Below are 144179 nucleotides of genomic sequence, written 5' to 3' on the forward strand. Positions count from 1 at the left end.
ATATATATATATATATATATATATATATATATATATATATATATATATATATATATATATATATATATATATATATATATATATATATATATATATATATATATATATATAGAGGAGGGATATTCTTACTCCAGGAGTAAGTTATCAAGACTTACTCCTCATCATCACCATTGATTCTTCTCAATCTAATGGTTAAAATTAATGAGTATCATTTTTCTCTCTCCACATTTAATTACTTATTAATTTTAACCATTAGATTAAAAAGAATCAAGGGTCATGATGAGGAGTAAGTCTTGATAACTTACTCCTGGAGTAAGAATATCCCTCCTCATATATATATATATATATATATATATATATATATATATATATATATATTTTGCGTTGTATAATTATATTCGTATCAATTAAAAAATGTAATATTTAATTTTTTTAACGACATTAAAATCACATGCCTTGTAATGAATTTAGAGATAGTGTTGCTAATTTTTAAATTTGTGAAACATTAAGAGATTATTACGACGACGAAGATTCGTAATAATATTGGAGTTTTACCGTAAAACAGACAATAAAATTATTTTTTATTATTATTTTAGATTAATATAATTGAATTCAAAATCGTAATGATGTTATTTTATATATCTCATTAAATTTATATATAAATATTATTATATAAGTTTATTTAAATTTTTATATATAATTGTTCCATATATAATTTTTATATATAATTATGAGCTCAAGTGGTAAACGAGCTCCTGCATAGGACGAAGTTCGGAAAATACCGAGTTCGATTTCTGATGGGAACAATACTTGGTCAATGCCATAATCTCTCGGCATTGCCATAATCTCTCGGCATGAACTCTTCTAGATTACTAGGGCACCTTTCCTCTAGGAACGAGAGTGCAGAAAGGAAAAAAAATCTAACTTGTGAGAGATTTTAAATTAATTAGCTGGAATTTTCAACCTCTACAAAACTGTGCTGCGTAGATTTTCTTAAAACAATTGCAAATAAGTATTTGCGGAGATTTTTAAGATCCTCTAATAATCTATTTATTTTGCAAGGTTAAAAGTTATACAAGAATCAATTTGATAGTTAAAATTATGAAAGGCAAAACGTGGGGAAAATTCTCAACATTTTTTCAATGAAACTACCGTTTCTTTTCAAGAGAGAGTTCTGGAAAAAAAAAATTGTATATCTTATACTAATGATAAAGGTAATAAAAAACTATGAAAAGATTATCAAGTTGAAACCGCAAACATAGAGATAATATACAAGGCATGTTGATTTATGTTTGACCTATTTGATTAAAGCGGTTTTTTGAACTGGTTGTCCCATATTAAAAATTCTTTCTTCAATTTTATAAGCGAGGAAATCCCCCTTAAGACTATACATATAGGTTTCTTCTTTCTTCAATTTTATAAGTGAGGAAATCCCCCTTAAGACTATACATATAGGTTTCTTCTTTCTTTAATTTTATAAGCGAGTAAATCCCCCTTAAGACTACACATATTAAAGCGGTCTTTTGAACTGGTTGTCTCTTCTTTCTCTCTCTTCAAAACATATTTGTTTTATTTATTTAGTTTTCATAGCTTTTCATCCATTGTATTAGCAACATGAGGGATGGCAGCACATATGGGACAGGAGAAGATCTGTATTCTTAAAATATCGATTTTCCTTGTGGTCAATCAAAAAGTTGAGTCATTATTGATATAAAAAATGACATCTAAAATATGGTGGTATTTGAATCCTAGAAGTTATTTACAATAAATTGTGTGCTTTCTAGAGGTATATATTATTAGGAAGATAGTAAAGTCCCACATTGGTTGGAGATGGAGCATTAAAAGAGTATATATAGAGGGACACTCCTCATCTTACCAACCGATTTTGTAAGGATGAGTTAGGTCAAACTCTAATATGGTATCAGAGCCTATTGATCGGACCATGAGCCGCCTATCATTAATATCCACGAACCAAGCCCAAAAAGAATGTTGAACGTGATGTGGTGTATTAAGAAGATCCTAAAGTGGTTGGAGATAGAACATTGAAAGAGTATATATAGAGGGGCATTGAAAGAGTATATATAGAGGGACACTCCTCACCTTACCAACCGGTTTTGCAAGCATGAGTTAGGTCAAACTCTAATATATATAGACATACATTACGCTAAACATAGCAAATTTCATTAATAAAAAATAGTTGAATTCCTATATATCCAACTTTAAAAGTTGGGTAAGGTTACCTCTAATGTAAAATGCTTTGAAAATAATAAATGATTATATTATTTAATAAATAATTAAATATGTTAAAATTAAATGGTAGTATGTTGTAATTGGTTGAAGGTACATTACCAACTTTTAAAGTTGGATATATAAGAATTCAACTATTTTTTGTTGATGAAATTTGCTATGTTTAGCGTAATGTATGTCTATATATATATTAGAGTTTGACCTAACTCATCCTTACAAGTTGGATTATATATCCAACTTTAAAAGTTGGGTAAGGTTATCTCTAGTGTAAAATGCTTTGAAAATAATAAATGATTATATTATTTAATAAATAATTAAATATGTTAAAATTAAATGGTAGTATGTTGTAATTGGTTGAAGGTACATTACCAACTTTTTGTGATGGATAGAGAAGTTGTCTCCTAAAAAATAATGGAATCATCAGCAAATATCTAAGGATAATATAATACTCCATTTGTGAGATTTGTTGGCGTAGTCCATCAATAGCAATATCAAAAAGAGAATCTCGAATTTATGCAGCTTACACACGCTTAAAAACTACTTCTTATATTATGGTCATGTCAAACTTTATGCCGATATCTTTGCTAATAAAATCGCTAAGATCAAAATTCAAAATTATATTACTAAGACCATCCGTAACCATGTCCAAAATCAGAGTCCATACCACATACCCCATTGTCTTTCAATATAAGATTTTACAACACACAACATTAAATTTGAGAAACCACAAAAGCGTACGAGATAGACTTTACTTTTAAGTACAAACTCAATCCATCAACCCTAACAAATAAAGAGTCCGCTATTCATTGAAAGTCTTAAAAAAAGAATTTCACAAACCACAATAGCTTCTACTATCATTCACAACTCCTTATCAAATTAAATAGTTATCTCATTTGTATGAATCAACTAATATATCATTAAATAAAAAAGAAATTTTACAATATATCGAAATAGAAAGAACTCTATACTAATTTTTGCATATGAAAAATAGCAAAACGAAAATATTTTCAAATTAGTACCTAATTAAAAATGTCATATGCCATCATCATCATCATTTTTGCATAGGAAAAATAGCAAAACGAAAATATTTTCAAATTAGTACCTAATTAAAAATGTCATATGCCATCATCATCATCATTATCTTAAATAATACAAATCCAAAATTAGGATCAACTTCATAATATTGTATCTAAAGAGAGATCTAGAAGTACATAGTATAGTTTCTAAATCATAAAACAACCTTTTTATACATTTATTATTATTAAATTAAATCCAAAATAGAAAATGACATGTCCTCTATTTGGCTTTCTTATATATATATTTTATATTTGTTGGCATCTTTAGTTAGAAGGAAGACTTAATAACTGTACAAGGGTGGGTGCATATATATAATATTCAAATTTCAAGTTTCTTTTTGTCATTCGAACGTTACCTCGGATGCAAACGAAGCAACCACAAACATAAAGTGGCCCTTGTGTTAAAAGTTTCTTGAGACGATATCACATCATTGTTAAGCACTTTGAAGTTGAGTTTAAGTGGACATTAACTAGTTACATCAACAAAGTTTTAACAGTGTTTATTCTAGGTATGTGATTGAAACTTTCTTTCATCCAACACCCTTCTAAATCTTACCAAACTAGAAAACGAAACCACTTCACTTTTTACACTTGATCTTTTATTGACATACTCGTCTATTTATTCTCAATCTTCATTAATATAAGTGGAATTTAATTGACAAGAAAGTTAATGAATGTAACTTTTAAATTTGAAAAATTAAAGAGAAAGAGAAAGCAAATGTCATACTCTTCACAAATGTTGTGATGTATCTATCATCTCTTAGTTTAATTATAATGGTATTAATACTGATTATCTTAACCAAGAAGTTACCATTACCATTCATCCTCCTCTTTCGACATATTCTGGTATTAGGACGACTTAACTAGGTTCAATAGTTTCATGAATAAGATAAAATACTATTATGTTTCAAATTCTCTTTAAACACTATCATGAAAAATCTCTTTCACAATGGTTGGAAAATGGTACCATCACGCGGATATACCGTTGTTAGTAAGTAGGGGTGAGAATAGGTCAGGCCGGCCACCAGGGGCCTATGGCCTAGCCTATATATATAAGACCAGGGCAGGCCAGACTTATTTAACAAAAAGGTCAGGCTTAGGCTTTTTTAAAAGCCTATTTAATAAAATAGGTCAAACTTAGGCTATTAAAAAAAGTCTATCAACCCTTATAGGCCGGCCTATATTTTCATGTATATTAAAAATAGGCTAAATAGATCGACTTATATTTGCATGTTTATTAGAAAAAGGCTAAACGACAAACCTATATATGAACATATATTAGAACAAATGCTAAATAGGACGGCCTATATGTGTATATATAAGACGACTTATAAGGTTTCTTAAATAATATGGATTAATTGAAAACCATAATGAAAAATAGGCTTTTAAATATGCTTCAGGCCAGGCCAGACTCTTAAAAAGGCCAGGCCAGACCAAAAAAGAGAGTCTATTATAGGCCACGGGCCTTTTAAGTTTATCGTAGGCCAGACTCAGGCCTTATAAAGCCTAGCCTAGCCTATTTCCATCCCTATTAGTATGGTGTGGTTGTAAGTTCGTTATTTCTATCACAGTCTGGAAACCATTATTGAAAGGCAGCATGCATGCCACTTATCACAACGGTTATACTTATATACTGTTGTGGTACTTACACGTAGGTACTGGGTTCGAAACCCATCAGCACAAATTATGTAAATCATAAATGACCTTTGATAACGGTTACAATATATAACCGTTGTGAAAAATGCCCAGAGTTTATTATATAATATGTAGATTGCGTATTTTCCATACACATCACTAAAGTAATAAAAGCTTTCAAATTGATGAAGAAGTCTATAATATGAAAATTAAGTTATTCTTGAAAACCAACTTAAACAAACCAACTTAAACAAACCATTGTTTTTTCTTGAAAACCAACTTAAACAAACCATTGTTTGGTGAGATTGTGGAAAGGCTGGTCGTAGACAAAGTTGGGAGTTTTCAAATTAACGCTTAGCTAATGAAAATCACTCAGACAAGAAATTGGTGGGATCGGATGGATTGCCACACATGAATATTTGGAGCAGTTTATTGTGGATATCAAGGTTATTGGATCAAGATATTTAGGGATCTTGTTTTTGTTAGCAGTTTGAATGTCTGCATCAATAGAGAGATTCATCGTGTGATAGTTCGTTGTAATCAAAATGCTTTATCAAACTTACCAAAATAGTAGAAGATCGTGATTTTCCCAATGTTTCTTTAACACAATTGAAGAGTTAAGTAGACAAAGTGAGGACGAATGTTGAACCACTATATATCTTTGTGTATCTTCTCCTTCTTCCCTTACCTCCATTAATTTTCTAGCATTCTTTAATATCGCTATTACATTAGTGCATTATTGCATCATTTGTATGTCATTTAGACTAGACCATGCTTATAGAGATTTGATGTGTAAGCTTAGGTCTGGGATGCATCAATCTTATTGGATTATCATAAAGTCAATTATGTCTTAAAAGAACATCCATGTAAAGAGTTTCTAAATCTAGCGGTTTTGGTTGTCTTGTAATTGACTTGCATTAGAAGCAATAAAGTCCTTAGTGATATCATGTAATATTTCACATGGTTTAATTTATAGAGTTGCTTCCAAGCTCTCTTATTATTGTGTTTTGCTTCAGTGTTTCTTAAAATATCCGAGTTTGTTTATGGGACATAAAATATTTTTGAAGTTGTCTTTTAGAGGATAGTTCTATTCAATCTCTCCCCTATTCTAGACCTCTTTGTGTGCATACTCTCATCCAACTATTTCAAGGTTGCCATGTAACAACTGAAGGGAAAGGAGCGTTTCCTGTCCAGGTACCATAGGTAGTAGTGGAGTTCAAAGTGATGGTTCGCTTGGGTAGAACTGTTACGTAGACCCAAAGAATGGAAGCGTTTGGAATTCTCCTTGACCGGTTCTCAATGGAGCAGGATCTTGTTGCGAAGGATTAGAATGAGATGCTACTAGGACTGAATCACCCCATGCTTAAAGATAGTAGAAAGGCGATGCTTTAACGACTTCATCAGCTTCAGCGGCGGCTTCCCATTGAATGGAGGATCGAGTGGCATTGGATGCCACCATTATTGATGAATCTAAGGATGTATCTGTTGGAGGCTGAAACTTCAAGGAAGCAGACAAAGAAACGGAGATCTAAACCTTCTAGGAAAGGAGATATAGATTTGGATCGAAGGCAATTTAAACGTATAAATAAGTGGGAATCAGATTTTGATTCTCATATACGACATTATTATTTTGTTATCGAATCAGAGTTGTTCGGTGAAAGATGAAATAGTGCTTTGCTACAATGGTCTTGGGATTCTGATGTAGTGGAGAATGAAAAGTGATGTGAGGGTTGAAAAAGATTTTTTTATATCTGAGAATGACACACTTTCTCTTTTATATAATGAAAACGATTTAAACCGAAAACAGATTATGGTCAGCCGTCAAATTGATCTGGACAGTTGATAAAGTTTCAAAGGTGGAATTGTCAACTCTATGTCAAAGTAGAGAAACACTTGTTTCTTGCATGCACTTTTTTGCATTGCCTCTGGACCTTTCGTCTGGCCGAGCAGTCCAAAATAGCTACATGTTAGAACATATTAATTATCTAAACTATTTTGTATAACATGAGATGTGGTTACAAATTTATTGGACGTGCGCAACTACCCATTAGGTAATAATACAAGATGAATTAACTCTCCATAAGAGATACAACATATGTAGTAACACAATCAAACCGTTGGGGAATTAAAATATAGGATTCTCTCTTTCTGATCACGTTTAGCTTTTCTCTTTATGCTTCTGGTGATACTCTATGCTCCAAAGTTTCCTCTTATTCTCTCTCAACCCACCTCTCTTAACCCAACTTTTCTTTCCCAAATACCTTTTTCCCCATGTGGTCCTTTATATCACATGCACCTATCCCATCTCCTTTTCAATCATTAACAATAAAACACCATTTATTAAACATCATTTATAATCCTCATCAATTAACATTAAATCTAATCAAGAGATTCAGCTCAAGTAATTAATCAAGTTCAATTATGACTAATCAAAAAGGTGATTTTCCTCAATATGGTGTTCATGCTATATATCCTATTTTGGATAAAATTTGCAATGTATACAAATTATGTATCTCTCTGGACCCTGTATCTTTAAGCATGGAGTTGGAGTGGAGACATGACATGTGCACTAGTGGAGGGTTTCATCATTAGCATGTGATGCTAGCTAGATAATTACATAAAGATAGGAAATGCAAACTTTTAGGACAATAAGTAATGGCATGTGATTAGGCTCCTTAGTTATAAAAGCTTGTTTCATGTTTGAGAATTAGATTCATGGAAACATACTTACAAACGTTAGTGAAATGTGAAATATCCATGCTGTAAAACGCATCTAATCACTTAATAACATGATTACTCTTGTGAATCATAACTCTAATCCAGATTTAATAGGACTCATCATATATGAATATTTGCCTTTTTTTTTTTAATATAGACTCGCCAAAATTAGACAAGCCTCTTTATTAACATCAAGTTTCTATTTGAATTATAGAGACACATTAGAATTAGTCAAATTAGTCAAAGTTATTTAGTTTTGCATTTTGTCTCTCTAAAAAGTTTTGTTATAAAATGGTTTTCATAAACTTATTAAATCACATTTTGATTCCTCCGATGATAAATTTTACAATTTTAATAACAGTATTAGCGACAGTTTTAACAAAAGTTTATTATTAAATGACTGGATTAGTGACAGTTATAACATGAGGAACCAAAAATAAAGACAGAAAAAATTAAGTGGACCATAGTAAAAATTTCTTAATTTAAAAAGACTTTAAACATATTTAACCCAAAAAGATATTTACAGACAATATTTACATATTATTCACTAAAAAAAATCATTACATCAACATCCAAAATTAAACTTTCGTTTTTATATTATATAGTATGATTCAACTTCTTATAACTAATCCAATTTTTATTAATTTTTAGTTTAATTGGTCTTGGAGTTACTTAATTTAATTTAAATTTTTACTTTACTTCATTTTTCAAAAACTATTTTGTTAGTCAATTTGGTCATTTCTCTTAAATTTTGCCCAAAAACACTAGTGCTTATGTGACAATTCTGTTAAAAGAATTGGATAAGATGAGTCAGCAAACCTCATTTAAACTTGTATTCTTATTCATTTTAAAGCGTTTTTGAAGTTTGCAGTGTTATGCATTTCTTGCAGGGCCGGCCCTAGGGATAGGCCACCAAGGCTACCGCCTAGGGCCTCACTTTCTTAATATTTATATAGTATTAATTAATTGATTTTTTTAAATAAAAATTTAAATCAATTTTTAATTAAATAAATAATAACATATATTAAAAATTTATATTAATAACAATTATTTAAGGTGTATATTTTATTATTGATAAATTTAAAAATTAAAGTCGTTTTAAATTTTTTCAAAATCCTGTATAAGTTTACAATGGTTTAACTGCATAAAATTAATAGGCCATATTATTGTTATTATTTAACTATAATCATTATTTTTTTTAGATCCTTTTTAGTCATCAACTTAATAGTAAACATTTTTGGACCCTTTGTCGTAACTCTTTTTGCTAACATTTTTGCAATAACGATTTTTTTTAAAATGGAAAGGAACGTGTTTAGATGTGTTGATTGTATTATCAATTGAAAAAAATATATATAATTTAATGATTTTACATCCTAAAAAACCTAAAATTAAAATATATTAATTTAAAATAAAATTATTTTTATTATTTTTAAAAAATTAATTTAAAATTTCGCCTCAGGCCTCAAGATGTCTTGGGCCGGCCCTGATTTCTTGAGTTCTTTCATTTTCAATCTTATCCATACTTATTCATCTTCTTCTCAAGTTTTCCAATTTGTATCAAGAACATTAACACATACCAAAATTTTCTTCATCTTTAATTTTGAAAAATGTCAAAGATTTTTCAACAATGGTTCAATGTCAAACAATTAAAAAGTTTCGGGGACAATCGGAATGTGTTCTTAATATTGTGACAGACATGAACAATTTGAACTTTGTAAAAAAGTTTTGGGAGTGTAAAAATTAGATAAAACACATTGATAAGTGTTGTAATTTCTTCAAATAGTTAATGAAAGAACCTGAAAATCAAAATGCAGAAGAAGAAATTTTTTAGATAGAAGAATAAAGTTGTTTACACGAGATTGGTTTAAGTTGTCTAGGGTATTTGGAATTTTTAGTTTATGGATGAATTTAATGATATTAACATTGTAGTGAACCTTGGTACTAGTTGGTTCCGTCCCTTTTTAGAGAAAGCTCATTTGCCAACTGAGCCAACCCTTTGAGGTTATATTAACATTGTATTTTAAATTTGTTTATTGTTAGCAAATTTGGTGTAAAAAAATTATTTGAAGTTAATGAAATGTATTTTGCTAAATTATTTTATCAAAGCTGTGTTGGATTAATGAAACTATTTTGCTAAATATGCATTGTATAATTAGCGAATTATATATTTGAACTAAATGAAACACCGTTAATTAGAAGTTAAAGTTGTGCTGGATTAATTTGAAGTTAATGAAATATAATTAAAAGTTAAACTATATTTGTTATATGTATTTGTTTGCAAAACCTGCGATATATGCAAATTTGTGTTTATATACGAAACATGTTATAGTTTGTTTTGTAATGAATGCAAACTTTGTTATAATTTTTTACCAAATATAAAACATTGTTGATAAGATACTAAAATAGAAATTCATTCAAATATCAGTAAATCTTGTTACATAGATGTTTCATTGACAAAATTATCAGTAAGACAAATATCATCCATTGAATTTTCAAAACTTACATCCAAATTAAAATTTCTTTGGTACATTGGTAGATACATGTTGATAGTGATGTTCCAAAATCAGAACATGACATCAAGATAGATGTTATAACATCTGATCCTGATTCAGAACAATATCATTCACCTTATACTTTTGCACACAGATAAATCACATAAGGACAACCATCACAAATCACGGGTTGAGAATGATATCTCAACTCAACTAACAATGTCAAGACAGATGTCTTAACATCTTTTGTTGACAAAACAGATGTTTACCAAACTGAAGAGTGTGCACAAAACTAATGCAGAATAATAAATAACACAAGTAATTGTTAACCCAATTCAGTGCAACAACACCTAATCTGGGGGCTACCAAGCTAGGAAGGAAATTCACTGTTAGCAGTATTAGTTCAAAGCTTAAACAGTCTCAGTTTACAACTTCTCGCCTAATCACTACCCACCGCTACTTCTATCTAGAGGTCGAGATCTAGACCTAGGAAATCAACATCCCATTTCCAATCACCGCACTGGTAGAAGACAACTACAACCCATCAACTACATAAATAACTTGTTACAATCACAGCAACAAGGATCAAAACAAGTCACAATCCTAGTGACAAAATTTGTCATAAACTATTGACAAAGGAAGACTACACTTCTAGTAAAATATACTTAGTTTTGCTTCACAGCTTCAACTAAGAATATAACTTGATCTTGCTTAAAAGCTTTGATCAAGAACAACACTCAACTCTATTATTAAAAGCTTAAAGAGTGAGGACAACACTCAACTTATTATCTAAAGGCTTCTGAGTTAGGACATAACGTCTACCACAAGTATCAAAAAATACAAGGGTGACTTGCACACACGAGAGACTCTCAAAGCTGCAGACCTAAGACTTCCCCTAATTTTACAATTGTGTAATTTTTCTTTCATTAGGTTATGATTCTCTTTAAATAGTCTTTAGTAGTACATGGGCTTCGAAACTTCTACCCAAATATTACTTGATGCGCACGCTGAGAATTCAACAAGTTTGTAGAAAAATCTCTTCTAATCTTGGAAGAAATCTTCAAGTTTCCTAAATTGTCCAATCAACCAATTTTAAAAACTTTAATGTTGACTTGATTTGATTCTCTAGTTCCATATTGAATCTTCTTGACCTGCAAATATTATTGAGATATATCTGAAAGAAGTATCACAAAATCAAATCAAATATGTCAATATTTAAAATAGCCTGTACTAATGTTCTAGTTCAGAATGTCATGACATATGTTAGAACACCTGTCTTCAATGTAAGCACAAATTTTGTTGTTTCAGCATAATCAAGATGTCACGACATCTTGCTCAACATCTGACAAGAACCATGTTTTAGCAAAATTGTTGCCAACTTAAAATCATGGAACTAACACAAATCAATGTCTTCACTAGCATCATCTATTCTTTTGTTATAGTATAGTCTCACATCTATATCAGGGTTACAATTTGCTATCTTTTCTACATCAGGGTTACACTCTAGTCCCTCTTCTACTACATCAATGGTCTCTTCGTCATTAATGTCTTCATCCAATGAAATGAACTCTCCCTCAAGGTTATATTTTTCCAATTTATCTTCATCCAATATAGTGGTATATCCCTCATAGTTGCCTTTTTGCATATTATCATTATTCAATGCGTTGTTGTTGAATTAGTAAAGCGGCAAGTAACAAAAGTTTTGAAAATATTTATCCGGGAAATTATCGTGTCCACAGAGATTAGTGCTACTGAATTGTCGTTCGACAGATTCTTAGCTCTTGAGCTTAGGTTAAATGGGTTTTACGGTAAAGTGCGGAAATTAAAACTATAAACAGAAAATAAATACATTCTTGATAGATAATAACTTATCTAGTTTGAATCTAAACTACTCCTCACAACCTAAGATTTATCACTCCGCCGTACTCAATCTACAATACTCGTCAAAATCACCACATATCCCTCACATCATTGTCCATTTATGAAACACCGACGAGAGTTCAACTATATTGCTCTTTCGGCGATTTCCCAACCGATCGAACAACACAGAGACATTAAACTCCGATATTATGTAGATGTTAGCCCAAACCCTATGTCTAGAATCTAAAACTAACAGGTATTCTCCTAATCAAGATTCACGAAGCATATTTCTATAACAACACAAATCCGAAGCGATTAAGCAAAAAGATCAGAAAAACACCGATTAAGATTTGTAAAGCAAACTTTATACAACTAGTAGAAAGAGTAACAAACATCCATGTGTTTAGAGTAATTTACATGCAAAATCAACAAAAGAGAAATACAAAGAAAAGAAAAGAAGAAAACCAAACATCTCACGGTTTATCATCGCAGATTGATGAGAAATCGACTCCTAATCATCCATATACAAGCTCCAATGTTGTTTATAAGCCTCAAAACTACCAAAAATGAAGTTTGATGAGTTGGGAACAAATACCTCAAAACATAACCTAAAAATGGGTTTTGGCCCTTTTAACTTAATTCTGCCCAGTTGATCTCGCTTAGCGATAGCAGAGCTTGCTAAGCGAACTCTGCTGCAACTTGAAAAATTCTTTCGATCATAACTTGAGAATCGTAACTCCGATTTGCGCCCGGTTCCAAGCGTTGGAAAGTTTATTCAATGCTCTATCTAAAAATGACTAAATGGCAACCAAATTGATGATTTTTATCATCCTTATTTTGAGCCTTATTCGTTGATGAATTGCTAAAAATTGCATTCTTGAAGCTTAGCCTTTGGATCTTATTACTCGATGCTCCAATTATGAATGAATACCTACAAAATGAATGAAAAACTATCAAACGGTACACAAATGCACTAAAACTCAACTAAATCCTATTCATACATAATTATACAAAAGCGGGGGATTTATTCAAAGAATACAATACAAAAGAATCGATAAGTGCCACAAATCAATAGTGAAAATAAAGACATTTTGGCACTTATCAAAGAGCATTTGGCAGCTGGAAGTGCATTAAGCGCGATTTAATGCGGTTTAGTGTATTTATAAGTGGAACCGCACTAAGCGCGCCCTGGTATGGCTTAGCACGGTCTGCGATTTTCAAATTGTATAAATAGCATTCTACATCAGAATTTAGGGGTGACCCATTTTTTAGAGTATGGTTTCACCAAATTTTCGTGGGAGCTCTAATTTTAGAGAGAAAACCATAATGTCGGTGTTGAGATGCTTAGAAGTCAACAAGGGAGGTTAAATCTTGAAGATTGGAAGTTGGATTCTCGTTGAATGTTGAGATATCAAGGTTAGAGTTGGTTCATATTCTCTCTTCTCCTTGTATGAAACCTTTGCTTGTTGGGATTTGGGTGACTTCAACATAGTTGTATGTATTTATTTTAAGTTTGTATTGTGAACTTTATTTTGATTCAATATAGATGTTAATCTTCTTTCATGACATGTTTGATTTGTGTTGAGAAATATGTTTCAAACTATTGATCTAATATTTATCATCTATCGATAACCAGATGCTAGACATAGATTTGGGTGTTGATATTCATTTTGTATTAGATTTTCATGTTGGTTGTTGTTTGATTTATTGAGACATCATATGTTAAACAACAGGTATAATCCTGCAACGTTGTTCTAGACATAAATTGTGTTGACGAGTGATATGTGATTATAGAGATGATTAGCTTTATTCACATACTTAGATTAGGAGAATGCATATTGTTATAGATTTTTATTAATCACGGGGTTATGTGTAATTTTTGCCTAATTTAGTATTGAGGACGTCTTTGCCTTTGTTAGATTCTAAACGCTAGGGATAGCTTTAGGTTTAACATTCACAAGAGTATCTATTCTTAATGCTCCATGTTGTTTAGTTGCGTGAGACATCATCGATGAGACAACGAGGTAGAACTCTCGTTGGTGCTTCAGACATGAACACTGATATGAGGGATACATGATGATATCGACGAATGTTTAGATTGCGTTTAACTGATTGGTAGAATGCTTATTCTATGGACGAATGAATTCAATCCCAAAAAGCTATCCTCTTTCCTATATACTTTAAGTACATGTAAACAACTTTAGCACCCAAGCTTAAAAACGTGCTTACTTTTGATTGCTGCTTTACCGCAACAACACAATCTCTTTAACACGTACTCTCTTTATTCTTCTACTATTTACTATTTGTTTATTTCCGCTATGATTTACTCTCAGGAAACTATTAACATGATCTTAATTGAAAAATATATAAAATTAATCACGAATTTTAAATACTACAATTCACCTCTGTTCTTCTTATGTTTAAAGTTACTTCTCCAACATATTGATGTTTATATAAGGTTGTCGGTTTGAACTATGACCAATAAATATGGTGCAAGATGTGGAATGTCGTTGAATGAATATCAATGTCTAAGAAAGGGGCATGCCCTACTCCAATGTCGAACTTCAATATGAACGAGTGTTTATTGTTGAACTGGGTTCCATATTGGACCGGTTTTATTAAGTCACTAAAAAGTATTCAAATAAATATTTCTCTTTTGAAATTCACTGTATTTCCATTTTTGAGAATCATGCATTTTATGCCAATTGAGTTTTAGGAGTATTTTTCTCTCAAGAAAATACAGCAGAAGTATTCTACACCCACGTCAAATAGATAGCCACGTTAGTAATGAATGTATAACATTATGTAAAATATTTATTTATTTGAAAATAAAATGTTAATTTTTATTATTTCATTTCAAAATTATTTAGACCAATAAATCAGGGGCAGCATAGATGACTGAATGGGTTCCGCAGGAGAGGATCCATTTTGGTTTTTTATGACATGAGTTGTAGTTACAAAATTTATATTACTACTACTATTTAATTATTGGACGTGCGCAACAAAATGAACTAACTATCCATGAGAGACACAACATGTGGTAGCATAAACAAACCGTTGAGAAATTAAGATTTAGGATTCACTCTTTCTGATCACGTTTAGCTTTTCCCTTTATGCTTCCAGTGAGACTCTAACTATGCACCAAAGTTTTCTCTTATTCTCGAATCTCAACCGACCTATCTTTTTTTTTTCCAAATGCTTTTTTCATATCCATGTGGTCCTTTATATCACATGCTCCCATCCCATCCTCGTTTTCAATCACTAATAATAAAACACCATTTATTAAACATCATTTATAATCCTCCTTTTCATTTTCCTCAATATGGTATTATATGATGTATATCCTATTAGGACAATTAATAATGGCATGTGATTAGGCTCCTTAGATTTAATCATCATTCAATGGGAAACATAATTACGATGTTAATGAAAATGTGAAAGATCCATGCTGTAAAACTTATCCAACCACCTAACATTATTACTGTTCTGAATTACAACTCTAATCCAGATTTGATATGATGATTGCTCAAACATGAAAGTTTGTCTCATATGCACATGTACACATAATATGGAGAAAATAGATTATATGAATTCAATAGTTACTTCATACTTCATAGAGATCTCAGTCATACCATATTGATTACTATTATATAATTGTTGAACTATAATTTAAAATCTAAAGTGATAGAGAAAAGATAATATGTTTTGAAATTGCATAAATTGAAAATTAGTCCGGAGGTGAAGGTGGTGGTTGAGGCACGATAGGAGGTCTAAGTTTGACAAGCGATTCGGTCTGTCAGAACGTTCGGGTTCGGTTTTCTTGATTCGCGTGTGTATTGGACTTTGTTGTTTTTGTTTGCGGATCCGTTTGTTAATGAGTTATATTTTGAGTTTGTCATAGATCAATTGAATTTCAACAATTATAAATATGTATCTCTGTCATTTTTGTCTTAACGACCTTCATAACTTTAGAGGTGGAGGCATAGAGAAATGTTTAGGAATCTTATGGTAATCTTAAAGAGACAAGGTTAAATTTCCAAGAGTGTTTTTTTGAAATTTGGGAAATCCTTGACGATATCTAAGGGAGATTGAGAAACACCTATAAACACCTTAAGCTTGTGTGATTCATATATAGAGAAACACCCATTACTTGAATCCTTTGAGCACTTTAAGGATGTGATTGTTTATGGTAAGAAAAGTAATATTACTTTGGATGAAGTTCAGACAGCTATGAGATAAAAAAAAAATTCAAAGGTGGAAGATTTATAGGTTGGCGATAATAGTGAATGCTTGAGTGTCTTTAGAGAAAGAAGTGATCTTAGAGGGAGTATCCAAATCAAAGAGGTTTGATAAGTCAAGGTTAAATTGTTTTATTTTTTAGAAACTCGGTCGCTTGAAGATGGATTGTTCTAAGATAGGCGATAATGAAGATTATGTTCACATTGTTGTTGCCTTAGATGAGGATAGTTATGAGAGTGATGGTGCACTAGTGGTATCAAGTTTGGAGAGTGGAGAGTGGATAGGGTTAGGCCATGAAATCAGATCGCTCTTATCACATGTGTCTGAGAAAAGAATACTTTGAGACTTTGAAAATGGAGGGAAATAGAGTAGTTCACCTTGGTGACAATAAGGTTTGCAAGGTTCATAGTGTTGGTACGATTAGAGTTGAAATGTTTAATGATCATGAGTTTCTTCTTCAGAATGTGAGGTATGTTCAACATCTCAGGAGAATTTTGTTATCCATAAGCATGCTGATGATCTAAGTTAGTACACTAGAGTTGAACATGAGGTTATGAAGATTTTACATGATGAAGTGATGATAACTAAGTGGCCTAAAATATGTGGTCTATATATTTTAGAAGATTTCAATATTATTGTCCATTCATCATTATTTAGAGAAGACTTTCACGATAAGAACAAGCTTTGGGATTTGAGATCAAGACATGTTGGATGCCTGTAGATTGTTTTATAGCACTTTAATGAGTTTTGCATTAGATAATGGATTAAAAAGCACTTGACAATTGGGTTGTCATGGATTTTATAGGGTAAGGTTGGTTTTAAAACAAACTTGATCAATAAGTATTCATTTATAGGTAACCTACTCTATTTTAAAGATCGACAAAACTTTTCTTAATGACCAAATTAAGCCAATTCAGCTTGATGGTAAAGTTGTTGATTGTGTCTTCAATGACTTTCTATATTGACTTGATTTTAATTAATTAAATTTGGTCCCCCTCTAATTTTTCATATTGACTAAAATGTCTCTTTCATTTCTTTTCACTAATAAGGTACTGAAAATTTTTAATTCTCGTGCGAAAAATCTCATAGATCAATAAAAAAAATCCAATATGCATTTTTAGCAAAATTTTTAAAAAATTAGATAAAACCATGTTAATTTCTGATTCTTACAAAATACAGTAGTTTATATCGGGTAAGCCTATAAAAAAATAAACTTAACATTACCAGATTTTTTAGTAAATCTAATATGTTGTGTGATTTTCGGAATTTTTAACAAATATGACAATTCATATCAAATAGACCAGAAAAATGACGGTAAAAAATCAGATTTTGTAAAGCAGATTATGATTTTACATCTATTTCTAAAAAATAGGTGTATAATTTATGCTTTTATATTAGTTTTTTTTTAATTCGGTAAATATTTAAAATAAAATCTGGGAAAAACTCAAGAAAATCTATATATCAAGAATTTCATAAAAATATGATATATTAATAAAAAAATTAAAAAACTACAAAAAAATAAAATCAAAATTTTGATTTCTTATTAACTATATTTTGATTAAAATTGTACATAGTAGAAGGGTGTCAAGTTTAATAAGGGAGGTAGCAGAACAAAATTTCCAATAACTCCATTAGTAAATGGGTCGGGTCTTACACTTGACACATTTAATCTTCACACCCTCAGAAAATTAAAATAGACATTTTACTTTTAAAATTTAATCTTCACACCTACTCTTTTACCTTTTATTTTTAGTTTTACTATCTAAAGCTCAAATTTAAATATTACACAGGATTTTAAAACCCAGACGTTGAGTTTTACTGAAATATATATTTTATTCCATATAACTTAATTTAAAGGTTTATAAAATATATAATTGAGTGAAAAAAATATTAATATAAATTTAAGAAAATATGAGATGAAAAGATCTATTGCTCATATAAATAGGAATAGTCAAGAGGCCATGATGCCATCTAAATTTTTTCACTAACTTCTAAATTTTCTCATTTTATGTAAATTTCGTGAAAAATATATTAAATTTCAATTGTTAAGAGAATTGATTAAATGATCATACTAAATGAAATAAAAAAGATATATATGACAATTTTTTTCCTAAAAAATATTTTATTTATATAATTGTTTGATCGAGTGCTATTAAACGTTGAAATTTTGTGTAAGTCTTTTAAACTTATATTTTGTGTCAGTGAATCTTGACTATATTAGGGAGTAGGGGTCCTAGGCCAAAAACTAGGAATTATTATCATAGACCTTCATTTGTTGGCTTGCAATTTGAAGAAAGAAGTACCTTTGTAGGAGATAGCTACTCTAGAGAATCTATAGTTGAAAGGAACACAAATGGTGCTTCAGAACAACAGATTCTGGATATCATTCAACAAATGATAATGGCTGCTATAACTTTTAAAATTAGAAGAAACAACGATAGGAAGACCAAGTACATGATGGTCATGGGCTTTACTGATCAATTAAAGGTTTGGTGGGATAACATCATTGCCCCAGATGATAGGTTAAAAATAGAGACAACAATGCTGAAGAAATCTCACAGAAGATGAAGAGGAAGAAAATGGGTTTTTATCGAACTATTTCAAGCCTCATGGAAAATCTTGTGTACTAGACATTATTCAGGATGGTATTTTGGCGAAATACGCAGATGAGATTGGGACTAGAAAACGGAAATGTGTGGTAATACGCTCTGCTGCTAAAAATGGTGGTAAATCTAAAAGAAGGTGCAAGAGAAAGAATGTGAAAGGTGCATGCTTTGAAAAAATTGGTGATGGTGAAAAGGGTGAGCAAGTTGATACTCTATCTTGCATGGAAGTAAGCGTGAAAGAGGAGATTCAAGATTATAATGACGATGATGAAAAAATGACATGATGCACGTGGGTCATGATCACATGGTAAATGATTTTGATTTTTACCATTGCATGCAATTGAAATCGGTAATTTTTTGGTCTGTTTAGCTTTTGTTGGTTTTTTGTGTTGTTTTATAGTGTTTGAAAGGATGAACATTTTGTAGGATAATGAAGTTAGTGCAAGATTGTAGGATAATGAAGTTAGTGTTTGAAATATATGTTTGAAAATTCTCAAGATTGTTTTAATTTATTATTTCTAATGCTCGTTAGATTCCAGATATATTATGAATGTGCAGAAATGAACTATTTCAATTAAAAAAAATTGATTTAGTTGCGGGGAGGGGATGATGCGAGACGGGAATATCCGAATCTATCTGAGGCGGATTTTGATTTCAATCAATTATCCTCATTTGAATTTAGAATAGGAAACAAATATTTAGGTTTACGTTTGGATATGAGAAGGTAAAAGTTGTCACTGCTCTACTAAGTTGTCATGCCTGGTGGTAAGTAGTCATATTTCATTATTTGGATTTAGGAAATGTTTGGTAAGACAAAAAAGAGTTTTTAATTTTTAGCTTTTCAGCTCACAATGATGAAAAAACTTTGTTTGGTAACGCTATTTTACCTTTTAACTTGTAGCTTTTTTACTAGCTTTTATTTTTTATTTTTAAAGCTATTTGAAGTAGCTTTTGAGCTTGTAGCTTTTAACTTGTGACTTTTTTTTATTTATATCCTTATTATTTTAACAAAATATTATTACTCTTATCAATTAAAATGATCTTTTATGTCATTTTGTATCTATTAGCTAATGAAACAGCTAATTTATCAAACACTCATGTTAGCTTATCTGCTATCAGTTACCAGCTATAAGCTACTACCTATCAGCTACCAGTTATAAGCTATCAGCTATCAATTACTAGTTAGTTTTACCAAATAAAGCCTTATTTGAATTCGCAGATAATAGTAGATGGAGCAGAATAAACACCATTAAATCGATTCGATTATATTCTATTAAATCTTTCACTTTTAATTCTGTCCAATTTGCTGTTTATGCAATTGAAATGAAATAACTATGTTCTATCCCTTCATATTAACAAAAAATACTCAAATTATAGGATGAAATATTTGATTCATTTTGTTCCAGAGTTACAATTAATCGATCCAATATGGATAGCGTAGCATTAGTCAAGCGAATAATCTTTCGATCTAATATGGATAGCGTAGCATTAGTCAAGCGGATAATCTTTCTTGCATTGGAGAGGTGCGAGTTTTACATTGTTATCGGGAAGCTAACTTTTGTACCGATGTTTTAACAAAGTATGAAGCAACTAATAGTGATGGAATATTGTGCAAAGAAGAAATTTTAATATTTACTTCTCATTTGAGTTCTAAAGACACGTTAGGTGGTTCGATTCCGAAATTAATCTCACCGTAATTTGCCTCTTGCCCCCCATTTAGACATGGCAATAAAACTCAGACCCGCGGGTACCCACCCGAATCTGCCCCGAAGTTGACGGGGAAAACTCGTTTTGACTGAGTTTGGGTTCGGGTTCGGGTTTGGGTTTTCCCCAATTATAAAATATGGGGACGTGTCGGGTAATGGGGACACTAGTACCCACCCCGAACCCGTCCCGTTTATTTCAACATGTACATTATTTATATTTCATAATTTATATTAATAAATATGTGGTTGATTTTTGATAATTTGATTTGTATTTATTATTTTAAATATTTAAAATGTATGTATGAAATTTTTTGAGATTGTTTTATTTTGTTATTTATAATGTAATTTGATTTTTGAAAAAGTAAATATTTTTATTAAAAAATTGATTTTACGAAATAGATGGTGTTGGGGCGGGGATACCCGAACCCAATTCAAACCCGTTTGAGACGGATTTGAGTTTTAATTCTCCATCCTCGTTTAGATTTGGGGTGGGGAACGGAGATTGATTGGGAATTCGGACTTGAATTTGGAGAACGTAAAAACCGTCTCCGACCCGCCTTGTTGTCATGCCTACCTCCATTTCACCAAAACAAAAAAACATATGTTAAAAGTTTTAGAAGCTCCGAAAGGAAGAAAAGACAAATTTTTTCCATTGAAAAGTAAATAAAAAAAGTCAATAAGGAAGAAACGAGGAAGAACCAAATCAGAACATCGATAACCAAAACCCCGATCAACCACCATTCCTCGGCCGCCGAAATCGAACACAGACGCGAGCTCCCTACAATCTACATAGCAATTTCTCCCCCATTTTCTTCCGATTCCGAATCTCGCTTCTCATCGCCAAGTAAGTTCCGTGCTTTTGCTTCATTCATGAAACGCGCGTTTTTCAGATTCTGATTCAAAATTGAAAATCAATTCGTTGATTCTACGTGTTATTCGGAATATAAATCTTTGATTTTCGTATATCGTGCAGGATTTACATGCTTCACGATTTCAGAAAATCGTGAAATTTGATTTGACTTGAGGGAATGCACATGCATGAGTGATTTTGAAAGCTTCATTGCTTATTTGATTGAGATATTTAGATAATGATGACCTCATCGGTTCTCAATTTCGTGAACACTACATTAGATTGGGTGACATATGCTTTAGATGCTCCTTCTACCAGAGCAGTGGTTTTTGGATTCAATATCGGTGGTAATTTTTCGTGTTCTGTATGAAATTTATTTTATTTCTTTTACTTTATGGACGATTATGAGTGCGAGTCATACTAATTTGTTAATTTTCTTCGATTTTATGTTGTGTTTGAAGGACATTTGTTTATCGAAGTTTTTCTCTTGGTGGTTATACTTTTCTTGCTTTCCCAGAAAAGTTACAAGCCTCCTAAAAGGCCTTTGACAAACAAGGTCAGTTTCTACTTTCTCTGTGTTTATGTGCAATTTTTTGTTTGTTATATATGTATTCAATTTTTTTGTTGTTTTAGGAGTGTGTGTTTTAGCTGTGTGGAGCTGTATATGGCTAGTGGTAGACTTTTCTGTGAAAATAAAGTTGGCATTTGTTAAGTTATTAATGCTATGAGACTTCAGTTTTTATGATAAAATGACCTCATTTTGCCTAATTTCCGTGTTGAGCTAGTATGGGTAATAAGTATGCTGTTTAGTTGAGAAGTGGTTTTCCATTAATGTTTAGATTTTAGAATTTATCCATACAATTAATGGTATGTTAGGAACTGCATTTGTGTTGACATTCTCGTGTCCCAATTAATGGTATGTTTGGAACTGCGTTTGTGTTGACATTCTCGAATCCCAATGCATTGTAAACGGGAAAATAAAGTAGCTACTATATGTAGCTTACATGGCATCATATCTAACCTAATTCTACCAAATGCAACACTATACCAAACAAAAACTAAGCGTGTGTTTGGTTATACGGCGAATAAAATTGATTTTGAATGAATTCACCATGTAAAATTGATTAATGATTTATGATTGATAAATTTATGTAGAAGTGAGTTGAACAGTAAATTTCAATGTAAAAATCACGTTTAAATTCAAAAGTTACAAGTTTTAGCTTCAAGTAGAATCAATTATGGAGGAAGAATTAATTTTACTTTAGAAGAACCAAACACCTCAAAATCATTTCAAAATCAATTCTACTCCTCTAGAATTGTTTTTGGCTCTTCCAAGTTCCAAAAGTTAAACAAAACATACACTAAATGGGGTGCCTCTTGTTATTCTTAATGATGTTGTGAATCTTACAAGATAGATTATCTTTATATTTTTTATGCTGGATTTTTTGTTTTCTTTTACTTTTTTTACAAAAGATAAAGTTACTTACTTACTTGTGGAATCTCTAACCATGTCATTCCATGTCGGTTCTTTTACAATCCAATATTAGAATTATCATGTTGTGTTTTGACATTTTTGAAATTCCTTCTTAATGTGTATAGGAAATTGATGAACTATGTGATGAATGGGTTCCACAACCCCTTATTCCTTCTCTTGATGAAGAGTTGCACTATGAACCACCAGTGCTGGAGAGGTAATTACATTTTCTCTGGTGGTATCACCCTTGGAATTCTTAAATTTATTGCTTCTTCATTTTAATAAAGAAAACTAGTATAAATTAAAAGTTATCCCGTGCGATTTCATAGGTATTTAAATGCTCTCTTCTCATTTTCAATGTCACACATTTTCCTAACCGTTAACTTTTATCATATACTGTGGAGCTGTACGTTTTATTTGAGTTAAAAATAAGGAAGGTTCGTGTTATATTTTGAAAATAGAGAGACTTGTAGTGTTCTAAAGAAGTATTATTGGTCGATGAAGTTTATCTTGATAAGCTTCTATTAATATATTTAAGTACTATTGCTCAATTCATCATGTAAGAGGGAAACATTAGGATTAGCTCATAATTTATGTAAGTTAATGAGTAGGTTATTCTGAAAAAACCACCTTATCTTTTTTGTTTACTCCTGATAACAAGGTATTTCTTATGCAGTGCTGCTGGGCCACATACCATAGTTAACGGTAAAGATGTTGTAAATTTTGCATCAGCAAACTATCTCGGGCTGATAGGTCATCAAAAGTTACTTGTAAGGAAATAATCCCATATAAATAAATTAATTCTTTTTTTTGGGGCACTGATCTGATATAGTGACTATGTTTACTTTATCTTGCAGGACTCATGTTCGTCTGCATTAGAGAAATATGGTGTTGGTTCTTGTGGTCCCCGTGGGTTTTATGGAACAATTGGTAAGGTTCAATCTTAAAGTTTGTTTTTGAGGAAATGCATCCTCCCTTTCCCTTATGATACTCTTCCTCTGCCCAGATGTCCATCTTGACTGTGAAGCGAGAGTAGCGAAATTTTTAGGGACGCCTGATTCAATTCTGTACTCTTATGGACTTTCGACCATGTTCAGTGCTATTCCTGCATTCTCTAAAAAAGGAGATATAATTGTGGCGTAAGTATGCATAGCTTATCTTTTAATATCTACTATGCAATCTTGTTCAATTTTTCTTCAGATTTTTTGGCATTTTGGCAAATGGCCATTGATAGCCATATACCACATATAGAACTACTTGGATGGTTTTATAGTATTATTTTGAATTCTTTATTGAATAAACCTTTATTGAATAAACCATCAATTTAGTCCCTAAACTATAACTCTTTATTCAATTTAGTCCAAAGTAGTCAATAGCAGCGCTATCCCGCTATAGCGGAGTGGAGGCTGACCATTATGGGAAGAGCTTTAGTGGTGCAGAACACTATAGCGGCCGCTATAGGGTAAAAAGTGGGATAGCTGAGCAGAGTGGTTCCCAGCCCGAAGCAGTTTCTGGCCCACTATTCTTTTCACCTTTAAGAAACTGAAATTACCCCTTAAATTTACAATTTTTAAGGGTAATTTTGGGGTTTTCAATCTCATTTGAGTTAAAGACTCAACCTTGACCTTTCTTCATAGTCTGTTTATGCACTTCAAAAGTAATGTGTGCCTTGATTTATGAATATTTTTATGAGTTGAGTTATTTGTTTAATTTTATATTTAAGACATGTTTATAATTATTATATGTAATTCATCGAAAAAATGATCAAATAGAGTGGTCATCCCACTATACGCTATCCCGATATCTCACTTTTGGGGTCAGCCGCTCCGTGTCGCTATCCGGGAATGTCTGCTCTGATTTAGTTTTCAACCTAAATAAATATAATTAGTCCTTAAATGATATGAAATCCATCAATTTATCCCCTAACATCCTAATAGCAGAGACTAAATTGACGGATTTTATATAATTTAGGGACTACTTATTATAATTATATAGTTTAGGGAGGAAAGGAAGTGATAGTCTAGAGACTAGATTGATGGTTTATCCGTTCTTTATTAGAATGGTGCAAAGAATGATCTGAGTTCTTCTCCATCCATTTTATTTTTCAAAATGTATTAAATATTGTCACTTAGCACCTGTTGATTATTGGAGGCGTTAACCTGCTGTTTCAAAGGTTCAAGTTTCATACATAAGTTTATTCCTTTTAACAGAGACGAGGGAGTCCACTGGGGAATACAAAATGGCCTTTATCTTTCTAGAAGCACAGTCGTATATTTTAAGCACAATGACATGGATTCTTTAAGTAAAACTTTAGAGAACATTACTTCCAAATATAAGGGGACAAAAAATTTGAGGCGTTATATTGTCGTTGAAGCTCTCTACCAGGTAGATCCCGTCTTTCATTTATCTTTTTTGTTAGCTTTACATATCTATACCATGTTTCCAATGGAACGCTTATAACTTTAGGTTTAAAAGCAATCAGCTTTTCTAATTGCTTGCTTCTTCTTGCAACTTGTGGCATTGGTAAATTGTGCTATACAAACTACTGTTTCTGCTGAGATAGTACAGTATTTAACAAATGAAATTTGAATATGTATATATATGAAGGATTGAAGTAAAACTTTGAGCCTGTTGGTGTTACTGACTGTTAGATTAGTGTCTATTTAGTACAATGTTATTACTCAACAGAGTATTGTTACTTGCCCTGGTTTTCTCAACCATTGAGTTGTAATAGTTATTTTTTCTGTTGTTGTCATACTAACACCTTTTATGCTCATATACCTTACCTGCATGCAAACTAAAATTGCTTGTCAGTAAACTATTGACATATGTTTCCTTGAATTTTTACAGAATTCTGGCCAAATAGCACCCTTAGATGAGATCATTAAATTGAAGGAAAAATATCGTTTTCGTATTTTATTGGATGAGAGCAACTCGTTTGGTGTACTTGGAAGTTCTGGAAGAGGTCTCACCGAACACTATGGAGTACCAGTATGTACTGAAAAAAATTCTGTTTGGGTGTGAATATATATTCAAATCTGTATTGCTATTAATGATTTTTGGTTGTGTGCTGCAGGTTGAGAAATTAGATCTTATAACTGCTGCTATGGGACATGCATTGGCCACAGAAGGAGGATTCTGCACCGGAAGTGCAAGAGTTATAGATCACCAAGTATGGTAGTGTTATCTATGATAATGAATCATGACCATCTTAGATTTCCATGTATGCTGAACATAAGAAGAGAGGAAATATTCTAAATATGGAAATTAAGAATTTATTTCCTCTAGACTCAAACTTAAGTAATAAAGATAGTCATGTTTGGTTGTCCATAATATAAACAGCTTATAATTAATGTACTATACTTAATGCTATTATTCAACTAACCGTAGCATAGATAAATAAGTTGAGTTGGATGTGTGACAAGAGTATAGACGGGATAGAATTATAAATGATAACATTAGAGAGAGAATTGAGATGACACTTATCGTGGAAAAGATGATGGAAACTCGGCTTAGGTGGTTTGGGCCGGTAGAGAGAAGACCTGGACATTTTGTAGTAAGGAAGCTAGAACAGATTGGCAATAGTCAGAAATTACTAGAGGCATAGGAAGATTATGAAAAACAATAAGAGAAACTATTAAGAAAAATTTAGAGATTAATGAGCTGGATAGAAACATGATATATGATAGAATATTATGGCGTTGTCTAATACTTGTAAGTTGTAGCTGACCCTACTAAATGAGATATGGCTAGGTCGTTGTTGTTGATTCAATTAATGTTCTCATGAAACAAATACCACTCAATTAATTCTCTCATGAAACAAGTTTCAAAGGAAGTTAAACAAAGAGAAATTATAGTTTGAAGAATGCAATTTTTTTAATGGTGAACAGATCAGTACACTTTGAATTTGGTTGGGTATGTACTCATGATCTAATCATCCAATACCATATCACGTTTTTATAATAGTTTTTAAAAAAATTTAAATAGATTGTGTCTAACTTGTATCCAACCAAAACTCATGGGTCTCAGAATTTATCTTTTTCAAGGAACCTTTTTCATTTTTTTTCTTCCAATTTTCCTTCATCAATCCCTGAATTTGCATGATGGAAATATTGTGCATCACTAGGTGATTGGTTGATGATTGCTGCTATTATTTCACATCCATTTCCATGCTCTAATATTTCTCTGTTTCAACAATGACAGCGATTGAGTAGCTCTGGCTATGTCTTTTCTGCTTCTTTGCCTCCATATCTTGCAAGCGCTGCAATTACAGCTATTGATGTTCTTGACGAAAATCCCAATCTGCTAACAAAATTGAAGAACAACATTACTGTGTTAAGGAAAGGTAGGCTTTGATCTCACTGCTATTTTCGTGAATGGAACTGTATTGCAGTAGTGTCCATGATTTGGCTTGTGCGCAACAGTTTGAATGACTGTTATTTACGCCTTTGCCTGCAAATAACGCAAGATTTTTATAAATTAAGAACTTTGATTCTTACATAACATTGGCTACTGCAGGGTTGTCGAAAATACCAAGCTTCACAATTGCAAGTCATCCAGAATCACCAATTGTTTATTTGAGATTAAAGAAGTCAACAGGTTCCTTGAAAGATGATCTACATCTGCTTGAAAATATTGCCGAGCGTGTAAGAAATGCAGTTGGAAGATGTGTATTTTCTTTTTTCGATTGAACAATGTTCATTATATTCAATTTTGTTGGTACTTAATTTTGCGTATTCACAGGTTTTGAAAGAAGATTCTGTATTTGTGGCAACTTCAAGAAGATCAACACTGGACAAGTGTAAATTGCCTATAGGAATTAGATTATTTGTTTCTGCAGGCCATGAAGAGTCTGATCTTCACAAAGCATCTGAATCATTGGAAAGGGTTGCCGCATTAGTCCTCGGCAATCGTAATTGAAAGTTGTACTGTACACCTCTCTTCTTTTTCTTTTCATGTTCTAAAATGTCAGTTCTATTCAACTTTTAGCTGAGAAATTTTGAAATCCTAGCAGATAAAGGAGTTTCCGTAGTTGGTAATTTATGTAATAGTTTCTGGGCTAGCTTAGGGTAACGATTTTTTCGGGCATGCTATTCTTTGATATGTGTTGAGTGGTGGAATAAGGATTTAAGTTTCTAATCATCATTTGGGAAATGCTTATAAATTACATTAGGCTTAATTTTTTTTGGTTGACTCCTTGTATATCAATTTCAATATTACATTATTATTTCATTAGTTAATTGTTCATCAAGATTGCTGAAGGTCCAAACCATTGTGTGCAAACCGAATCAATGTTTCCCTAATACGTAAGTCAACTTTCCCTTATTTTTATTTAATTGTATTTTTGGTCTCCTATTTTATCAGAGACAAAAATGAACCCCTCATATCGAAATTCAATATTTTAGTTCCTCATTATTTGTTGCAATTTTGGTCCAACCTATATTTTTAACCCCAAAAATGGCGATTTTTGATGCAAAAGTTGTGATTTAGTGTCTCAATTGTAAATTTGAAGGGAAGATATCACTTTTAGTGCGGAATAAAATAATCAATTTTATGTTTAAAACTAGTAGTACTATTTATGGAGGGAAATTATGGGTTAGGATTAAAATTGCAATACATTTGATAATTGCATCCTTACTCTTTCTTCTAGTTTTTGTGCGAAATTTTTAAAATGTTTTCTGTTTTTTAATACATCTCCGAAAATATTAAATTTCATTTTTTTTTAAATAAATGAAAAATGACCTTTCTTAAACTATTGTTCCTATCTTTCTAGAGGGTAAGTTTCTACGGGCTGGCCCAAGTTTTTATTGAAAATCTTTTTGATGAAGTTGTAGAGAAAGCAAGAACAAATAAGAGACAGACAGGGAAAAGATTAACTAAATAAATATGTTAAGTTAATTTGGAAATTTGACATATCTTTTTTTTACAGTAACTTAACATAAATAATTTCAATGTGAGCATTAGATTATTTCAAATTTTGGCTTAGTATCAGGCCTTATTATTTTTCTTTTCTATATCACGTAACTGAGGATTCACTTGTTTAGTGCTGCACTGTGTTTCCTAGAAAATCATATACTTAACGAACCTCACGACGATTGTGTGATTTTATTTTATTATTTTTTTTAAAATATAATGCAACGCATAACACTTTGTCCTTCCCAATTGGAGTTTGTTATAAATAGTTTAATAATAAAATGCAACACATAACACCTCTCTCTTTTGCAATTGGAGTTTGTTGAAAGGTGCATCGAAACCAATATAAGTGTATAGAATATTAAGACTATGTTAGTTAGGATTATGAATATTATTTTAATTACATGCATGAACCTTTAAAATGAGAATAGTTGATTAAAATTATTTGTAGTAATGCAGGTACACACACCAAGCCACCGACTGCTTTAGTTTTGGTGAAATACATCTATCAAATAAATAAGTGATTATATTAAGGGATTATCTACCGACAAATATTTAACTGCATAAACAAACACAAACTTAATAGCTGAAACAAAATAACTACATGTGGTTTATACATTTTTTTTTACAGTAACCTATGATAAAGACACTGAGTATGGTGATTTTTCTGAACCATCTAACACAATTTCAAACAAATCAGCTTCAGACTCTTCATCAAAATCAAATACTACATTATTATTATTCCCACCGTTGTTATTTCCTTTCGTCGTGGATCGATTCTGCCACGGCGAATCAATCCTTCCCATGGAGAATAGTTCCTTACTGTCATCAAATCCAAGTGTAGCACCAGGGGAATGTACAAGTGGCGCTACGAAACATGGATTCGGCGTTCTTTGCGCATTTGCAGGCGCGTATTTGAATGCAACTTGTCCGAAATTAACTAAAACCATAATGTCGATATTTGCAGCAATTGTTGGACAGAGTGGTGTGCTGAATTCCTCTGATTGACAGTGAATTACATGCACCAATTCTGAATCTAATGTGAAGAAAACTTTCTTTTTTCTTGGATCATATCCACAACCAATTACTGTGTTAGTTCCTATCCATTGTGGTTTGTCTGACTCATATACAAGTTTCATTCCTGTCACCAAATTTTATAATTAAATGTCTATGACGGAAACAGAAATTGAAACAAGGTTTGTAAAAGTGTGAATGAGTATATATAAAATTAAAACAATAATGTACAACATTGTAGTTAGTATATAACACTGACACTTCTGATAACGTTCGATATCTAAAACATTCGATGTCTAACATGACACTGAATCAAGAAATTTTATTTCTTAAATATTATTATCAACATCGACGCGTCAATATTAATGTCGAGTAAACTATATCAAACATTACATGGAGGGCTTTCCCATTGTTGTTCTTTTAGGTTGGAATGAAAATTTGTCTTTAGTTAGGTTATTGTTCCCTTTCTTTCACATCACCAAAAAGCTAAAAACTCTTACCTTTTTGTTGTTTAGCAAACCTAAAGTTGTGTTTCTCTAATTTTTTACTTTTGAGATACATTTAAGAGATTGATATCTTTCAACCGATATTTGATGAGACACTTCGAAAACTCGATTATTTGCTATTGTGTCACATCATGTTGACAACTAAAATCTCTACAACACTGACACTTTTAACTAAAAGCATGTTTAATGTCTGACACATGTTAACACCTAACCCAGACACATGTGATTATTATTCAATTTATTCATTTTCGTTATGTCTATGTTAGATTAAAACATTTCTTACCTATAAATTGTGAATATGTGTAGCATTTTATTAGTGTCAAATGGTAAATAAAATGAAAATGGAAAAGGTAAAAGGTAGAAAATTCATTATTACCATCAAGAAAAACAGAACCATTGGAGTTGAACCCTATGCTTCTAGGGTAACTTCCTGGAACTCTCAAAGGAACACCTCCACCACAACTCAACCCTAATGACACCATCACAGATCCATCTTTTCCTTCATCTTTCATTTCTTCAACACTTTTCAAATCACCTTCATCATTCAAACCATCTCCAATAAGCAGCTTTGTCTTCTCCCCTTCTCTTCTCCCAACCATTTCACAATCATCTCCACCACAAGAATACAATATAGTAACTTCAAAATAAGCTTCTTGTGGAAAAACATGGCTCCCTAAACTAGGACCAGGAAGAGGCAAACAAGTCCTAACAACAGAATGAGCATTCATTAAAGCATTGTTTGGATAAAAAAAACACTTTTTCAAACCAGGATTAAGCCTAATCTTCTGCATGAATTCATTTGAACCTTGACACACTTCCCAACTTATCTCAACCTCATTTTCTTCTCTTCCATATTCATTCCCTCCTCGTCCACAAGCTCCTAAAAGGGTTGATTTTTTTGATGACATATAATCACTTTTGTAGCTAGTGAAAGCAAATCTTGACCATCCATTTTCAACAGCATCAGAAGCTAGATATGGATGATCAAACCAACTGAACAAATCACTGCTCTTTCTTTTGTTCAAACTATTTGATTCAACGAAGTTCTTTTGATCTTTCTTGTGATGACATAGCCTCCAAATGAAAATGAGTAAAACTGTTGAAACACAACCAGTTAAAGCTGCTACTATAGCAACATGTATGTGCATCAAATGACTCATCAATTCAGATTCTTTTGCTCTTTTTTGCTTCAATTTGTTAATCATATAAATGAAGAAAAGTAGTGAAGGTGGATCAGAAAATGTAGTAGTTCATATCTTTTGAAAGTTCCTTTTGAGTTTAGAGTTTATGGGAACCCACAAACATACATTAAAAACCAATAAATTTGTTTGCTGTTATAAGACATCTTTTTGAGCATGTTACTGCTCTTATTATTATTTTTGTCCACCTCAACATTTCTATGCTAAATTTTAAAATGATAGGAACTTGGTTCAAAATGTTTCTGGTGGACTAACACGATATCCAATAGTGCAACTTATTTTTGGGTTTTTTGTGGAACCGATTAAACCAGATCATCTTGAAGCAACTCACTCAATTTTCATTCCAATTGTGCAACTCTTAAAAACTCATATTAGGTCTCACATCTTTTTTTTTTTTTTTGGAATAAGTAAACTTTTATTAATTCCAAAAAACAGATGATACACGCCGATCCAATGATCCAGGCCCAAGTTATCAAGTACACTATCAGCAAAGCATTAAATTATACTATCTCCACTAGCATTGATATGAATTTTCAACTTTTTAGCTAGCATGATTCTACCTATGACACTCTCGGTTATCTTCCTAGTAACATCAAGGTTTGGACTGTTGTTCTTGAAGATTATCTCATTCCTTGCCTGCCAAATGTGATATACCGTTTCAGCAAGATTGATTCGTAGAATTTCTCGACGCCATCCTTTTTTAGCTAACTCCTCTATGAGCCATCTTTTCTCTGTATCCCAATCAGAACCATATCGTGTGTATCCATTCCAATCAAGCATTCGGTGCCATATGAAACCTGTAAAAGCACAGTCAAAGAATAGATGATTTAATGTTTCATACTGCAAGCAGAAACAGCAATATTTTTCGTGAATGATCCCAAATTTCTCCAATCTATCCTTTGTACCCAGCCTGCCCCATAAAGCCAACCACAAAATGAATTTAGCCCTTGGTCTTGCCCGGTTTTGGTAGAACAAATGCTTCCAAGGAACCATAATACTTTCTCCACAAAGACTATTGTAAATGGCAGCAGTATTGAATACTTTCGAGGCTTCAGCTTTCTCCCATGCCACATTATTCTGGGTGTATGTGCGACACTTCAAAATAGAATTCAACATCCAAGAGCTAGTATGTTGAACTTGCCATGAGAGAATTGAGTTACCCTTCAGAAAGTATATATCCAACCATCTTATCCAGAGCTTATCATTTTTATTGTGTATATTCCACAACAATTTCATAATGGTTGCCTTGTTCCAAAATATAAGTTTTTTAAAATTCAGGCCCCCTGCATTCCTTGGTTCACAGGTATTTTCCCAAGACACCAATGCTTTCCTCCCATCCGTTTTGGCAGACCAAAGAAAATTCCGACATAAAGCCTCAATCTTCTGAATTACTTTCTTAGGTAGGGGAAATACACTCATCCAGTAATTGGTAATCGAAATCAGGACACTTTGAACAAGTTGTTGTCTACCAGCATAACTCAAAAACTTCACAGACCAGTGCTGAATCCTTGCAATCATCTTGTCGATAAGTGGTTGGCATTGTATAACTGATAGTTTCCTACTAGTGAGAGGTACACCCAGGTACCGTATAGGCAGTTTGCCCTCAATACAGCCAGTGGATTCTTTAATAGCTTGCTGTTCCTCATATCCAGTCCCTCCAAAAAACACCTTACATTTATCTGGATTAGCCTTTAAACCAGTTTCCTCAGAGAAGCTATGAAACACTGCCATCATGGTTTGCACTGAAAGAACATCTCCCCTGGCAAACAACATAAGATCATCAGCAAAACATATGTTGGTGATATTCAATTTTGCACATCTGGGATGATATTTAAAGTCCCTATTCTCCTTAAGTTCCATCATACACCTGTGAAGGTATTCCATGACCAGAACAAATAAAAGAGGTGACACAGGGTCACCCTGCCTCAGACCCCTCTTAGCTTTCAGGATACCACTTACTTGACCATTAATCAAATACCTGTAGGAGACTGTTTTGACTGCTAGCATAATCCAGTCAATGAACTGATTTGGAAAGCTCAATTCTATCATGATAGTTTCCAGGGCATCCCAACAGACTGTATCATAGGCTTTTTGTAAGTCAATCTGGATGGTACATCTAGGAGAAATATGCTTCCTATTGTACCCTCTAATTAACTCATGTGTCATCAGTATATTATCATGAATACTTCTTCCTGCCATAAAAGCAGTTTGACTATCATGTATGATAGAGGCCATAACCTTGTTCATTCTTGCAGTCAAGATTCTTGAGATGATCTTGTAAATAGTTGAGCAGCAAGCTATAGGTCTCATTTCCTTCATGGTTGAGGCATCCTTGTGCTTGGGAATTAAAGTTACCAGAGCACAATTTGCAGCTTTATACAATCTCTTGTGAACAAAAAAATCTTGCACAGCATCAATGACATCCCTCTTGATAATACACCAACCTGACTTGAAGAATTTTCCATTAAATCCATCAGGGCCAGGTGCTTTGTTATCACCCATACCTTTGAGGGCCTGCCATATTTCCTCCTCAGTCACTGGCTTTATGAGGGACATTTGTTGCTCTCTATCCAATTGAGGACCTTTCCTCAGGATATTGATATTTATGTGCTTCCTGTTCTGGTTCTCAGTACCAATTAAGTTTCTATAAAACTGCAAAACCTCATTCTCCAAGTCTCTGTGCTCAGTCAGAGTTTCCCCTTGCTGGTTCTTTAAACTGAGAATTGCAGTCTGCTTGTTTTTTGCCTTTAGATTAGCAAAAAAATACGCATTATTGCCATCACCTAACTGAATCCAGTCAATCTTGGCCTTTTGTTGCAGAATTTTCTCTTCCAACTCAGACTGTTTCAGCAATTCCTCAGTCCAATGCTTCACCATCCTACAATGATCAGGATTTCTAATATCAGATTGGAGCAATTTTTGGGCCTGTTCCAGCTTCTCACGACAGTCTTGGATTTTCCTAACCTCCTCATTGGCAGCTTTATTAAGAGCTCTCATGACAGGTTGTAGTCTAATCAGTTTCCTCCAAAGTCTAAACATTGGATTTCCCACAAGTTCTTGTTGCCAACTATTCCTCAATTTCTCAATATATTCTGGAACTACATTCAGAAATTGGTATCTCCTTCTTTGTAAGCGCATTGTTGTGGTCTCTAAACTGAGTTTCAGGGGAGAATGGTCAGAGATGTGAGATTGGAGGATCTCAACAACACTGTCTTGGTATTTACTGAACCATTGTCTGTTGCACAGAGCCCTGTCTATCCTTGAGTAGATTAAATCCTCAGCATGTTTGTTTGACCAGGTAAAATGAGGACCCTTGGTGTCATGTTCAAACAAACCTAAAGTCTCCATCATATCTTCCAAATCCCTGTATTCGACCTCATGGACTTGAGCCCCTCCAATTCTGTCGTTACTCCTTAATACATTATTGTAATCACCAATAATGATCCATGGCTTAGAGATAAATCTCCCAATGGTATGCAGATCAGCCCAAAGCTTCCTTCTATTTGCCAACTGGTTTTGAGCATATATTATAGTTAGAAAATGAGAGAACTCATCCCTGTTAGTAGCTACTTCACAATGAAGATATTGATCAGATGCTTCTAACTCTTTGATGTGCCAAATCCTGTGATCCCAACCAAGCCAGATTCTACCATTTAAGTGATACGCATAATTGTCCAAAAACTGCCAGTCTAAACCCAGATGTTTCCTACTTTCCTCTTTATTATTATGTTTTACTCTAGGTCTCACATCTTTACTTTATATATTAACATTTTATTGATATTAAATTTTATTTGCTTTAAAATAATAATTTAAATAATTTAATTTTAAATTAATATAAAATAAATAAAATTAAAATTAAACATAAAATTTAAAATAATAATTAAAATTAATCTCAAATACATGACATATAATTAAAAACAATAAAAATAAATAATATAACAGAATTACTCAAATTTAATTTTCATCATTCTCTTGTCCAAAATGTTCTCAAATATGCTCGACTAGATCTCCTTGAAGTTGACGATGAACTTGTTTTTCACGAAGACCTGCTCTTTTTTGTAGTCGTGTTGCAAGATTCAGGACCGCTAAATGTTTCAATTGTTGAGTACATGTCATCTACATTATCATAAGAGTAATCAAAATCACCTCCATATGTGTGTCGTTCGTCTTCAACAATCATGTTATACAATATATGATGTAAGCATATATGGTATGCTTGAGGGTTTTCATATGCCAGACACGCGCTGGGCCACGTATAATTGCAAATCGAGAATGAAGCACTCCAATTGGCCGCTTCACATCCTTTCTAGTTGATTCTTGATGTTGAGCAAGTAGTTTTCTCTTTTCTCCCCGCGACATTGAAATGGTCTTGACAAATGTAGCCCACTCATGATATATAACATCCGCTAAATAAAACCCAATATTATACGATGTTCCATTGGTTGTATAGTTCATAGTGGGAGAATGTCCTTCCAAAATATCGTTAAACACATTGGATTGATTTAGCATCTTAATGTCATTGTTTGAACCTGCTGTCGCGGCCGGCAAAATTAACAGAGTCGCCATCGATATTTATTTGTTCCTAAAGAACGGGGAAAATGTCGAATAAAACCTACAAAGGAAAGGGAATGGTCATCGCAACCATATCGGGTTCGGGAGTCGGTTCCGCGAGGGGAAGGTGTTAGCACCCCTCACGTCCGTTGTACTCAACGGGACCCATTTAATTAGTTATGTGTTTGAGTGTTATCGTGAATCATTTGCTATCTTCTACTTAGTGAGCGAGAAAAAGAAAAGGGGTTTTTATTTTTAGTTTATTGGGGTCGACAAGACATCACGTCTTGTGCCTACGTATTCCCTCGTGCAATGGGAAAGTCAGAGCTCCGTAGTTCAGGGTAGAAAAACCAAGTGTGGGTTGGTTGACTTTAGAAGAATGATGCGTTAGACATCTCAAACATTTGAACTTTGACTTGTTTTGCTCGTCTGAGAGGCTAAGTCTTTGTGTTCGTTTCGTGTTGAAATAGCTAAGGCACATTCATTTTGAAAAGGTTTTCAAAAAGTCGCACAAGGGCGAAAAAGATGGTTTGATGGGTTGAAGTTGTTTTTTATGTGGGTGGCCAGTATTGGATCACAAGTCTAGAACAACCAACAATCCAATTACTAGAAATTGGAGGAACAAAATGTGTTCAACCAATTGTTTTCATCCAAAAGGTTTTCTTATGAAAAGGTGATGTGAAACGAGGTTCACTTATTAAATTTTTTATGCATGGAAGGACGAGTTTTAGACAATAGGTCTAACAACCAACGATCTAAATACTCGGGATTGGATGAGCAAATGGTGCTCAACCAACCTTTTTCACATCCAAATTTATTATGAAAAAAGGTTTTGAAAAAGAAATTGATGTGAGATAAGTGTTTTTGTTCGATTTGATTTGAAATTAATTTGCACAATGAGTTTGAATTATGTACAAGATCTTTTATTCACATGAAGACGTTACCGTACTCGGTAAAGTTGCAATTATTTACAAATTTAACTTAATAAGACTAACTAAACTATATTTTTTTTGTATTATTGATTTTTTATATTTTTTATTTAAATAAATTTAAGCATTTTTTATTCTTTTTTTACTAATTTAATAAAGCTAACTAAAAAGGAGATATGTTTATACTTTTAATATTTGATTTTGCTAGGAAATAAATAAATAGATAAATGCTATAAATTCCTAACTTCATAATAAGAATTTTTTTAATCTCTAATTTGAATTTATCCAGAAAAACAAAGAGAAACAAAAACCAATTTTACATGTAAATAATTACAACACAAACAGTACGTTGGTTCAACAACAAAAATTGTTGCAGCATACTGTACACACGAATCAACCCACATTTCCTTCTTATAATTATACTTCTTCTAATATGACATAAGAACACCTAAGTTTTTCTTGTTATTGAGTTTTGTAAATTTTCTACCCATCACACTTATTAAACCTATTATGAAATATTCTAGCATTTATAAAGAAACAAAATTAAACATTACCCATAAGCACAACAAACATACATGCCATTTTCAAAGAAAAACACAGAGAGAAATTAACCTGGTGGTATCAGCATAGTGACGTGAACAATAGAATGACACAAACGGTGGTAATAGCGGCGTCGTGTTGCTGTACGACGGACTTGGGATTGGAAAGTGTCACTGAAGGATTATGAGATACGAATACCGGAAGTGATTTTGGCCCGCCCGCAACGTCTTCCTCTTTTGTTCTGTTTTTTTTACTCTACTGTGGTTTTGTGTTTGCTACTCACTGATTCACTTTATATATTCTTGTTAAGTTTTTGTGAATAATGTGATGTTGTCATGTTTTGGTTGAGGAAGATAATTGATGGGAGTTTGAATATTTGTTACTGTGGTGATGAATTTTGGTAAGATAAAAATGAAGCCCCTTTGGAATGTTGCTGGAAGTTGGTTTTTAAACCTCAAAATGAGAGAGGGATATATGTGGTGATGCGTGTGGGAGGTTAGAGAGAATTTAGGAGTGGAGATTGACTGATAAATTTGTGGAGTTGAGGATTGACTTAGAAAATCATGGGTTGAGAAAGTCATGGAGTTGAAGAGTAGTGGTACGTGTGAGGGAAACTTTGGAGAGGATTGAATTGGTCTATCAATAATTTAAAGTTAATTAACTAAAAATTCCAACAAAATTTAAATAATTAAAATAAAATTAAGCTGAAAGTGCAGTTAATTATATTTAATTATTTTGGACATTTTGCTGAAAAAACAAAAATAAAAGGACTCGAAAATAAATAAAAATCGGGTGCAAATATGCTCGAAAAATTAAAATGACTGCACCAAAATAATCAACGCAGAATATACTATCGAAAAATAGACAGCTTTGATCAAATTTTGAAATAGAAATGCCCGATTAAAAAGGCCATGACAGGTAAAAAATGAGACCGCTAAAAGAGTAAAAAAAATTAAATAAGCACGCCGGGTTAAACTACGCGACCCGTAGATTAATAAAAATTGACATCGACAAGCTCGATTTTGAAATTTTCCGTCTGCTAATTTTATGTACATTTGAGAATTAATTCAACCGGTCTGTCTATAGATCCAAAAATTTATTCTGCTTGACATTTAGGCATTATGCGAGATAAAATGCATGTTATGATATGCATATGAAGCGAACGTCTGGTAAATGAATGGACTTATATATCGATGGGAAAATTTGGGGTATGACACCTGCAATACCAAAAAATTCATGTCAAATCCATAAGTTTTGTGATGCCACTGCTTTAAGCATGACTGTGGGCTTACCATGATCATTTGGAAATATTCATCATGATTTCCAAGGGAGGCTACAATTTGAAAAAACACATGCCTATGCATTCTGAACCTTCTTCGGAATTGAACATCTGTGTATACGGATTTTCCGAGAAGTAGTCATTGAATAAACGATTGTGCCCTTCTTCACGGCTTCGATCTATCAATGTTCTTCTCTTTGGCCTAGAGGAACTTCCAGATTGATGTTCCTTCTCGAGCATTGACTTTAGTAGTTCTTCATCAGTGTTATCCATAAATTCTTCTTCAATCAAGTTCCAAAAGAGAACATCTGAATGAGAAAATAATGAGAAAATAATGAGAAGAATGGTCATTTATATAGTGATATATGAATAACGGCTAGTATGAATAACGACTAGTTTGAATAGCGGCTAGTTTGAATAACAACATAATATTTATTATAAATTAAATTAGTACTAATGACCATTTTACATAGATGTTGATACATAACAAGTACTACAACTTTTCATCATGCCTAAAGTCCATTTTTTTTCAAACTTATTACAATAATTTTCATGAATATCTCGTTGACTATCATTCATCATAGAAGTGTCTTTCGAGAGTAATTGCATTGCCTTAAACTCCATCTTGTCCTCCTTACATTGAGCTAGTCTTTCCATTGCTGCTAATCTTTTATTCCATGTATCTTGCACAATATTAGAAGGTGATTCAAATGCATTTTCCTTTGCCTTACTCTTTCTTTTTGCTTCTTGTTGTCCCATTGGACGCTCTATTGGTGATGATGAGTCAAACTCATAACTTGAAGGTGTCGCGAGGTTAGACGATGATGACTGTGCCCCATTAGCAAATTTCTTTGTTCTTTTTGAAGAATTTTCGGTCGATGCTCCCACCCATTTAGGTTCATCCTTTAACAATTGCCATACGTACTCAAGATTGAATGGTGTACCTTCATCCTGAGTAAAAAAAACATACGCAACAACTAAAATATCTTTCTCCGATGTCCCACTTTTCTTTCCATTAATAGCTTATTTGTAACACCCAACAAATTTTTGAACCAAGCCATTTATTCGATGCCATTGAGATTTTAACTACCCACGTAGCTTTTCCTGCGATTGCCCACGATACTCGTTATAATTGGTAGTGATTCTTAACCAAAAACTCTCAGATTTTTGATCAACTCCCACAATTGAATCCTTTGAAACATTGAGCTATGATTGGATAGGAAGTATATCTTCATCCCTTGAAAATACCTCTCGAGCTTTTTTTTTTTTAAAATTAGATGACTTTCTTCTTTTTCAATACCGACTTAACTTTCGGACATAAACTTAATCAGTGTTTCCATTTCATGACGAAAAAATTCCATAGACGGTTGAACATAGGGCGGAGTTTGGTGACGGAAAAAATGCGGTGGAGTGTTTTCGATTGATGACGGAAAAAACAGTGGAGTTTGTTGGCATCGATTGGAATTGAGAATTTCGAGGATTAGGATTTTGATAATTTTGCATGAAATTTAACATGGATTATTGATAATTATATTGATTAGGATCCATTTGGCCTAAACAATATTAATTTTGAAGTAAAAAGATGAAAATTTGGTTAAAATATATTGTCAAATGAAGGCTAATGAGAATAAATTGTAAGAGAAAAATTTAAAAATTTAGAGTAAAGTGATGAAATTTTGAGAGAGAAATTGAAAACTTAAGAGAAAATAAAAGAGTGAAAGAAAATTTGGGTATAAATTTTTTCAAATAGGGTGTATTTATAATTAACTAAAAGTGTTAAAAAAAGAAAAAAAAAAGAGACGTTGCATTTAATTTTTGAGTTATATTAATATTTTATTCCAATGAGTCGTTGCATTGCAGTGCAACAGTTGGACAGCTTGGCATACTCCAACGGCACAAAAATGGAATGCAACGTCTGCCAGCATGGAACATCTACGAAACATCCACTGCTGGAGGTACTCAAATAAATAATGGCGGGAATGTCAAAAATCTTGCTGCTCTGATGTGGCGTTTGAGAGTAACACCCCTATCTTACGAATCAGCTTTGTAGAATTGAAATATTTAAAATCTAATTCTAATATAGTATTAAAGTCTATCGACTCATATAATTCTAAAGTCTAATATAGAATTGCAGTTGCAATTTATCTGATAAAAACTGATATGATATGATCGATTCATCGATAAAACCATTGAAATGATGAATTTCTTGAACTTAATGGTTGATCTTTTAAGTTTATTTTTTTAATTGAATTTTTTTAAAATTTTATTATTTGGTAATTATTGTTATTTGATAACTATTTTTTTTAAATATTAGAGAAAATCTCAATCCACCTCTTAATCTCTTAGCCATCGGGCGAAATTCCAATTATGCCCTCTGCTTCCGTAGATGCATATTCGGAAGCACTTTTTTTTTAAAATTTGTTTTTTTCGCAGGTGTATCTACGGAAGCATTTTAAACTAGTGTATTTTGGAAAAAAAATACACATAAATCCAGTTCAGGGATTGTTCCATAGGGGCATCTACGAAATGACTTAGCGCTAGAATATTTCGTAGATGTACATACAGAGGCATCTGATATAGTTTGAACCAGCTTGATCACTCCCCCATTATTACATTTCTTCCTTAAACTCTACTCTCTACAACCAAAAAATTCTACATCATTAATATCATTTTCCACTCCAAAACTCAAACTTTTTGGTGCAACAAATCAAAGGGAGCAAGAGGAGACTGAATTTTAGGTAAATAGTCATCTTTATCCATTACATTGCTCACATTATGCATCAATTTTTTGTCAAAAAAAGTTATGTTGCTTCCGTAGGTACATCTACGGAACGTGTTGAAGATGAATACGTTCTGGAGGTGCATCAACGGAACGTGTCTGTATTGTTTTTTCAGCAGTGTTGTAATTTTATGTTATTTCTGTTATTGGTTACAAATAGGTATGGTGCACCCCGATAATATCTCAAGAGAATTAGTTCCTTTAGTCAATGTTTCTTCAAATGTTGAAGGGGTAGTTGTAAAGGTGGTAGATGTCGGCGGTGACTTTAATAACTTTTAAGAGTTTGATGATCGGGAAAGCATGCTCACATGGATTCGTAGGAATACAACTAACATTGGTTTTGTTGCGGTAATAGGAAGATCGGATAATGGTACGACAAGAAGAAACGCTTTCGTAACAATGTTGTGCGAAAGAAGCGGGAAATACCATCCTCCTCTAAGGAAGTTTAAAAGAGACGACACAGGTACTAGAAAATGCTAGTGCCCTTTAAAAATCCGTGGTTACATGGTGGCTAGCAAGAAGTGGAGATTTAGTGTCATTTGTGGTTTGCATAACCATGACGTGTGGGGAAAATTACAAGGTCGTCCTAGTAGGTACATCGACGGAAGCAAAATATATAACATCCTTCAGTGGATATACCTACGGAACGTTCTATTACAAAGAATGTGTTGTCCATATTCACCTAGGTCTTTTATAAATTTGGGATTTCTAATGTTCTATTTCACACCAAACAAAAAAATGTCTCAATATGAGTACAACATTCGTTGGCATGTTGCAAGTGTTTTCTACTCTGACGGTAAAACACGTGGGCGGACGATCAAAGTGCAAGAATACACCTCGCTCAAAGATATCATCGAAGAAATCCAATACCGCCTACCTTACAGTGACAAACGGAAGTGTGTGAAGCTCGAGTATCAGTCACCTTCATTTGACGACGGAGGAAACGTCTTTTACAACAACTTTGAGCTTAAAAACTGAACGAATGTTTTGGAGATGTGGAGAATGTATGATGGTTTCGAAAAGAAAATCCCACTCGAGTTCGTAGAAACGATCCAAAGAACGGTCGAGCAAATCTTAGAGATGTGCAAGCGTCCACCGGGCTATTGATATATAATATTTGATTTTCTGTTGGAATTTTCGATGTAATGTTGATCGATTTTAATCAATGAATGTTGTTTTTCTCGTTACAAATGTTGTTTTTCTGGTTTATTGGTTATGGATTTATCCGTAGATGTACAGACAGAGTTTTCCGTATGTGCATCTACGGAATGTTTTTACGCAAATGTAAAAAAAAAAGTTCTGGAGGTACATCTACGAAAATATAGGAACAATTTTTGAAGCACATATGATGGATAAAAGATTTGAGGTATGGAGTTAGAATTTTTCAAATATTATATTAGATCAATTAAATTTAAATGAGACCAAGAGAAAAACAATGATGGAGAAGAAAGTTTTTTTAGAGAAAAACGTAGAAGCTCAAGATGGATATCAAGAGTATGATAATTTAACACTTTTGACGTAAATAATTTATGAATTATTGTATTGCTATAACACATTTGAGTTTGCAAGTTCCTTTGTCAATAATTAAATTAGTGCATGCACCAAACATCATAAATCAATGTTGAGTGTTTTAATCATCGATGCTAGTAGGTTGGAGAGGGGAAAAAACACTTGTGCTAGCTAGTAGGTTGGTGAGGAAAAAACATTTGCACATGAGGATTTTGTCTTGTTTGTAGAATCATAGCTGATGAGTCCGTCCATCGGTATAATTCATTCTGTATAGACACTTAAATATGACTACTATATTGAGTACAAATTGCCTCACATAAAAAATAGGTGGGGTAGAATATTTTTTTTTATCATCACAACAAAATATATACTAGTTGCATAATATAACATAACATTGTAAGAACCACTTAACTATAATGTATGAAAATTAATATCAATTGTATAAAAAATAACTATTAGTAATGCCTTAAAAAAAGTACCTTTTTCTAAATTTATAAACGAAGATCAGAAACTCCAATTGTAAGTTGCTCTAACACTGAATTTAATAGGGAGGACGTCTTATTATTGAGTGGAGGTCAAAACAAATTTATTAGGAGTGATAAACGAGTAAGTCCGTCCCGCAAAAGCTCGCAAGAAAATGTGGCAGGGTGGTCATAGTTAAGGATGTGGGCATAAAATCTTGGACCGCCCTGAAAAAAGTGAAGGCGGGGCGGACTAAATCCGCGGGTACTACACTTTTTAAGCCTAAAAATATAAAATTTTATGTTAATGTTCATGCCTGCAAAAGCTCGTATAATAAATGAGGCGGGACGGGACGGTCACACTAGAGGATGATAACCTTAAACCTTGATCCGTCCTGCACAAAAATGTGGGCAAAACAGACATGTCCAATGGACCGGACCCATTTTGCCACCCCACTTCTTTCATGTCTATGTCTAGTTCATCTTAATTTTTAATTCAAAACGTACATAAGGCATAAAGCCAATCAACCATATAATTAATGATCATTAATTTGATGATGATACATAATTGAATTGCTTTTTCATATTGATGCATTAATGCAGATAAGGAGAAGTGGACTTTTATTTTTGTAAAGGTATAAATTATAAAACTATGACTTTGAGTGGTATTATATTTTGTAAGATGGTGAAGTATCTTAATTGCTTGGTCAATAAGAAATTCTTCTTTCCTTTTCTTTAATTCAAGATAAGTTAAAGATCGATATATTTTCTTCTAAGTGGACCATATGTGATGATGTGATATTGATAATTTTAAACTGAAGTGTTCTTAAAAAATAATCATAATAATTATCCTCTATTATTTTTATTTTATTTTTATATGCATAAAAAATTGTTTAAAAAATGATTAAATATGTTAATAATCTTCCTAAATATCCTAATTTTTATTTTTATTTTAAACTCTTCCGTTTTTTTTTTCTATGCAATTAAGTGTTAGTAAAAGAAGCTGATAAGAAATGACTTTTTTTCTTATAAGTTGAATGATTATTAGATGATTAGGACATGTTTTTATTACAACATAAAAATGGAATTAAAAACATAATTTAAATTTGAAAAAAATATTCATATTCAATAGCAATGATGCTGATGTGGCAATTAAAAATAAAAAAATTCAGAATGTATTTGTTTCAAAGATTGGAAATATATTTTCAGAAATGTGACATTGGAAATGCAACAATTTCGTGATTGTTTCAAGTTTATAAAAAATGTTTTCAAACACTTTTTACTTTCACAAATGATGTTACATATGAATTTTTTCAAATTTATTCTCATGCTTTGAAGGTCGAAATCCAATATTCCCCGAAGAATAATGCTCAATTAACTACGACTTTCCACTAATACTTACATTTTTAATTTTTTTTTATATATTTTAAATTAAATAAAATTTGTAACATTCATGAAATACATATTTTTTTGCCAAACACATAGATATAAATATTATTTCTAAAAATAATAATTCTGAAAATATAATTTTAAAGAAAATTATTTTTTAACTTGAAACAAACACACTCTTAAATATTTAATTATTACTATTATTATTAACTATTAATATAGAATACAAATTTAATCTTTAATTTATGATATTCAATCACTAAATTTTATATTTTATTCTTAATTTCTTCATCACCTCCTATATTCATTACTCAAATCCAAATTTTCATCAAACATAAAATCAAACTAATCACTCATAATATATAATAATATAGAAAGAGAAGTAACTTCGAATCAATAAATATGTTTTTAAAGTGTATTTGGATGATGTATTTTAATGAAGAAATATATTCTAGTCAAATGTCTAAATGACTAAGTTCAAATCAATCTTAAATTCATTCCTTTTGATTTAAGGCATAAAATTAGTTCACGCATTAATAGTAAGGTACAATATATAATATCCACTTTTCACTATAATCATCTTGATTCATTTGGGTGTTAGAGTCCTAACTATGCTGATCCATTTCGCACAGTCGTAAAGGAAATCAGAGTCACTATTTTTTAATAGAATAAAATGTAATCTTTTGAGTTAATTTAAAATGATTTAGATAAAATTCATTGTTTAGATAAAATAAAAGAATTGTTAAAATATATAAATCTATGAAATATTTTGTACAATTTAAGTTTAATGATTACTAAATGATACATAAAATCAAAGAATTTAAAATTCTTTTTATATTTCATAGAATATAACGTTAAACTGAATACTGCAAGTTTTTTTAAAAAATGAAAATACACAATACTAGGGGGACATTAACCAAACCTAGTGAAATTACGAAATTAATATAAAGAGGATATACACACAACTCAAATACAACAAAAATGATCTAATAAATCAAAGCAAAATACACAAGACAACCCGCACACGACACGAGACCAAATAGTAAAAAAAGTTGTGTGTGAGCTTCACTTCTCAAGACGAATGAATTAATCGCCAACACAGCGTGATTAACTAAACAACGACCCATGCGATAAAACACAATAAACAATACTACTCTTTCGAGCCAAATATTCCAATATCAAACAAATAGTACGATACGAATATCAGATCAGTTTGACTTAAATTATGATGACTGATACAAATATTAAGCCAGCAACATCGAGGCTAGAGGGGGTTAAGTGTGTTGCAGCCAAAGGGGCGTCACGACACCGAGGCCGGAGGCTACATCAATGAGGTGGTTGTTTGGATCTAAGGAGGAACAGGAAAGAGTCAGTCGAATTATTTCAATTGAATTATTTAAATTGCTTAAAATTTAAATTTCTTAAAATTTTATAATTACCTCATTCAAACACATTCTTAAAATTTTAGACCTTGCAAAAATTTAACATAAATTTAAAAAGTTATTTTGCAAAAAATACTAAGATTACAAAAACTTAAAATGAATTTAGAAAGTTTTTTTTTTTGCAAAGAATACTAAGATGAAAATTGAAAATTTACTTTCAATTCTAAAATTATTTTAATTATTTCGGACTCTAACTAGATTTTTTAAAGGTTGTATGTTGAAAAAAAATAAACAATGTCTATAAATGTAGGTGCAAGTAACAACTCCCTTGAAAATTCCATATCATTGGGCCATAGTCTACACCAGAAAGCCCAAATTATCATCCGTAACAACAAAAATAATCTCCTATCGCGTTAAAAAAGCGATTCTTCTTGAGTGCTACAAAGAGAACTAGAAGCATGCATTCTCTGTTTTTCCACAACGCAAACGCAACAACACTACACACTCTCCACTTTCCCTTCAACTTATCTTCTTCACTTCTTTTCCCAAACAATCACAATCTATCCTCAAAACCCCGTTTCCAACGCTCCATCAAAACCAACGCCAAACAAGTCACTAACAAAAAGGTTATAATCCTATGGGACCTCGACAACAAACCTCCACGTGGACCTCCATACGCCGCCGCACTCTCTCTCAAAACCCTCGCCGAACGCTTCGCCGACGACGTTTCAATCTCCGCTCACACCAAACGACACTCCTTCTTCAACCTCCCTCAATGGAACCCCGACCAAAACCCTAACCCTAATTGCATACTCTGCCATGTATGCGGTCACGAATGCAAATCCATTTCCGATCTCAAAATCCATTTCAGGAAAATTCACCTATACCAGCGCGAGAAGTTGCGTAAAAAATTGGGATCGATTAAGTTGAGTCGGTCGAAGGTCGGGTTTATTCGGAGGATACATACGTATAATGAAGCTGCGGGGAATGATGTTGCGCCTAGGGTTGAATTTGGATTGGGTTCGGAGTTGCGGCGGGCGGGGGTTTTTGTTAAAGTTGTGAAGTATGGTGAGAAGGGGAATGCGGCTGATTTGTGGTTGAAGAGGGAGATGATGAGTGGGGAGATTGGTTGGTTGGTTTTGGTTTCGGATGATAAGGAATTTTCGGAGATGTTGAGGAAGGTTAGGGAGGTGGATTTGAAGACAGTTGTTGTTGGGGATTATTGGGATAGAGATTTGGGGAAGAATGCTGATTTGTGGCTTCCTTGGATTGTTGTTGAGAATGGGAATGTTGAGGGAATGGATGTAATGGGAAGAGGAACAATAACAGAGGATTTGGATGATGAATTGGTATAGGATTCCGAGTATAGGATTCAGAGTTTAGGGTTCAGAGTTTAGGGTTCAGGGTTCAAAGCTTTAAGGTTTAGGGTTCAACAGCGGCAATAGAGGTGCTAGAATGATATTGTATTGTAGAATTTGAAACAAATAACTATTGTTATGCGATGAATTATGTCAAATTGAAACGGTAGAGTAATGAAGCATTACAGAATTTAAATAAATTGTTGTGTTTTCTCTGAGCCGCAATTGGAAATGCTGATTCAAATGAAGTTAGATTGGGTTGAGGTTTAAGAATGGATAGTGAAATTGAGTTGAGTGAAGTTGAATTGAGGATAGTGTTATACTGTTATCATGTTATGTGTAGCTGTGTTCTACGTTGCAGTGCTTTATTTGAGGAATGAAGTATGCTGGATGCTGTTTTTTCGTTACGATGTATTGTTGAAGGTTTAGGCTTGTGATGGTATGTTTCTGCCCTGAACCTTTTCATTTTTTTTTTATACTTTTGGTATATAAATTTGTATGTAAATGCGAGTAGTTATGGTTCTAGTCTATGAAACCATGTTACATAGATAAAAGGTGTAGGTGGCCCGAGAAGTGACAATTTTGAAATAAAATGCAATACTAGTATGTGTGTTGTAATTCTGAATGGTTCATATATTGGTTATATTTGTTGAAGATTAGGAGAGTCAAAGTTAGATCTTGTTTGAATATAACAACATTAAGTTTGTTGAATTGAAGATGGACAATGAGAATAGATTTAAGGTGAAGAAGTCAAGATGTCAAAACACTGTTGGTCTTGTCTAAATACATTAGTTAGTTATTCGGTGTATCTAACAAAAATACATTAGCAGTTCACAGAATTGGCCTCCATTTTCAAATTCTTTCCCTTGAGGCAGGGCAAAAACTTTACACCAATAATTATTCATCTGTTTTAATTTTTACACCCTATTTTTACTAATTTGCCCCTAATTGAAAAAATCAACTATTAAATTGGGAAAGTACAAAGAAATTAGGGGTTGAGTCCAGGTGCCTGCCTGGTCTAGCTGGGCCTTGGTTCCGCCCTGCTTGAGGTCTCTTTCTATATGTTTTTGTTTTTGTTTATTTACAAAAGAAAGTAAGGATATATATTATAAGACCGGATAATCATCCAAATATATTATTTTCATTTGTCAACTATATTACTAAAATGAATAGTTTTCAAAGTTGATAATGATGTTTTTAAAAGATTTGTTATTTGAGTATTAAAACAAATTAAACACCAACTAATAATAGATCAATGCAATATATTATACTAGTTAAGTAAATAAATGTTAAAAAACTAATAAAAATGTATTAAAATATATACAAGCAATTTGACTTTGAAAGATTCATTCAAAAATTGATGTATTGAGCGTTTTTTATTTTTATTTTTAAAATATTGAAATGCATTTCGTAATATTCTAGCTTTTGGTCTTTTTAGTTCGATTTATATTTTTATTTGAATTTGAAAATTCTTAAACTTGATGATTAGCACAAGACATGTACTTGTTGTTAGATTAAATCAATGCAATATATTATACTACTTAAGTAAATAAATGTTAAAAAACTAATGAAAAAAAAGTATGTGTTAAAATATGTACATGCAATTTGATTTTGAAAGATTAAATTTCAAAATTTGATGTATTGAGTTTTTTTTTTTAATTTTTAAAATATTGAAATGCATTTAGTAATATTCATGCTTTTGTCTCTTTAGATTGAGTTATGATTTTTATTTTAATTGGTTTGAATTTGAAAAAAATATTTTCTTCTCTAGTTTCTCATCTCTTATGTTCTTTCTTTTTCATCTTATTAATTTATTTTATTATTCTCTTTTTTAATTACGTTTTTAATGCACATTTTCGTCTCTAATTTCTTATCTCTTTTGCTTTTTTTTTTTTTTTTTTTATCTTTTCTAATATTTCATCTTCGTCTTTTCTATTTTATTGTAATGTTTTTTATATTGTTAAGTCTTTATGATTTCAAATAAGTTTTCCAAACATGGTTTTTAGAAATTATCTAATGTGATTATATTATTTGAATTCTAGTGACCATGATTCTATTTTGTTTCTCAAATCAACTATTAAAGTATATTTGGAACTTGTATTCACATTCTTCTTCCTTATAATTTTTTTTTATGATAATTCATCTAAGAATAGTATAGTCTATTTTTTTTTCAATGTATTATCTTTTGTAATTAAGTATTCACAACTTTTGCTATTTTCATGGGATATTTCTCATCTATAATCTATAATATAAGAGAATTAATGGTTGTGGAAAAGTCTAAAATACCCTTATTTGATTTTTTGCCACCACATTAAAATTGTGGTTTTTTGGTCTTTGTACTATAAAGTTCTTAATTTTATTATTAAAATAATACAACTCTTATATTTTATCAAACTTATCAAATCTCTCTCTATTCTCTATTTTTTTCTCTTTCATCACTTTCTCACTTCTTTCTTCCAAAAAAAAATCTATCAATCTATAATATAAGAAAATTAATGGTTGTGGAAAAGTCCAAAAACCCTTATTTGATTTTTTGCCACCACATTAAAATTGTGGTTTTTTGGTCTTTGTACCATAAAGTTCTTAATTTTATTATTAAAATAATACAACTTTTATATTTTATCAAACTTATCAAATCTCTCTTTATTCTCTATTTTTTTCTCTTTCATCACTTTCTCACTTCTTTCTTCCAAAAAAAATTGATCAATCTATAATATAAGAAAATTAATGGTTGTGGAAAAGTCCAAAATACCCTTATTTATTTTTTTGCCACCACATTAAAATTGTGGTTTTTTGGTCTTTGTACCATAAAGTTCTTAATTTTATTATTACGAAAAATGTTATTTATGATCCAAATATTTTTTATTAAAAAATGGAATAGGCCAAAAAATCTATTATTGATCTAAATATTTTTATATACGAAAATTTGATATTGATCCAATTATTTTTGTAAATGACACAAACAAAAATAATATTTGTATATGGAAAAAATCTATTATTTACGAAAAATGGCATTTATGATCCAAATATTTTTATTCCAAAATGGTATACGGGAAAATAATCTACTATTGATCTAAATATTTTTATATACCAAATTTACTATTGATCCAAATATTTTTGTAAATGATACCTAAACAAAAATGAGGTCTGTATACGGGAAAAAAAATCTATTATTAATCTAAATATTTTTATATAAGAGAAATGGTATTCATGTTCAAATATTGTTGATCCAAAAATGGTATACGGAAAAAAAATTATTATTGATCTAATTATTTTTTATACAAAAATTTAATATTGATCCAAATATTTTTGTAAATTATATCTAAATAGAAATAATATTTGTATTATTATTTACGAAAAATGTTATTTATGATCCAAATATTTTTTATTCAAAAATGATAGACGGGAAAAAATCTACTATTGATGTAAATAATTTTATATACGAAATTTACTATTGATCCAAATATTTTTGTAAATGATACCTATACAAAAATGAAGTTTGTATACGGGAAAAAATCTATCATTAACCTAAATATTTTGGCAGAAATGATATTTATAATCAAATATTTTTTATCCAAAAATGGTATATGGGAAAAAATATATTATTAATCTAAATATTTTAATATACGAAAATTTAATATTGATCGAAATATTTTTGTAAATGATACCTAAACAAAATTAATATTTGTATACGGAAAAAAAAATCTATTATTTATGAAAAATGGTATTTATGACCCAAATATTTTTTATTTAAAAATGGTATACGAGAAAAAATTTATTATTGATCTAAATATTTTTATATACGAAATTTACTATTGATCCAAATATTTTTGTAAATGATACCTAAACAAAAATGAAGTCTTCATACGGGAAAAAAATCTATTATTAATTTAAATATTTTTATGTATGAGAAATGATATTTATGATTAAATATTTTTAAACCAAAAATGGTATACGGGAAAAATTTTATTATTGATCTAAATATTTTTATATATGAAATAATTAATTATTTATTTAATTTTTTTAAAACATTTTTATTTAAAATAAATAATGTATCCAAATTCGCGTAACCGAACAGAACCCGTGCATATGCACGGGTTTGTTACCGGTTCTTTATAAATATCTCTCTTGTTAACAATGATACCTTAATTTTACCATGTTACCTCTTAATTATACAACTGTATTTTGAAATCAATGGTAGTAGTAGTACATGAAAAAACCAAATTTTAAACTTTTGTTATTTCGTGAGTGCAACATGATGTTAGCTAGATAACAACAGTGGACATAATGGACTACCGACTGATACCGTCAATGCTGGAAATTAAGTGGAGCCTGCCTCCAACATTAGCTAATTTGGATGATTCTTCTTTTGTTTTCAGTGGTAAACTGAATTGGATTCATTTCATCAATTAAATTTTTTTGTACTCCGCCTTGTTAAAATATAAAACTTAAGTTGGGTGAGATTGACAAACAGTCTAATAAGATTGATCTACTGCCAAAAGGTTCAATCCTTAATTTTCTATGACTGCACACCGAAACAAATCCGTCAATCTATTACATTTCACGTTGGACTAATCAAGAGGAGTTTAAACTGCCCATCGCATATAACCTCGTTTACTCATCATGATAGGCAACGACTTTCAATTCTCACGAATTTCCACGATTAAATCCTTATGATTCTAAAAACACGAATCAGCTACCACAATTTTGCTCGAAAGAAGTTGACGATTTTTTATCTAACTATTGGAATCATCATGGTTTGGTCTACCTTAGGATCATCCTCTCACCTCAATGTATATACAATCGATGATGGACCATCTAGCAAGGGGAAAAAAGCAAAAAAATCCAACACGAGGCTCTTCAAGTTCACCAACAACGATTAGAAGTTAAAAAGAAGACACACATATCCAATGGTTCAGAGACATCATAAGGTGAACGAGTTTTCGAGTAGGACTCTTCCATTGGTCATAACTGTCGCTATAGCAAAACACTTTGTGTCAAGCATCCTTACTGACGAGAAGAGCTTTTGCAATGTCATATAAACCAACGTCTTCATGAATCTAGTGTTACACGATCGATACTTCATACCATATGAAGGAAGGAACCTTATGGTATTCAAACATTCCACCACTTGTCCTTGTGAAGTTGTGGAATTACCATTGTTTGTTAGAGGAGAGAAGGATGACATGAACATGAACATAGGCTTATAAAAAGATCTAACATGTTGAAAAATCTCTCACAGAGTGTGAGGGGGCTAGTTGTAACCTTGGTTAGAAAGGGAAACTAAGATATATTTTTATGTTCATTTAATTTTCTGCACTTTTATTTTTCTGCATTATCATAAGTACATGTTTCCAAAAAAATTAAAAGAACCATAACATCTCTAAAATAACGAGAAATATTCGTAAAACTTAATTCACCCCTCTTAGGTTGCATAACTTCAAGACAACCAATGATCCCAAAGCCTCAATAATCGCATCGTCATTTCTAACTAGAGCCATTTCTCTACACACCAACAAACAACCATTAGGAGAAACATGCATTGATAGTGTTCATACACATGTCGCATACTAGGGAATAGACAGAATCACAACAACCTGACCAAATGGACCGACCTACTCTGATACACTATGTAACATCCTAAAACCCCTGACTCCTAGTTTAAAGAATAAACAAACATTTAGGATGCTTATCAATAGAACACGCATATTTTCAATTAATTTTAATACTCGTAGCGGAATTTAATTAAACAACATAAACCTCCATTATATCGTCAATTGAAGTATTTAAAGATATTAACAGAACTCAAACATCTACTTAACAAAATCAAACGATCAATCTGTATCTCTGTGTTATAGATCAGAGCAACGAAACTAAAAATGCACAGAAAGATAAACGAGTGAAGTAAGGTCTCTATGCCTTCTTTCAACTCACAAGAGCTACTACTCTTGTTCCTGAGTATCTATACACATTGTACATCACCACACAAACAAAACAACACATAAGTGAGAATACGCTCAAATATGTTAAAGATGCACATGATCAGGAAGGGTAGCATAAACAACAACAATAACAATCATGAACCACATAATTTACTCACACGAGAATCATCAAATCATAATGCAAATATGTATGCAATGTGACAACACCTCGACTCTATATGCATGTGGTACCAATCTAGACATCAAAGTTATATTATCGATATTGTCCATTAAACGACTGTCCCTCTTTGAATCGGGTCCCTCTTCGAACCCGAAACTCATCATTAATACCCTCTTCAAAATCAGAAACTCGTAATGTCATCACAATGAAACATATGATGCAATGATAATGCAATAACAACATTTATGATGAAACATCAACCAATGGTCCCGCTTCGAATCATAAACAACACACCTTAACAACTCACCATTTCATGGACTCATCTCCATGAAAATCAACATACATTATCATCATAAAATAATTTACAACATAGCAACATATCACACATATGCATACACTTATATCTCACCACAACATATAATCACATGATCATTCATTAAGCTCATCAATCTCTAAGACATCATCATAACCATTATTCTCCTTTTCATTACCATTAATCATACATACAATATTAACCTCCTAAGGTATCACCATGGGATAGTAATACGCGTTAGCTTTCCAACGCTATAAACTGTACCTCAATTGGAGTCACGGAGCCTAAGTTATAGTCAAAACAACAAGTGAACCAACCAATGCTACAACAGACCAATCAATTTTCACAGAGGACCAATCGATTTCCCTCAATTACGTAACTCTATTTTTTCATATTTCTAAAGGAACCAATAGATTACATTAGGAGGCTAATCGATTGTTCCTTTGTTCGTGTCCAAATTTTTTTTTTATAAATGAACCAAACGATTACATACTTGGACCAGTCGATTTGTTTAAGCTTCCATTCTAAATTTTTTGCTGTTTTCAAAGGAACCAATTGGTTACTTCTAAGGACCATCAATTGCTCACTATAAATTTTCTAAAAATCTCATGTTTCAACAATTTTAATCACTTTTAAATTCCACCCAGACATGCCCTGACATACCTAAACAACTTATTTCAACAATCTAACGTTACTTAAAGTCATTAAAATCACTTAAAATTAAATAACACATACTATGACTAAAATCAATTTATTTCCTTATTTTTCAATTATTTAACTATTATTCTATTAAATAATTCAAATAAAATTATATTGAATCCCAACAAATAACTTAAAATCACATAACACATACTATGACGTAAATAATTAAATCACCCAATCAGTTAATATAAAATAATTTTAACTCGATTAAAATATAAATACGAGAAACAGGTTGTTACAATGTCGGCCTGGGCTACAACATCGACGTTGTTCAAGATAGAAGGAGTCTAAACTATCTGGTGGCCACCCAATGGCATCTATTAGCATTGGCTGACTCTATTAATCGAAGACCCTTGTGGGCTAATACGTTAGCTCTATGATGATCACCAGGACTGACCCAGGACACGACATCATGCTGCCCTTAGCACTCCATATGACGAGTAATTTCATCATTACTAGGGTCATAACCAGTGGACTCCCGATATGTTCTTACAAAGCGATTGGCGCATTCTGTTCTTTGACGGGAAACCTCTATTAATCCCTCGATCAAGATGGGAGGATGCATATGTCTCTTAAAAAGGTTTTCACCCCTGTTGAATTGTGCCAGAAATAGATTCTCTGAAGTACTCCTAGAAAGACCACCGTGTGAAATAGAATCTCTAGATGACCTTTCCATTTTTGAATCATTACCCAAAAGGATGACTCCTAATTCAAAATCCCTAGTGACAAAGGGGAAGGAATACGATTCAGACTCAATTCCCATTTTTGAAGATGAAGAAACACTTCCCTCCGAATCACTTTCGATAAAAATAGGGTTACCACTCTCCGTAATAAAAATACGATAGATACTTGAGAAAAAGATGAGGTGAAGAAGTGATACCTTGAAATATCTAGGTGAAAGCGCTGAAGCAAGAAAGAGGGCTGAAAAGTTGAAACTTTTATGATTTGAAATTATGAATGTGCAATAATAGTTAATCTTGAAGAAAGTTGCTCTTAGATAAGAGAGAAGGACTAAAAGAAACTTGGGAAACTGAGTTTACAAGATTGCTAAAAAGTTTCTATGATTTCTCTCCATTTTTATATAGACAAATGAAATCAAACGGATCAGATCGAAAGAAGTAAATAAGGGCAAATCAACGGCCAAATTTCATCTAGGGAAGACAACCGTACTCAAGTGTACCTGAGTACATAAAAGTTGCATCACGTCACACCATACCTTTTCAGGTCACACGTCAAAGAAAAACGACTAAACATTTCAATAATGGGATTGCATTTAATGCTTACATCCCCCATCACACGTTGGCAAAACTAAAGAAGCGCATGCCAGTTGACGCCTAGATAAACATCCTCAAAGATCAGCCACGACTACTGAAAGTCCCCCCGACATCAAACATGCTCGACGAGTCTTAGAGGCAACTGTTCCCTACCAGCCAAAGACTTAGGATCCACTGCGCCACGCCGGCCAAAGGCCTAATAACACGAGACTCATTATCCAACCTCCTTTGTCAGGCCCAAAGTATAAATACGTCCGTAAAGGATTTTCACATACATAGTCTCTAATATCCAATTTTACTACCGCTATCTTGAACCCTAAACTGACTTAGGTGTTGGAATTCTAACCATACAAGTACCCCCTAAGTCTATAGTATCGGAGATAGAAGATACTGATTAACCACATCGTACCAGGACTGATATATCTAATTCAATAAGCATCATGATTTCCACCTTCGATCCATAGTGTCGTCACGTTGTAATTCCTTGGAAGCTTCACTCTGCCAAAGTTTCCACAGTCATCATTATTTATGGTTTCGCAAGTGCGTTGGCAGCTTTGCTCCATCGTAGTTTCCGTAATCATTATTATTTATGCTTCAACAATGGAACAATTCCCTTAATATATCTTTATTATTCCTTAAGACCTAGGATACATCTCTCGGTTTATCATTTTCTTCCACTAATTGACTACTCATTTTCAACAGTTGTGCATAAGATAGCTTACGTAGAATAATATTTGCCTCGTAGGATGCCTTTAAGCATATTTCATCTTCTTGTTGGAAGAAAATTCTTTCATGTCTCTTCCCGAGGTTGATGTCTCTCCTTCTCTTCTTCGTTCGAGTATTGAATAAACTTCTTCTTGTTCTTTGTCGTTTCTTGAACTAGAGGTTCCTTCATTTAATGTTGAATCTCCCGAAGATTTTTCAACTACTAAGTATGTTCTTTCGAAGAATTCTACATGATTTGTATGATAGGAGTACGATGAAGTTGAAGATTCTTTAGTTTTTCTTTCTTAATCTTTAAGTAATTGAACTAGTTCTCTCAATTACTCTACAATTTCCTTCTTTCTTGATTTTTCGTGAAATTCATGTAGGCTCCCATCTTTTGATTTAAGAATTGGATTAAACTTCATATTCTTAATTCTTAGATATTTTGTAGTGATAAAATTTTCAACATAATTTTTAATAGTTCTTAACTTTGAAAAAATTTCAAGAATGGTATCTTCATCTTCATCGCCTCGATACTTGAAGAAACTCCATAGAACATTTCAAGAGTATCCCATGTTTTCTTAGAAATTTCACAACGAGGAATATAATAAAGTTTACTATCATCTAGAGAAATTGTTATAAAGTTTTTGGTTTTAAAATCTATCTCAAACTTTCTCTTTTACTCTTCGGTCCAAAGGGAATCATGTTAATCTACTAATTCATCATTTACATGATGAGTATGGATAAACAGACAATTTATTATTTTTTCCCATAATTCATAGATGATAATTTGAAGAAATATTATAATCCTAGCTTTCCAAACATCAAATATACTATTATTGGAAAGTGGTGGTGTGTTCAGAAAAGATCTGCTGTCGAAAGTTCCTTTAGCTTTGACAAACAATCCCCAAATTAAAGATTTTGCGGATTTAGCTTCTAACACAAATAAACAATCCTTATATGGATATAATGTTCAATCAAATTATAAATAAAAGTTCCTTTATGGACTTAAGAATCTATCCTTCCAGAATTACAACTTATCCTCAGTCACAAAAGAACTTCTCGAAAAAGTACTTTGGCTAAAATGTTAGTGAAAGAAAGTAAAAGAAAAGTTTTAGAGAGAGAGAGAGAGAGAGAGAGAGAGAGAGAGAGAGTGTGTGTAACAAGTGTGAAACACATTTTTGGATGATTTGAAATGAGGGAAGAGACCTCTATTTATAGGTTAAAGGTTGACTCAAAAAGGAAATTAATTTTAATGCATTTTAATACTTGCTAAGCAATTATCACCTAATGCCAATTGATTAAATACATAAAAAATAATCGATTATAAGTTCAAAAGGAAAGAAAAGATATCTAATTGTTGCACATCATTAAGATGATGTCCTAATTGATTAGATTTAAATTTTTAATTGAGCCAATCGATTAGGTTATGTGCTAATCAATTGGCAAAGACAAAAACATTGCCCAAAGCTATTCTAACAGCTTTCAACTCATCTGACATAACTTAAAAACATTTTTAAAGATATTTTCTAGAGAAAATTTGTTTGAAAGATGTTTTTGTGTGTGTGATTTATCCATGCACTTTTACGGAAACGTCCTTATGCTTTGCAAAGTATTCACTTAGACTAATCAATGTAGGTCTTTCTTGTACTTCAAGATTTTTTTGGATATTTTATTTTGTAGACACTTTCTTGAGTTTACTTGAGATGAGGTTTGAAATTGTATTCTATTTGATGGCCACCATCAGATAGTAAAGTCATTTAACCCTAATACTTTGGTTTTCATCTTTATTCGCTTAATCACTTATGCTTGACTTGTTAGTAAACATTAGTTGTCAACTTCACAAGTTGTTGTTCTGGTTAAAGTATATCACCTATAAAACAAGGTTTCACAAAAAGTCAATGTTTGAAATCAAGGAAGTAAATGAGGAGGAATTCAAGCACTTGATAAAGATTCCACCAAGATTTTGAAGTAAATCCAAGTTTAGAACCACTCCAAGGTGTGATACATTTGTGAACAATATGTTAGAGGTATACAACCCAATTTTTAAAGTCTAATATGTAACATTTATCAGGTAAAATATTAAAATGAAAAAAATGAAATTAAAGGACTTCGACCCTAATTAAATCTTAATGTTTTTATTAAAATATCTTATCAATTAACATTAGAACTTAGGATATGTTTGGATTGACGGTGGGTAGAATTGATTCTAGTAGAATTGAGTTTGGTATAATTGATTTTAGTATAATTGAGTTTAACAGAATTGATTTATATTTGAATAAATTTATATAAAAGTGAGTTGAACAATAAATTTTTGCGTAAAAATCACTCAGAATCAATTCTGGAGGCAGAAATTACAAATGATAGCTTCAAGTAGAATCAATTCTGGAGACATAATCAGTTCTATTTTTGATAAACCAAACACCTCAAAATCACTCAGAATCAATTCTACACCTCTAAAATTGATTTTAGAATTTTGAAAAATGAATCCAAACATGGTAATAATATTTAAATCTATTAATTATTCTTATTCTTATTATTATTATAAATAAAAGATTTAATTATTATTATTACTATTATTATTGCTACTATATAAGTTACTTTTTTTTGAAAAAATATTACACTCTCTGTCTCACAATAGATGTCTCTTTGAAATTTTCACACTTTTTAAGAAAATGATTAATTATGTTGATTTCGATGATAAAATGAGTCTCATTTACTAAAATAACCTTATTAATAATAAATAATATAATACTTAAATGAATTAAAATACAATAAATAAGAGTAAGTTAGTGAAAAGAAATAATAAATATCACATTGATATTCTAAATAAACAAATAATTAAAGACAAATAAAAATAGAAAAGATGACACTTATTATATAGCGGAGAGAATATATAAGCTATTTATAAAAGAAAGTGGAAAACAAGAAAGACTCACATTGAGTGTCCAAAAAATGGATTGCATTATGTCCATTACACGTGGGCTCTTGTTTTATTAGCGTGGACGGAACATCACCTTCTATTCTCATCCAAATCAAATCCAACCGTCCATTTACTCACCTCACCGACATCACTAACCATCCGATTTCATCCACCTCTCCATTCTTACACCCACCAATAACAACACAATCAAATTCCTAATTATTATTCCAAACCAAACTTACGTAACCAAAACTCATTTATTTTCTATAAATCTCATATTTGACTATAATTAATTGTTTGTCCTATAAAAAAATTAAACTAAACTCCTTTTAAGAAGAAAATTATATTATCCCATTAAATGAGCTTACTTGATAAAATTTTAGCTTTACAATTTGACAAAACATTATATTTATTATTTTAGACAAAAAATATAAATAATATATTAATATTTTTGTAGTATCTAAAAAATAATGGTATAACAATCTCTCAACCCTAGCCGTTGTCTCTTTTTTTCTTCTTCTGTATCTCCTAGAGAGGGGTGATTTAGGATCGATTTTGATCCAAAATCACCCCTCCGAATCGTTCTTGTTTCTCTATAAGTTAAATAAGTGGTTTTCACATATATTTAGTGTTTTTTTTTTGTGATTTCGTCATTTTAGTGCGTCATTGTTTGTTTTGATTTCCCGTCTTTGTGCGGTGTATTTTGTTTTTCTGTCGTTGTGCGCAGAGTTCATTTGTTTCAGGTTGAAAGATGAGTTTCGATCTAGTGCAGATCCTATCTATGACTTTGGTGCTATTAACGCTACAGATCTGGAGGCATGAATATTTCAGACATTTCAATATAGTCATAGTTATACTCGTAGGCATATGCAATTTGCCGTTTTATGCTATTAACATGGATGCTGTGAGTTTGTTTGCAGATTCATCCTTTTTGTTTTTGGCGATTTTTAATTTGTATTGCAACAATGTACTCTATCTATTGGAATGAATGAATATTTTATTTAATAAAAAAAAAATAAAAAATAATGGTATGGTTTTTTTTATTCAAAGACAAGGATGGTTATGAGAGGTTGTGTCGGCCACCTTTTTATTATAATAATTGAATTTTATTATTTCAAAAGAAAGCAATCCACGTGGCAACTTCATTATGCAACACACGCAAATGTTATTGCTCTATAATTTTCATTCTTGTTTTTTGCCAAAAAAGAAAATGACAAATGCTATTTAATGTTCTCACTCGGTGCACACCTTCACACACTGATCTATATTTTATCAGTAAAAAAATATATATTATTCAACTCTCTAATTAATACTTTATTGAATTTGACTAAAACAGTTAATCTAACTCTATTACTACTATTATACCATTCATTTCACTATTTCAGACTGTTTGTATAAAGTGATAAAATAACTAATTTTTGTTGATTATTGGTGTAAAATAAATGTATTATGATATTAATAGTAGAGAAAATGGGTCATGCACTGACAGTGTAAAGTATTTTTACACTGTCAACCAATCACCACCATGCATCTAATTAAAACATTCTTTTATTTAAAAAAACTTTAATGACATGGCACATTCATGACTCACTACAAAAAATGTTCTCTCCAGCGACGTGATTCCCACGCCACAAAAAGGAACATCACGTCACCACACATAATTTGCGACGTGAAAGAAAACGTCGCAGGGGGAGAGGTGGTAAACTTGTAGTGTCATGGTATTCACGTCACTATTCAGTGACATGTAATTCACGTCGCTATATCCTACACACAATCCAACTCATATTTCTGGCACAGCAGACATGCTGCAGGTTTGCAGGGATGGCACAAGAAACGGAGAAAGTTTGTGGCGTGATTTTCATGACACTGATTAGTGACGTGGGAAGCATGCCACTACAAAACAAATTTTTTTTTTTTTAATATGCATCTAGCGACGTGGTAAGCATGTCACAAATATAGTGACATGTTTATCATGCCACAAAGCATAATTCTTTTTAATAAAAAATTTTTAATTATTATTATTAAAAAAGGTTTTTATTATTAATAATGAATTATAATTAATATAATAAAATATAATTAATAAATAATTTGAATATTAATATTAATAAAATATATTTATTGAATAATATAATAAAATTTAAAATATAAGTAATAAACAAAATATAAATTAAAATTCATCATACATCAATTAAAATTTAATATGTTTCATACATTAAAATTAAAACTAAAAGTAAAATATAATTAATATTACATAATAATTAAGTATCTCCTGGATCGGGAAAATCATCAAGGTTTAAATCTTCATCATTATCTTGTTGATTTGTCGAGGCACCACCAACTCCAACGTTTCCACCAAACATTTGATTACCGTTTCCCTGGAATTGCATAAATAGCCGCATTTGCTCCTCCATCTCCGCTTGCCTCTTGGCCATTCTCTCTATTAGGCTTTGTTGCCCCTCCATCTCCGCTTGCCTCTTCGTCATTGCCTCTATTTGCCGTTGTTGCTCCTCTAATTGGGCTTTTAACGCCATCTCACGTTGCTCTGACTCGCGTCTCGCCTCACTTATCGCCAATTGTCTTATTGTTTCCATCATTTGTGGGGACAATTGTGCTGGGCGTGACGTTCCTTCCCCATCTCTTACTCTTTCAAATAAATTTCTATCACCACTTCTCAAGCATCCCGCCATACTTCCACCACCAAAAAAACATCCATTACGACCTTTTCCGCCAATGACTTCATTCCAAATATAAAAATCAACATCTGGATGAAGCGGTTGTCCTTCGCTAGGAGTAAATTGCGGATTAGTGACCAAAAACTGTACAAGCCTTTCTTGATAATCCTCCTACACATACAATAAAAATATTAAACATAAAACTTAAATTAAATTAACTTAAATAAAATAAAAATCAGTTGTCACGTGATTCTCATGCCACAACCTCAGTTGCCACATGTATATCATGCTGCAACTTCTTAGTTGCCACATGAAAATCACGTCACAAAGTTGTCATTAAAATAAAAAAAAATATTCATAATGTAAATTGAATAACTTACCAAAGCTAGCCGTGTACGCTCATCAACATACTCTCCCGACTTTTTCGTCCGAGTCTCCTTAACTAACTCAACCATGAGTGGTTTTCTCCCCAACCTCTTTTCCTAAATAATAAAATGAACTTTATTTAAATACATATATAATAATTAATCAAAACATAACTTCAATATATAAGTGGTAGTAATTACCATGCGTCGCATATGTTCGTAGGTGCTTATACTTCCACCAGCATTAACGTGCCCACCTTTTTCAGATGCCCTCATTTTTTTGCCACTTTCAGATTTAGCTTTAAATTGAGGTGAATCCCAATAGACCAGAAGTTTATCAAGAGTGTCTTTGCCCACCCAAGCGGGATAACTACTATCACGTTCCCAACGCTTTCTAACACGTCGTAAGGTGTCAGAAAGTCTTTTTGATGCCCTAGTAAAAAAGACTTTCTTAACAGCCTTCTCGCTCAAAACATCCCATGTGCACTTTTCCTGTTGACATTAAGATAAACAGTTAGAAAATTATAATATTTTTTTTAAATAAATAATAATTCAAAAACAAATTAATTATACCTTAAATTTTTGAAACCAATCATCCTTATTTGGAACTTCTCCAAATCTCGTCCAAGCATCTTTATACATTTGCTGAATCACATAGCTCACACACTTTGCAGCTGTCCGACTCGGAGTAAAACTAAACAACAATAATTTGAATTAGCATGCGTTAGATATAAATTTATATTAATAAAAAAATTTATATTAATTAAAAAATTTTAAATAAGATACTTACTTATGTCCAACAGGCGTAATATAATATCTGCCATCGACGATTTGAATCTCATCCGGATTATCGTCTCCCTGAAGATTATCGCCAACTCCAACTCTTTTCGATTACACCACTTTTCCATGTCTTGTCTAGCCTTCTCATTATCTTTTGTTTTGTCTTTAACATTCATCACTGTGTTAAATACATTATCAAAAAAATTCTTCTCAATATGCATAACATCAAGATTATGGCGCAACAAATTATCTTTCCAATATGGGAGGTCCCAAAATATACTTCTTTTTGTCCAATTGTGTTCGACCCCGTATCCTGGAATTCTAAATGCTTTACCAATATCTGTGAATTTTGGATAATCACAAACTTGTTCCCATACAGCACCTGGTGACAATCGAGGTGGAGGATGATCTCTTACCACTTCGTCTTTTTTGAAATCCGTCTTGTTTTTTCTATAGGTATGATTTCTTGGTAGAAATCGGCGGTGACAGTCAAACCACGAGCTCTTTTTCCCTTTATCCAACGTAAAAGCCTTAGTGTGTTTCATGCAATGCGGACAACCCATTTTTCCATGCGTACCCCAACCAGACAACATGCCATATGCTGGAAAGTCATTAATTGTCCACATTAAGGCAGCTCGCAAAGTAAAATTTTGTTTACGGGATATATCATAAGTGCATTCTCCAATCCACAACCTTTTCAAATCATCAATTAAAGGTTGTAAGTAGACATCAATTCCAGCTTTTGGACTCGACGGGCCTGGAATGATACATGTCAGAAACATGTATGGTTTTGTCATGCACATCTCGGGAGGGAGGTTGTAAGGGGTTACAATAACTGGCCAACAAGAATATGCAGTTCCCGACCCTTGGACATACGGAGTAAATCCATCAGAGCATAATCCCAGCCTGACATTTCTAGGTTCTGCGGCAAAATCAGGATGCATCCGATCAAAGTGCTTCCATGCCTCGCCATCAGATGGATGTCGCATAGTGCCTGGAATTGTTTTGTTTGTATGATGCCACGTCATATGACTTGCACTATGCATTGAAGCAAACATTCTTTTTAACCTTGGTATAATCGGGAGATAAAACATGGACCTCACTGCTACACGTGTTTGTTGACGGTTAACGGCTTTACTTTGGACTTGATATCTTGGACTTTCACAAAACTTACATTCCTCCAACAATCCATCATTAGTACCAAACTCATTGTCATAAAACAACATGCAACCATTAGTGCAACAATCAATTTTTCTTGCACTTAAACCCAACCTCGACACTAACTTCTTTGCTTCATAAAAAGTTTTAGGCAAGTTGTCTTTCGTTGCAGTTGAGTCCAACATCATTTTTATGAAGAATTCCAAACACCTATCAGGGACATTCCAATTTGCCTTGGCAGCCAATAATCTCACACACATTGATAACTTTGAATCTGACGACCCCTCAAACAACGGTATATTCATCTCATTCAACAACTGATAAAATCTTTGTGCTTCCTCATTCGGCAACTCTTCCCCATCAAAATCTTCAGGTTGATCATAGGTCACGTTTACACCGAAAGCATCCTCAACCATTTCACCAATCAAATTAAAATTTTCCTCGTATTCCATAGTCGGACGACTGCTTGAAGCATGCGTATTGCTAGTCTCTGGCACATTCATCGGCAGTTGTTCACCATTAGACGTCCAAACCCAATAATTTTCAATGAAACCTCTTCTATACAAATGACGTTGTACTTCCTCTGGGTCACTAATTATACATCTACAGTCACATTTAAGACAAGGGCACCTAACTCCCCCTTCGCTTCGACAACATTCCTGAACAAACGCCCACTTTATAAACCCATTAACTCCTTCTATAAAATTGGGTTTAAGTCCACTTCTTCCTGGATACAATCTATCGTACATCCAACTACGATAGTACAAATAATATTCCATACTGCACATATTCAATCATTATCTTTTTAGTAACTATAATTATAATTTAACTATTTAACTATATTAAATCATTCAACATACTACTTCACTTCATGTAACTAAACAAATTTTAAAACAATATTATTTTAAAACAAGATAGGTATTATAAAAAATACTACATCACATTATTTACATCTATTAAAATTTGTATTTATTTTACAAAGATATTAATTATTATAATAAAACATTTTATTTTGAATAATTTTTAAAACTTTAATAGACATTGATTATAAAAAAAACATTTCATTTTTTAAATATAAATACTTTGTAGTAAAACAAAAGTAACAAATAAATAACCTTTTAAAAAGAAGGTTCCTTATTTATTTTTAAATATAATAACAGTTTAAAAAAAAGTAACATAATATTCTGCTTTTTATTTATTATTCTTTAAAAAAACTTATTTTTTTTAAGACATATAATATTGTGTTATAATATATATATATATATATATATAATCAATTTTTTAATACATATAGACAATGTTTAAGTAAAATTATATATAACAATCAATTTTAAAAATATTTCAACATAAATTAAGATTTTATAATCTATTACTATAAAATCTTTCAACATGGTTTTTTTTACTCATGTTAAATAATTAATCTATTTATATAAATATCTTTTTCAAAATAATTTAATTTCTAACTTTTACTAATTTTTTAATAGATATTAATTATTATAATAAACATTTCATTTTTTAAATATAAATACTTTTTAGTAAAAAAAAAGTAACAAATAAATAACCTTTTAAAAAGAAAGTTCCTTATTTATTTTTAAATATAATAACAGTTTAAAAACCTTTAACCCTTATTCATTGTATATATATATTCTGTTTTTATTAAAACCAATATTTTTTTTCAATAATATATATATAACAGATTTTTTTCAATAAAAGATTTTTTTCAATTATATTTACAAATTATTTCTATCTTCATAATAACACAAACAAAATATATAACAGATTTAATAAAAAATAACATCTACAAATACAAAATTATTTCTATCTTCATAATAACACATACAAAATTATTTCTATCTTCATAATAACACATACAAAACAAATAAAATGTATAACAAATTTATTGTATATTTTATTAAACTGTATAATAAAACAAATAATATCTACAAATACAAAAATTATAGCTAATACCAATTAAATATTAATAAAATACTAAAAATACCTCTATCTTCCTCTATTATTCCTTCAAAAGTTCCTCTAGAAGCTCCTCCAAACACAGAAAAAATACCTACAACAAACAGATTTTTATTAACAAAATTATAGCAAAACAAATTTAAATAAATGAGGTAAGAAATTAAAAGGGTTTAGAGAAATACCTTATGAAATTATAGAAATGAAATGGGGAAGAAATGAGATGGGGAAGGAGTTTGGGAGAAATGAAATGGAGAAGAAGTTTGGGAGAAAAGAATGGGGGAAGGGAGAAAAGAAATGAAATGAAGTTTGGAAGAAGTTTGGAAGAAGTTTGGGAAAGGGAAGACGAAGCAAATGAAAAGGGAAAGGGAGTCTGGGAAACATATAAACCAACCAGTGGCGTGAATGCCACGTCGCTAAACTGCAACGGTCACATGCTCTGTAAAGGACTGAACAAAGTCTGCCAACCAGAGGCGTGATAGCCACGTCGCTAGTTTCCGTCGTGCATATCACGTCGCTAAACTGCAACGGTCACATGCTCTGCAAAAGACTGCACAAAGGCTGCCAACCAGAGGCGTGAATGCCACGTCGCTACTTTCCGGCGTGCATATCACGTCGCTAAACAGCCAAAGGTCAACAACACAATTCACGATGTCTGTTTGAGTCAGACTTGTTTATTAGCGACGTGAATATCATGTCTCTAGTTTGAATTTGAAAATTTTCAAACTCCCCCCATTTGAAATCTACCGCCAATTTTTATTTTATTTTATTTTTTCAAGTAGCGACGTGATGATAAAGCCACTAATTTTTTTTAAAATTAAATATGCTGACACACCCATTTAATATGTAACTTTGTAATATTTTATTAATATATTTAGGAGTGACGTGATTATCACGTCGCAACAGCCATTATTATAACACGTGATAATCACGTCACTATATTAAGCAGCTAGGGAGCTTGTTTCTTGTAGTGACTCCCTATTGGATGACAGTGTAAAACTATTTTACACTGTCAGTGCACTACCTTTTAACTCTTAATAGTATTTCTACTCATATTTAATAATTATTATTTTTATTTATTATTAAATTTCTATATATTAGTTGAATTAAATAAATATAAAGTATTTATTTAAAATTAAATTAATTTATTTAAAATTTTAATTTATTTATTTTTATATAATTATTATAAATAAGTTATTAATATTTATATATTAATAATTTTAAAAAATTAATAATATTAAAGGAAAATTACATTAGCTTGTTCAAAAGTTTTTTGGAATAATACTCTGATTTAAAAAAAATACCTTACTAAATGTAGATAACGTTTATTTATTTATTTATTTATGATTTCTTTTTGTCATTAAATTTTTTTTGTTAATATGTAAGCTTAGAATTAATGTATATTTTAACATAAATAAAAAATGTTAGGGTTAAATACTATTCACCCCCTGCCAAATTAGCGAGATTCGGTTTTCCCCCTTATTAAAAAGAAATTTAGCCTTCGCCCCTTAGAAAACAAGATTCTGTTTTCAGACACCCCCTGTTCCATGCTATTTCATGTTTGGCTGACTGGGCTTGTGGAATCTTGCTGACGTCCATGTTTGGCTGACTGGGCCCCCTGTTCCATGTTTGGCTGACTGGGCCCCCTGTTCCATGCTATTCCATGTTCCATGTTTGGCTGACTGGCCCCCTGTTCCATGCTATTGGCTGACTGGGCCCCATGTTCCATGCTATTCCATGTTTGGCTGACTGGGCCTCATGTTCCATGCTATTCCATGTTTGGCTGACTGGGCTTACCACCAAACCATGCATACTTTGTTGTTTATAATGGCAAAACAGTTCTATATAATAATACACCATTCTTTTTCAATAATATGTAAATTAAAAAAGCTGTACATATTAATTAGTTTTTTAATTAACTTTTTCAATAATATATAAATTTAAAAAGCTGTATTATTTAATAATTATATAATTATAAAATGTTTAAAAGTATTTTAATTTACGTTTTTTTTTTATAAAATAGGTAATTAACGTTTTTAATTAACTTTTTTTATAATTATGTTTAAATGTATTTAAAATACTTTAACGTTTTTTGCATATAAGGGATAGGCGGTGTCTGAAAACAGAATCTTGTTTTCTAAGGGGCGAAGGCTAAATTTTTTTTTAATAAGGGGGAAAACCGAATCTCGCTAATTTGGCAGGGGTGAATAGTATTTAACCCAAAATGTTATTATTAGTTTAAAATACTTCCAGTGATGAGTGTAATTTCCACTTATATCAATCATGAAAGTTCATTTTTATTTAATAAGTTTTTAATCATACAAAGTCCATCTTGATATTTATATAAATAGAAACTGAAACACAAGCAACATGGTCATTAGGGGCAGGTGTTTTCCGGGTGTGAACGGAATCTTTCATATTGTTTCTTCCGGTTCTCCACTGTTTTATCTCTTTTCATTTTCATAGTTATATAAATACATGTGAAGAAGGCTATTGTTTAAGAAACTAGAAAGATAAGATAGCAACAATAGCTATAGTATAATTAGTTACTACATGATAGGTATTAGGTAGGTAGTAGGGTATACAAGATATAGAGAATATTATTCTTGTTCTTCCATGAATTCAACAACCAATACTACTTCTATAGATAGTAACAACAACAGCAACAACAATAAGAATAAGAGTATGAGAAAAGAGAAGAAAGAGATGAAACCATATAGAGGAATTAGGATGAGAAAGTGGGGAAAATGGGTGGCAGAGATTAGAGAACCAAACAAGAGATCAAGAATTTGGTTAGGTTCTTATATAACTCCTATTGCCGCTGCTCGTGCTTATGATACTGCTGTGTTTTATCTTCGAGGTCCGACCGCGAACCTTAATTTTCCAGAATTGTTGTTTAAGGATCGAGAAAATGAAGAAGAAGAAAGATACGAGAAGAATATGTCGGCGGATTTGATAAGGAAGAAAGCTACACAAGTTGGTGCTAGAGTTGATGCTTTTGAAACTTCTTTGAATAATCATGTTCATGTTCATGTTCACTCCAATACAAGTTGTAGTCTTAAACCTGACTTGAATGAGTTTCCAAAACCTGAAGATTATTAATTCAGATCAATATGATTGATGCGTCTGTTGCAGACGCATCAATCATATATATGATATCAGAATATCATAATCACGATTGTAAGTGTATAATCACGATTGTAAGTGTATGTTATGTTACAATTTTAATATATTATGTTAATTAAGATGTAATATCAATATGTTAGTTATTATATTATGTATATATTTAGTTATATATACACGATGCTTGGGAGGTTTTGGAACTGACCTATTTCGGTTAATCATGTTTGATTAGAAAAAGATGATAGTGTCATCAAATAATTGTATTGTTATGCAAAAAATCTATTCATCTTTTATCCAATGGAGAAATGGAATATTCGTTTAGCTTGAAATAGCATATGTTGTTATATGTCTTGTGTTCATCAATATTTTTTTTCCATAGAATTGAATATGTTATGGAAAGAGGCAAGAGGATAAGGATGGAAACCGCCTTATTAAAGCAATGCAACGATGATGCTTATGTCAATTTGTCTAGTAACAAGTGGATTAAAGAGTTGAGAGTGAGAGCTATACAGTCATTTAGAAGCGGTTTTTTGTGACTGTAGAGGGTGGACACCACACAAAATATACTACTACATATGAATAAAAGAGAAAAATATATTAATTCAAGTCAATTGGCAGCAGCAAATAGAAGAGATGGGAATTGAATAAATATTTATTGGATACCAGAAAAAAAGATATATATATATATATATATATATATATATATATATATATATATATATATATATATATATATATATATATATATATATATATATATATATATATATATATATATATATATATATAAAAGATATATATAAGAAATGGGATAAAAGTGGGCTGATATGAATATGTCTATATGTTTTAGTTTATCATAATCAATTAATTAATAAAATCATGTAAAATTGTTCGACAGAGAAAGTTTTACTCGCTTAATAATCTTTATAACGAGTAATATTTAATAACTTAACAAAGAAGTTAAAATGGATAAAATGTTATATGGACAAGTGTGACTAAGTCTTATGCACCTGTATCCTTTTTACTTCTCTCCAGTGTTGCAGTGACACTGGGATCAAGGGCGTAGAAGTGCTAGTGGCGGTATATAGGCAGTATTTAAGAACGATCCATCGGAGCAACACATGATTGTGGTTGTTGCTCCAGTGTTGCAGTGACACTGGGATCAAGGGCGTAGAAGTGCTAGTGGCGGTATATAGGCAGTATTTAAGAACGATCCATCGGAGCAACACATGATTGTGGTTGTTGCTCCAATTTTTAATATTTGTTGCTTCAGTTTGTTATTTTAAATTTGAAAATGCCAACACTTTGTGAAGTGTCGAATAGTTAGCAAAAGGTGAAAAGTTGCAACACTTTGTGTGAAGTGTTGTTGAAAGAGTGTGTTTCATCAATGATCTTAACCTTGTGAAACAACACCACTTAACCAATAAAAAACTCATTTCAGATTCAAAAAAGAACATAACAAAAGTTTATCCTCTTCATAGAAAATTCCAGATTTTCATCTTTCCTACATTCGAGTTTTCACAGGTCTTATGAAAACTCGAATATAAGCTGAATTATCCTGGGTATATTCTTGCGCGTTGACTCTAAGACATTTTATGAGTGCTTGAAATATTATTAGGAAAGTGATTACATTCAGGATTCAAGTCTGGATGCATTCGACTTACAAATTTATCTAACATTCAAATAGTATCTCAAATAATGGTAACCGAGGCTTTGGTTTCATGCATCAAAGGGATGAATCGGGACCTTGTTAAGTCTGATTATTTTGATGGAACAAACTTTACTTGCTGGCAAGACAAAATGATCTTCCTTCTGACTACTTTGAAAATTTACTATGTCTTTTATCATGACTTGACACAAATTCCAGAACCGCAAGAAAATGATTCTAATGAACTAAATAATGAATGCAAGAAACAAAAGGAGGATGAATTGTTATGTCGTGGACATATTCTGAGCATATTATCTGATTGTCTCTACGATCTCTACACAAAGAGTCAATCTACAGCAGAAATTTGGAAAACACCGAGTTCAAATTCAAGGATGAAGAAGAAGGTACTAAAAAGTTTTTAATTTTTAAATATTTTGATTTTAAAATGTTGAATTCAGAGCCCAATACAATTACACGGGTTACAATTTCTCGTAAATAAACTAAATGCTGTAAAGATAGACATTCTTGAAGCTTTCCAAGTTGGGACGCTATAAGAAGACATTGTTGCGTGATTTCGAGGACTTCTCAATAGAGAAAATCTAGAAACATCTTCAAATCAATGAGAAATCAAAAGAAAGAGAGAACTATGAGTCTACTGGATATTTTAAGGCCAATGCAATAAGCGTAAAATAGAAGAAGAAACATGATGGTATAAAGAATCATCTTGAACCTAAGAAGGAACATAACATGTTCAAGAATTCTGGCAAACCAAAAGGACCCAAAGACCATTGTTATGTGTGTGACAAAATCGGTTATTATGCTTGAGATTGCAAGCACACCAACTCCAAAAATGAGAAAATGTTGTTCAAACAGATGAAGACATAATTATCACGATGAGCAAAATTATGGCAATCAAAGGCAAGTTAAAAGGATGGTGGAATGATAGTTGTGCTATAGTCCATGTTTCCTATGACAAAACAACATTCAAAACTTATTCTAAAGTCATCAATAGACAAGAGGCTCAAATGGGAAATAAAGAACGATCAAAGATCGTTCGGATAGGAACTGTGTAACTCAATTTCACCTCTGGAAAGAAAGTTACTCTTGCCAATGTACTTCATGTTCCCAAAATGCCCAATCTTATGCATTCAGATTAATGTGACTTTAATGGCATGTGAACCCGTGGAGAAAATATGTATTTCATTATTTTTATTGATGATTGCTCTAGGTTCACACATGTATATCTTTTAAATAATAAATATGGTATTTTTAATGCATTTAAAATTTCTAAAGCGGGAGTAGAATATCAATCAACTAGAAGTATCAGAGTCCTTAGAAGTGACGGGGGCAGTGAATACTTTTCTATTGAATTAAATGCATATTGTGAAGAATATGATATTATACATGAATGTTCTGCACCTCGTGCCCCTTTAGGAAATAGATTCTCGACTTGTCTCCTTTGATCTTGTAGAAGAAAATAGTGAGAATTTGTGTTCGAAACAATGACATCAAACGTTTGACTCTATCATAATTTCAAATGGATTTGTTCTAATTATTGTAACAAGTGTTTATACCCAAAGGTGCATGATAACATTATAATATTTCTTTGTCTCTATTTTGATGACATGTTGATCATTATCAACGAGATGAATGGGATTTTGGAAACAAATGGGTTTCTAACTTCCACATTTAAGATGAAAGACCTTGGACTAATTGATATTATTTTGGGGAATAAAGTAAAGCGAAATAGTATGGGTTCTGAACATAGTCAAAAACACTATATTGAGAAAATTCTTTATAAGATCAACAACTTACTTTTAAGGAAGTAAATACTTCATTTGATCCTAGTGTCAAATTTCAAAACAATGATGAAAGAGGTGTGACTCACAAATAGTATGAGTAGATTTACTAGAAATCCAAATGGTGATCACAATCCTCCTGTCTGCAGCATCAAAAAATTTGTAACCTCCAGCGAAGGGATATCCAACAAGTATTATCAATTCACCCTTATCGTCCAGCTTCTTTTTAAGTTGTCCCCGAACATGTCGAGATGCCACAAAACTGAAAACTCTCAAATGGTTCAGATTGGGTTTGAATCCAGACCGTGCATCTTCCGATGTTATCTTCTCAAGCTTCGTTGTTGGACACCTATTCAACAAATAGGAAACTGTAGACACCATTTCTCCCCATAACTTTTTCGAAAAGTTCTTCCTTTTCAACATGTTTCTCACCATGTTCATAATCCATCGATTCTTTCTTTTAGCAACACCATTTTCTTGCAGCATATGAGTGGTACTACCTCATGCATTATCCCCTCTTCTTCACAAAATTTTCCAATGTCATTTAAGACATATTTTCCTCAAACATCTGTTTTGAGAATTTTTAGCTTGTGACCTCTTTTCCGCTCAACCATGGACTTGAACATCTTAAACATTTTATGCCTCATCCTTTCTCTTGATTAGGTATGTCCATATCTTTCTGTTATACTCATCGATACATGTGACAAAGTATCTACTGCCACCAAATGAATCAAATTGCATCAGCCCACACACATCATAATAGACCACCTCAAGGTGAGCCTTGGTTCTACAATCTGCATCCTTTCCGAATTTACCATTGTATTGCTTCACTTGCACACACTCTTCACTAATTTCAGTCGGTATGTTGATGGATAGCAACTTGGTTATCATTCTGTTCTTTTGAAATGTATTGAGATCTCTAAATGTGAGATGCCCAAGACGGTAGTGTCATATCAACTCTTCTCGACTTTTCGCTGTAGCAAGACACCTATGCTCTATAATCTTCAACTAAACCTTGAAAGTTCTATTGGCAGTCATAGAAGCTTTAAGAATCAAAACCCAGTTTGCATCCATAACGCGTGACACCTTATTTTCCATGTGATCATGACCAAGAGTGTGTTATCATCATCAAACTCTTGTCTTGCATCATTGGCTTCATCAGCTTGAGGATCTTTCGTGTTCGCGTTGTAATCTCTTGCAAAATGACCTGACTTTTGACAATTGTACATTGCATCTTGCTCTTGTAGAACTTTCCCTTTTCAGGTCTAAAGCTGCCTTGACCACCATTCTTGTTACATCTGGTCTCACCCTTTTGACAAGTCGAATTCTTTGAATTTTAAGACTCTTTTGCCCCAAAATTATAAAAATTTCCGTTATTTTTCATGGGCCCTTTTCCTTTTGATTTCTTATTTTTCTCATTGAACCGGGCTTGCAAGGAAATCTTCGCCTTTGCCTTGTTACTTCTCTCCTCCATATTTTGCTCATGAGCCTTAAGAGAGATTTGAAGCTCCTTTTTGCTCAATGTCACAAGATCCTTCGATTCCTTAATCGCCACCATAATATTGTCAGATCTTGTTGTCAAAGAACACAAGATCTTCAACATAACATTATGTTCAATAACAGTTTCTCTGTATGCCTTTATTTGGTTCACTAATAGAGTAATTCCTGTCACGTAATCGTTGATTGTATCTTTTTCCTCCATTTGAATAAATTCAAGCTGACATTTGTGAGTTTGTAACCTCACCACATTCGCGTTCTTAATCCTTCAATAATATCTTTGTAACAAAACAACACATTCATTTGCTTGTACCATTTGTCGTAGTTCTTCGCTTCAAGGATTGGTAGGTTTGTGAAAATTCTTTCATTGGAGACATGATTCATGTTGCACACTAGGTGTTTATAGATGGAACCAGACGCTTGATGCCAAATGTTAGAACATGCAATCACAAGATTGGTAAAGATGGAGGGTTTGAGTATGTGGAGAAAAAGAGAGTGGGAGAGAAGAGAGTTAGAGATAATTTAGTGCAAGAATTTTCTACTTTCATTCATTGTACATTACGAGGATACCCTTAAGGTACATATAAATCAATTGGGATACAAAAGTATCAAGCCAAAAATAAAAAATGAAAAGCAAAATGTCAGACTTGTAACCGGTTACATAAAACCTATAACCATTACAACAACGAAATATTAGAAACTAACAAACAGTGGTAACCAGTTACTGCGAATGCATGACCGATTACAACAACTCCGAAAACACTTGTTCTTCAACTTATTGACTTAATTTTGATGCTTGTAACCAATTATACTCCTGTAACCGTACTTGAAATACTAAAATCTCTTAACAATTAAATCCTAATCTATTTCTTTTTCTCATATTTTGTCATCTCTATTTATTAACATTAGGGTCGGCCCAATTAATCTGGAGGCCCCGTTCTAATTAAAAAAATAGTCCCAATCTTTTTTGAAAAATATCATTATAATAATTTAAAATAACATTAAAAATATAATTGTATTAATAAATAAATATTTAATTACAATTATTTTCACTCTGATCAATCTCATTTTTCAATTTATTGGATTTTTATTATTACATTTTTTTGATTTATTAAATTTTTTTATATTTACTAATTTTAATGTAAAAAAAATATGCTTTTTAAAATTTTGGAATCCTAAAAATTTTGGGGCTCTGTGCTGTAGAACCTACTGCTCTTGCACAGGGCCAGACCTGATTAAACTACTACATAAAAATAAGAGAAACAAAAAATTAACAAGAATGTGAACTAAATGTAGAGTTTAAAATGAACCGAGTCGAATTTGCTTATTTCATGAGAATTAGTTGGACTTAAAGTTTAATTCATTATAATTTTTCATTTTGAATTCGATTCACTTTAAATTTACAAACAATTCAATTTGTTTGTTTTAATAATATAAAATATTTATTTAATTCATAGCATTATATAATTAATTAAATAATTTAATTTATAAAACATTCAAATTCAATTTAAGTATATTTTTATTGAAAATAAAACAATATCCATTTATTTTATTTTATTCTTTTTACAAGACAATATCCATTTATTTAAATTAATAGAATACATCAATAAAAAATAATACTGATGATTTTGCTATAAATAAATAAATAAATAAATAAATAAAAATGTGAACAAATTCACAATGCTCAAATTTATAACATAATACGAATTAGTACTTAAAGCATTATCACGTACTTAAGAAAACTAAGAGATAAATTTAATGAGATGAGCATTCAAATTAGGACGTGATAATGCACGGATTAGATGAGCATTATCACGAATTAGTACTTAAAGCATTATCAAATTTATTCATAATTAAATATCAGCATTATGCTAATTCGTAACATGTTCAAATGATGCATGAATTAGATGAACATTATTACATACTAAAATAAATAATACTGATATTTTTAAGTACGTGACAATGCTTTAAGTACTAAAATAACCTTAATAATAGATATTTAAGTAATTTTATTAATAATAAATAGTGGAGTAGTTGAATGAATCAAAACACAATAAAAAAGAAAAATTAATAACAAAATAATAAATATAATATTAAAATTTTAAAAAACAAATAATTTGAAACAAATAAAAAAAAATGACAATTATTGTGAGAGCGATAGAATAATTTTATTTATATAAATTGTATTTTACATATTAATTAACGCTAATCAGAAAATTGTCATCTCAATCTAATTGAATTTTACATATTAATTAACGTTAATCAGAAAATGTCATCTCAATCTAATTGAATTTTACATTATTAATTAACGTTAATCAGAAAATGTCATCTCAATCTCAATAGAGGTTGTGAACTTGTGAGCTGTGCTTGTCACCTTCATGAGAAGTACTTGTAAATTTAATACATGATTGAGTATTTATTTTCTTTCTTGATATATTGAGTGAGGTCACCTATGCTCGTCACATTTCCATGAATGATGTCACATTGATAAAAAGAATTATCTTAATAAAAAAATGTGTTTTTTTTTCAAATCAATATTAAATATTTATTTTAAATAGATATTTTCTATACAACTTTTATCTCAAATTTTTTTTACATATCCATAGGAGATTATGTAATTGCACAAACTAGTAATATAGAGTAGAGATGATATTCAACTAGAGTAAAATATTATATTATTCGTCTTCGTATCTAAAGTTTAAAAATAAAATTTTTATACAAACACATACTTGAGCGGATACCTTTTAAAAAGAATTTGAAAAAAAAAAAGTTATAAGATCGAAAGAAAATGATAGATATAATTTAGAATAAGTCTTTAAAATCTACTCTCAATGTATACTTTATCCGTCTCAAAATATAAGCCACAACCATACACACATTTATAAACTCTAAAATCCTAAAGAAATCTTCTAAGAAAACGTTAATCACAATAATGAGCCTCCTCACAGATCTCACATCCTAAAATGAGAGCTAGACCCAAACGACGATGGAAAGATAAAAATATTTCGTTTGCAAAAATCAAAGCAAGATTCAAAACTTTTTTGAAAATTGAGAGAACAAGTGTGTTGTGAATTCTAAATCAAAAGTGGACGTGTATGTTTTTCAACCTGTGAATGAAATTTTAGAAAAATGGTTTATATATGTGTTGGATATCTAGCACAAAAATGAGAGAAAAATTCTATTTTATTCGAGTCATTAGCCAAGAGTATGAGAAGAGTCAAGAGATCAAATTATCTTAATTAAAATCTAAGAATCAAGTAAATTTGACTCTATGATTTGAGTCAAGATTTATGTGATTCTAATTAAGAAAACCTTTTATTCGAATCACATTCACATAATCAAAATCCAAAAGCTAATATTTGTATTTTATTCGAGTCAAGCACTCTATGATTCGAATTAAACCTCTCTGGTTCGAGCGATGGATTGTTGTGATTTGAATCACACAAACAGAAGAAATCTTGATTTTTAGAAATGTGGTTGATTCGAGTTATGATATCACTGATTCAAATCATGACTTCACATAAGCAATTACTGGCCATTATGTAACCTTGATTCAAATCACGTAAGCTTGTGATTCAAATCACATTTCCAGAACCTTAATTTTTTTCAAAATTTATTTTTTTCAGAATCCAAACTTGACATGACTTGAACCATTCTCAAATGTGATTCTTGATTCAAAACTTTGACAAATTGACTAGAATCATATTGCTCGAACTATAATCATAAGATTTGATTTATATATTGCGTAAAAACAAATTAAAAACTCAATCATAAGATGTGAAATCATGTGAGGAGACTCAATAACAATAAAAACAAAACTCAAGGCTAAATAACAAGCAGCAAAACCTTAATCCTGGGAGGCAGAGGCAACTTGAAAGCTCTCCCCCGAAGTAACTTTACAGCCCAAGCAAATCTTTCTATCTAAATTCCTAATGAGAAAGAAATTTATCTGAGAACATGTCACCTCACTTTTATATGTGATAAGATGTTCATCTATTTTTTTAAATTAGCTATTTTTATGTAATAAAATTCAAAGCCAACGAAAACTCCAAGATAAATTTATCCTCCACATTCACCTCACCTAAACCAAACCCCCATGCACGATCTTAAAACCTGTTGAAATACTCCCTACATATCCATTTAAATCTCCTCCTAAAAAAAGCTAATATCTTTGGGGTATATCCTGAATTAAACCTTCTAAATCCTCTCAGCATTTTACCTTAAGGTGTCTTTTTAAGCCAACCTGAGTTGCGTAACCACTAAAACATTAAACGTGTCTTGTTCCACTACAAATTTTAAGGTTAAGATTCAATCTCCTACTCTTTTCACATCCTCGATATCCTTTTTTCACTTCTTCTTCACAATAATCCCCATCCGTTTCTCAATCTATCTTTTTAGGTGTAATAGAACTTAAACCCCGAGTTGTGTAATTCTTTCGATTTTCACATGTCCACTTAGTTTTTAGTAGGCACATAAAATTGATCTTCCTCCTATTCATAATGTCCAATATTTTTATATATTTTTTATTTCCTCTATATTGCACGATCCAAAACGAATCATACTCTCATGAACTAACTTCATTACCCTTATTTGTCCAAGAAATGTGAGAACCCATACTTATTTTTCACTGCATCCAAACGACGATGCAGTGACCCCTGCTCTTTTGATATTGTATTCGAGTCATACGACATATTGCTTATGAAAAATGACCTAACATTAAAAAAACAACAACATTGTACTCGAGTCAAACGACGTATTGCTTACGAAAAATGACCTAACATTCAAAAAGAAAACGACATTTAATAAAGTTTTTTTTTTGGTACAAATTGAAATTTCAGTTTAATTCAATTGATATAAAATGATGGACACGACACTCTTAGATGTTTAGGTCCCTTCATTAAAAGAACCTAACAAAATTGAACTAACAAACAGCCCTTGTCTATCACAAATCTAATTGAAGTCCAATTTCACCTAACTTTTCAAACTTCTTTACTACGTCTCTAACAACTCCAACTTTAATGTGCAGTTGATTTATAATACTAGCATCTCCAATATGAAAAGCTTAAATTCACACCTCTTAGGAACACAATAATTGAATTGAAAAAAAAGATCAATTTTATTAAAACAAGATTAGGTAGCAAAGACGAAGATGTTGCGTCAAATAGGTGATACGAAATAGACCGATAAAATTAAAAAATAATATTAGATAGACAGTTAAAATAACGCATATAACAGAAGAATCTAGAAAAAGACTCAAAAAATTTAAATATAGAGAGAAAATAAGCAATTTATTATAAAGAAAATAGATTAGATATAGAGGAGTGAAACAACTAGAAATAAATTAAAAATTAAAAAGACTAAAAATTAATGAATTAAATATAAATAGTCTAAGATAAAACATTATATGGCAGAATTTGATTCATATAAACAACTCTAATTTTGTAGTTGTATTGAGAAATGATACAATGAATAGGAGAGAAATTTTACCTCCAAATGTCATCCATTGTACCCCTCTATTTATATAAATAAATACTTCTCAAACTAAACAAATAACTTCAAATCTACATATTCTAAAAACACACTTGTAACTATTTTTCAATTATTAGGACAAGTAGAGTGTGCGCATAAGAGATAAAGAAAGAAAAGGTAAAGACATTGAATAACATGCACATCATGTTTTGCATGATTTTTATTGCTCCTTGCAACTTTTCATCTCAAAATGAGAATTTCATATTAAGGATCCAATCCAACAACTTCATCACCCACAATGAACAATTTTTTTGTTTCCTTCCCATTTATGCCTAATAGGAAAATGCTTAAGAAAAAGTGAAAAAGACAAGAATAAATCTCAACTATTTATTTCTTCAAATTGTTTCGTAATAAATAGCATTGCTCATTCCCATATCATGAAAGCAAATTAAAACAGACGGAGATGCAAATCAATTTATACAGTCAGAAAGTAAACAGAATTTTTTTATTAATACATCATCTAGCTGGTGGTATCTCCTATCAGTTGCAACATAAAAACCTCATATCCTTAATTACAATCATGAAGAATGACCAAGAAAGAGAGGCAGCAATTTCTGCATATTTTCGGTTACAAGGAGACGCCCATTCAAAAATGATAAATGTATGATCAGAAACAGGCATTGATTTAGGCTCAAAATCACTTGCAAAATAAAATGCTAACTTGACCATATCAAATGTATATGATATGAACCTTGCATTCAGGTCTCCCCATCAAAATAAATGGCCGCCAACATCATCACCAGTTGAATGTTCTGTAAGAGTTCAATTAACTGCTGATCTCGTTGTCCATTTTCATTCTCTTCGAACTTTGCATCCCTGACCCAGGATTACCTTGTTGCTGAAATGATGCATCATGCTGAAAGGTACAGTTAGTTCCGTTCCGACATCCTCTGGAACTGTTGAAAAAGATACAAGGCTTCATGATCTTTGGCTTTGACCCCTTTGCTCTAAAATTGTGTACTGTCTCATAGTTTGATAATGGCTGCTGGTTCTGACGATTATTCGAGGAGTATGGAAGTGCTTCTTGTTTATCGCCTCCATGTTGTTGAATCAGGCTCTTATAGTAGTTTACATCTCTTGTTGAAGGGGGGTCAACAGGAGTAGCAGCAATAGTTGAACTCATTACAGACCTAGAATGCCATTGAGTAGGAATATTTGCCGCCATCTGACCGCCATTTGTGTGAGCATAGGAAGAAGTGGATAAAAAAGGATTTGACGAGGTTGTAGTCGTTTCAACTTGATTAATGCGATTAGTAGGATGTTGTGAAAAAACTCCGGAAGATGATCCCGTGTTTTGTACATACTGTGCATTATTCTGAACTCCATAATCTCTAACTAACTTCTCAATCACTTCAGGATTGTTGAGAATGTTATTGAGTAATTCACGGTCAATCAAATTACCATGTTCGCTGCTCTTTACTATGCTAGTTAAAGCAACAGATGCAGCAGCTACATCAGACATACTCGTAACAGAGTTTGAACCCTCAAATATACCAGAAGATAACCCATGAGACTGTGAAACATCATATTGTTTTGAGGAATGAGATGATATTTCTGCTGCCACATCCCCATCTTCAACGGGCGTAATTGGGATCACAATAGTATGATCGTCCATGTAATGAGAATCTTCAACGTTCAATGGAACAGAAGGACTGCATCCAAGAAATAAAACATTCTTTATTTACAAAGATTGTGGAAACAAAACAAAAAAATCGAACAAGGCAAGAGAAGACTCAAACTTTGGAGGAATGGAAGATATTCTTGGATATATAGCCTCAAGGACTCTCATCTCCCTGTGAGGTTGATCAATTATCTCTTTGCTTTCTTCCCCAGCCGCCACTAGCCATGTGACATCTAGCACGATCTGATAGAATCACATATTTACAAAGAATTAAGGATTAAATATTAAAAGCAAACTCACAGAACACCTTCTTTTCCTTTATTTTCTTCCACGCGTATTGAAATATAAACAATACTGAAAATTACTTTAGACGTTGAAATATAACTGAAAAAACTACCTTATGTGGAGTAACCCAGCTAATAACTGGTATTTGGGACAGGTTAATGTCAAACTGACTTGAAGCACAAGTTCCTTCAAATCCAGGAGGCAAAATATCATCAGAACCAGGTTCTCCTTGATACAACACGGATGATGTCTTTGCTTGGAGGTGATCTTGAGAGTTCAACCCAACTTGTGAAGGAGATTCCTCTGATAAGAATAACTTAACCTGTTCAACAAAAAGGAAACAATCTTTTGTCATTTAGAACTCTTATACTATGTATTTTATAATAAAATCCAGGCAACATAGTCTTAAATGACTAATTATTGATTTTGTTCACTCAATACATCGTCAAGTGCAAGGTGGTTACTAATTTGCAAACACTTGAAATATAGAGTAACAAAATCCATAAATAATAAAGAAAAATCAAAAACCAATTATAAAATATGACAATGAAAAATGATGCACAAAACGACCTTGCATTTTCAAACAGCTATCGTGATCACTTTTACTTTTTGATAATAATATAGAACTCGGAATATATAAGAAGCAATTTATGATAGAGTTCATACAAGCACAATCTTTGATGATTTAATTTGAACTGTCTTTACTAGAATACAACACAATGAATCTTGGATGGATAAATTAGCACATTTTGATCCAACAATAAATGCCAAAGCATTCAAACTTCAAAGAGATTTCATATCATTTAACAAACTCTTTCTTATGCAAGCTATTATGGGTAATCAGGATAAAGGACTTGGTGATACTCAATTTTCCATCCATAAGATTCTTATTATAGATACTTAGAAGACCAAAACCAATATATTCTACTAAATATTGTTTTAAGATTTTCACAGCCTAAGAGAGGACACAGATATCTCATTCATTTGCCCACAAAAGGGTCTGCTCTTCTCTCTCTCTCTCTGCTCCTGCATTGTGACTGGGCCCTGGGGCAATATCAAGTTAAGATCCAGACTAGAAGTGAAAACAGATTCTTAAATCCATAAGCTGTTTCGAAATGCCGCAATCAGCTCCCAGACCTTCACCTCTTCATCCCAGTGTTAGACAACAAAGACCGCTAACAACTTATATTCAGTCACACTTTGATAGGTGTTGTCTGAAGTAAATTAATAGGCTGGCCAACCATGAACTTTTGTCATCTTTATCTCCGATACTTCTGCATGCACCAACGATACATCACCTGAAAATATCACTCACTTGGCCCTCCCATGTTGGAAGAGGCTGAGATCTTGCACTTAGTCTCCTTTCAAACAGAAAAAGAACATAGTTTTAGAGAGAAAGACATCATAGACTTCCAAGCTGCAAAACTCTACCAAGACTCTTTGGATACCGAAAAATCCGTACCAAGTAAAATAGCAGTGAAAACAAAAGTAGTGTGATCTTTTATTTCAACTCACGAACTTTTTCTAAATCCTTACTAAGTAACAGCATTGAAAACAAAATTAGTGTGATTTAGCAGTAAAAACAATGAACTGAAAACTTCAGATATTAGGATTAAGCAGATGCTTTTTCTAAAACGAAAAAACCAACAGCATAAAAATATAAAAGAGAGAAAAATAAAACTAAGCCGAACAGGGAAACACATGACTTTGACACTAATTATTTTATAATGAAAAAACATTGCAAGTAAGAAAACAAAAGGCAAATACTGGAATGGAAACTGTAACAGGAATCAAATAAACTCACACATATTCATAAAGCATAAGCAGTGTGGTTACCAACCACAGGAACACACCAATAAGATACAGCGAAAATCAGGAAAGATTACCCTTTTTAACTAATGTTCAATCGTATAAGGCTAACAAATGACTGTTACTAGTTTCAAAGTAACATTCTTTGATGGAAACCCGAGATTTGAGATAAAAGTAAAATGAGCATTGTAAAATAACTTCGGAAATAAATTAGTCTAGAGTAGCAGCAGTGTATTACGATACATGCTGCCCACGCTGCAATGCATAGCATTGTTAGACGTCAATCATAACACATGCAATCGATTAACTAAACACACAAATAACCTGCAAGAGCAGAACCTCATACAAAACAATTAGAACACATCTTATAACCATAAAATAATTGAAGACCTAATCCAACGAAGGAAAAAATTTATTTTTCCACCACTGCCTATAACATGGAAAGCACAAACAAAATGCATTCTTATAATGCGCAAGGATAATTGCAATATCAACACCCTTTACTTCAGATAAACCAATTCAAAAAGATTCAATCCTATACAAAAAAACAGAGGATGATAACACATGACCAAAATAATAGTACAACTCATGTAATCTACCAAATATTCCACAGGATTATACAAAATTAAAAATAATAATAATAATAATAATAATAATAATAATAATAATAATAATAATAATAATAATAATAATAATAATCAGCAATCAATCCAAATAAATCCTCTTTTAAGAGTTTCAAATTCCAGAACAAATTCATCACCAAATCACTATCACCAATCCCAAATATATCTTAAGTTCCTTATTATTTTGCTTACAACTTTTCTTCTGCTGTTTTTTTTTTCTTTTTCATCATCATTCAAAATTCAATTTTTATTTCAAATTTCAATCCAATTAAACCATTCCATCTCTTAACAACATTTAACGGATTAATTTTAATTCAATTAAAACCCTCAATTCACAAATTACATGCAAACCCTAAAAATTCCAATCAGATTGTAACGATGATGGATGAAATGAAGCATCAACCATGGCAAGGTCCTCAAAATCAGATACACAAACAATTAGGGTTTTGAAACTGAAGCGGTTACTGGATGAAAATCGAACGAATCGATCGATTTGGATACGGCAACTGGAAGATAATTTTTACCTGACAAAGATTCAAATCCGAAGCCCATGAAACTCGCTTCGATTTTTGCAATCCACGCATATTTTTGCACCCTAAATATTTTACAGTCGCCAAAAAATAACGAACGTTTCGATATATGTTGTGGAAGAGAAAAGAGAAAGAACCAGAGTAAACTCTAGTCCAGTGTTATAGAAACTGAACCGGAGGTTTAAACCGGTTTGGTTTGAAATTGGAAACATGAACGGTCCGGATGAACCACATTGGATATGTTGTCGAACCGACATTTAGGGCTGTGTATGGGCTTGGGCCTAACGTTATACTCAACTTCCACTGCAAATTTCACTCGTGATTGCATACCATGTTTTTCTTTCATAGATTTATTTTGTTGGAGTCAGACATATTCACTCACTCTTAACCACCTAAATAACTTTGAGACAAGTTAGTTATGTGTATAATAATAATCATAACTAACATGAATTATCAATATCATTGTGTACATATTTTTTATTTTTCTATAAGTTGGAGGATAAATGCTAATCATCTGCAACTTGCAAAGAAGAATTTGAAATGGTTGAGGAGGGAGAGGTTTAGTGAAAAAAATCTACAAGTTGGTCTTTAGAGGACATTGACAATAACTTGAATATATCAGCATGAAATTTTTCTGAGATTATATAACAATCAATCTTCGAGTGCTTTGTACATTCATGGAACACATGATTAGTTGTTATGTGGATGACAATCAGGTTATCACAATATAAAACATGAAGTTTGAAGTAAGGTGAACCAAGAATGCTTGCATCATAGAAAAGATCTAAACAATACTTTCTTGAGCATCAGGAAATTTCTTGCTTGGGGCGAACCACTCAAAGGCCTAGGAAATAGTTCAATTGGCCTAAGTTTTTGATTTTGAAATTATGGTGGAGTACTATTTTGATCATATCAATTCGTTCATGAAATTTCTTGCGATAATGATATCAACTACATATATCAATAGCAGATAAATGACATGAGTTTTTTTATGAACAAGGAATAATTTGTGTCTACTTGAAGATAATTGTGTGCAAGAAGAAGTGACATGAACTTCTCATACAATATGCCCAACATAACCAATTTTACATACCTGAATCCTTCAATTATAATCTAACATTTTTCTGTTGGTTGTAGGGAGAGATATGACCAATTGAACTATGTTGAGTTGATCAATTAGTGAATACATTTCAAAGAAGCTCAAGCATTCAATTCGATTATATCCTTTTGTAACTAACCATGCTTTGAATCTTTTAGTGATCCATCAGCATGGGATTTTATTTTGTATGTCCATCTGCAGCCAATTAATTTCATAAGAGTTTGCAAGTCAACAGTTCCCCATGTACCTCTTCTCTCAAGAGCTTAAAGTTTAGCTTGAATTGCTTGACTCCAACATTCAAACTTGTTAGCTTCAACATATGTCTTTGGTTCATTCAGATTGTTAAGAGACATGACATAATGACTATGTGAGGGAGACACGTTTGAATAATACGTGTACTGAGAGATAGGGTAGTTCATACCTAAGGATGAGTGATTTGGAGCATCATTACATGAATTGCATGTGTAGTCTTTAAGATGTGATGGAGGATATTTGATTCGAGTTGAATGTTGTATTGTTTGATTATGGTTGGTGGATTCGGGTATTTGAAGTTGGTTATTTTGTACAGGTTGCATGTAAGTATCATCACTTCTTATAGGTTTGGGATAAATTACATGTAAGATAGTGGTGGATGGAATGATATTTGGAGTAGGTGGTGGTGAGGCATTGGTTGGATAAATTTCTCAAGGTTTTATGCAAAAGGTGTTTGTGTGGCATTGGTTGGATAAATTTCTCAACTATTCATGGGAGTGATATTGTCCGTATGAGAATGGATTAAGTGTTTATGGAATGATACATTTGTCGATATGAATAACTTATTTAAAATAATATCAAGTAAAACATATCTTTTGAGACCTACCTTGTACCCATAAGAAAGCTATTTTTCTAGGTTTTGCTTTTAGATTTGTTTTTTTGGATTGTAGAGTTTATGCATAAACTAGGCATCCAAAAAACTTCAAGAAATTAAGGTTGGGTTTTTTATCATATAATATGGTGTATGGTGATTTGTTTAGTAAGATGGGTGTGGTCACTATATTGATGAGAAAAATGGCATGGTTAAGGGCATTTGACCAATATTGTTTAGTAAAGCTCTTCCAAAATTTAGGATATGATGATGTTTCCTTTCTACTCTACCATTTTTCTATCGAGTTTCAACACGTGGTATTTGGTGGTGAATACCTTTAGATGTGTGAAATATAGGTAAAGAAAAACTCATGGACATTATTAGACCTAACAGTCTTAAGAGTGACATTATGTTGGATTTCAATCAGTTGGACGAATGGTTGGACATGTGTGGAAAATTTATATTTAGATTTCAGAATAATGATCCATGTGATTCAAAAATATATTTATTTATTTTCATTAGTAATATATGGATACAAGTTTGACATGTCAGACAATTTATGATTAAAACGTTATCCCAATCTAAAATGACAAATAGATGTTTGACGGTTATAATGGTTTTGAAGAGTAATAAATGTGGTATTGGAAAGTGTAAGGCAAGGTAAAGTAGCATGCATAGTCTGGTTTTGAGGTTGGATTTCCATCAATAACTCATACAATGATTTCACTTGATTAGCCAAACCAATCATTCTCAAGGAATTTGTATCTTGTAAATAACAATGATCAAGTGTGAATTTGATTGTACATATCAAACTTTGACATGGTTTTTGACATGTAAATTAGATCTGGCTTGAACTTATGTGAATACAGGAAATTGGTGGTATAAAGAGAAAGAGAAAATAAACATTACCAACATAAGTAGTTTTGAATAATTACCATTTGATAAGTGGACTCTAATGGGCCTAATATGTTTAACAGACTAAAGAAAATGCAATGATGAACATGTATGTTGATTAACTCCATAATCAGTGAGCCAACCATTGAAATTATTGTTTGTAGAATAAGAAATAAAATTGGTCTTACCATTGCCTCCATAATTTAAGCCTCTTCCTCGACCAAAGCCATTTTGGCATCATTTTCATTAGCTAATAAGCTTGACTCGTATGAAATTTTTGTAGGGATAATGTTACTTCTTCCTATATTGCACAATTGAGATCATCATAATCTAGGATATGCATTGATCCATCAATGATTGAAAGATTATTTAAGCTCCAATTGCTTGTTGCATTGATCAGCTCCACCAACATAGTTAGTTCTATCTAGATTTTTTGTGACAAAAACAAATTTTGGTCCATCACTAGAATGAACATAGAAAACCAAATCAAGTTGTGGTTAAATAGGTTTTATTGTGGTTGTTCGAGGCCTCATTGTTGAAAATCAAAGAAAAATAAGATGAAGTAGGAATTTATGAAATTGATGTGTAACAATGAAAGGTTCATATACAAATATCAAGGCAAGTTCTTCAAAAAAAATACTTGAAGAATGCAGCAGAATCAAGTGCATACCTCACTTGAGAAGAAGAAAATGGATCAAAAAGAAACTCTCCAAGAGAATACTCATGCAATGTGCATCACAAGGAAACATAAGTAGGCAAGCATATAGATAAACTCCTAACTAACTCTTAACCACATAACTTACTCAATTAACTTTGGGACAAGCTAGTTACATGTGTAACAACCGGCTAACTTGAGTAACCAATATCATTGTGTAATAATTAGAATATTGGGTCAACAAACATGATTTTCTATGTATTAACATAATCTAATAGATATTCTAATTTAAAAACATATAAGACTAATAATATATTTATTGATATTGATTCTATTAAATCATATTACGACTATTCAAACCACTTTGACATTTTTATATGGCTATCAATCTTTATCGACCAAGCTCAAATGGGCAATAAAGAAATCCAATGATCATAATATCAACCAAATCAAGCAAATGAATATGAAATGGAAATTTTACTTAAAAGATTACCAAGTAAATGAATATTAAGCAGAAACCATCTTTAAAATATTACCTGATTATCAATGTGAATGCTTATTTGACAAATGACGATCGATGAGAGCTTAAGCCTGGTTGCGGAAATAGTGGTTATAAAGGATTTTGATGACACACTAGAAATTTTCCTCTTCTCTAAAAGATTCAAAAATCACGATCAAGTTAGACACAAAGCTTGTTATTGATGCTATCAACGCGAAAAGCTTCCCTTGATCGTATTGGGAAAGCTCTGTCTAATAACTAGTGAAGGAAATTTTTCCTTCAATGATGGTTTTCGTTGTTGTAACATTACGGCTGATTATTTAACTAGGGTTGCAATTGCAAAACCTAATTCAAGGTGGGTCGGGTTTCCTCCTCCTGAAATTGATATGTTTGGGTCGTAATTTGGACCTTTAGTTTAAGAGAAATGATACAATGACACTAAAATTGACATTTACACCGTATAATCATACGGTATGCAGCACTATTTTCCTTTTATTTATTTTTTCATGCTACTTAGAATTTGTGTCATTAAAAAACATAGCAAAAATCTATGGTGTAACAATACGGTGTTAAAATTTTTGTGTCATAATAACAATCCTCTTAGTTTAATCTACTCCAATTTCTTTCCAAAAAATATAATTATATCAAAATATGAATTCGGTCTTGTAAAAATTTCTTCCTTCTCTAACTTTAAAAAAAAAAACATAAGTTGATAACAAAATTAATACACTCCGAAAGAATTTTTCAACTTTCAAATGAATTAATATTTGTTTTTTTAACTAACTTTTTTTTTTAATATTTTTTAATGCAAAACTAAAAACACAATTGGTTGTAACCCATGTATGGATAGTTCTCTCATGTAAGTTAATTGATTATTTAACGTAAATATATTTTTAATTTTTGTAAACTTAATAAATTTTATTAATCAAAATTTGTAAAAAAATATATATATTTAGTTTTCATTTCTATAAAATTCGAAAGTACAATATTATTCTCATATCATATGCACATTTTAATTACTGATATGTCGAACAAAGGATTAAGTTGTCATTGAAGGTCATACATAATAATGTATATTGAAGTGTTTTTTATAACACTGATGACTCATTGAATTAAGAGAATTTCTTTCCTGATCTCCTATGAGGTGACCTTCAGCGAAATTTCAAACTTGCCCCTGTTTTGGAGATGTATCTCCGAAATAAATTTTCTTTTTAGATTTTTCCAGAGTTCGAAAGTGCACTTCCGAAAACATCAAATGGGGGGTGTTTTCGGAGATGCACTTCCGAAAACACCTTTTTTCACATTTTAGGGGGTCTTCGGAAGTGCACTTCCGAAATATGCAGAAATTGTGTTTTTTTTTTATGTTTTTCTAAACAACGTTTAGTCCCGTATTTTTAATTAAACGAAAAACGCCGAATAAAATAAACGACATGTCAACATAAAATACTAAAATTATATATACAAGCCGAATAAAATACTAATAGTGTGCGTAAATGTACGTAAATGTAAAAAATACAAACCGAATAAAATAAAGTCATAAAAAAAAAAACTGGAACCCCTACTGTGTATGCCTAACCCTAACTTCATGGGACCTCCTCTGCCTCCTATATGCCCCCGCACCGCCCGCATCACCGACCATCCTCTCCACCACGGCAACTGCCTCTGGACCACCCTGATTAATGATACCTCGCTCCAACGCGTCCCGCCCAAGCATATCTATCCGCTGGCATATCGGCAGGAGATCAATGACATGGTCATCCTCGGCCAGCTAGTTCTCCAGGATCTCCTCGTATGCTGGCCTAGGAGCGCCGGGAGCGTCGAGTGTCATCAGAGGATGTGACACCCGATAGAATCATATCACGTACCCCTCTACGCAGTGCCACTCCTGGGTGGCCGTCATACACCAGTACTCCTCCAGGACCAAATGATGCACCCAGTCCTCAAATATGGCAGTGAGCTCCACTCGGGTAACTGTGTCGGGAGCAGCCTCAAACGGTGACATCGGTATCATCTGCACATGTCCAAACTGTCGCATGCACCGCTCCGGTAGACACCTCACCATAGTGTTGGCCCCGCATGCCAACCAACAGAGTATAACGCGATACGGTCAAATGGGACAACAGTAGTGTAGTCACTGAATGGCGTCCAACGAATGTCATCGTGGGCTTTGCGGTCGAGGTACCCGCGATATGGTCCCACTGCGTTGTTCCTCCTTTGGAGAACGTATCGGGCGGCCCTGGGCATGGCGTTATCGTACGCAGGATCAATGGCGAAGCCGTGGATGCGGGGGAAGTAGGAGAAGATCCAGCCCTGAAAGACAAACACGATAATGTATTAAAAATAAATATGAACCATAAATAAATGTGTAACAATTAAAAGGAAACGTACCGTCAAGAGTGTTGCAGATCCAGTCAACTGCCTGGTCCTCCAGTTGGCGGCTTCATTCAGCTTCTGGTATAGGTATACTAGAATAGCTGACCCCAAGTTCCATTGGTAAATGGTAGTCACGTCGACGTAGGTTGCACTCTTGTCCACAAAGAATGCAGTGCCTACCAAGAACATGAACTAGCACCAGAAAGCGCAGACACGGTGATACTCCGTAAATAGGTTGTTACCCGCCTCCTCGGAATCGGTCGCTGCCACCAAGTGGTGCTCATACAGCTCTCTCAAGGTGGAGAATCGGATATGAGCCCCATTTGTCGTCCGACACTCAAAATCAGCCATATAAGGGTCCATACCCAGATAGATCCCCATCCACTCAATCACATCGACCCTTTGAATCCGAGAATGGTTCAGCAGCATCCCCCTAATCGTCAAGGTGATCGTCAACTCCCCAACCGGTAAGTGGAGAAGACAATGCACATCGTGCAAGGTGATCCTCAACTCCCCAATCGGTAAGTGGAAAGAAGACATCTCCCTATGCCACCGCTCCACAAAAGCCCCCTGCATGCCATGGCTGATGGTGGTATACCCGGTCATGCACAACCCACCTAGCCCGGAAGCAGTCACCACATCATTAAACCACTGCGCCTGTGGTTTAAAGAGATCAAAAATCTTCTGCGCATTGTTTACCATTTTTAGCGTCGGCCTTTCCTATTACAAAAAAAACAAAAATAAAAAAGATTGTTAATTAGACTCTGAAGAAAATGTGAAATAAAAAGCTAAATAAAAAACGGTTAAATAATAAAGTCGGATAAATTATAAAAAAAATACCTCTCCCTCCCAGACACGTCGAGCGACGTGCTCGTGGTAGGAAATCAGCACGGAAGTATCCCTAGGTGTCATACCCCAATTTTTGACCTAAGATACCACCTCATATCATCTGCATATGCATCATTTGCATCTCTAACAAATTGCATAGCTTGTGTTTGCTACTTGTGACTCAGCAGGATTTAATCAGGAAATCACTCATCAGTACAAGTAACAATCAATTAGGGTTTTGTTCTCCCTTCATCTCAAAAGAACAATCTTCATCAACAATCAACATTTGGTCCTCAGAGATTCATTTCAACAAACTCAACAGCTCTGAATCGACTGAATTAGGGTTTTGACTGAAGACAGCATACTCCTGACTTTAGCTCAGGATTTGACATAATGACTTGGGACATGATATCAAGACCTCAAGTGCATCATTTTGGCCTAATCCATTGGCTCATAACATCTCCTACACAAAGATTGATCAGACAAATCCTCAGATCAGGATTTTGAACTATCAGGGACTGAAATCAGGGATCACATTTGGGAAACCCTAAAAATCCCCAGGAAGTCAATCAAAGACCTCAATCATCCTCAAATAATCCCTATGACAATATACAATGGAAATTGCATCTCAATTCAAGACCTACAGTCATCAATTTCATCAGGTCGACAATTAGGGTTTTTTGACCTAATTCACTGAACAACTGACTTTTTAATCAGGACATGGTGCCACAACTCAAACCATGGCTCAATATCCTCTAATGCTTCAATGTGATCCATTCATACCATTCATTTGATGAGGATAGCCTGTTTCATTTGAAATCTCCAGAAACGCGATTCGTCTGAAAAAGTCAACTGTACAAGATCACCATTGACTTTTGGGGAATTTTGGTCAACCACGACTTTTGAAGTTTTGAATCATCAATATATGATATATGAAGTCATTTGATCAAGAAAAATCAAGAAAATCAATCAAGAATCAAAAAGTCAAAGTTTGACTTTCATACTTAGAAAATTTTTCTAAGTGTTTTTCATGGTTTTTTCCAAACTTTGAAAGGGAATTTCTCAAAATTTCACCTACAAACTGAAAAAAACTTCCAACATGAAAGTTGTAGATTTTGATCCAATGAACAACTTTGTCACATATAAATTTTTTTCAAAAGATCAACCATTTAAGAGATATGGAGCTTCAAAGTTGGTATCTTTTGAAAATTTCACATAAAACTTCATTTTCTTCAAAGTTCATGGATCTTTTTCACTCACTTCCTTAAGGATCTTGAAGAAACTTTCAACTAGGGTTTTGAAGTGTGTAATATGAGCTTTCCAAAATGTCCAAGAGCATGAAAAAATATGGAGCATAGCTATGGTTTTGAATTATGCATTTAGTGATCATTTTCACTTGAATTTTCACCATTTTTCACTAAGTTTCAAGACTACATGACCTATAATTCAAGTGATGACACACCAAAGCAATGATTGAGAGATATTTTCTGGTTTAAGATCAGATAGGAAAGAGATAAGAAGCTTGGCCAAAATAACCATGGTTTAGTTACTTTAACCATTTGCATTTAATGTGAAAGATTCCATTTTATCTCTTAAGCCAAATCATCAAACTTTGAAGCAACTTGCAAGGCTTGTATTCAGAACTCTTGGCCTATAAATAGAGGTCATTACCTCATTCAAATTCACACCAAAACCTCACAATTATAGGTTTTCTCTCTTCTTTCTTGAATTGCAAGTTTCATAGTTTTCAAAGAGGTAGAAAACTCAACCTCCAAATCATTGAAGTTATGGCCAAAGTGATGGTTCTAACAACTCATAAACATCATATGGGATGTGTTTGAACCACTCACACACCCCAAATCACCCCAAAACTCAGATTCACTTTTCAACCTCCATATGAACATCAAATGAGCCTTATCATGCCAAAATCCACACAAGCTCATTTCTGTCCAAACTAATGCTTCTAACATCATCCATATATCACATATGAGCTATACCAATCATCATCCATGACCTGAAACACCTCCATCTTCAAATTCGATTCACTCTTGAAGCTTATGCAGGTCGGGTACCATAGCCATGCCCAGATGAATTCAGATGATTCCAAGCATCCAGACACCTTCCATAAGGTCCATTGAAGCTATCCAGATCATCAAACAACTTCTGTAACACCTCTATTGCAGAATTCGATTCTCAGTTGGCCGTTTTTGAAGGTAAGCTCTCTTGAACTTCAAACTCATACATACATGCATCATAAATGAAAAATTGAGTTGCTATCTTGTTTCTGCACTATCACTGATCAATAGCCCTCAATCAATTTCACAATTCATCAATTATACACGATTTCAGATTGAAACTCAGAATTAGGGTTCTTAGTGTTCATCACAAAATTAACCATCTTAGAGAAAAAATAAATGAAATTAAATGGTACCATCATGTTCCTGGTGAAAAATCGAGCAAGATAGGCTATTCACTTGATCAAAACAACACAGTTTTAGAGATTTTCAAATTTCAGTTGGGATTGTGTTCTTGGCGCGTTTTTTGGTTCAGAAATTTCAAATATCAATTTCAAAATATAATTAAACGAACGCGTATGTTTAACAAGCCACAAGCGTGGCTCAGTTGGTCCATGTTTTGGTCTGCAAGCGTGGGTGCGTGGGTTCAAACCCTTGTGGAGACAAAACCAATTTTTTAGCACCTATTTTCTTTCATTTTCTTCACAACTTTAACATTTAATTTAACCAATCAAATTAATTTATTTTCTCTTCATTTTTTACACACTTCTTATTTAATATACCTATTTTGACAATATTAAAAAAAATCACAAAAAAAGATTTATTTAATATGTTTTTAATTAGGTTTAAAATAACATATTTTAAGTGTTTTTTAATATTTTTAAATATTGTTTTTCATTTAATTTTCAAATTTAATCACTTGTAAATATTTTTTGAAGCAAACCCTAATCATCTAAGTGTTAATTGAAGACAATCTTCTTGTTTATCTCGGTTAAATTGATTTCTTCCAAAATTCAAATCGTTTTAAAAACGAGCGATCACGATTCGTTTCAAAAACGGTAAACCATTTCTTTTTGATTTTCAAAGGAAACTATTGATTAAATCTTTTTAATTGATCAATTGATTTTCAAAACGATGTGGGGCCTCTCGAATATTAGAGAGTATAAGTCCCTTTCGTCTTTCTTTGTACAGTTTTTGTTTTAACAGAAAACTTTTTCCAAATAAACTTCCAAACAGTTTTTTAACAAACAAATCTTTCAACTCTTTTTTAAACCATCCACCATGTTTTATGAAAGTAAAACATGGGCCTCTCGAATATTAGAGAGTATAAGTCCCTTTCCTTTTCTTTATACAGTTTTTCTTTGTACAGAAAACTCTTTCAAAACAAATCTTCAAACCGTTTTTTCAAACAACGCGTCTGTAAATAAACAGTCAACCATGTTTTGTAAATAAAACACGGGCCTCCACGTAGGTATAAGTCCCAAGCCCCTTTGTACATACCCACTCTAGTACATGAAATTAGGTATTTCATTGTACGCCTTTTGTACATAGCTCAATCTATTTGTTTTAACTTTAATAACAAACCAAAAATGAAGGTTTTCTTTAAATCTTCCCAAAAATATACCATGGGCCTCCATGTAGGTATCAGTCCCAAGCCCTTTTGTGAATACCTGTTTACATAGTTTTGAATAAACTCAAATGGACCTCTCCCCGAGTGTGAGTCCCGAGCCCTGCGTATACAAATGGATCATGCTTACAGGTATATTTCCTTCATAAACTCCATTATATACACACACTTTGTCATATACGTATAACTGTTCATATTTGTTCATGTACTTGTTCATGTTTGTTCGTACTTGTTCATATGTGTGTTTGTGTTATATGCTTATTCAACTTAGTACAACACTAGGTTCCCCATAGCCTCCTATTGGGCTTCGTGCAAAGAATCTCCCTAGTTTAGGTTAGGACATAGAGTATGGTTTCCCGGTGAAATCGCTCTAAGAGCTCAAACCAACTATACCATGCCTCCCCTTGGGCTTTGTACAAACGAGTGACCCTCCCATAGCCTCCTCTTGGGCTTACAATGCAAGGACCCTGGATTGTCCCTCCCATAGCCTCCTCTTGGGCTTACAATGCAAGGACCCTCGGATAGCCTCCTCTTGGGCTTCGTACAAGGACCCACGGGCTTCTTATAAGCATCCCCAATATCCAAATCAAATACCCTAGGAGATTAGACATTTTTCATCTCTATACTAGGAGTATCTCTTATATATCATCACAAACAATCAATCAATCAAACTTTTTTGCCACAAGGCTGGCTAATCAATCAAATTTCTTTTTGCCACAAGGCTGGCTAATCAATCAAACTGTTTTACCACCGTACTGGATGATTAATCAAAGTTTTTGTCACAAGGCTGACTTCATTGAAACTTTTGCCACGAGGCTGGCTGATTAATTAAAACTTTTTGTCACAAGGCTGACTTCATTAAAAGTTTTTGCCACAAGGCTGGTTAAACAAAAACATCTTTATCATTCTAAGCACCCTAAGTGGCATGGCCCCGGGCTTATAATGAAAAGATTTTTAAACAAAATCAAACAGATGTATGTGATGATATAGATTAGATACATCTAGCATTTAGACGACATTTGTCTATTTTTCTTTGCTTCCACTAGCATAAGTGGGAACTACGATTGCTCTGACTTTCTCAACATCCCTTTGAGAATACGTAGGCACAAGGTCGATCCTTGGCGAGCAAAAAAAAACAAAAAAAACCATTCAAACCTTAGCACCCGTAGACCCCGAGCTACAGATGCTCTGATTCCCTCTAGGGGATATGTATGCAGAGGATCGCGATGATCTTTGCGAGCATAATCCAACAAACACCTTAGGTCCCACCTCTTTTTCACAAGAACCTCCACCACAACAAGAATGGAATAAAACATAACAAAGAAACCTATAGAGTACTATAGATACGTTGGGTGCTAATACCTTCCCTTCGTATAACCAACCCTCTTACCCAAAGATCTCTCCCCCACTTTTAGGTTATTGCAGCTTTTTTCCTTTTCCTTCTTTGGAAATAATAAAAAGTTTGGTCGAAACAAAGAAAAATCATTTTTTGAGCACTCGAGCCCAAAGAAGGCATCAGGTGTCTCATCCACAAAAAAGAGGAAACAAAACGATTTTTCGCCCGCGACAGAAAAATGGCGACTTCACTGGGGACCATCTTTTTATTGTTTCCAAAGAAAGGGTTATTTCTATTTGTTATGTTTTTGTTACATGTGTGGTTCCTTGGTCCTGTTACTGGTGTGATCCTGTTACAAGTGATACATTATGGACAAATCCTAACCCGGATTAAGTACACATAAGAATTAGGTGGAGGGTATAGTCATGTATGGCATACAAGGAGTTCAGTCCTTAAAAAGTCAGCATGAGAATCCTTCCGCTCAGTGGAGGTTCCTTGTTTGTAGTATATGTTTAGCAAGTTCAGTTGCGAAGACATTATTGCTTTCATTGAACTGTAGAAGCTGAGTTGGCTGTAGAACCCCAACCCATCCTGGCCTTATTAGGACGTGGTGCAGAAACGATCCAGGTGAAGACTTGGATAGTTGTCATGCGGAGAACCACACTCAGACGAGTTTTTCTTGAGAATATTTCTAGCTCACAAGTTCAGTTGTGCAAGCCGGTAATATCCGAAAGAAGAATGTAGACTCTGACGTATCAGTAGAACATGTTTTGCAGGTGATAAACCCTAGTACTATCCCATGTTTGGTTCTCTGACCTCATGCTCGTGACGCTGGACCTTTGAACCTATGTGTACTATGTTTGAATTACCATGTTTGTAGTACCATGTTTGCGTTACCATGTTTGAACTACCATGTTTGCTTTACCATGTTTGAATATGTGGCATCCACGCATCCATGCATTCATACATTCATTAAAAAAACCCATCTTTTTCCATAAAAACATGATTTTTCCAAAAAAATTTAGAGAATTTTCTTTGCAAACATTATAGGATTAAGTTATGGAGTGGGTAAAAAGGCATACCAAAAAGTATGATTTCAAAATGCCTAATGTGGAAAGGCTGAAAGAGTTAGCATCTTCTGTACAAAATCCTTCTGATTTTAGGAAAAGCCATGGAAAGCTTTTGCCTATCTTGAACACTCATGTTGATGAAGGACTTCTCAAAACTCTGGTTCAGTTTTATGATCCCGTCTACCGGTGTTTTACCTTTCCAGACTATCAGTTGGTACCAACCTTGGAAGAATACGCTGATCTTTTGGGTATTCCTGTATCTGACAAAATACCTTTCAATGGTTTGGAAGCCATTCCTAAGTCACCAGTCATTGCAGCAAGTATCCACTCGAAGAAATCTGAAATAGAAAGTAATTGGACTACCAAAGGAAATTTTCCGGGTTTGACTTCGCAGTTTCTAATAAAGAAAGCCTTTGATTTCATTGACACTGGTAGCATGATAGCTTTTGAAGCTGTATTAGCCTTGCTCATTTATGGGTTGGTTCTGTTTCCCAACGTCAACGACTTTGTTGATATCAATGCCATAAAGATCTTTCTGATTGGAAATCCTGTTCCGACTTTGCTTGGTGACACGTATTTCTCTATCCATCATAGGAATCGCCAAGGTGGTGGAATCATTGTATGTTGTGCACCTCTTTTGTACAAATGGATTGTTTCACACTTACCTAAGTCCCCTATTTTCACGGAAAACCGAGAAGGCTTACGTTGGCCTCGAAGACTTATGTCTCTTACTAATAATGATATTCATTGGTATACCTTGGCTCGCTGTGGTACAGAAACCATTGATAGTTGTGGGGAGTTCGCCAACGTACCTCTCATTGGCACACAAGGAGGAATTAACTACAATCCGGTCCTAGCCCGACGACAACTCGGGTATGCAAATTCAGTTAAACCAATTGGTCTCGCAGTGGAATGCTACTTTTACCGAGAAGGGGAGGATCCTCAAAGGTTGAAGACAAGAATGGTGAGAGCTTGGTACGACGTCCGAAGAAAAGAAAAAGGTGGGGAAAGAAATTGCATTGCTACAAACGCCTATACCTGCTGGGTAAAGAAAAGAGCAAAGGAGTTTCAAATGCCTTATGATTATGAAAAACCCATGTTCCCTGTGGTGTCTCAACTACCCAACATTCCCATTGACACTACGGAAGAATACCAAGAGATTTTAGCCAAGACGAGGTTAGAAAAAGACGCTTGGGAAGAAAAGTTTCGTAAAACTGATGAGGAAAATAGAAAGTTGAGGAAAAGAGTGAAAGATCACGAAGAAACTCTCTATTATCAAGATGGATGGCTCATGAGCAAAGATGAGAAGATTCGTCGGAAAGATGCCGCAATCAGAAGATACATCAAAGAAAGCAAGAAGAATCTTGAAGCCTCGACAAGCAACGCTCCGACTCCTGATGATTGGAAGAATGTTGTCGACAAACTGAGAGCTGAAAAGGCCGAGTTGAAAGCTTACTATGGGAAAGAAATCATGAAGCTCAAGCTGCACAATGCATTTGGTTCTTCATCTGATGAAGATGTTTAGGATTTGTTTAGCTTTTTTATTTATCATTTGCTTTTGTAAGGAGCTACGCTCCAATGTTGTAACATTTCCCATTATTGCAAAAAAAAAATAATAATAATATAATGAATGAATAAAAGATTTGTTTATGTTCCAATGTTTGCAAGAGAATAATCTTTAAAATGTTTGGAAAAATCATAAAATTTCTTTTTGCATACATCATTCTGCATATCGAGTCTGTTGTATAGAGTCTCATCTTTTGGATCTTTCTCCATTAGATCGTCAAGCTGTCGCGTCTCAAAGTTTCTCGACCGCGCTCGCAATCAGATTACAGATACAATACTCGTTCAAGCAGAAGAAGAGTAATGGAACACTCTGAACAAGAGAATATTGAGCTCCGTGGTATAGTGACCACCCTTCAGGAAAAGTTGGAAAGTCTCACTACTCTGGTTGACTCTTTAATGGCCGCACAGAATCAGCTGCCACCACCCAACAGTCAAGCAGCGGTAACATCTGAAGTCACTACTCCGGTTTCTACAGTTGCATTCGGTATTCCATCTTTCTCCATGCCAGAAGGTTGGGGCCCGCCTTTCAGCTTTGGTACAGGTTTCCGCCATAATTTCTCTGGGGTTCAAACAGCTACAACTGAAGCGCCTGCTGCGCAAGGTTCAGCATTTACTCCAAATCAGGGGGTAACTTTTTCTCAAGTCACTATGGCACTTTCTCAACCCACTATGACAGTTCCGACCCCTACGGTTCACACTGTTCCTTATGACGGCAATGAACTTTATCATGATCAGGGTGATAGCACGAATCAGCGTAATCTTGTGGGAGATCTCCAAGAGCAGTTTAACAAGATGCAGTTGGAAGTCAAAGCTATTCGTGGCAAAGATTTGTTTGGAAAGAATGCCCAGGAGCTATGTTTGGTTCCCAATGTACAAATACCGGCTAAATTCAAGGTCCCAGACTTTGAGAAGTACAAAGGAAGTTCATGTCCACAAAGCCATCTCGTGATGTATGCCAGAAAGATGTCTACCTATGCAGATAATCATCAGTTGCTTATCCATTACTTTCAAGACAGTTTGACTGGTGCCGCACTGAAGTGGTACACAGGCTTGGATAGCACTAATATTCGGACTTTCAATGACCTAGGTGAGGCCTTTGTCCGACAATACAAGTATAACTCGGATATGGCTCCAGACAGAGATCAGCTTCGGTCCATGGCTCAGAAAGATCATGAAGCTTTCAAAGAGTATGCCCAACGATGGAGAGAAACTGCTGCTCAGATTAATCCACCGTTAAAAGAAAAAGAAATGACAAAGATCTTCTTGAATACTCTCAGTCCGTTTTATTATGAACGCATGATTGCTAGTTGTCATACCCCAAAATTTGCCCACCACATTTTTATACTTAAACTCATTTGAATAGCAGAAGCTCAAAATTTGATTGATTGTGCACTCTCCTAAACAACAACCCCCAAACTAGGGTTTTGATCTTTTCAAAGAAAAATCAGGTTTTGATGACTCAAGTGGATTCCAGGGTCTCTTATATGATTCAAATAATCCTCATGCCAAGTCTCAAGCCCTAATTCAAAAGATGGCTCACTCAATGGCCCAAACGATCGATAATCGACTGGTTGACCTAAAAGTCAAAATATGGTCAAACCACAGTCAAAACTTCTGGTTTTTTGGTGAACATCAACATATTAATGTTATATTCATCATTTGATCAAATGTTGATCATGATTCATCAAGGAGAGTTCAGGAATCATCAAAAGGACAAGTTTCTAAATTAGGGTTTCATAGGAAAAGTCAACTGAACTTTGACCAGCAATAACTTTCACATGGAACATCAGAAATTTCTCATCCAAAGCTCAATTTGAAGGAAATTGAATTCTCTACAAATTTGTCTCTCACATGCCAGGTCTAAAAGTGCTTCATTTGAGAGATATGGATCAGAACATTACAGGTCCTCCTAAAGGATCGCAAAAAAGTCATTTTTTTCTCAAAGCTCATAACCTGAACATGGTAGACTCAATTGAGATGAAACTAAAAGGAGCTTTTAGAGGACTCTTCAAGCTTTCTAAAATGTCCTAAAACACCTTCATAGGATAAATATCGAGGGAGATATGCTTGGTACAAGTTGGTCGATTTCCAAGGAAAGTGCAAAACCCTAATTGGCAAATTTTTAATCTTTGAGTATTGGGCTTGGACTTTTGGCTTCTCCACGTGATTTTAAGCTTGTGAAAGGCCCATGAATCAATTATTATTTATTTTATGATTTTATTCCATTTATCTTTGAATTTATTCATTTAAATTCAATTTAAATCAATAAAATCATGATTTAATAATAAGAGATTTTATGAATCATTCTCTCAATATTTAATCAATCTAAAAATCACTTTGGGAGGGTCCATAAGGTAATCTCATAACATATTATGGTTTTTATTTATTTATTTAAGTTTTGAATTTATTCATGAAAATTCAAAATTAAATCAAATTAAATCATTCAAAATTGTGTGATTATTTTTAAGATTCCAATTGATTCATAATGGCTAACAACACGTGAGTAAAAGTGTAGGAAATAGAATGGGAGCTTGAATTAGAAAGATTTTATATGACCTTCAAATCAAATTTTTTTTCACACAATCCAATTGTTTCTTTCCAAGTTCATCCAACCCTAGTTCATCCGCTATATATATCCTTGTGTTACTCAGTATCAGGGACACGAAATCCTTGCTCACAAACCCTAGCCACACTCGTGGAAATATCAAAGAGAAAAGAAAATTCGAATTCCTGGGCGCAGCTTGTTTCAATACCAGTTAGCCATTCCAATCTCTCCACAAGGTAATACAAAGTGTCAATGGACTATTGATATTGTCCCATGATGTGTAGATTAATGGCATCACGTTCATCACGTTCATACATTCTTATATTTTGTTTTCCATGATTCAATCTTTTTTAATCAAATCTAATGCTTTGTATGAGTTTTTGATGAAGTTTAGAACAGCTTGGAACCATTAAATGAGAGTTTTCGCACAAGAGTCGTAATACACCATGTTTTGGGCATGGAGGAAACAAGGTTTGTTTCCCATGATTCAGCGAGTTTCAGGACCAACCGATCCCACCATCATGCTCGCAAGGATCAAATTAACAAATCTGGGCGCTTTTGTTTGATTTCCAAACGTAGATTTATTAAGTTGATATTTGCAGAAAAAAAGCTAACGAAATTCGCAGGTAAAATCATGGGTAAATCTGCAGAAATTTCCGCAGGTACCGGCAAGGAAGAAGGTGAATAGTATAGGTGGGACTCACGAGGACGCGTGGGCAGCACCAAGTGGCCAGTCAACGATTCAATTTCTCTCCGCGTGCGTGGCACGATTTGGTTCGCTAGTCAACATTCTAAGGGCTCTCTCTCTCTTCTCTTCAGTGGCCACGCGTGTAACCGTGGGCCCAGGTTTTGGTTTCTTTTGAATTTTCATTTAACCAAGTGTCTTACTATTTGTATTTTGACATGCGTACACTTGACAAGAAAACGTTTGCAGGTCAGTTGGCAAAGTGTGAGATTGTCCCCATGTGCTTGTGTTCGAACCATGGTTCCGTGACCAATTAATTTTTTCCAATTTAAAGTGTATGTTTCTACAGGATCCAACGCGTCAGTCTCATGTTTGAGTATCGTGCGCCTTTCAACGTCCACCGCTGGATCAATGCAAAGAAAGATCAAAGAGTCCCAAACACTACGTTCCACCGTGTACCATCCAGGGTGCGCTACACCCAAATCAAATGCCCCCAGCCAGATCCTACGCAATACTCACATGAGAGACCTACTGTACGTCTACAGACCTGTGCCTTTGGATGAACCTCTCCTTCTGATCCAATGCCTAGAGCCTGCAGGTGCACCAAAGACCTCATAGACTCAACCACACCTGATCCAGAGCTAAGATTTCTATTTTTATATATACTTAATTGCATATTTCTTACATTTTTTTTTACTTGCTTTAGTAATTATAAATTATTAGTATTTATTTTATTTTCTAAAAAAATCATATAAAGAAATAAAAATTATATAATTATTACATTTAATCGAACATTCGACTTTTTTTCGCGAATTAACTTTTAATTGTTATTTAAGCATTAAAATTAATTGTTTTTGTACATATTTCTTATCGATTAAATAATTAACTTAAAACATCAAAATTGACCAGTCTTCGCACATAATTTTTATTTAAATGATTAATCGAGATTATGATAAATAGTTCTTTGATGCACTAATTTTCCTTTGTTCTTTTATTTCTTGATTTTCAGACTTATCGAGACGTCGACTTTGGCTCAAGATTTTTGTTTAAATATTTTTTTTGGGAATGTAATAGTTAATTAGGTTTTTTAATCTTCCGTCTTTACTTTCCGCATACCCCCCTACAGGTGTTTATTGTAAATCCCCCATCCCTAAAACTTGTGATAGCGTAGGTCTTTACTTTCCGCCTTTTAATTTCCGCACGATTATTTATTGCGTGGTTAGTAAAATAGGGAGTGACAACAAGTAATCGAATATAGCTCACCTAATACAAGATAAATATCTGAATCTAACCCACGTGATTGATACACACACGCACCTCTAGGGTAACGCCTCTCATTGCCTGTTGCCTTCGATTTCGATCAAATAGTCAAGTCCCTTCGAGCGTAGGGATACCTTAGCACATGTTGCCTACGAATTAAAATCACCATGTCCCTCCGATAAAAGATCATAGTCCCTTCGAGTTGCCTACGATAAACATGATCTCGTCCCTCGATTAAATGGTGATAGTCCCTTCGATTGCTAAGGTATCCTTACTGTTGCCTAAAAAGACTATTATATCCTTCCCTTAGACTACCTGCCCTCTTCATGGTAGGGATAGTCTTATGGCGAATGATTGCTCTCGATGACCCGCACATCCAATTGAAAGGCTTCCTGCCCTCTCATGGTATGGATAGATCCTTTCGTCCAAAAGACTTGAAGAACAAGAAAGACAAACTTAGGGTAGGTAGCTCTCGATTGCTTGCTCACAAATTCAAACAAATTCAAAATGCTTTTTCACACCTCCTATTTCAAATACTTTCAAACAAGGCTACGCTTATCTACAAGCTAAAGTCCTTAACGAAATTTTTACTATTCACACACGACACTCTTTCAAACAAATCAAACAAAGTGAGCTAAGCAATTAAGAGCCCATGGATAACCATGGATGCAAAGGGTGCCTTACACCTTCCCTTTGTATAACCTACCCCCCGAACTCAAAATCTTTCAAAGGTCTTTCCTGTTCTTTTTGCCTTTCCAATTGGATAAAATAAAAGTCGGTGGCGACTCTTGCTATCCGCACATTTCAAGTAAAGTCAGTTCACCGTATTACAGAACTGGCGACTCTGCTGGGGATGCTTTCGATTAAAAGAGGGGTTACCTTAAAGTTTAGGATCACTTAAATGTTTGTTTTGTTTGCTTTATTTTTAAAGGTTGCTTGGGAATTAACTGAAGGACGAGTCCTACACCCGGATTCAAGTACACTTAAGATTAGGAGTGGCATAGTCATGGCGACCTCTTTCACATATGTGGGAGATGAGTCAATATGAAGTTCACACTTGAGTTAGGACTCCATAGATATATGCACACCTTTCTCAAATGAGGGAGGTCTATGTATGTGTCTGTGGGTGCACCGGAGCTCAAGGACCTTTAGTTACCCTTAACCCATCCTGGCCTTTAGGAACGTAGTGGGGGGACTACTCTTGACAAATGTTGAGAACTAGTCGCTACCCGATGCTACAATTCAGATAGGTCCTTTCTCAAAGTATCATTGCATAGTGCAAATGCATCATGTCCGAGGGTGCTTTAGAAGGGCCGACAATTCTGGATAACTTTTAGAACCTGTTGCTGAAATCTCCTTATCCATAGAATTACCCTTGGGAAGGACACCTGATCAGACCCCATGCAAGCCTTAAGCCAAAAATTGTGTGACTTGTGTGACTTGCGTGACTTGCCTGTGTTTGCTACTAACCTTCGTTTCTTGCAGGCTTTGTTAAAAGGACTTGTTTGTCCTTACTATCTCACACTATGCCTTATAAGCTGCATTCGCATAACATCATGACATCATGACATCATAAGCATAACATGTCGACTAACCCTTTCAAGGATCTTAGGAATTTAGGGCGCACAATTTCAAGTGCTCTTATCAAGGAATGATTTCCTAATCAAGGGGCAAGAGGATTTACTTTCCTCTGGCCGCATACTTTCCAATTCAAAGACACCGTACCTATCAAGGGGCAAGAGGATTTATTTTCCTCTAGCCATGTACCTTCAAATTCAGAAGTATCCCGAATCAGAGGCGATGACCCACTCGATATGGTGAGCTTGATTCTCAAAGAAGGACGTCCAAAGACGAAAGCCAGAATTCTCTAGGCATAGCTGTGTTCGATTCAATGTCTAAACGTTGCAAACTAAATTTCCTATAGATCCTCGAAAGCATTGCATTTACATTCATAACATCGCATAACAGGTTTCTTACAATAGGTCTCTCATCCTTCCTCGCTGTTTATTTCAGCATCATGAATCTCGAACAATCAGTTAAGGATCTCCAAGCTCAAAACACTGAGTTCCAAGCCTTGATTTTGAATTTGTCCAAGGGGCAAGATGAGCTGAAATCCCTTCTGACTAAGAAGGAAAAGAAGACCAAGAAACCTAAAGGGGTTCTCAATATGGGAAGAAGGTTCAAAGGCCCTCTCAAAAAGGTTGAAGAAGCTGAAGCTCCCAAAGAGGGTAAGAAGACTCGAGGGAAAAAGCTTAGACCAATCTTGCAACTCAGGGATGCTGAAACCTCTGAAGACAGTGATGAGGATGAGCAAGATGATGATGCTAGTATCAAAACCGATGCAAAAAGTAACCACGACTCTGCCGAACTCTCTGAAGAAGAAGAGGACTATTACCATGAGGGCGAACATCCCGATGACAAATACAAGATGTTAGAAGAGCGTCTGAGAAGTGTGGAAATTCAGAAGGTACCTGGGCTGGATTTTGAAGAGCTTGGACTTGTGCCTGGGGTCGTTATTCCTCCAAAATTCAAAACTCCCGCCTTTGCTAAGTATGATGGAGTCTCTTGTCCTAAACTACACTTGAGGTCTTATGTAAGGAAGATTCAACCTCACACTGCTGATAAGAGGCTCTGGATCCATTTCTTTCAGGAAAGCTTATCTGGAACTCAACTCGAATGGTACTATCAACTGGAAAGTACCAACATCTATACCTGGGAAGATTTAGTTGTTGCCTTCTATAAGCAATACCAATATAATTCCGATCTCGCACCAACTCGCATGCAACTACAAAGCATGTCTATGGGACCTAAAGAAAGTTTCAAAGAGTACGCACAAAAGTGGAGAGATCTAGCTGGAAGAGTCCGACCTTCTTTGAATGATAGAGAGTTGGTGGACATATTCATGGGCACGCTAACTGGGCCGTTCTATAGTCACTTACTGGGTAGCTCCTCATCTGGCTTTACTGACCTCATACTGACTGGGGAACGTGTCGAGAGTGGCATTCGAAGTGGTAAGATTCAAATAGCGACATCCTCAGGTACTACAAAGAAGCATTTCAATGGGAGGGCAGATTCCAATGCTGTGTATGGGCAGAAAAGGATAAACCATGATCAATCTATTGGGGCAGTTCTGAGCTCCACACCGGCGCCTCAACAAGGTCGTCAAGACAAACAAGTTACACCCAGACGTCAATTCACAAAGATCAATATGTCACTAGCTCAAGCACTACAACACTTGTTGAAGTTAAAGTTGATCACTCTAAAGGATCCCCTTAAGAATCCTAGTACTTCTGCTCGAAGCTATAATCCCAATATGAGGTGTGCATACCACTCTGATAGTCCTGGTCATGATACGAATAGCTGCTGGACATTAAGGAACAAAATCCAAGATATGATCGATGCTGGAGAAGTCGAGTTTGATCCTCCTGAGACTCCTAATGTAGCTGCTAATAATGTGGATGGCTAGAAGGATAAACTTTTAATCATTAGTTTTACTTTCGTTTGCAAATTCCTATTCTGTTTGTGTAAACATTCAAATTATGATAGACATTATCTATTTTTAATAATCATCATCAGTGCATTGCATATGTTTGTCTTGAATAATTTATTTCGTTATCACTCATTTTAAAGTTATGTCTTTACTTTACATATGTTTTTATGATACTCAACTCCTGCTAAAACTGTAAGCCTTTTGAGGGAGGATGACGAGAACGATACCACAACCTCATATAGTATGCTTTTGAACAGACTATGCTGACGATGTACAGGCATTGTTTCAATTCCTAAACAGTGGAGATATAAGGATGATAGTCCCTCGTCAACCCCTTTGAGCCTAAGGAGTAGAAGTTTTTTCTTTCATGTACTAAATTAAAACCCTTGATCATAACCTGGGGCAGGGTAGTTCTCAGTTAATTTGGTTGTGCACTCTATTTTAAGAGAAATCACTCAGTACACCTTTTAACAAAGGTTTCAACCACAAGCGTTCATCCGCACACATCAAAGAAGTGTTGGAGATGTCAACCAAGAGCCAAAGAGGTTTCATCAATCATTAAACAAGCCAGTCAACATCTTTCAAAAAAGAAAAAAAAGTGAAAAAACATATATACAAAGAAAAGCCTGCTAAGTCAAAAATCAAAAAGAAGACTTAGGCAAAAATCAAGGCGTCCCGCTGACTGTAAGTTCAAAAGAGACAGTTCAGGCAAAAGTTAGGGATATCAAAAAATGAAAGAAGAGAAGTTAATAAATTCCTAAACAGCACAATGTTGTGACTACCAAAAGGAAGAAGTGACTGCCATCTCAAAAGTTCTCTTTGTTTGCGAACCATCAACATTATCAAAGGCGTAAATCCAAAAGTCTCTTGGAGCCTGAATGCATAAGTCGAACCAACTGAGCTTAGGAATGAAGAACATCACGAAGAAGGGGATGGGTATAAATAAACTTTGAGCCTTTATCTTTTGTTTCTTAAAACCGTGAACCGAACCACGTTACAACCCTTAAAAGTCCTAACTGAAGCATGGTTAGTTCGAAAGCATACTGTCACCAAAAAGGTATCCCGACTCCTTAAGGTTTACTAAAATGCTGAGTGGATATTTCGCTTCTACAAAAAATAGCATGTTTTACAAATATCACGCTTTTACATCTCTTGTTTTAATGTTTTTTTAAAACTCAAGACAAATGTATGCATTGCATCTCATGAATTCATTATTAAACAAATTCTGCTACATAATTTCAAATGTTAGCAACAGAAAGAATTTGTACAGGGTACAACTAATGACTAATAGTTATCCCGACAGACAAGATCACTCCAGAAGCAATGTCTCCTGCATATACAAGGGGCACGACGTGTTTTGTCTAAACAATCTGGGGCAATCAAGTCAAGATTCCGAGAATCTCTCAAGGATGCCAAAATAATCAGGGGCACGCATCCCAGAAAATCCGAAGCTACTTCTCAACCAACATAGGACATTATATAGGGCCTATGATTACTAGGGGCATATCGCCCATAGTGTACATCTCACAAAGTCCTCGCGAGGCGAATCTTTCTAAAGTTCCTACTAACTGGGGCAAATCTATGCAAGTCCAGTCCGACATCTTGATCAATACTCAGCGGTGTGTCCCAATACAAATCCATGAATGGCAGCTATAATACTGGGGGCAACTTTCAAGACACCCATGTCTCCCCCACAGAGTCGGGTTCACAAGATCATATCCCCACAGAGCAATCATTAAGAAGATATCTTCAAATGCTCTCGTCCCGACAAAGATATGGCTCCCCAATAGAGTTTACATCTTCAACACAACCGGTTTCTTCAACACTTCGCTCTTCTCCAACATGGTTTACTAATATTTTTATTCCCAATCAGGGTGCATCAAGTTACTGATTGTCCCCAAGCAGAAATCATAAATCCCCAGCTGAGCATCTTCAAAAAGGATCATATATCAAAATCACAATGATGCAGAGATTTATTTTCTCAATCAAGGACAAACCACATTCTGATATCATATATCATAAACATGTTCATACATTGCATACATTGTCTCATATACAAGTTTCTCATTTATTTTGAGAAACTCATAACACATGCATCATAACATTGCATAAAGACTAACTCTACTTTTCTCAGGACATAAGTACAAGCAGATAAACAATATCTACGATCTAATTCAGTTACTATGAATGGTACTGACACGATCATCTCTCCAAGACCTAATTTGGCCACCACGAATGGTGCTGACACAATCAAAGAAAGAAACAGACTTAATCACAACACGCAAATCAGAAAAAACCACGACAACGGAGTCACGATAAAGGAATCACGACAACTGAGTCACGATGATGGAATCACGACAACTGAGTCACGATAAAGGAATCACGACAACTGAGTCACGATAAAGGAATCACGACAACTGAGTCACGATAAAGGAATCACGACAACTGAGTCACGATAAAGGAATCACGACAACTGAGTCACGATGATGGAATCACGACAACTGAGTCACGATGATGGAATCACGACAACTGAGTCACGATGATGGAATCACGACAACTGAGTCACGATGATGGAATCACCACAACGAAGTCACGACAATGGAGTCATAACGATTAAGTCACATATCTAATCCTGGTATTCAGTACAGAAACAATCATGACAATAGAGTCACTACAATTAATTCACTTCACACTATCCAGATGGCATCTTTAAGCCCATCTCCGACAAAAGTCCCTACTTTAGCTAGGGCAAATTTCTTGGTATTCTAGTGTTCAATCATCTTCCACCTTCAGATACCGACTGGCGTACAAACCACTCTACATCCTCAGGTTTAAGATAATTGAACAGGGGCAGCTGTCATACCCCAAAATTTGCCCACCACATTTTTATACTTAAACTCATTTGAATAGCAGAAGCTCAAAATTTGATTGATTGTGCACTCTCCTAAACAACAACCCCCAAACTAGGGTTTTGATCTTTTCAAAGAAAAATCAGGTTTTGATGACTCAAGTGGATTCCAGGGTCTCTTATATGATTCAAATAATCCTCATGCCAAGTCTCAAGCCCTAATTCAAAAGATGGCTCACTCAATGGCCCAAACGATCGATAATCGACTGGTTGACCTAAAAGTCAAAATATGGTCAAACCACAGTCAAAACTTCTGGTTTTTTTGGTGAACATCAACATATTAATGTTATATTCATCATTTGATCAAATGTTGATCATGATTCATCAAGGAGAGTTCAGGAATCATCAAAAGGACAAGTTTCTAAATTAGGGTTTCATAGGAAAAGTCAACTGAACTTTGACCAGCAATAACTTTCACATGGAACATCAGAAATTTCTCATCCAAAGCTCAATTTGAAGGAAATTGAATTCTCTACAAATTTGTCTCTCACATGCCAGGTCTAAAAGTGCTTCATTTGAGAGATATGGATCAGAACATTACAGGTCCTCCTAAAGGATCGCAAAAAAGTCATTTTTTTCTCAAAGCTCATAACCTGAACATGGTAGACTCAATTGAGATGAAACTAAAAGGAGCTTTTAGAGGACTCTTCAAGCTTTCTAAAATGTCCTAAAACACCTTCATAGGATAAATATCGAGGGAGATATGCTTGGTACAAGTTGGTCGATTTCCAAGGAAAGTGCAAAACCCTAATTGGCAAATTTTTAATCTTTGAGTATTGGGCTTGGACTTTTGGCTTCTCCACGTGATTTTAAGCTTGTGAAAGGCCCATGAATCAATTATTATTTATTTTATGATTTTATTCCATTTATCTTTGAATTTATTCATTTAAATTCAATTTAAATCAATAAAATCATGATTTAATAATAAGAGATTTTATGAATCATTCTCTCAATATTTAATCAATCTAAAAATCACTTTGGGAGGGTCCATAAGGTAATCTCATAACATATTATGGTTTTTATTTATTTATTTAAGTTTTGAATTTATTCATGAAAATTCAAAATTAAATCAAATTAAATCATTCAAAATTGTGTGATTATTTTTAAGATTCCAATTGATTCATAATGGCTAACAACACGTGAGTAAAAGTGTAGGAAATAGAATGGGAGCTTGAATTAGAAAGATTTTATATGACCTTCAAATCAAATTTTTTTCACACAATCCAATTGTTTCTTTCCAAGTTCATCCAACCCTAGTTCATCCGCTATATATATCCTTGTGTTACTCAGTATCAGGGACACGAAATCCTTGCTCACAAACCCTAGCCACACTCGTGGAAATATCAAAGAGAAAAGAAAATTCGAATTCCTGGGCGCAGCTTGTTTCAATACCAGTTAGCCATTCCAATCTCTCCACAAGGTAATACAAAGTGTCAATGGACTATTGATATTGTCCCATGACGTGTAGATTAATGGCATCACGTTCATCACGTTCATACATTCTTATATTTTGTTTTCCATGATTCAATCTTTTTTAATCAAATCTAATGCTTTGTATGAGTTTTTGATGAAGTTTAGAACAGCTTGGAACCATTAAATGAGAGTTTTCGCACAAGAGTCGTAATACACCATGTTTTGGGCATGGAGGAAACAAGGTCTGTTTCCCATGATTCAGCGAGTTTCAGGACCAACCGATCCCACCATCATGCTCGCAAGGATCAAATTAACAAATCTGGGCGCTTTTGTTTGATTTCCAAACGTAGATTTATTAAGTTGATATTTGCAGAAAAAAAGCTAACGAAATTCGCAGGTAAAATCATGGGTAAATCTGCAGAAATTTCCGCAGGTACCGGCAAGGAAGAAGGTGAATAGTATAGGTGGGACTCACGAGGACGCGTGGGCAGCACCAAGTGGCCAGTCAACGATTCAATTTCTCTCCGCGTGCGTGGCACGATTTGGTTCGCTAGTCAACATTCTAAGGGCTCTCTCTCTCTTCTCTTCAGTGGCCACGCGTGTAACCGTGGGCCCAGGTTTTGGTTTCTTTTGAATTTTCATTTAACCAAGTGTCTTACTATTTGTATTTTGACATGCGTACACTTGACAAGAAAACGTTTGCAGGTCAGTTGGCAAAGTGTGAGATTGTCCCCATGTGCTTGTGTTCGAACCATGGTTCCGTGACCAATTAATTTTTTCCAATTTAAAGTGTATGTTTCTACAGGATCCAACGCGTCAGTCTCATGTTTGAGTATCGTGCGCCTTTCAACGTCCACCGCTGGATCAATGCAAAGAAAGATCAAAGAGTCCCAAACACTACGTTCCACCGTGTACCATCCAGGGTGCGCTACACCCAAATCAAATGCCCCCAGCCAGATCCTACGCAATACTCACATGAGAGACCTACTGTACGTCTACAGACCTGTGCCTTTGGATGAACCTCTCCTTCTGATCCAATGCCTAGAGCCTGCAGGTGCACCAAAGACCTCATAGACTCAACCACACCTGATCCAGAGCTAAGATTTCTATTTTTATATATACTTAATTGCATATTTCTTACATTTTTTTTACTTGCTTTAGTAATTATAAATTATTAGTATTTATTTTATTTTCTAAAAAAATCATATAAAGAAATAAAAATTATATAATTATTACATTTAATCGAACATTCGACTTTTTTTCGCGAATTAACTTTTAATTGTTATTTAAGCATTAAAATTAATTGTTTTTGTACATATTTCTTATCGATTAAATAATTAACTTAAAACATCAAAATTGACCAGTCTTCGCACATAATTTTTATTTAAATGATTAATCGAGATTATGATAAATAGTTCTTTGATGCACTAATTTTCCTTTGTTCTTTTATTTCTTGATTTTCAGACTTATCGAGACGTCGACTTTGGCTCAAGATTTTTGTTTAAATATTTTTTTTGGGAATGTAATAGTTAATTAGGTTTTTTAATCTTCCGTCTTTACTTTCCGCATACCCCCCTACAGGTGTTTATTGTAAATCCCCCATCCCTAAAACTTGTGATAGCGTAGGTCTTTACTTTCCGCCTTTTAATTTCCGCACGATTATTTATTGCGTGGTTAGTAAAATAGGGAGTGACAACAAGTAATCGAATATAGCTCACCTAATACAAGATAAATATCTGAATCTAACCCACGTGATTGATACACACACGCACCTCTAGGGTAACGCCTCTCATTGCCTGTTGCCTTCGATTTCGATCAAATAGTCAAGTCCCTTCGAGCGTAGGGATACCTTAGCACATGTTGCCTACGAATTAAAATCACCATGTCCCTCCGATAAAAGATCATAGTCCCTTCGAGTTGCCTACGATAAACATGATCTCGTCCCTCGATTAAATGGTGATAGTCCCTTCGATTGCTAAGGTATCCTTACTGTTGCCTAAAAAGACTATTATATCCTTCCCTTAGACTACCTGCCCTCTTCATGGTAGGGATAGTCTTATGGCGAATGATTGCTCTCGATGACCCGCACATCCAATTGAAAGGCTTCCTGCCCTCTCATGGTATGGATAGATCCTTTCGTCCAAAAGACTTGAAGAACAAGAAAGACAAACTTAGGGTAGGTAGCTCTCGATTGCTTGCTCACAAATTCAAACAAATTCAAAATGCTTTTTCACACCTCCTATTTCAAATACTTTCAAACAAGGCTACGCTTATTTACAAGCTAAAGTCCTTAACGAAATTTTTACTATTCACACACGACACTCTTTCAAACAAATCAAACAAAGTGAGCTAAGCAATTAAGAGCCCATGGATAACCATGGATGCAAAGGGTGCCTTACACCTTCCCTTTGTATAACCTACCCCCCGAACTCAAAATCTTTCAAAGGTCTTTCCTGTTCTTTTTGCCTTTCCAATTGGATAAAATAAAAGTCGGTGGCGACTCTTGCTATCCGCACATTTCAAGTAAAGTCAGTTCACCGTATTACACTAGTGCTCCAAGTGATTTCACCGAAATGGTAAACATGGGGATGCGTCTAGAAGAAGGAGTCCGAACAGGACGTTTAACTAAAGAAGGTGGATCTTCGAGTGGAACCAAAAAGTTCGGAAGTGGTTTCCCAAAGAAGAAAGAACAAAGTGTTGACATGGTATCCCAAGGGAAGCCAAGAGGAAATACCAATCGTCGACAACAGATTGCTGCTATTGCGCCAGTCGTTAATTCAGCACCGAATCCGGGATTTACCCCACAGTTTCAGCAACAACAGCCTCAACCACAGGCTCAGCAGCTGAACAATAATCAGAATCGTGTGCAAAGAGCTCCACAGTTTGATCCGATTCCGATGACCTACACAGAATTGTACCCTGCACTGATTGAAAGAGGCCTTATTCAAACTAAAGCACCACCACCAGTACCTGAGAGACTCCCATGGTGGTACAAAGCTGAGGTCTCATGCCCATATCATCAAGGAGCACCTGGCCATGGTCTTGAGCATTGCATAGCCTTGAAATATGAAGTCCAGAGGTTGGTTAGATCTAATCTTCTCTCTTTCAGAAATTTGAATCCAAATGTGCAAGCAAATCCGCTGCCCAATCATGGAGGGCATGTTGTAAACATGGTATATGGGTGTCCTGGTCCATACCGGGTCTATAATATCAATTACTCAAGAGCCAATTTGGTACAAATGCACGCCACTCTTTGTCGGGGGCAGAATTTTCGCCAGCATCAATACGGTTCCTGTAGAATATGTTGTGTAGATCCTCACGGATGTTCAATTGTGAGAAGAGATCTCCAAGTTCTGTTGGATAATGGTACTCTTCAGATCTACCGAAATAGGGATGAAAATGAAGTTAACATGATAGGATGTTATCCGCATGAGCTTTTAGTCTCAGATATCAACTCGGAAATGCCTACAGTTAACGTCATCGTTCCTCATTTCAACATGCCGGAGCGCATGGAAGTTACTTACAACAAGCCGAAGGTTCCTATTGCTCATTTGATCATTTGTTTACCTGGACCTGTTCCTTATAACTCTGACAAGGCAGTTCCATACAACTACAATGCCACAATGATAAAGGACGGACAAGAAGTTCCTTTACCAACTCTTTCATCTGTCGTAAACATCGCTGATGTAAGTCGTGTAACAAGAAGTGGACGTGTGTATACTCCACTACCTCCAAAGCAGCCTGTTGCTCCTGCAACCAGGCAAAATCCTGTCGATACGCCAGTGGGGAATCCTGAGGAAACTCCTGTCAGTAATACAAACATTGATGTTGGTCAATCCAGTGGAACCAATGTCAATCCAGACTTTGATGAAATTTTGAAGCTTATCAAAAGAAGTGAATACAAGATTGTGGATCAGCTCATGCAGACTCCTTCAAAGATCTCAATACTTTCATTGCTGTTGAATTCAGAAGCCCACAGGGAAGCCCTGATGAAAGTCTTAGATCAAGCTTTTGTAGATCATGATGTGACTGTTGATCACTTTGATGGGATAATAGCCAACATAACTGCTTGCAACAATTTAAGCTTCTGTGATGAAGAACTCCCCGAGGAGGGCAGAAATCACAATCTTGCTTTGCACATTTCTATGAACTGTCAGTCAGACTCTTTGTCCAATGTGTTGGTAGACACCGGATCTTCCTTGAATGTGATGCCAAAGACGACTCTTGCTCGTTTGTCTTACCAAGGAATGCCTATGAAATTCAGTGGTGTAGTAGTCAAAGCATTTGATGGATCGCGAAAATCTGTTATCGGTGAAGTCAACCTTCCCATGACAATTGGTCCACATACATTTCAAATCACCTTCCAGGTCATGGACATTCAAGCTGCTTATAGCTGTCTGTTGGGACGACCATGGATCCATGAAGCAGGGGCAGTGACTTCTACGCTCCATCAAAAGTTAAAGTTTGTGACAAATGGAAAATTGGTAACAATAAGTGGGGAGCAAGCCTTAATGGTGAGTCATTTATCCAATTTCTCTTTCATCGGTGCTGATGATGTGGAAGGAACTCAGTTCCAAGGTCTCTCTTTAGAAGACGAGTCTTCCAAAAAGAAAGCATCAATTTCTTCTTACAAGGAGGCAGTAAAAGTAGTGAAAGATGGAACTACCACTGGCTGGGGGCAAGTTGTGATCCCGACCAAGAATGAAACTAGAGCAGGTCTCGGATGTTCACCAACATTCTCAAACTGCACCAAGAAGGATGAAACCCTTCGTCCGATCAAAGAAACGTTCCATAGTGGAGGGTTCCTTAACCCAATTCCTCAAGAGGTCAATGTCCTTATTGAGGAATGCATCGAAGAAGGTCTACCTGATCCTGAAGAAGAATGGAAATGTTATCTCAATGACTCGGGATACATATCTCAGGAAGAACCATATCCTCCTTCAGAAGAATCCAAAGGCAATGAAACTGAGCCTATTCCTGTAGAAATCTGGGACACTTTGGGACAACCAAGTGGAAAATTTGATTATATGGTGAAATATACTGCACCTGAAAGTTACAAGATTGCGATTGAGGATATTCAACCAACTGGATGGGGAGATCCCTTTAAACATAATAGTCAACCAGAAGAGGCTTATCAGCCCTGTCAATTTTCTCAGCAGCCTGAAATTACTGAAGATTTCGGATTCAATGCATCTACCAAGGTTTATAATCCTGAAGATGGTTATTATCACGTAAATGCCATTTTTGAAGATGAAGGGGAAGATGGTCCCGCAACTGACTCGGAAAGTGTCGCTGACAATGAGTCTCTTCATCCTGAAGACTGGGAAACACATCCTGAAAATTCTGAAGATTGTGACTCGTCTTATGCTCTTCAAGAAGTAGAAGAAGACCGTTTCAACTCTACAAAGAACAAGGGTGATAAACCAGGACCTTCAAATCCTGCTCGACCAGCGGTCAATGTCAATACTGAAGATAATTCTGGGGAGAATTTTCCTGAATACATAATACACAGAGGAGTTCGTTGCTACTGGAAGGCTGTCGACGTTCCGAATGTTGTTCGCCGCTCAAAGTAATCACCTCGCTGTTATTTTGAACTCCTGCCTTGCCCAAAGCAGAGAGATGTTTTATAGGGCTTTGCTTTTAAATGTTCCGCCCAAATAACTTTGTGTATAGGGCTTTGTTTTTAAAAGTTTCCCTCTTTGTCCCGCCCAGGACAAATGAGTTTGTGTTTAGGGCTTTGTTTCAAAAATGAATCATAAATAAAGTGTCATTTTGAATTCCCTACATTATGTGTTTTATTTTTTGCTTTTTTCTGGAAATGGTAATCCTAAAAAACCCAAAAATAAAAAAAAAAACTTTTCCAAAAAAAAATCTGCATACACCCTTGCATTCATTAATTTTCTGAAATAGATATAAATCACATGTGCAGATTAACTATCGATAAACCCATTGAATGCAATAACCCTATGCCCTCTCCCAACTTTGAGTTTCCTGTGTTCGAAGCCGAAGAAGAGGAAGAAGAGGAGATTCCGGACGAGATCTCTCGGTTACTTAAGCACGAGGAAAGAGCCATTCTGCCTCACAAAGAGCCTTTAGAAAAGATCAACTTGGGTTCTGAAGAAGACAAAAAAGAAGTGACCATTGGATCGCTGCTTGATGCTGATATCAAGAGTAAGTTGACAGACCTTCTCAAAGAATATGTTGACGTGTTTGCCTGGTCCTACCAAGACATGCCTGGGTTGGATACCAATATTGTTCAGCATTACTTGCCATTGAAGCCAGAATGTCCGCCGGTTAAGCAGAAATTGCGAAGGACTCACCCTGATATGGCTAACAAGGTTAAAGTGGAAGTTCAAAAACAGCTCGACGCAGGTTTTCTTGTCACCTCCGAGTATCCTCAATGGTTAGCCAACATAGTGCCAGTTCCGAAGAAAGATGGCAAAGTCAGAATGTGTGTTGACTACCGTGACTTGAACAAGGCCAGTCCAAAAGATGACTTTCCATTACCTCATATCGACATGCTGGTCGATAACACCGCTAAGTTCAACGTCTTTTCTTTCATGGACGGGTTCTCCGGTTATAATCAGATTAAGATGGCTCCTGAAGACATGGAGAAGACATCTTTCATCACCCCATGGGGTACCTTTTGCTACAAAGTGATGCCATTTGGATTAAAGAATGCAGGCGCAACTTACCAAAGGGCAATGACTACTCTCTTTCATGACATGATGCATAAAGAAATTGAAGTCTATGTGGACGACATGATAGCCAAGTCCAGCACAGAAGAAGAACATATTGAATACCTTTTGAAGTTGTTTCAACGACTAAGGAAATATCAGCTTCGCTTGAATCCTAACAAATGTACTTTTGGGGTTAGATCTGGAAAACTCTTGGGTTTCATTGTCAGCCAAAGAGGTATCGAAGTAGATCCCGACAAAGTCAGAGCTATTCAAGAGATGCCTGCACCAAAGACTGAAAAGCAAGTAAGAGGATTTCTCGGACGATTGAACTACATCTCCAGATTTATCTCTCAAATGACTGCTACATGTGGGCCAATTTTCAAGCTTCTCCGCAAAGATCAAGGGGTTGTATGGACTGAAGATTGCCAGAAAGCGTTCGACAGTATCAAGGAATACCTGTTAGAACCACCAATATTGATTCCTCCAGTTGAAGGAAGACCATTAATCATGTACCTTACTGTGTTAGAAGAATCCATGGGTTGTATGCTTGGACAACAAGATGAAACCGGTAAGAAGGAGCATGCCATCTATTACTTGAGTAAGAAATTCACAGACTGTGAGTCTCGTTACTCCATGCTCGAAAAAACATGTTGTGCTTTGGCTTGGGCTTCAAAACGTCTCCGCCAATACATGATCAACAATACTACTTGGTTAATCTCCAAAATGGATCCGATCAAGTACGTCTTTGAAAAGCCCGCCTTAACAGGAAGGATTGCCCGATGGCAAATGCTGTTATCCGAATATGACATTGAATACCGTGCTCAAAAAGCGGTCAAGGGAAGCATTCTCGCCGATCACTTGGCGCATCAACCAATTAATGAATATCAATCTCTCAAGTTTGACTTTCCTGATGAAGATGTCTTGTACTTGAAGATGAAAGATTGCGATGAACCGTTACCTGAAGAAGGTCCTGATCCTGGATCAAGATGGGGCCTAATTTTTGATGGAGCAGTAAACGCTTTTGGCAATGGAATTGGGGCAATCATCATCACTCCCAAGGGTACTCATATCCCATTCTCCGCCAGATTGCTATTTGATTGCACCAACAACATCGCAGAATATGAAGCTTGTATCATGGGTCTCGAAGAAGCCATTGACTTAAGGATCAAGATCCTTGACATATATGGAGATTCCGCTCTCGTGATCAACCAAATCAAAGACAAGTGGGAAACTTACCACCCTGGCTTGATTCCTTACAGAGATTATGCAAGACGTCTGTTGACTTTCTTCAACAAGGTTGAATTGCATCATATACCTCGAGATCAGAATCGAATGGCAGACGCCTTGGCCACTCTATCTTCCATGTTCAAAGTCAATCACTGGAATGATGTGCCTAAAGTCAGAATTACGCGCCTTGAAAGGCCCGCCTATGTGTTTGCAACTGAAGCAGTCATCGATGATAAACCGTGGTTTCACGACATCAAACGTTTCCTTCAAACTCAAGAGTACCCGCTTGGGGCATCAAACAAAGATAAGAAAACTCTAAGGAGACTTTCTGGCAGTTTCTTCCTGAACGGAGATGTGCTATACAAAAGAAATTTCGACATGGTTTTGCTCAGATGCGTGGACAGAAACGAAGCAGACATGTTAATGCATGAAGTACATGAAGGGTCCTTTGGAACTCATTCAAATGGGCATGCGATGTCCAAAAAGATCTTAAGAGCAGGATACTATTGGTTGACAATGGAATCTGATTGTTACAAACACGTGAAGAGATGTCACAAGTGCCAGATCTATGCAGATAAGATCCATGTGCCACCGACTCTACTCAACGTTCTCTCATCTCCATGGCCTTTCTCCATGTGGGGTATCGACATGATTGGAATGATCGAACCGAAAGCTTCAAACGGTCATCGTTTCATCTTAGTAGCAATTGATTACTTCACCAAATGGGTCGAAGCAGCATCTTACGCCAATGTTACAAGACAAGTGGTTGTGAGGTTTATCAAGAATAACATCATTTGCCGATATGGTATTCCCAGCAAGATCATTACTGATAATGGTTCAAACCTGAATAACAAGATGATGAAAGAATTGTGTGAGGAATTCAAGATTGAGCATCATAACTCTTCTCCTTACAGACCAAAAATGAACGGCGCCGTTGAAGCCGCCAACAAGAACATTAAGAAGATCGTCCAGAAAATGGTCGTCACTTACAAAGACTGGCACGAAATGCTGCCATTTGCTTTACATGGGTACCGTACTTCAGTGTGTACTTCAACAGGGGCAACTCCCTTTTCTCTAGTATACGGCATGGAAGCTGTGCTCCCCGTAGAAGTCGAAATCCCATCAATGAGAGTCCTCATGGAGACTAAGTTATCAGAGGCTGAATGGTGTCAAAGCAGATACGATCAGTTGAACTTAATCGAAGAAAAACGTATGACTGCTCTATGCCATGGACAGTTGTACCAAGCAAGGATGAAACAAGCTTTCAACAAAAAGGTTCGACCTCGTGAATTTCAAGAAGGCGACCTCGTGCTTAAAAAGATCTTGTCTTTTCAACCAGATTCTAGGGGCAAATGGTCTCCTAATTATAAAGGCCCGTATGTTGTCAAAAGAGCATTTTCTGGCGGTGCCATGATTCTTACAACCATGGATGGTGATGAACTTCCACATCCTGTGAATGCTGATGCAGTCAAGAAATACTTTGTCTAAAAAATACAAAAGAACAGCTCGGTAAGTCGAAAACCCGCAAAGGGCGACTTAGGCAAAAATGAGCGTCTCGGTGGACTGAAAACCCGAAAGGGCGGTCCAGGCAAAAATTAGAGACAATAAACAGAAAAATTCATCCTGGTAGATTGAAAACCTGAAAGGGCAATCTAGGCAAAAATTAGGGATTTATGACAAAGTAACTGCATTAGTCTATACTTCGTCACCTGAAGAGTCTGTACTTCATCAAAGGATCTTCAATCAAATCATTATCAATCTGAAGCGACAAGCACAGTTGGAACTCAAAGTTATTAGAGGGAATAGTGGTTATTGCTTTCAATGTAGCCTTTTCCGCATAATTACCATTTCCTACTTTTGTAAATACTCCATGGAATCACGCCTTTAGCTGATTACCATCCTATTAAATAAATTTGAGCCTTGTGCCCATTTGTTTGCAATCTTTAATTTCTTTCAGCTCGCAAAATGACGCTTTAATTGTGTTATTCGTTTTTGAAAAAAAGAAAAAAATAAGTTTTAAATGAATTTACTTCACTTTTCTTTTTCAAAATAAAAGCGAAATTTTCCTTTGAGTTGTGAACAACGGAAGGAACATCAGCAGTCGTCTCCATAGGATGAACAAAAAGGATTCTCCCGGAAAAATTTGTTGAGACAACGGTATTCTTGTCCCAGAAAAGAATTCTTGAAGCAATTACCCCTCGAGGTAAAGAAGCTCTTCTATCCCCAGTGAAGAAGGTCTTTTATTCCCAATGAAGAAGATCTCCAATCTCCAGTGAAGAGGTTCTTTCATCTCAATGAGAAAAGATGCTCATCTTCCCCAGAGAAGTTTAAAGCACGCAACACCATTCATCACCTGTGTTATCTACACCGTGTTGAAAAACATTTGCCAAGTATCTGGTTGTATTGCGACGTTGGTCCTTCTCCAGTATATACTTCTTTGTCTGTCAGTATTGTCAGCATGCATGCTACATTCATGACATTCATCATTCATACATATTTGCATCATTTATGCATTCTTGCATTTTTTCAATGTTTGCTTTAAAATCACTTGTTTAGGATATATCTATCCTCAAAAACAAAAAAAAAAAAAAAAAAAAAAAGAGAAAGAGAAAAAGAAAAAGAAACAAAAATGGGCGTGTCATCTCTCCAAGTAGGTTGTCACCCATAAGCAGAAAAGAATATCATTCTTTCTCCAGTTCCCCACTGAGATCATTCCTCGTGGAAGAAGGTTGCTTTAGTTTCTCCTCTCAAAACAAAGGAGAAAATACCCAGTTGAGTTCATTCCTCATGGGTACAAAGTCTTGTTTGACTATTTCTTTCCAATTCATTCTTGGTTAGAACCTTGTCTTTACCAGAGATTCAAATTCCGATTCCCCAAACAGAGTCGTGAAAAACAGACAATAAGCAATAGCCTTATCATCTGAGCAGCTTATGTCTCTTTCAAAAGCTTTTTCCTCTCAAGGAAATCAATCCTGAAGACCATTTGACAATCAGGGCCTTATTACTGTTCACAAGGCTGAATAACCAGTAATTTCCCTAGCAAAGCCTCCAAGATCATTTTATCACTCGGCTGATAATTGATCATGTCTTCAAAACCGCTATCACGAGGCTGGTAGTCGGTAACCTTTTGTTCTGGTTATATTATTTAACATGTCTATCACAAGGCTGATAGTCGGTAATATTAACCAAACCTTTGAAACTTTTTTACCTTGTCAAGTCTGTCACCATGCTGATAGTCGGTAATGCAGTTTCATACCTTCACCTTCGCATTATTAAACAAGTCTATCCCCATGCAGATAGTCGATAATGTCAATAGGTAAGCTTTTCTTACAAAGCTATCATTCCCAGGTGAAGCATACACTTGCTTTCCCAAAAAGACAAAACGGATTCTCTTCCTAAAACGGATTGGGACATCCTTCTCCAATCTCTTTTCCCCAGCGGAGTCAGTTTTTGATATCCCCTCGGTAAAGATATCCTTGCATCATTCGCAATTTTGGTATCTTAGGTCCAAAATTCGCGTCTTCTGATATTTAAGTCTCTTCCACCCTATCAAAACGAAGATTTTCAATCTTCATGTCTCAGGTTGAAGAAACTTAAATAGGGGCATCTGTCATACCCCATTTTTTGACCTAAGATACCACCTCATATCATCTGCATATGCATCATTTGCATCTCTAACAAATTGCATAGCTTGTGTTTGCTACTTGTGACTCAGCAGGATTTAATCAGGAAATCACTCATCAGTACAAGTAACAATCAATTAGGGTTTTGTTCTCCCTTCATCTCAAAAGAACAATCTTCATCAACAATCAACATTTGGTCCTCAGAGATTCATTTCAACAAACTCAACAGCTCTGAATCGACTGAATTAGGGTTTTGACTGAAGACAGCATACTCCTGACTTTAGCTCAGGATTTGACATAATGACTTGGGACATGATATCAAGACCTCAAGTGCATCATTTTGGCCTAATCCATTGGCTCATAACATCTCCTACACAAAGATTGATCAGACAAATCCTCAGATCAGGATTTTGAACTATCAGGGACTGAAATCAGGGATCACATTTGGGAAACCCTAAAAATCCCCAGGAAGTCAATCAAAGACCTCAATCATCCTCAAATAATCCCTATGACAATATACAATGGAAATTGCATCTCAATTCAAGACCTACAGTCATCAATTTCATCAGGTCGACAATTAGGGTTTTTTGACCTAATTCACTGAACAACTGACTTTTTAATCAGGACATGGTGCCACAACTCAAACCATGGCTCAATATCCTCTAATGCTTCAATGTGATCCATTCATACCATTCATTTGATGAGGATAGCCTGTTTCATTTGAAATCTCCAGAAACGCGATTCGTCTGAAAAAGTCAACTGTACAAGATCACCATTGACTTTTGGGGAATTTTGGTCAACCATGACTTTTGAAGTTTTGAATCATCAATATATGATATATGAAGTCATTTGATCAAGAAAAATCAAGAAAATCAATCAAGAATCAAAAAGTCAAAGTTTGACTTTCATACTTAGAAAATTTTTCTAAGTGTTTTTCATGGTTTTTTCCAAACTTTGAAAGGGAATTTCTCAAAATTTCACCTACAAACTGAAAAAAACTTCCAACATGAAAGTTGTAGATTTTGATCCAATGAACAACTTTGTCACATATAAATTTTTTTCAAAAGATCAACCATTTAAGAGATATGGAGCTTCAAAGTTGGTATCTTTTGAAAATTTCACATAAAACTTCATTTTCTTCAAAGTTCATGGATCTTTTTCACTCACTTCCTTAAGGATCTTGAAGAAACTTTCAACTAGGGTTTTGAAGTGTGTAATATGAGCTTTCCAAAATGTCCAAGAGCATGAAAAAATATGGAGCATAGCTATGGTTTTGAATTATGCATTTAGTGATCATTTTCACTTGAATTTTCACCATTTTTCACTAAGTTTCAAGACTACATGACCTATAATTCAAGTGATGACACACCAAAGCAATGATTGAGAGATATTTTCTGGTTTAAGATCAGATAGGAAAGAGATAAGAAGCTTGGCCAAAATAACCATGGTTTAGTTACTTTAACCATTTGCATTTAATGTGAAAGATTCCATTTTATCTCTTAAGCCAAATCATCAAACTTTGAAGCAACTTGCAAGGCTTGTATTCAGAACTCTTGGCCTATAAATAGAGGTCATTACCTCATTCAAATTCACACCAAAACCTCACAATTATAGGTTTTCTCTCTTCTTTCTTGAATTGCAAGTTTCATAGTTTTCAAAGAGGTAGAAAACTCAACCTCCAAATCATTGAAGTTATGGCCAAAGTGATGGTTCTAACAACTCATAAACATCATTTGGGATGTGTTTGAACCACTCACACACCCCAAATCACCCCAAAACTCAGATTCACTTTTCAACCTCCATATGAACATCAAATGAGCCTTATCATGCCAAAATCCACACAAGCTCATTTCTGTCCAAACTAATGCTTCTAACATCATCCATATATCACATATGAGCTATACCAATCATCATCCATGACCTGAAACACCTCCATCTTCAAATTCGATTCACTCTTGAAGCTTATGCAGGTCGGGTACCATAGCCATGCCCAGATGAATTCAGATGATTCCAAGCATCCAGACACCTTCCATAAGGTCCATTGAAGCTATCCAGATCATCAAACAACTTCTGTAACACCTCTATTGCAGAATTCGATTCTCAGTTGGCCGTTTTTGAAGGTAAGCTCTCTTGAACTTCAAACTCATACATACATGCATCATAAATGAAAAATTGAGTTGCTATCTTGTTTCTGCACTATCACTGATCAATAGCCCTCAATCAATTTCACAATTCATCAATTATACACGATTTCAGATTGAAACTCAGAATTAGGGTTCTTAGTGTTCATCACAAAATTAACCATCTTAGAGAAAAAATAAATGAAATTAAATGGTACCATCATGTTCCTGGTGAAAAATCGAGCAAGATAGGCTATTCACTTGATCAAAACAACACAGTTTTAGAGATTTTCAAATTTCAGTTGGGATTGTGTTCTTGGCGCGTTTTTTGGTTCAGAAATTTCAAATATCAATTTCAAAATATAATTAAACGAACGCGTATGTTTAACAAGCCACAAGCGTGGCTCAGTTGGTCCATGTTTTGGTCTGCAAGCGTGGGTGCGTGGGTTCAAACCCTTGTGGAGACAAAACCAATTTTTTAGCACCTATTTTCTTTCATTTTCTTCACAACTTTAACATTTAATTTAACCAATCAAATTAATTTATTTTCTCTTCATTTTTTACACACTTCTTATTTAATATACCTATTTTGACAATATTAAAAAAAATCACAAAAAAAGATTTATTTAATATGTTTTTAATTAGGTTTAAAATAACATATTTTAAGTGTTTTTTAATATTTTTAAATATTGTTTTTCATTTAATTTTCAAATTTAATCACTTGTAAATATTTTTTGAAGCAAACCCTAATCATCTAAGTGTTAATTGAAGACAATCTTCTTGTTTATCTCGGTTAAATTGATTTCTTCCAAAATTCAAATCGTTTTAAAAACGAGCGATCACGATTCGTTTCAAAAACGGTAAACCATTTCTTTTTGATTTTCAAAGGAAACTATTGATTAAATCTTTTTAATTGATCAATTGATTTTCAAAACGATGTGGGGCCTCTCGAATATTAGAGAGTATAAGTCCCTTTCGTCTTTCTTTGTACAGTTTTTGTTTTAACAGAAAACTTTTTCCAAATAAACTTCCAAACAGTTTTTTAACAAACAAATCTTTCAACTCTTTTTTAAACCATCCACCATGTTTTATGAAAGTAAAACATGGGCCTCTCGAATATTAGAGAGTATAAGTCCCTTTCCTTTTCTTTATACAGTTTTTCTTTGTACAGAAAACTCTTTCAAAACAAATCTTCAAACCGTTTTTTCAAACAACGCGTCTGTAAATAAACAGTCAACCATGTTTTGTAAATAAAACACGGGCCTCCACGTAGGTATAAGTCCCAAGCCCCTTTGTACATACCCACTCTAGTACATGAAATTAGGTATTTCATTGTACGCCTTTTGTACATAGCTCAATCTATTTGTTTTAACTTTAATAACAAACCAAAAATGAAGGTTTTCTTTAAATCTTCCCAAAAATATACCATGGGCCTCCATGTAGGTATAAGTCCCAAGCCCTTTTGTGAATACCTGTTTACATAGTTTTGAATAAACTCAAATGGACCTCTCCCCGAGTGTGAGTCCCGAGCCCTGCGTATACAAATGGATCATGCTTACAGGTATATTTCCTTCATAAACTCCATTATATACACACACTTTGTCATATACGTATAACTGTTCATATTTGTTCATGTACTTGTTCATGTTTGTTCGTACTTGTTCATATGTGTGTTTGTGTTATATGCTTATTCAACTTAGTACAACACTAGGTTCCCCATAGCCTCCTATTGGGCTTCGTGCAAAGAATCTCCCTAGTTTAGGTTAGGACATAGAGTATGGTTTCCCGGTGAAATCGCTCTAAGAGCTCAAACCAACTATACCATGCCTCCCCTTGGGCTTTGTACAAACGAGTGACCCTCCCATAGCCTCCTCTTGGGCTTACAATGCAAGGACCTTGGATTGTCCCTCCCATAGCCTCCTCTTGGGCTTACAATGCAAGGACCCTCGGATAGCCTCCTCTTGGGCTTCGTACAAGGACCCACGGGCTTCTTATAAGCATCCCCAATATCCAAATCAAATACCCTAGGAGATTAGACATTTTTCATCTCTATACTAGGAGTATCTCTTATATATCATCACAAACAATCAATCAATCAAACTTTTTTGCCACAAGGCTGGCTAATCAATCAAATTTCTTTTTGCCACAAGGCTGGCTAATCAATCAAACTGTTTTACCACCGTACTGGATGATTAATCAAAGTTTTTGTCACAAGGCTGACTTCATTGAAACTTTTGCCACGAGGCTGGCTGATTAATTAAAACTTTTTGTCACAAGGCTGACTTCATTAAAAGTTTTTGCCACAAGGCTGGTTAAACAAAAACATCTTTATCATTCTAAGCACCCTAAGTGGCATGGCCCCGGGCTTATAATGAAAAGATTTTTAAACAAAATCAAACAGATGTATGTGATGATATAGATTAGATACATCTAGCATTTAGACGACATTTGTCTATTTTTCTTTGCTTCCACTAGCATAAGTGGGAACTACGATTGCTCTGACTTTCTCAACATCCCTTTGAGAATACGTAGGCACAAGGTCGATCCTTGGCGAGCAAAACAAAACAAAAAAAACCATTCAAACCTTAGCACCCGTAGACCCCGAGCTACAGATGCTCTGATTCCCTCTAGGGGATATGTATGCAGAGGATCGCGATGATCTTTGCGAGCATAATCCAACAAACACCTTAGGTCCCACCTCTTTTTCACAAGAACCTCCACCACAACAAGAATGGAATAAAACATAACAAAGAAACCTATAGAGTACTATAGATACGTTGGGTGCTAATACCTTCCCTTCGTATAACCAACCCTCTTACCCAAAGATCTCTCCCCCACTTTTAGGTTATTGCAGCTTTTTTCCTTTTCCTTCTTTGGAAATAATAAAAAGTTTGGTCGAAACAAAGAAAAATCATTTTTTGAGCACTCGAGCCCAAAGAAGGCATCAGGTGTCTCATCCACAAAAAAGAGGAAACAAAACGATTTTTCGCCCGCGACACTAGGCCCTCCCAGGTAGCCCCCCTCCTCCTCCTCCTCCTCCTCCCCGTGTGGAGGATTAGCATCAGGTATCTCCTCCCCCGCCTCCTAGTATCTCACCTCCTCCTCCTCCTCCTGACGGGAAGAAGATACCCGAGCCAGCCGACTCCTCGATCCAGACGAGGAACCAGACTCATCTGTCTGGACGGGTGCTCGTACTCTACCCCGTCCCTGCGTCGATACCAGCTGTGCCGCCCGCTCGCATCTAGCCGACGTTGTCTGTGTCTCTCTCCCCTGTCTAATTCTAGCTGGGTTGCTTGCCATTTTCCTAAAATAATTGAAATCGGTTAGAAAATAAAAATAATCATAGTAAATAATCAAGAAAATAAAAAATGCAAATAATCAAGAAAATTAAAAAAAAGTACAATTCTGACTCATTTCGGAAGTTCATTTCCGAAACTGGTGAGGGAGGTGTTTTCGGCAATGAACTTCCGAAACCCCCCTGCGAACACCATTTTTGTAGGTTTCATGGCAAGCACCCTAAACACTTCAAAACCATATTTTATGCTTCTAAACAACCCTAGAGACTACTAACAACCTACCCCTATATCATTTTTCTAATTTCTAACAACCTTATTATGCATTTCAATGATAGATCTAAAGTTTTAGAAACTTACAAATTGAAGGTGATTGTGATGCTTTAGAATGTAGTAGAACAAGTAAATGGAGCCTTTGAAGTAGCCTTGAAAGTTGGTTTGCTAAAAATCTTAGAGAGGTTGAGATTGAAATGTGATTTAGGGTAAATGTATTTTGGGGGGAAGGCTGTTTTGTTTAAACAGCAGAACGCGCATTATTTCGGAAGGCTGTTTTGTTTTGGAAGGCTGTTTTGTTTAAAAATGCAGTTCAAGTAGAAGCATATGTCATAAAAAATAATGTCTTTTCATAAAAACCAGAATTTTTGTACATTGCAAAAATAATAAACAAACATGTCACGAAAACCAGTGTGTTTTTTAGATGGATTATGTGCAAATTTGACACTTATGGTTTTAACAGAAAGTTTGGAAAAGGGTTAGGTAATTTCAACGTGCCAAATTTGAATTTTAGTACATGTGCATCATGTTGGAACAAAGCTCCGATCAATTTTTGGCTCGTGTTCTGACTGTAACTTATTTGCCAATACAAAACAACATAGTCTCCCGCCCTCGTCCTTAGTTCCAACAAGCTCCGATCAATTTTTGGCTCGTGTTTTGCAATATACGGTCTAAAGAAGGAATCATATACATTTGTTGTTCCCTAACACATACAAAAACAGTTTCGCTGGAAGCATCAATTAGAAACTCCTTCCCAACACTTGACATGCACAAATTAAAATATTTTTAACAAACTCTTTTCAGAATCTGCAATAAGCCAGAAGATAGACTACAGTGAGTTACAATAACATATAAACTTAAAGTAGAGATGACTCGTGAACAAGAGCTTGTAAAAATTAAACAACCGAGGCCATAATATCAGCATGAGCCTTTTATACTAAGAATTTACACACAGAAGTCGAGAACGAATGCCTCCAGAAGAATGCTTAACTTTTTGTTATTTCTCCACACGAGATGCCCGATATCGACCCCATAGTAGCCTACCACCAACTAAATCTAAACGTGAAGCCCCACATGGTGAAACTTGGTTGAAACTTTTCATCAAACACCTTGTGTGCAAGATGAAAAACTCTTCACTTTGAAAGTATTTGATAGCAAGAACTGAGCATCAATCATCAACGATAAGACAACTATGATTCAACAACCAAGAATCAAACAGAAGAGAAGAAGAGGAATATACAAAAACGCATGAATACTTGCCTCACCGGATTTGTCGACAGAAACGCGAGAACAACCTTGAAGCGTGGTCGGGCTTCACCGGATTTGTTGACAGAAATGCGAGAACAACCTTGAAGCGTGGTGGGACGGAGCCTGGGCAGCTGCCCTACCTGGCCGGGTGGTGGCTCCACCACTGTGTGCATGTAGAGTGTGGGCACTTAGATTTTTAGTATGATATCGACCTTATGCAACTAACATCAGTGTTGTTTCTAGTCATAATTTGTTAGAAGATAAAGCTAAACAAATCAGTGCATTAAACATGGTTATAATGTGTAGTATGATTACTGCTCAAACCAGGTATATTATTAGTTTGAAGGGTTTCGACATGCACAACACAGGTAGTCGTCTAGTTTTATTAAAGGAACAAATAATTGTAATTTCACAAATTCTTCCCACCTTTAGGATTCTAACAAGTATCTCAAAAGAATTATGTTGCACTTATTGTTCAAGGCATCTTCGTTGACAAAAGATCTATCACTTTTTATGGCAAATTGCCTACTTTCTCCTCTTTGATATGCTCGTCCATCTCTTAATTACTACAAACAAGCACAAATATTAACTATTTTTACTATTAAGCATACAATCACTAATAAATAGATTTAGTCATACAAACTCATGCGCTTCCTTGCAAGCGACTTAGATCCGACTGTATGTGGAATCTTCAATTTTTCTCTATTTCTAGCATTTGTTCTTGTTATTTGTTGTATTGATAAAAAAATATAAAAGAAAAACAACCATTAAAATACTTAGGAAAGTCTCGTTTCTATATTAAAAATACAAATATACGAGTAAAACACTAATTTTACATGTTGTAATACGGTGAACTGACTTTTTATCGATCGAAAATGTTGCGGTTAAGCATGAGTCGCCACCGACTTTTATTTTATCCAAACTAAATCAGAAAGGCAAAAAGAAACAGAAAAAAACCTTTTAAAGAAATCTAAGTTCGGGGGGTAATTTATGCAAAGGGAAGGTGTAAGGCACCCTTTGCATCCATGGTTTTCCATGGGCTCTTAATTGCTTTGCTTGCTCGTTTTCAGAAAATGTAGATGAAAAAGGAAAAATGGACTTTAGCTCGTAAATGAGCGTAGCCAGTTTTTTTGAAGAATTTTGAGAAAGAATATAGAAAATAGAGCATGGCAAGGCAATTAGGGGCAATTACCTTAAACTCAGATGATAGGTCTCTTTTTTGCCTTTCAGAATGAAAGGGTCAATCCTTGCCATAAGAGGGCAGGAAGCCTTTCGTTTGGAGGTAGAAGGGTCGTCGAGTTATCGTTCGCCCAAAGACTGACCCATGCCATAGAGAGGCAGGTAGTCTAAGAGGAAGGATCAGAATAGCCTTTGTTTGTAGGCAACCAGAAGATACCTCAGCCTTATTCGTGGGCAACTTCCGAGGGTCGAGGTCATGTTAGTGTATCGAAGGCAGCATCATTTTAGGGTCTCATGACCTTTTATCGAGGCAACAGAGAGGGTTACCCAAAAGCGTGCGTGTGTGCACCAATCACGTGATTATATTCAATTATATTATCTTGTAAATTAGCGATTCTAAATTCAATTCATGGTTGCCACTCCCTATTTTACTAACCACGCAGATAATATAAGGCAAGAACAACAATAATATGGGGAAGGGGACAATGAAACCAGCGGATCCCTTAGTAGGGTTTGACATAAGTAATAATTAAACAGAAAGAATAAAATATTAGAGTTTAGGGTTACCAAACTCGTAGCTTTGGCAATCAACGAACCCTGAAAAGGCAAACAAACCAAAAATAGGGTGAGTGTATGGCTAATTCAGAGGCGAACGTCTCTAACCCTAAAATAAGAAGGTCGAGACAATAATTTGAAATAAGTAATTTAAATAAAGGGCACTTAACTTTTTGCATTTGACCTGATATGGCTGGTAGTCGGAGGATGCCTTTAGGTTAACCCTGAAAAGAGGCAAGGCAAAAGAAGAATGAAGGCGAAACAAACCCTAATTTTAAAAATAAACCAAATAGAATTTAAATTAGACTGAATAGAACACTTAACTTCGCGTTTTGAGATTGGCGCGTATTCGGAAGGCATTTGAAAAAGCAATCCTGAAAAAGGCACAGAAGAAGAAGATTTTTAGTGTATGGCATGATCTTTGTAAACCCTGATTAGGGTACGTATTAAATAAGAAAATACAAACGATTTAATTAATTATTGGTCTCGCGACCTAATTAATTAGATCGGGATAAAAAAATAAAATCGACTGCAAATATATATTTTCTATGAATTTTTATGAATTAAATAAAATAGTTATGATTTTTTACGGTTTTAAGTAAATAATTAAAAGAAAATATAATAAGTAAATAATTAATATCCATATAATAAATAAATAATCAATATTATAAAATAAAAGAAAATAAGTAGTTCTTGTTAATAAGAAAAAGAAAATATTTGTAATGATATATATATATATATATATATATATATATATATATATATATATATATATATATATATATATATATATATATATATATATATATAAATGAATAAGAAAAACAAGTTATATAATTAAAATTAAAAAAAATTGCAAAAACTTAGCTATGATCTGGTGTGGCACGCGCGTGCAGTCCATGATGCGCCCTCAGCTTGCCTTGCGTTGGATTGAAAGCCTGATGAGATGGAGAAGATCGTACGGCTGCTGGATTGAAGGAACACGATAACGCGTACATCTTAACGCGTCCGATCCCTGGATTTTGAAATCCCTGCGCGCGCTTCGCTTGGCCAATGACGAGATGACACGATGTCATCTTCTCCACAGAATTCCTGCAAGTGATCTTTTACAGCGCTTGCATTACGCGTGCTATAAAAGCCTTCACATATAACATCTGCTGTTTACCAAAACACTCATACATGTACAGAAAATAAAAAAAGAAACCGTAGTTCAACTCACTTTGTCCTTGCGATTTCAATGATGGCATCAATTTGCCCTAATTGTACCTGCAAAAGTAAGCCCCAAAAACAAACCCTAAATCCCGTTCATGGCGTATCTCGATTCAACCACCCAAGCAACAAATTAAATACCCAGAATCGATCAGAACCTCACAACAATCAATAATATGCAATTAAAAAGTATGTATATGCCATGATTCTATGAAAACGAAGTGGATTTTAAAGCTTGCAAACCGTGAGTAATGGAGCTCTGTTCTTGGCTTGTTGATCGCGTGCGACGATTGGAATTGCTCCAATGATGCACCAGGAACGTTTTAGAAGCCTTAGACTGGACTGAATTCTCCTCAAATCCCAAAACCGAATCTCACTTTCTTGAGATTTTTTGCACTCGAACTAGGGTTCTTGTGCTGCAGATTTTCGTAACCCTTGCATCTGAATGGCTTTGCTACTTATAGGAGACTATTTTAGTTCAATAAAATTGAACAAAATCCCATCAAATCTTGATAATTGTTGTTTGGAAAATTTGATTGAAATATGCCATAAAATCTTTCTAATTTTGCCTTAATTGAATCAATCTATTCCCATTTACCAACTGTACGAAAATTGATTGATTTTGGAGAATATTTGCTGATCAAAATAGATCCAAAACACATCTTTTATAAAATATTTGATTTTTTAGTAATTTACTTGATTTTAATCATTTTTAAATGAATTAAAAATTCATAATAAATCACATAAATCAAATAATTTCGTGGGAAATGGATTTTGGGTCTTTGGATACTTGGGAATCAAGATTGAACCAAAATAATTTGGGCCCATGTGCAAAAAACTTCAACTTCCTTCACATTTTCCCTTCCAAAATAACCTGACTTTGATAAGGCCTATCTCTCTCAATTTTTGGGGTATGGAGGTGTTCTAAGACATTCTAGAAACCTTAGAGTGTCCTCTAACCAGTGTCTTTGGTCTCATATTAAAATCATTTTCCATGCTCCTTGTGTGTCCTTTTGAAAAAAGTGACTTTTTGTTGACTTTTGAAAATGACCTATAATGTTTTAGCCCATATCTTTCAAATGAAGCATTTTTAGACTCGGCATGTGAGAGACAAAATTGTAGAGAATCAAATTTCCTTCAAAATGTGCTTGGGATGGAAAATTTCTGATGTTCCATGTGAGAGTTATGGCTGGTCAAAGTTCAGTTGACTTTTCCTATACAAAACCCTAATTTAGCAACTTTTTGAATTGTTGGTTTCTGATCTTTCCTTGATGAACCATGATCAATTCTTGATCAAATGGTGAATGATACTTCAATATGAGGATCTTGACAAAAAATCAGGAGTTTTGACTTTTGCTTTGACCACAGTTGACTTTTTAGGTCAACTAGTCGACTGTTGACTTTCTGAGCTTTTGAATGACCAAAATTTTGAGATAGGCCTTGATACTTGTCATGGAGGTAATGTGGGATATGTTGAGCCATACGAGATGCCTTGGAGCCATTGATTCACTGATTTTCCTTTGAATAAGCCAAACCCTAATTCTCTGATCTTTGCTTAGGAGAGTGTGTCTTGAAGCTTTGTGTTTTGATTTGAATTTGAATAGGAGAAAATGTGTGGGCAAATTTTGGGGTATGACACATGTGTTTCTTCTTTCTGTTTATATTAAACAAAAACAATCCAATCTTTTTCGTCAATGCCTTCCGAATAATTTTCAATATTTTCTCCAATGTGATAACCCACTTATAATATCTAGAAAACAAGCGACATCAAGCATCTCTCCATTTATTTCTAATGGAAAGAAGAATTAATCTCTTGTCCCCGTCATCATCATCAACAAGAAAATGTGCCTTGCCAATAAAATAAAAATTAGTTAAGAAAACAAATAATATACAAAAAAAATATTTAGTTGTTTATTAATGATACCTTTATTTTTTAATTATAAATTTTGTTTTGCTGTCCCCTGGAAGTTTCCTCCAACTATCAAGCATCATAGGAAGGTCTTCAAACATTCTAACAAGTCTACCTAAATATCTAGCTAACAAATGAGCGGTTGATCCTACTATAAGGCCATCTAATATCTATTAATTATTATCTTTGTTTCATCAGCGGTTTTTTCAATCAAGTCTTGCACACATAAATGTGTGTTTAAAATATGATTTGTCTCATCTATCACATAATAAAAGTAAACAAAATAATGTCATAACTCAACTATGTAAAACATTTAAATTATTTAAAGATACTTTAACCATAAATTATTTACGAATAACTTTTACATACCAATATTCAAAACTATTCACTCGATCAATTTATGTCTCATCTTCTTCAACATCTTCAGAGTGAGGGGATGAAATGTCATAGTTTGGAAATGTCTCAGAAGAAAGTGATGCTTCTGTAATTTGAATTGGCGGAGGGGTTGTTGTTGTTGGTGTAGTAACTTGGATAGTCGGTGTAGTTTAAAATGGCAGAGAGGTTTTGTTGTTGGTGGTGGTGTAGTAACATGAGTAATTGGTGTAGTTTGGATTGGCGGATAGGTTATTGCAGTTTGAATTGGCGGATGGTTTATTGTATTTTGGATTGGCGAAGGGGTTATTGTATATATTGGAGTTGTCGTTGAATCGTATACGCTCCCTAGATATTTCAAGATCTCCAGGTTGTACAAACTTCGAACGACCCTTCAGAGACTATATACAAACTTCGAATGACCCTTCAGAGACTCAATACAATTAATTTATATTGAGTAATACTAAAAGTTTATTACTAACTGACGATGGTTTTAAATATGATAATGAATAATTATAAATGGATTGAGAGTCTTCATCTTTTTCTGATTCTCTTCTATTGTTTTGAGGAGAATGTCCTCATATGATGAATTCATTCTTTCACAACATATTTAAACTGCAAGTATATGTGATAAACAAATCAGTACACTAAAAGTAGTAAATATCAAAAATATCATTTTATTTTAGCCATTACAAATTCAATAAACACAACATAAACCTAATGAATTAACATATATATATATATATATATATATATATATATATATATATATATATATATATATATATATATATATATATATATATATATATAAAAAAAGTTTGTTGAATTTTCATTTAATTTATAAATTAAAACGTAGTTCGGGACGAAAATAACATCATCTTAACTAAATTGGGTGATAAGAATACTTTACAAAAAGCCTTGGATTGTATTGTTTCAACTGAGAAGACTACTGATTTGGTGTAAACAGATATGCAAGAAACTGTGACTAGTAAATTAGGCTCAAAAGGATCAGCTGAGAGCATGGAGATCACGACACTAGTCAACATAGATGGTGGAGAATCTTCAATAAACAAGCCGGTAAAGTTGGTGTGTGTGAAAATTGAGCAACACGGTTGATTAAATTCACTTTGTTGATGTAGATTTTTTTGTTTGTGATTTTTTTTAGATGTCCTTTGTTGTCGGTTGGTTTCAAAGTTGTGTAATTTTTCAGTTTCTTTGAGTAATGGTCAGGGCCGGCCCAAGGGCCAAGCTACCCAAGCTAGGGCTTTAGGCCTCAAAAGTTTGGGTTTAAAAAATGCCTCAAATTTTTTTCATTTAGTTATAAAAATATATAATGACAGTCAAGTTACATATATTATTGTAGTTGAGTTGGTAAAATATAGACTATTTTTCCTTTTCGTATTGAGTTCAACTCTTATCAACCACAAAATTAATATTTTAAAATACATTTTAAAGGCCTCACTTTAAATTTTGTTTTAGGCCTCTAAACGAGTTGGGCCGACCCTGGTAATGGTTCTGTTTGATCATGGATAACTTTATCACGGTTTTTGTGAGGTTTAAATAAATTGTTCAACTTAATCTCATTTTATTTTGGCGTAAGTTATAGCTGATTCTATTATTTTGACTCAAATATGTACTTGATAAATTGCACCATCAAAAGAATGATTTATTTGATTGAAACATGTTTTTAATGTTTTAAAAATTGGATCGGGAATCGAACCGGCAAGATTTTCGGTTTAAGGTTCATTTGATTCAACTTGTTAAACCTACGGTCGTACCGTTTATTAAATAAGCTAAGATTTTCGGTTTAAGGTTTAAGGTTCATTAAGATTTTCGGTTTAAGGTTCATTTTATGAATAAGTCACTTAATCATATGTTCACAAATTTATTTTAAATGTTTTAAAAATCTATTACAAATTTGATACTATGAGATTAATAATAGATATATTTACACAATATAATGATACACTTAAAAGAAATAAAACTATAATATAGTGTTATAACTTAGTAACTTGTGTTACTTTTTTGTGTTAAAGAAGAGCTTTTTTTGTGAAGTTAAATATTTTAAATATCGATGCTAATGTAAGAATTATTTTCAATTTTTTTTTTAAAAAAAAATTATTAAAATTTTCCAAAAACACACCTTTCTTTGAACCGGACAGTTTTACAAAACCGGTTTCGGTTCTTTGATCCAAATGGTTTTGAGCGGTTCCGTTCGGTTTTTTCGATTTAACTCCGATTTTGACCCATATGCGATTTTATAAGGCTAACTGGACCGGAATCACCTCTAGTTCCTAGTTCAACCGGTTGAATCGGGCAGTTCGGTTCGATTTTAAAATATTGGATTTTATATCAAAAAAACATTTATAGCAAAATGAATTTTTCCCTATTTAATTGTTGCATTTCCATTTGATTGAAAATTTATTGAAGATGGTGAAGATACTAATGTGACTTTAAACATTTATAGAGAAGTTTTTTGAAATTTATAACAATTAATCTTCACCATGTTGATGAATATGGTGAAGATACTAATGTGACTTTAAACATGGTTTATAGAGAATGTATTAGAGAACCACAATGCATTATTTAACAACAAAGAATCGTTAAAGAACAGTGATTAATCGTTAAAGAACAGCGATTAGTAAAAGAAAACATAAAATGACGCACTGAAAGTGAAGAAGAAAATAAATAAAAGAAACAATTATGCAATTAAACACAAACCAACAAAACAAACCTTGCGTGACACGAAAGTGGGAACATCGGAAGTGGAAACATCCAGTGACGTATCCTTAAAAAATGAAACATTAAATTACAATAATGATGCGTTAAAGAACCACAATGCATTATTTAACAAAAAAGAATCGTTAAAGAACAACGATTAGTTAAAGAAAACATAAAATGACGCATTGAAAATGAAGAAGAAAATAAATAAAAGAAACGATTATGCAATTAAACACAAACCAACGAAACAAACCTTGCGTGACACGAAGTGGGAACATCAGAAGTGAAAACATCTAGTGATGTATCCTAAAAAAATGAAACATTAAATTATAATAATGATGCGTTAAAGAACCACAATGCATTCTTTAACAACAATGAATCGTTAAAGAAAACATAAAATGACGCATTGAAAATGAAGAAGAAAATAAATAAAAGAAACGATTATGCAACTAAACACATAAGACACAAATACATCTCCCGATCATGATATTCCTAATCATTACTAATCTACTGACAGTTCAATACCAAGTCAAAAAACCTACAACTCTCAATTTTATTCTATAACCACAAAATAGCTACGATTCTGCTACGGGCTTATTCGTAGCGATATCTGTAAATTTTAAAACACAAAAAAAAAACAACGAATAAATGGAAACAAAAGACATGGTTCGATTGCAAATTAGTCCCTGAATATGAATGTGGCCTCCATTGTGGCTGAAAGTTCTTGTAAATACAAAAACGAAAAAACACAAGCTCTCTTGCCCTAACAATGGTGGATCATGAACCATGTATTAAAGCTTCGAACCAATGGCCCATTGCCCTTCTAAATCATGCCAGGAATTTCAATAAATGATTAGTTTGGATTAAAAAACGTAAAAAAACAAAGTATGTACATTAAAACTTTATACGATGCTTATGAACATGATGCACTATTTTATGTGTTATGGGAGTTGGTTAATGAAACAATCTTACTCTATCTTACCCTTGGAAAAGTTTGAGATGATTATTTGGCTTTGAAACTTGCTTCAATTGGTAACACGATATTTCACTTATTTTTGAGATTTTTGGAAGTTTGGTGAGTGCTTCTTTGTTAGCTTTTTTTTCGTCCCCTATGCTTGAAGAAGTGTTGGTAATTTATAGAGTGAGAGAGTGACAATTCATTGCAAGAAACAAGTTTTTGATGGCCAGGATTTTTAAGGATTCTTTCCTTGCAATTTTGAAAAGTTTTCAAACTCAAGAGATCATGTCTTTGATGAATGTTTAAAGCTTTGAATGAATTGATTTGGCTTCTAGAATCTCCTTAAAAATAGGCGCCACAATCCCCTCTTTAATATTTATTTTTATTTTCTTCAATTTATGTTGAATTTAAATGAATAAATCAAAATAAAAATGACATAAAATCAAGAAATAAATATTAATAGGTTTATGGGCCCCTAATAAGCTTTCAGTTTCGTGGACAACATAAAAGTATGGGCCCATTACTCAAAGCATTTTTCAAAATTTAGTCAACTTCGACCAATCATAACTCTCTCAAATTTTATCCTATGGAGATATTCCTATACTTTTTGGAAATCCCAAGATGTCCTCTATAGCCCCCTTTGGAACATTTTTTGCATTTGAAGAATTTATTTTGAAGATATTGGCTTTGACAAAAGATAGCTTTTTGTTGACTTCTAGAAGGACTTGTAATGTTTTGGTTCCTATCTTTTAAATGACGCATATCTTGAACTTGTGCCTAACATCAAAGCTGTGCACGATGGAATTTCTTTGAGAATAGGTTTTGATTGGAAAATTTCTGATAAAGTATGTGAAAGTTATGACTGGTCAAAGTTCAGTTGACTTTTGCCTTAAAAACCCTAATTTAGAAACTTTGGTTTTTGATGATCTTTGAGCTTTTCTTGATGAATCATGATCAAATGATGAATGTGACTTCAAATGATTGATGTTAACTAAAAATATTGCGTTTTGACTGTATGTTGACCACATTTGACTTTTTGCCCGATATAGTAGATTGTTGGTCAATTGACTGACTGATTGGTCAAACTTGTGATTCAAGGCCTGAAACTTGGTATGAGGACACTTGGAATCATATGAGACACCATGGAGTCCACTTGAAGTCTTAGAAGTCCAATCTCCTTGGGAGAAGTCAAAAACCCTATTTAAGTGTTTGCTGTTTTAGGATAAGTATGGATGTGCCCAATTCATGTACAGTCTTGAGCCACCAAGGAGCTTATGAGTTTGAAACAAATTGTATTGAATTTGGGAGGGAAAATTTAAGAGTGCAACAACAAGTAAATATGCAAGTGAGCGAACTGTCCTCCCATTAGCGAGGTCTCCAACAAGCCCGACTTTAATTCCGTCCAGTTTTCCTATCTCTCTTTTGATGGTATAAACGTCTAACAACAAATACGGACAATCACTGAACTGAAAGAAACCAAACTTGCTCGCGGAGTCTCTGATCTTAAGATACATAACATCATTGTAAATCAACATGCATAAGTTTCCATCTCTCAAAAGGTGAAACTGTAAGACACTATGAACAAGCGAAAAATATTATTTCTTCTACAAAATTACATTGATTGCTAAAAAAAATAACATGTAAACAGGAAAAAAAAAAGTTATAATCACTGTTACCCTCCTACCCTATGGTTATACACAAAAATATAGTTTAGCATACCACTACTAATAAAGTGCATTGACATGTGTATGAAGTCACAAACAAGTAAAACAGAATATAACTAAGGAGGCACTGCATACAATAAATTAAAGATCATTTTCTATTGACTTGTGCACCAAATCTAGCAGTTGCATAGTGACAAGAAGGATAGAGTAACTACGACTTACATTGAAAGGCTAACAAATTGTAACTTTACACGTTGTAGAGGCCCTTGGGGGTGAGGATATTAGTCTTGTTATTCTAGCATGTCCAATTTTCTTTATTTTCATGGTTTGTAAAACTTGTGCATTCTTCAAAATATATCTTATTAGCAGAAGTTCTCCTTTAAGGCCTAAGAAGCTGAATAGATTGCATGTTCTAAGGTGTAATGAAAGGAATTGTGGAACAACATCTGGGTCTACCCAATTTTCTCTGTCATTTTTTTTAGTCCACATTTCCTTGTCTACTTCAGCCTATTATTAATGCACATGAAAAAAACATAGAAGTGTGTATTAAAATCGCACACTAGATGATCAATGTCAATGTCAAGCTTTTGAAGCTTATAGAGTATAGTTGTTTTTCCAGCGTTGTGAAGACCAACCATCACAACCTGTATCTTAGAGTTTCTAAACAAGGTGTCAAAGAGCTTCCGAAAAGCTTGACCCATGTCTGTATCTATATTTGCAATCAACCACTCAAGAATTTCAATTTGTGCTAAGAATCAGAAACAGACAGAGAGGGGATCGAAGTTTCCACTTTGAATTTCAACAAACAACAATACCCAATTGGAAATGGTGGTGTAGCTTATTTTTACCAAGATATCAAACTAGTTCTTTTCAATAAAAGTTAAGAGGAATTCAGAGTGGAATAGTCTCCATGCACACCAGATTGTTACGCAATTTGGAACATGAAAATAATCGATATAGACTCATGGCATAAAACTAGTGACAAATCAAGAGCACGAACATGACTATATGTAATTGAGTACAAATTTCAAAAGAATATTACAATAGTTGAACCACGTCTTGAGAAAGTAGCTCGAAAATGCAAATAATCAAGCACATCATTAATCTGTTTTGCAATCACTTGAACCACGTCTTGAGAAAGTACAGATACATTCTTAGCTTTATCCTCAGCAACATCCTTTAAATTGTCTGCATCACATATACTTTTCTTTTCTGTAATTTGATGAAATTTTCCAATTTCTTGTTTGAAATTATCTGCCATCCTACAAAACATAATAAAATTAAAAATAGCCCAAATATATATATATATGACTAACACATATTTGAAACAAATGTATCAAAATAGTTACCTTGTATCTAGCATGACCCATCTTGAATAAGACCGTTTTTTTGATAAATTGGAGAAAGGTCGAGAAATTACAATACAATTGTCTTCAATGTTGTAAATATAGACAAATTTGTAGTTGAATAGGGCGATGTAGATACGGCCTCCTTCTTCTGGTTTGGTTGCTTGACAAGCAAAGGTTGAATCAAGACTAGATACAAAGAAGACTTTATCCTTGAGGCTTTCCACTTTTTCCCACACTTGTTGAGAACAATCAAATTGGTGAACATAAACTGCACTAACCCTACCTTGCATTTTGAAAATTTTAATTTGAAATAATACATTGTTGCATGCAATCAGGCGGCTTATAATAAGTTGCTCCAAGTTAGTCGTTGGTTTTCTATCATGATATCAGGTATGCAGTTTATTGTAAAGCGATTAGGTTGAAGTTTCTGAATAACTAGTATAATACAGCAGATTCTTGCATACACGCAACCGCTGCAGTAAACTGGGTTCATAAAAAAGATTTCTCTTCCCTCCAAAGGATGCATGGCTAAAACTCTCACAATTTGGTTATAATTAAAAGCACACTTTAGTCCATTGTTGATCTCCAAGTTGAAAGTAGAATATTGAAGGGGAGTGTGATGAAAATAAATAAATGGAGCACGTTTGATGATTTGCAGATGGAGGGGATGACAAAATGCAATCCCTAGAAATAGTGTCAGTGTCATTATGTTGAAGTGGTGGGAGAATGATTTTGTTAAGGTTAGAAGGATTCCACAGAAACAAGTTACTAACATAGTTTGATATCTTGTTTTGCCAAACATACCAACCATGTTGTACGGTTACAAGTTTGGATTCCTTCAATTCTGGATCTGTATTCCATGTAGAGTAGCACTTGGATGGATTTGAAAGACTGCAAAAGGAGTGAGTGTTTAGGGTTTTACCAGTGAAATACAAAAGCATAGGTTTTCTATCTCCTTCCATGTTTGTAAAATAGACAATTTTATTAGTTAAAAAAAACTTATGAAACACACACACGCCTAAGAAAGTGTTCAATCCTTATTGTCAACAAAACAAAATCTATCATATGTATATATAGAGAGATAGGTGATATTTTCTTTTCTTTGATATAAAATTGAAAAACAAATCAAGGAATAAAGGAAATAATATATTATTTACACTTTTTACGGTCAGTTAAGATTTTGAAACTGCTCCTACTATTTCCTATTATTTAACAAGCTAAATAATTATGAGATTTAGCGTGAAAGAGAATTTTTATGTACTTTTTCAATTATTATTTATATGTGTAGAATATTTATAGTAACAACCAAATCATAAATTAATTATTAAAGAGAAAATGGTTGATGCACTGACAGTGTAAAATAGTTTTACACTGTCAATCAATCACAACCATGTATCCAATTCCATCACACTTTTATTTTTAAAAAATTTCAATGACATGGCAAATTGTTTGTTTTTTATTGGATGACAGTGTAAAACTGTTTTACACTGTCGGTGCATATCCATTAAACCCATTATTAAATTAATTACAAAGCAAATCAATTTTATTTTC

At 33.8% G+C, this 144179-nt stretch overlaps 6 protein-coding genes across 7 annotated transcripts; 3 read left to right on the forward strand and 3 right to left on the reverse strand.

Annotated features, from left to right (window-relative positions):
• Positions 1-21202: 21202 nt before the first annotated feature.
• Positions 21203-28234, forward strand: LOC131596503 (long chain base biosynthesis protein 1-like). Its single transcript, XM_058869163.1, has 13 exons — positions 21203-21423; positions 21553-21776; positions 21891-21985; positions 23029-23120; positions 23580-23673; positions 23761-23833; positions 23910-24042; positions 25114-25288; positions 25754-25894; positions 25980-26075; positions 27107-27248; positions 27422-27549; positions 27647-28234. The coding sequence occupies exons 2-13, from the start codon at positions 21668-21670 to the stop codon at positions 27821-27823; spliced, it is 1455 nt and encodes a 484-aa protein (XP_058725146.1). The 5' UTR covers positions 21203-21423; positions 21553-21667; the 3' UTR covers positions 27824-28234.
• Positions 28235-29237: 1003 nt separating this feature from the next.
• On the reverse strand, positions 29238-38195 carry LOC131596504 (uncharacterized). 2 transcript variants are annotated; one of them, XM_058869165.1, is made up of 3 exons: positions 37628-38195; positions 30713-31432; positions 29238-29957 (listed from the first exon to the last, which is right to left on the reverse strand). In XM_058869165.1, exons 1-3 carry the CDS (start codon positions 37641-37643, stop codon positions 29452-29454), a joined length of 1242 nt encoding a protein of 413 aa, XP_058725148.1. In that variant the 5' UTR covers positions 37644-38195; the 3' UTR covers positions 29238-29451. The 2 variants fall into 2 exon arrangements, with proteins under 2 accessions (XP_058725148.1, XP_058725147.1); XM_058869164.1 differs by lacking the exon at positions 37628-38195 and having other exon boundaries at positions 30713-31674.
• Positions 38196-46812: 8617 nt separating this feature from the next.
• Positions 46813-47709, forward strand: LOC131598593 (uncharacterized). The gene has a single exon (XM_058871176.1). The coding sequence runs from the start codon at positions 46813-46815 to the stop codon at positions 47707-47709; it is 897 nt and encodes a 298-aa protein (XP_058727159.1).
• A 14280-nt stretch (positions 47710-61989) lies between these two features.
• On the reverse strand, positions 61990-64111 carry LOC131598594 (uncharacterized). The gene is made up of 6 exons (XM_058871177.1): positions 63914-64111; positions 63559-63626; positions 63342-63462; positions 62970-63260; positions 62784-62885; positions 61990-62574 (listed from the first exon to the last, which is right to left on the reverse strand). The coding sequence occupies exons 1-6, from the start codon at positions 64109-64111 to the stop codon at positions 61990-61992; spliced, it is 1365 nt and encodes a 454-aa protein (XP_058727160.1).
• Positions 64112-69034: 4923 nt separating this feature from the next.
• On the forward strand, positions 69035-70126 carry LOC131594146 (ethylene-responsive transcription factor RAP2-1-like). The gene has a single exon (XM_058866241.1). The coding sequence runs from the start codon at positions 69291-69293 to the stop codon at positions 69774-69776; it is 486 nt and encodes a 161-aa protein (XP_058722224.1). The 5' UTR covers positions 69035-69290; the 3' UTR covers positions 69777-70126.
• A 10532-nt stretch (positions 70127-80658) lies between these two features.
• Positions 80659-85285, reverse strand: LOC131596505 (zinc finger CCCH domain-containing protein 6). The gene is made up of 4 exons (XM_058869166.1): positions 85133-85285; positions 82289-82498; positions 82010-82134; positions 80659-81922 (listed from the first exon to the last, which is right to left on the reverse strand). Exons 1-4 carry the CDS (start codon positions 85190-85192, stop codon positions 81037-81039), a joined length of 1281 nt encoding a protein of 426 aa, XP_058725149.1. The 5' UTR covers positions 85193-85285; the 3' UTR covers positions 80659-81036.
• Between the last annotated feature and the right edge of the window lie 58894 nt (positions 85286-144179).

This window comes from Vicia villosa, linkage group LG4, assembly GCF_029867415.1.
Source record: "Vicia villosa cultivar HV-30 ecotype Madison, WI linkage group LG4, Vvil1.0, whole genome shotgun sequence".
In the NCBI taxonomy this organism is placed as follows: domain Eukaryota; kingdom Viridiplantae; phylum Streptophyta; class Magnoliopsida; order Fabales; family Fabaceae; genus Vicia; species Vicia villosa.

Bases quoted from the DNA above. Each gene is read 5' to 3' on its own strand.
- LOC131596503 (XM_058869163.1), top strand. From the start codon at position 21,668: ATGATGACCTCATCGGTTCTCAATTTCGTGAACACTACATTAGATTGG. The intron at 23,674-23,760 runs GTAAGGAAATAA...TTTATCTTGCAG, and splicing joins TAGGTCATCAAAAGTTACTT to GACTCATGTTCGTCTGCATT. The intron at 25,289-25,753 runs GTAGATCCCGTC...GAATTTTTACAG, and splicing joins TCGTTGAAGCTCTCTACCAG to AATTCTGGCCAAATAGCACC.
- LOC131596504 (XM_058869164.1), bottom strand. From the start codon at position 31,541: ATGATTAACAAATTGAAGCAAAAAAGAGCAAAAGAATCTGAATTGATG. The intron at 29,958-30,712 runs GTAATAATGAAT...ATTTGGTGACAG, and splicing joins TGGTTCTGTTTTTCTTGATG to GAATGAAACTTGTATATGAG.
- LOC131598593 (XM_058871176.1), top strand. From the start codon at position 46,813: ATGCATTCTCTGTTTTTCCACAACGCAAACGCAACAACACTACACACT.
- LOC131598594 (XM_058871177.1), bottom strand. From the start codon at position 64,111: ATGGGTTGTCCGCATTGCATGAAACACACTAAGGCTTTTACGTTGGAT. The intron at 63,627-63,913 runs GTTTGTGATTAT...GATAATCTTCAG, and splicing joins CAGGTGCTGTATGGGAACAA to GGAGACGATAATCCGGATGA. The intron at 63,463-63,558 runs GTAAGTATCTTA...ATTGTTGTTTAG, and splicing joins ATTACGCCTGTTGGACATAA to TTTTACTCCGAGTCGGACAG.
- LOC131594146 (XM_058866241.1), top strand. From the start codon at position 69,291: ATGAATTCAACAACCAATACTACTTCTATAGATAGTAACAACAACAGC.
- LOC131596505 (XM_058869166.1), bottom strand. From the start codon at position 85,192: ATGCGTGGATTGCAAAAATCGAAGCGAGTTTCATGGGCTTCGGATTTG. The intron at 82,499-85,132 runs GTAAAAATTATC...TTTGTTGAACAG, and splicing joins CGGATTTGAATCTTTGTCAG to GTTAAGTTATTCTTATCAGA. The intron at 81,923-82,009 runs GTTTGAGTCTTC...TCTTGGATGCAG, and splicing joins ATATCTTCCATTCCTCCAAA to TCCTTCTGTTCCATTGAACG.